Genomic DNA, 144,179 nt, shown 5'->3' on the forward strand with positions numbered 1-144,179 from the left:
ACTAATGCCTCTTTTTTTTTTTTTTTCCAATTGGTTTTTTCCCCCAGTCTATAATTTCTTTTAATTCTCTGACTAGGAAAATCTCACTTATCCTTTATGTACCAGTACAAATTCCAGTTTTTCTGGAAAGATGGTCTCAACCTCCCTCTAACCCTTATGAACAGAATTTGAATTGATTGAACCATTGTACTTTGTACATATTTATATTTTCATTCTAATTATTTTGTTCTACATTTGTTATTAGTTTTTCAGCTAGGCTGGGATCATTTTATGTTTTTAAAGTTAATTTTTTTAAGTTCATCTTGGTATCCAAAACATCCATTAGATATTTCTTATTTGTTCCTTGAATGAATAGATTGTCATCAGCTTCTCAGAGGAAATAGCATTTTAGGTAGATGTTGAGAATAAGTAACATTAGACACATACACATGCATGAGGGATGGCATATCATGCAAATGGAATAGGAGCAAAGATTTTTTTTCTTCTTAAAGATTTTATTTGAGAGAGAGAGAGAGAGAGCACAATTTGGAGGTAGAGGGAGAGGGACAAGCAGACTCTGAGCTGAATGGTGAGCCTGACCCAGGGCTTGATACCAAGACCCTGAGATCATGACCTGAGCTAAGTTGGATGCTCAACCAACTGAGCCACCCAGGTGCCCCAAGAGCAAAGATATTTCTTATTAAATCATTTTGGTTGAAATGACTGCCCAAGTGATTAGAAAGGATAAAGAAATTTTTTAAAAGTTTATTTATTTCAGAGAGAGAGAGAGTGAAAGAGAACATGAGAGGGGAGAAGGTCAGAGGAAGAAGCAGACTACCGACGGAGCTGGGAGCCCAATGCGGGACTCGATCCCAGAACTCAGAGATCATGACCTCAGCCGAAGACAATTGCTTAACTAACTGAGCCACCCAGGTGCCCCGAGGATAAAGAAATTTTGATGGCATTTGCTAAAAGGAAGGCTGTCATGAAATTCCATTTCACACTGAATTCTTCCACTGCTTTGACCTATGTTCAAATATTTCTGAAAAGGTGAAAGTATTTATTTATGCTAGTACAGTTGAACAGACAACTATGACAGGTCTTTCTTTCCTTATTGTGTGTATTTTAATACCCAGTTTATATTTTACTTTCTTTATGTAGTCTTTTCCAATTATTGAAATCCTAGGGGCTCCTTTCTTGTTTCCAAATCCCTCCGGACTTTCTGCTGGTACTTTTTCCAATAAAGATTATAACTCCTGAAGGCACACTTACTTCTTTAGTAATTGCATATTTTATCTTTGATTTATATCTATAAAATGACTTTTTTGGCATGTGGTTGGTATTGTAAGACATCATATTTACCACACATATGAATATAGAACAATATACATAGGTAGTTGACTCTTCGTTTTACCTTCTCACAAAATTATGAATATATGGAATCCTTACTAAGAAGGAAAAAAACTCTCAAACTCTTCAGAAAAATAATAAGGTTGGAGAAATGTTCACTCAAGAAATGTATTGTTTTAAATGTTTCCTTTTGTTTAAAATATATTTGAAGACAATGGGAGATTAAAAATTTTATTTGATATTACACATGAAGCTTCTTAGAGCTCGTTTTTTCTCGGCCTACTGATAAGGAACAGTCTGTGATAGCTTGCTTGCTTTGATCTTCCTACTATCTGTAGTTTGATTCTGCTCTCAGGGTTTACATTCTCCTCTTATTTTCTGAGGACACTAATAAAAATTTAGCTGATTGGAATGGCTCCTTTGAAATTAACTGGTACACTCCCTCTAGTCAATAGTACTCCAGTTTTCCTGATCTTGATTAAACGTTAATGAGAAACTTTTATAAAAGAGACCTTTCACCACCCTAGTATCTTGCAATAGAAAGGCGTGCCCAGGACTCCCCCTGGTGGTGATGGTCATGGGGGACATACATGGGAATGTTTAGAATTTTGCATTTCTCACTAGGCTTTCCTTCTATGGAGTGGTTACTAATAGATGAGGCCAAAGGAAGAAAGGGGAAGGATGACATTTAGGAATGTCATTTGGGTTACTTCTCTTAGTTTAAATTTCCAATCTCATCAACTTTGTGTGGTGTGTTTATTGTTTTTCTTCTTTTTTATTTACTTGTTCTTGGTCTTAGACTGTATCTATCAAAGGGTATATTAATCAAACCAACTTTGTACTCAAATTATAGTTTTTGATCAAGAAAAAGATTTCTTTGAACTAAAATGGTTATGGTAATGTAGTAGTAATGACTCATACAGCATTCTGATATGCTATTAGGTGAACAAGAATTGACAGTAGTAAACAATCGAGCATACTTTCCAGGTGTTGGGCACTACATAAAAGACTTCATATGCATTTTATATGCATTCATCTTCATGACAGTGCTATGAGATAGTCCTATTATCCCTGTTTTACAGGGGCTCAAATAGGTTAATTGGTCAACTAAGGTCACACAGTGGAAAAGGTGGAGTCTTTAGCTCGTGGCTTTGTTAGGAACCTTCCAGGGTACTCACTGATGGTTAATGAATACTAAGAATGGTTTTAGTATAAATATCCACTTAATTTTCCTCTTCAACATTACATTATGCTATAGCTTAATTTAAAACATCACTATTGTTTCTGAGATTATGAAACCTTCCATATTCAGATAAGGTATTTTTCATTATGCAATGAGAACATTATAGAACACCATTGATTTAACTTCTTGTCCTCTCTGGTGACATGATCAAGGTTGAATACATGACCTTTTAAGTTCTGGCTAAAGCAGTAAGGGCTAACCTTTTCTACCTGGGTTTAATGCTAACTTTGTCTGCTTTCATCTGGTTAGTCAGAGATGACAACTGGATTTTATCTTACACATTAAAAATTAGGAAAAAAAAATACTGAGAATACAATCATTCCACAAGAAGTTGCACGGCTGACATAACAAGTTTAGGTAGAACCAATTAGGGCCATGTTGGATGAGAGGGTAAGGTGGTCTCTGGTCTTCCAGACTCGAAACTTGCTTGCCTCTCTTCCCCTTCAAACACTTATTCATTCTGCCTTAACCTGGTTCTGGATTTTTGCCCCTTGTACTCTTACAGTGTTTGTACTTATCTCTGTAAGGGCCTATTCAGCCAAAGTGGCCCCACCCCAGTTGAACTGCCATTTTGTTGTTTATGCAGTAAAACTAAATTGACCCTGCCCCCCAGGGGAACTTACTTAAAAGCAAGTCTGGGAAACCAGTCCCAGGTAACAAAGCCCAAATACAAGGGTGGGTTAGGTCAGGTGGAGACATTCATTCAGTGGGGGCACATACTGTCTCCTAGTTATACCAAGGAGTATGGGCCCCTCCCTTGGGGTGCCTTTTGGGTGCCTATTCTGACTAAGGTGATAGGTTAATTCAAATAGCTACTATGGGGTGACTTGTAGTTCAATTGGCCACCCGTGTGTGACCTAGCATGACTGTGCAGCTTTCTCTGTGTATTGCAATCTCACTGGCCACCTGTGTGTGGCCAGGCTCAACCGCAAGGCCTTTGCTCTATAAAAGTTAGTCTGTGAGGCAGGGAGTGGTTGTGCTCTCTGTAAGAGGCATGGCCCTGGTGAGTTGGTTTGATTCTCAATGCTTGGCAAGAAATACAGCTATGCTTGACTTTTGCTTTGTATCAGTCTCGCTCCTTTAATCATGGACCCATTATTGGGGGACCTAACATTGGGGACCCAACAATCTCCTTCACCTCATCTCTCTAATCATATTAATAACGGCCTGTTGTAATACCACCCTTTACCCCTCCTAAGAGTTGGGAGCTGATAAACTCTGTAAGGGCAGGGATTGTTTGAGTCTTGTTACTTACAGCCTGGCAAACAGTAGGTGCTGAGTAATGTGTTGTAGAAATTACTATAGAAAGACCTTATAATTAACAACAAAAACTGCTTTTTCCCCCAGAAAAAACTGGGGACCATTTTAGAAAAATGTCCTGGGAATGTTAACAGAAGTATGCCAGTATTCAATCATTTCTCGGTATTATTTGTGTAGAAAACAGCTCTGAATCTTTTTGTACTACTTTTAGCAGGGGACATGATTTTACGGTAAGGAAGCCAAGACAGTTTGTATTATGTGATTAGAAGGAATTGGCTCATGAGATTGTGAAGGCTGCTGACAAGTCCCAAGATTTGCAGGGTGAGTCAGCAAGCTGGGGACCTCAAAGATCCAATGGTGTAGTTTCAGTCCAAAGACTGGCAGGCTTTCGAGACTTGGGAAGAGCAGATGTTTCAGTTCAAAGGCAGTCAGGCAGGAAGAATTCTTCCTCTGGGGAGGGTCAGCTTTTTTGTTCTATTCAAGCCTTCAGCTGGTTGGATGAGGCCCACTCAACATTAGGGAAAACAATCTGCTTTAGTCTATCAATTTAAATGTTAATCTCATCTAAAAACACCCTCATGGAAACAATTAGAATAACATTTGACCCAATATCTGGGCAGTCTGTGGTTTGGTCAAGTAGACATATATAACTAACCATCACAGAGGCCCACAGAAAATTATTTCTTCGAGTAGCAGAGCAGGGATTTTAATATGTGTGATTTAAAGGGCTATAATTGTTGTGTCAGGGCACACACTGCCTCCAAAGAGGTAATAAATGCAGCTAGAAAGCCTTCCAGGTTGACAAACTTAAAAACTTTTAGTCTTTTTCATAGCAGCTCTCCCAAAAAGAGCACATTCCTAAAGCAATGTCCACAGATTTTAAATATTCCAAGTAACATAATTTTCCCCCAATTATAATGCATCATGTGCATACTGTCCTGAAACAAGCTGATTTGGGTAGTAGGATTTGTTGGTTTTTATACTAGAAGTTTAGGCATGTAAGTATTGATTAGACTAAATTATATAGCTAATCTTGTCAGGGTAAGATAGCTACTTAGTAAATTTTCCTAATAAGCATGTCCAAAGGTATATATACTGGATGTAAAGGAGCAAATTTGAAAAAAAAGGAAAGATAAGCAGGACTTGGGGGTAGAGCAAGACAGAAATATTGACTTTTGGGGGATTACCATTGTATCCTTTTAAAATTACATTCAAATCTCTTACTAATTAGAACAAGTCTTTACTGAGAACCTGCTATGTGCTTATAATTGTTCTGGGTACTGGGTATATCGTAATGATAAAAATTTGAAAATTTTTCTTTCCCAGGGGTTCAAAAAAAAGTGAGTCATGTAGCATGACCAAGGACTTTGGCAAACAAGATGACAAAAGCATAAAGGAGTAACAAAGCCATGAACTGCAAACTGCTGTAAGTGACCGGCCTCTTGGGGGTACAAAGGTACTAGAGGAACAGGGACTTGAGTGCATATACTGGATGGCAATGTTTTGAGAAATGTAATTTATGGTTTAATAGTTTTATTATCAGAGAATCTACACTAGGTGGCATCCAAGGTCAGAATGGAAGTGGTAACCAGCAATGGAAAACCAATGTATTTTAGCTTCTGTGCTAGAAGCAACTTCCCAGTGGATCCTAGAAGAAATAGTATTAAAAAAGAACTGGTTGCTTAAGTGATGATCAAAATGTTCTCCATTTGAAGAGACATAGAGATGAAGAGATCAGGGAAAGGGTCATGTGATGACTACAGGGCAACTGCAAGTTGGGAAGATGAAGGCTGAGGGATTTTAAAAATAAAAGTATAAAATAATGGTATTAAAGTGAATACACAGCCTTCTTGTCTAGAATGAAGGAAGCCTGTATCAAGAAAGTTTCGGATAAAGAAAAAGGATTTCTATACAGGTGGAGTACATAAATGAAACTCTTTCATGTTTGGGAGATTTTGGAATATAAACAGATTTAGCTAAGTGTAATGGATGATAGGGCTGTTATGAGACATAATCTCTCTTGTCTATCTTGAATATGGAGTTAGATCAGCCACTCACTGCCTAACCCAATAATGAAAATGTTAGTAGACAGGATTACCAGCGGAAGAAATAATTTATCCCCTAGTAATGAGCGTTTAGGCAGGTGGGCAATATCCACAATTATTTTAAACATAAGGCTGGAAATCTATATGACTCTATACTTTACTAATGAAAACAACTTTTGAACTCAGGAAAACCAGGTCTTAACAGAAATTGACCTCTGCTTATCTGTAAGAGAAAGGCTGAAAGAACAAGAAATAGTCTATCCTCACAGGTAACAGGGGCAGCTGAAAAACATTTAGTTTACACAATGTCTGGCTGACATTCTGAGCTCGGCATTCTACTCTTCATGTTTGAGGTTGTGTTGGGTGCCCCCAAAATTGGGTACCCCAATAATGGGTCCGTGATTAAAGGAGCGAGACTGATACAAAGCGAAGGTCAAGCAAAGCTTTATTTCGTGCCAAGCATCAGGAATCAAACTGACCATCAAACAGACTGGTTGGGGCCACCCCTACAGAGAGGACGACCCCTCCCTGCTTTCCAGACTAACTTTTATAGAGCAAAGGCCATGTGGTTAGGCCTGGCCACACACAGGTGGCCAATGACATTGTAACACACACAGGAAACTCCACAGTGATGCCAGGTGACCAATTGAATTACAATTTACCCTAGTAGACATTTGAACCAGCCTATCACTTAGTTCAGAATTGGCGCCCAAAAGGCGGGGCCCATACTCCTCGGTAGCTAGGAGACAGTATGCGCCCCCACTGATTGAATACCTCCACCTGGCCTGATCCACCCTTGTATTTGGACTTGGGACTGGTTTCCCAGACTTGCTTTTAAATAAGTTTCCTTGGGGGGGTGGGCAAGGTCAATTTAAGTTTTACAATAAAATGGCAGTTCAACCGGGGTGGGGCCGCTCCGGCTGAATAGGCCCTTACATTTGTACTGCCTTTTTGTTATTCAGATTTTAGGGGTAATACCATATCAATACCCCTAATCTATAATCCTAACTATATTCACCAATTTATTGATTAAAATCTTATTCCCAATCTTTCCCCTTTGTCACAATTCCTGGCAACTTTAGTTAACTTATGCCATTCTTTTGTTTATGAAATACTTAAATAGATTTTTCTCAGGAAAGGCATATACCCAATTAACAATGATTCTAAATTTCTGTGTTGTATATTTTAATGCTTTAAATAAAGGATTAAGACGGATAGCCATTATTCTTAGTTTGGACCCATTCCATGATGGTACATCTGAATGGAAATAAAGATTTCTTGGGGTGCCTGGCTGGCTCAGTCGGTTGAGCATCTGCCTTGGGCTCAGGTCATGATCCCAGGGTTCTGGGATCCAGCCCCATATCAGACTCCCTGCTCAGCGAGGAGCCTGCTTCTGCCTGCCATTCTGCCTGCTTGTGCTCTCTACCTCTCTGTCAAATAAAATAAAATCTTAGGAAAAAATTCATTCTTTAAAAAAATGATTTCTTATACATTTACTTTGCATGAAACCTCAACACATTGTAATCATATGTGAAAATTTTCAAATAAAAACCATCAAAATGAGTAAAACTGTATTGTTTTAATACCCTAATAAAACAGTAAGTCCCAGAACTTTAGATAGGATCACGGGTTAGTGTTTCCCAGGCTTCTAGAGTTCTAGTTTAAAAAAAAAAAAAAAAAAAAAAAAGTGGGGACCAGTACAGAACTCTCAACTTTTTATTTTGCCAAGTAAGGATACTTTAAAGCAACTAATAATACTATCAGCATTTCATAAGAGGATATTTCAATACCACAAAAGTTGGAATGATCTTATAATAAGAATTAAATTCAAGCTGATTACCTATCAGCCTTTTTTTTCCCCTTCTGGATGCTAAAAATTTAGGGTTGTCCTAAAATTTGCAAATAAATCGCCTAAAATTCCATTTTCTCCAACCATTTTAAATAGAGGCTGAGAGAGGTGAGTGGCTTTGCCTGAAATCAGCTTGTGTTAAACTCAGAGAGGAAGCATAGCTTCTGACAACTAGATAATACACTCTCACAGAAACATAATCACTAAACATGTTGCTAATTAGGAAACAATCAATGTTTATCTTGAAACCAAACCAAACCCAAATCCTTCATAACTAATGAAAATTCAAATCCACTTACTTTCTGGTATGAAGACTTGTTATACGCAGCCATACGTATTATAATTTAAGGAAATCCCCAAATCATAAATTATAATTATGTAACCTACATCATAAATGATATAATCTTATCTGTAAGCTTTTAATTATCCAAAATGTTTCATTCTCAAGTACACGATCTATGGGAGATGCGTAATATCTGTTGTACCTAACAAGAGAAGTGTCACTTTCAATCACTGCAAAACAAGTTTTTTCCTAACATTAGAAACTCTCAACTTAGCATAGAATCCTATTTTGGAAATCACTGGAACATTAATGTATAGAGAAAAAAAGATAGTGGTGGTGTTGGGGAACCCCATTTGCCTATTTCTCAAATGAAAAAGCAATCAGATACTTCGTGGTGCTTAAATGAGACAGTATTTGCACACAATGATTTTTGTGTAAAAACATCACATTAATTTAACCATACCCACTTAACTTTTTTAGGTTAAGTAACAGGAAAGTTTTAATATTCTAAAGGAATTCTAGTTCAAGAGCATGAAACAAAATTTTAACATGACCTTGAGGATACATTTATCTAATTATTTTGGACTAATAAAATTCTACAGTAGATCTGCATTTCAATTAAGCGATCACCTCTAATTCCACCATAAACATACACATAATCTTATTCCTTTGAAAAATAGTTTTGAGAATTGGCACTAATTTCCTCCCCCCCCCACTAGCTATAAAAATGCATGACCAATAGTGTAATTTCAAATTTAAAATTAAAAATACAGTTTAGTTTGTTAAAGGGATGCCCCTTTATCAGAAACCGGGAGTTCATGGATTTATTTTTCCTTAAAACAATCAACCTTTAAAAGCATGATGCTTCTTTAAAGACCCACTCATACTTACTTAAAACAGGAAGCAGAGGTACGGAAAGAAATTCACCTTAAGAAACTGATAGGCAGAATCAGGGTTTGTAGTATTTTTGATTGTGTATTCAAGATGTGCCTTAAAGACACATCCGTATTAAGTCATATAGGCTGCTTAATATCAGTATACACAATTTTGGTAAAAACTTTACCTACTGTAATACACAAAACTGTACATTTAAAAAATATCACTGATTGTACATGAAATATAGGAATGCTGCTATTTGGTTTGATTCCTGTGACTTCCATGGTAATTCTGGATTTTAGCACATAGAAACTTGTTATTGACTACTACTGAGAATTCAAGTAGACTAAAAGAAATGATAAGAATATTTTTGTTACCTTTATCAAGTTGTTTGTATTACATATATATCCTGTCCTGGCTTTTCCTTCTAATCCGTAAAACCCAAAGAACTAATCTCTAAAAATTCACCCGTTAACTACTCCTGTCTTAATATTTTTATTGCTCCTAATTATTTTGTTTTCATTTTCTTTTTTTCTGAATCAGGAATGAATGCAATGTTTCTGAGTCTTTGAAAAATATATAAACAAAAACTTGTCTTCAAATTTTTGCTTTTAAGATCATGTAATTTAAGAGAATGTAGTTGTTTTTTCCCCCCAAGTTACTTTACTAGAAATATGTATGTGCCTGATTTTCAAGAGTGGGAAAAAATATCTACCTGTGCCTTTGATCTAGCTTTGTGACTACTATTTCTGTCATGGATGTGTGGCTTTCTGTTCAAGAGGCTTGACATCATGTGTTCCAAATCCTTCAATGTTCCTGCTTCAAGTGCCACTTCTTGGAATAGAATCCTGGAACATTAACATTTTAAGACGTTCTTCATGACTACTTTAAATCTAGTATCACTTTGATCTAAATTTCCAGTATTGGTTCCTTTAATGGGTCAATTAAATACTCATGAAAATGAATAAAGAAGCTATTGTGTCCTTTTATTTTAGGCCCCGCCCACTTATAATTAAGCAGAATAACATTCCCAGTTCATTTTGATTAAAAACTATGAAAATATAGAAGCTATATTTTCTCAGTGTCATCATCCCTGTCAAGAAGAGAATCATGGTCATAACAGGTTTTTCCTATATTAAGAGATTAATATACCTTAATCACATCCAATTTACTTTCTAGGTTAACTAAGTAATATTAAAAGGTGGTAATTTTCTTTGAAACTTTTAAGTACAACCTGCATATACAGGATTTTGACAATAATTTAATGGTAACTTTAATATAGAACTATATTCTAATATAATTACTTTAAACATAAAGAAACGGATCCTTACAAGACCAAAATAACCCACAAGCCATGAAGTTGGTTTTTACTTTTTCCTTTGTTTAAACAAATGTGCACCACAATGGTTCAACAAGTAAGGCAAATGCCATGAATATGAAAGCTGCAGTTTCCAACAGACCACATCTAGGACCCAGGGGAGATGAATTAGACAGAAGTCGTAGTCATTCTAATTAAACAATCAGAAAACATCATGACAAGTTTGTTTGCAGTGTCAAAACTGTCTATTTAAGTTTCCTTTCTCTTAATGATCAGAGGTCCCACGTTGTCTCCAGTCTCTTCGTTGTGTTTTGTGTGAGATCCATCGCAGAATGGGAACTAGAAAAAGAGAGAATGTCAATGTCTAATTGCAAAATCACTATTAGCTTAGCAGAGTGGGGGTGATGCTTATATATATAACACACGTCAACTCTCTTTTTAAAAAGATTTTCTTAGCCTACCTTATATACGTATTCTTAAAGAGCATATATTTGAAGTATAAACACCAAGTAGAAGGAAGAAATCAACTTGTGGATAATACAGATGATTAATTGCATTTCCATTTGTGATATTTGTTCATGGATGCGGAGTATCTTTTCCATGTTTATATGTTACAGTTACAATTCCCCATCTAGTGAACTATGTCCATTTAGAGCCTAAGTTCATTTGTTTAGAATCAATTTGTGTGTTATCCCTTTGTTGATCATCTTTGCAGCAATTTTCCCCAAACCTTTTTGCTAATTTTTTCATGTTAATTTCCTGTTAAGTTTCATACAAACATGCCAGTATTTCCCTTTTTAACATTCGAGACATCTTTCTCCTAGAGTAAATTTCTTTACATGATTTCACATTTTAAATATACCTGACATTTTGGGATTCAGTGGTAGAAAAGTGACATAAGTAAATTTCTTTTAATTATTTTGACAAAGATAGATAGCAAGAGCAGGAACTCAAGCAGGGGGAGTGGGAGAGGAAAAAGCAGACTCCCCACTGGGCAGGGAGCCCAATGTGGGGCTAGATCCCAGGACCCTGGGATCATTACCTGATCCGAAGGCAGACGCTTAGCCCACTTAGCCACCCAAGCACCCCAGAAGTAAATTTATTTTTTAAGATTTTTATTTATTTGACAGAGAAAGACACAGCAGGAAAGGAACAGAAGCATGGGGAGTGGGTAAGGTAGAAGCAGGCTTCCCTCTGAGAGGGAGCCAGATGCAGGGCTCAATCCCAGGACCCTGGGATCATGACCTGAACTGAAGGCAGACACTTCATGATTGAGTCACCCAGGCACCCTCAAAAGTAAATTTCTAACAGTGCCTGTCAGAGTGTGCTCCAAAGAAGTCCTAAAAGATGTTCTGATTTGGTTTCATTATGTTTTAAAAAACATATCATATCTCTTGATTTGTAGCATACATTATTATTTAAAAGTCCTGCTATTAAAAAATACTATTTTAGCTCAAAATTTCCTAGGCTGACTGAACCATGGACACTTTTTTTGTTGTTGTCGAAGATTTTATTTATTTATTTGACTGAGAGAGATATCACAAGTAGGCAGAGAGGCAGGCAGAGAGAGAGAGAGAGAGAGAGAGAGAGAGAAGCAGGTACCTGCTGAGCAGAGAGCCCAATGGCAGGGCTGGATCCCAGGACCCTGAGATCATGACCTGAGCTGAAGGTAGAGGCTTAACTCACTGAGCCACCCAGGTGCCCCTGCCATGGACACTTTTAACTCTGGTATCTATTATCATAGTGTTCTATAGAACATACTTTACAAAATGATGTTCTAAGACCCCGTTGCTTCAATATTATTAGAGTTTGTACAATTGTTATACCTTTATTCCTAATTTTACAAAGTAAGTTCTACCTGTAAAAATGCCTATTTATAGACTACATTATCATATTCATCAATCTACTCTGCTGGAATAATAACGATGTTTAAAATATGCTTAAATATTTGGTAGAGCTAGGTTTCCTTCAAATTATTCTTGTTAGACTTTTCCTGTTTATTCTCTACCTACCTTTATTAAACTTTACCAATTTTTCTTCCAGATAACCCTGAGAATTTTTTTTTTGCCAAGTACTATTTAATTTCTCTTGGAATCCTCATCTTCAGGTCTCATGCACACTCTGATAACATTATTTCTGTCTTGCATATTTTACAGTTATCACAATTAGGTATATTTTCATACCTAACTACTTATGCTATATATTATCAACAGTTTTTGCAGGTATAGCCTTCCTACTGTTAAATGACAAAAATAGGAATTCAACAACGTTTTACGTGTCTCCTAAGGATTTTACACTCCGAAGGTCCAATTACTAGTAAATTATTTTTTTCTTTCCTTCTATATTTATACCTTTTATTTCTATTTCACATTAAATAATGATAGCTAGCATCTTTGTTTTATTCTTGATGTAAAGTGTACCTAACATTATAGAATCTAGAGTCCCTGTTTGGTTTAAGGTACACTATTGCATTGAAGAGGCCAATTTAGAAGACTAAAGTAACAGGAATCTTAGCCTTAAGATTGTCTCATTACTCACAGTGGAGGCAGTATAATTTTAGATACCTGAAAACAGACAATAAAGGGTATATAATCTTCATCTTTGACATTAGAAGTGTCTATTCTAAGATTAAAATATTATGTTAAAGAAATTCAATTTTAATTTTACTATTTGTATATAATTCCAAGATACAGTAAATTAGTTAAAATTTACAGCAAAAGTCAAGGTACGAGCACATCTAATATTTCCAAGTCAAAATTCTATCTTGGGGTAGATGGCAACATCAATGCAATGTATGTAAAGCTTTCTTTTCCTCTTTCCTTTCTCCTTCCCTCCCCTCTTTTCCTCTTTCTTTCCTCAATAGGATACAGCACACAGTATATTCCTGATAAAAACAAGTCCTCACAACAAAAACAATCAATCTTAGCTCTCAGTTTTTTCTTGGCATGGATAAGAAAGAGGCCATAACAATCCACAAAAATCAAACTAAAATATACCCTATAGCAGAGATCAGCATTTCAAGGTGACATATGTTTAATAAACAAACACAGATGATTCTGCAGTGAGAATACAAATTTACATTGTAAAAGACTCCATTTTTTATAAACAGCACACACAAAACATGTTACTGAATAGTTTTATATATACAGATTATAAAATGTATTTCTAAAATATAAAGTATTTAAAATAGAAAAAGCCTTAAATAACTTACTGAAATAGCATGTTTATTTCTTTTTGAATCTCATTTTGAAAACACTAAAAAATTCTAGAAAAATAATACATGTTCAAAAATTATTTCCCTCTCTATATAGAATCAAGACCAGGAGAGAAATATACAAAGAACATCTTATAAAAGGTTAAGAAAGCCATATATCTAAGATGAGAATATACTTTTTACATGATAATCTAGGTATGCCTAAAAACAGAAATTTGTCTGTTTCCTGTTTTTAAAAAAATATATTTCTTTAAAAAGCAGCTAACAGGGGCACCCAGGTGGCTCAGTGGGTTAAAGCCTCTGCTTTCAGCTCAGGTCATGATCCCAGGGTCCTGGGATCGAATCCCACTTTGGGCTCTCTGCTCGGCAGGGAGCCTGCTTCCTCCTCTTTCTCTGCCTGCCTCTCTGCCTACTTGTGATCTCTGTCAAATAAATAAATATTAAAAAAAAAAAAAGCAGTGAACAGTAGATTCTGGCTATTTGTTCAAAAAACTTTCATGCTTTCATAATATATGAAGCTTTTGTGACTTTAAAATATAAACTAAGCATTAAAAATCATTTTGTTCAGAGACATAGATATCTTTTAATAGTACTTTATTAATCTCAGGAATTACTGACTTAGGACAGAATCTTCTCCCAAACTTCATGTGAAGATTAGGTATTTTCATATTTACTCATTAGAGTTTTCACTTTAAGTTAATGAAAAAAACTAAACTTTTTTTTTCTCCCAAGCAGGACAAAGATGAGTTAGACTGGATTAGCAATTTCTTAAGAATACACTATACATATAAATGGGATATATTTATTGAAATTAATTCATGATTCTCAATATGAATGTCAATTACTTGGCATTAAAATTCAAATGGTAAATTACATAACAATATTTATGTTTTTCAGAAGTGTCTCCTCCTATTTTTTAACTTTTCTATGTAAAAGAAAGAAAAAATGTGTATACTTTCAAATGTAATCTAGAAGTACAGTAGTTTTTGTATTAATGCAATTATATATCAAAACCAAAAAATACCTTTTCGTTGAAGATTTGAAATTTGTTAAACAGAAAGAGATGAAATAACAAAAAACCCACAAAGGGTATATTTAATTCACGTAGTCATCAATATTTAAAAGTAAAACCTAAATAACCGATGGAAAAAAGTTTAGCTCATGAGTGATTCTAAAATCTGTTCTAACATGCCAGTGTTTGTTATTAACAAATTCTGGAGAAAAGCTTGCAAACTGAATTGGCTGAACTTCCTGTATGTCCAGAAAATATCATGTATTTGTTAACCCAATTAGTAAACTACAAATCCCACATATTTTTAAAATTAGAGAAGAGAGGACTTAGAGAAGAGGCTTAAAAATGATTAGGATCAACAAAAAAAGACCTAGAGATTCTTGCTTTTCATTTGGAAAGTTAGCAACATCATCAGTCTTCATAAAATACACAAGATTTACTTCTTTTTAAAGGCTTTAATCTCAAGTTACAATGTTTCTGGTTTTTGGGTATTTCAAGATAAAAATAAATAAATGCTCCTCACCTTTTGTATCTGCAACAATTAAAAAAAATTATTTTCCTTCTCCAAACTTTGTATTTTTAATGAGTTTGAATTGTATTTCCCAAGGAAGTTGCCGGGGGCCATTTTGACTACCACAAACTCTGAGAAATAGTCTTGCTTTGGTTGAGAAAGAAAAGCAGTAAGATCTGACATTATCTGAGAGGATATGACATTTTATTCCAATCTTAGGGACTTACTTTAAGTAAAATGTAAGATACTAGTAAAATAATATTAAGAGAAATTAAGATTTGATAAGACTATCCTTATGTGGATTGGACAAGCTATGTAACCATCATTCAGAATTTTGTTTCAGACTCCATGCACTCTCTTCCAAACCATTAACAGGCTGGAGACTTCTGTAACACACAGACACACACACACACAGACACACACACAACCTAAAACAAAAACAAGCGCACCACTAACAAAAAACCTAATTAAAATCCTAAAGTTGTAAATGAAACAAAATGATTCTACATAGTATGTTCAGTTGCATTTCAACTTCATGTGAGTTCCTGACAGTAACTGGCATGTCTTTCCTCTATTCTTATTTCTTAGTGTGTGTGCATCCATCTACTGTCCTTGTTCAAACTCTCTCCTGCCTCCTAGATGGCCAAAATACAACTCAGGTGAGTGGGGGTAGGGTGGCAATCTAGCCAGACTATGTTGCATACTCTTCCTTCTAACATTAAAGTTCTCTCACTTTCTTATTTCTAAAATAAAGCTCTCTCTTCCTTCCTGAGTTTCACATTTGAGCTCCCACACTCATCTTCCACCTCTTTCAAGACAGCACTGTCTCAAATACTATCTTTCCCGCAGTCACTTCTCTATTGCCTCCTTTCTTTCTCCTGTCACATATGGATAGCCCTTTTGTGAAATACGATGAAATAACCATGTTTCTGAAAAAGCAGACGGCATACCAATCCTTGGAGGGAGGGGGGAGAGGACAAACAAGGCATATTTAAAAATGTAATTTCTGCACACTGCTAAGAGATGATTCATTAGGCCTGAGAAAACCACCAAAAATGTTAAAACCACACAATGGGCTACTAGTGATTGTAACTTAAGAATGAATTAGAACAGAATTAAAGATTCTATCATATATAACTTTTTTGAGATAAGTAGAAAGGTGTTCTCATTTTGTTGTACTATAAACACAACTGGTTTATATGAAGAAAAAAATTACTGATTATGAACTCAATACAGCCAAAGGTATTAATTAAAGTCTTTTGTACTCTGGTAGGTAAATGTGTGAGTTGGCACCTCTGTGATAACCTTACATACCTCCAGAATGGGGGAGTTTCCAAAGATATCAGAAGAATAAGAACATCCATTAACAAGAATAAAATTCAAAGTGAATTCTTAATTGATTCATGTGGGAATAAAAAGTTCCTAAAATTCAGTGAAAATTCAGAACTGACAAATACTAGATGCAAAGAGGATCACTAACAGCATAAAAAGTAAGTTTTAAAAAAAGAGAAAACAGGAAATAAAATGACTGGTCTGTCATTTCTTTCCTTGACATCTACTTATGGGAAATGACCATCTCTGGTTTAAGAATCTGGAGACTGTGTGATGAAAAAATAGTCCCAGAATGTTTTGTTGAATTATAAAGTCCAATAAACATTTAAACCAGTAGCTTGTGTCCATTTATGATTCTTCCTGATACACTTAAGATCTTAGTCCTCATACATTCCTATTTGCTTTATTGACCCTTTCTTTACCCTCTGGGAAAATCCAACCAAGGCAAACACCCCTTCCTTGACCCCAAATCTATGCTTTAGATTTCATTCAAGCAGTCATCTTTCTTTTCCTTTCTATTCACTATGATAGTTACTGAAATTTTAACATAGACTCCTAGTATTTCATTTTTAGTAATTCACATGTTAACCCACTTAGACACAGCTTCTATTCTAATTATTCTGTAGAAATGACACCAAAAGGTCAATTGCCTAATTGTTTAATTCAACTCATACTATAATATTGACTTAGTTGTCTTTACACAAGCCCATGTTCATAGCCAAGTCTTTAAGAATATCATGGCTTCATAATGGAAAGGAGGAAGTTCCAGTTTTCTTCTGACTCTGGCCCATTTCATCTCCTTTTTTGGCTCTTATTCCTCTTTCCAAAATGCAAAAAATTCCCTAAGATTTCATGCTTGATTTTTATCTGCATCACGGATCTTCTTAAGCATTCTTAATGCTTAAACATAAGCATTCTTATGTTTAACTCCTCAGTTTTGCTGATTTCTATCTCCAACCCTGATGTCTCAGCCTTAGACCCACATTTCAGATTATCTGAACATTTCCATTCAAATATCACCTCAAAATTCACTTTGGAATTGAATTCCTTGTCACCTTTCTAGAAAATCAGCTTTTCTTCTTGAAAGTCCTATTTCTGTTAGCAGCACCATCTCTTCTAATACTATAGGTTTAGATTCTCTAGTTAGTTTTAGTTTTTCTCCACCAATCTCCCTTATCAATCAGTCAGTGCATTTAGCTTATCCTTCCCTCAAAATGTTTCCTCTATCTGTTCATTTTTCTCCATTCCTAGAGCTATCACTCTCGCATAAGTATCATAACTTTGTCTGGAAACTCCTGACAAGAAGTTCCCCATGTCTGCAGGCACAAACTCCTCGCAAAGGTACTCAAGATTCTCCTCAATTTGGACTTATTCCTGGGGGGATGGAAGAGCAGTGACCAGACTAGATTCTTCACTGATCCCACCACCTTTGCTCACTTGAGTCCCTTCCTACAGATTTTAATAAAGACTCCCCCAAAATTGGTAGTTTATTCAAATACCAGCAGATTTTCCAAGGGCAATTTAACTCTCATGTGTATCACTATGCTATCCTAGAAAATTCCAGCCCACAGCATAAGCTTTCTTTTATTGAAAGAACTGAGTCTCCTGTACACATCTATGATACTTGCTATTTTACAATTTAACTTTTCTCATGTGTATATAGTAGACACTAAATGATCATTGACTAAAGAACTGCTAAACTGACTTAAAAATTCCTGGATTTCTAAAGGCATTGTTTTGTATATTTTGGTGATCAACAGGAGAATAAAACCTATAATGAGCATAATTTTTAAAATACAAACCAGGTCTGGTCTACAGAATATTACTGAGGATTATTTTCCAGAAACACCACTAGTACTTATAAATAATCCCACATACCAAATGAACATTGTTCTTTTTAAGGTACAACTTGTAATGGAACTATTAATTTTTCATAGTCCATATGTTCATCAAGCAGTTTCAAATACAATGACATTATCTAAGCAATGTATCACTGGATTATACATCATCATTTTATTGGGGAAGAGAGTTAGAATATACTTTCCAGTACCTAGTTTGTGATTCTTCCTTATTTGATATACGATGTGATAATGGTTTTCCACTGTGGGAAGAGATGGTCCCTGACATGTGCTTTCAGAAACAGATAAATCATTTTTATTGTCTATTTTCTTTTTTTTTTTTTTTAAGATTTTATTTATTTATTTGACAGAGAGAGAGAGAGAAAACACAAGCAGGGAGAGGAGTGGGAGAAGCAGGCTTCCTAAGGAGGGAGCCTGATGCTGGACTCAATCCCAGGACCCTGGGATCACGACCTGAGCTGAAGGCAGACGCTTAAGCCACCCAGGTGCCCTATTGTCTATTAAGTGTTATAGTATCATCTTTGGTGAAATCCATCTTATTTAAATGCTAATAGTGGCAGTACACTCACCATATTTCTTACAATACATCACATTCAATGTATGAAGCTTTTCAAGATGACCTTAGGAAAGGATTTACCATCTTTACATCACTACCTGTCATCACTGTCTAAAAGCTGCAGGTATCACAGATAAGAGTTCCAAATGGAACCTGATGAAATGTAATTATCACAAAAGAAGATTAAAAAAATCCTGTTATGTATTTAAATACAGGAGCTATAGCTTAGAGAAAGCTTAGATACAGTGTCAATATATTTACCAGATAAGAAATTTTCAAGCATAGTTTTCCAAGTTTCTCCTGAATTTTCTAAAACTTGTCCTAGAATCCAGGAACTTAAAAAGCTCAAGAAAGAATCTACCCTTCTGTTTTTCTTTGTGTTTTAGGCTGCATACTCTCTTTCCTGGGAGAGTGGAGGCAAAGATCCACTTGGGGAGGAAATCCTAAGAATAAATTAAGGGATTTTTTTTCTCTTCTTGGTAAAGAATACAGTTACATTCACCTGAACTCAGTAAGGGAATAATGCAATTTTACTACATAACAGTTATACATTTTAGGAAATATAATCAGGAAGAGAACATGGAAAACAGAGAACAGAATGCATTAAAAAAGAAAGAAAGAAAAGGGGAGCCTGGTTGGCTCAGTCAGTGGAGCAGGTGCCTCTTGATCTCAGGATTGTGAGTTCAAGCCCCACACTGGGCACAGAGATTACTTACAAATGAAAAAAAAAAAAAAAGATGAAGAGCTATCCTAATAATATCTAGTGATACATGTTTGACAGAATAGTTTAAAAAGAAATGTTACATTAAAGATGGCACTAACAGAGAAAGTCAAGTATCATATGGTTTCACTTATTGGTGGAGCATAACAAATAATATAGAGGACAAGGGTAGATGGAGAGGAGAAGGGAGTTGAGGGAAATTGGTAGGGGAGGTGAACCATGAGAGACTATGGACTCTGAAAAACAACCTGAGGGTTTTGAAGGGGCGGGGTGGGAGGGTGGGGGAACCAGGTGGTGGGTATTAGGGAGGGCACAGATTGCATGGAGCACTGGGTGTGGTGAAAAAACAATGAATACTGTTACGCTGAAAATAAATAAAAAATTAAAAAAAAAAAAAAAAAAGATGGCACTAACATAAAAGACTTGTTTTCCTCACCTTTTTGGACCTCCAACAACGGCAATACACAGCTTTATCTCCCAAATCCTCCATATCATAAGCATGTACTATCTTGGGGTTGTCTTTCTGGATGTGAAGGTTTACCATAGATTTGTTGCGATGATCTTTAACATAAAATCTTTTGTAAGCTAGATAACCAACTGCAGCTGTCCCAGCAGCAATAGTAACTGCTGCGATCCATTCAACTAGAGCGGGGAAGGAAAAAAGGAATAATCATCAAAACCAAAATATACACTAATAATGTGTTTTTTTACTAACATGATATGTTCAGTTTTTGAGTTAAGCATTCCGACAGTCAAAAATTTTTACTGTTAACAAAATAATCACAACACAATGGTGTAACAATTCTTAAGACTTTCCCCAGCCTTTACTGAGGCAACTGTGTATTTTCTATTGAAAGATGATATCTAAATTGAGATAGAGGAAAACTTAAAAAAAAAAAGATGTTTAATAATAATTTTTAAAGTGTTCACAGATTTAAAATAAAATGCAAAACTGAAGATACCTACTGCTTAAAAAAAACTGATAAATAAAAAAATTCAGATTATAAAGACTACCCCCACCCAAAAAATCAGGTGATTATGTTAACAAATTGACTCATCAGAGTTCATTTAAATAGTAGGTCCTTTAGTGATTTTAAAGTGCATAACCACAAACAGAATTGTTATCTGAAGAAAAAAAATAAAAGGACAAATAAAACAAAGTTGCCCTTAAACATTCAAAGAAATATATCCAGCAGGACTCTGGGCTTCAGTCATTCAAAGTTTTTGTTTTTGTTTTTTAAATTTCAAAGTGCTTTCTTATTAGAGTAAAAGTCAGAATGTATTAAATCCGAAGGTATTAACTTCTTATTTCAGAGAAAACATGAATATAATTACAGTTATATCCTCAATAAAGTCTAAATTTCCATTACCCACCAGTGGATGATGATTTGAATTCCCTACAAACGTCATTTTAAATTTAATGACATTTTTCTACTCGATTATTTGCTTGACTAACAGACCATCTATTTATTCTTTTCATGTAGCTTTTCAAGGAGCCCTTAGAAACCCAAGCACTTAACTACCCCAGTTCCACAGAATGTTGGAGAGTAGAAAGTTCTGCATAGTCTGGTTAGCCTCAGCCTCAGAGGAGAGTTGTCTATTCCCAGCATGGAGTGAACTGCAGGAAGAAGTTGAACAGGGGTCAGGATAAACACACTGGACTGCTTCCCAGCACTTCCTGAGTCAGATCTCTGTGTTTGTAATAAGTTCCCAGACTATCAAATAAAGCTCTAGAGAGATAAGTACAAAAACCACATTCCAAGAACAAATAAAAACATATTATGAATAATTAACTGTATGGCTTATTTGCACTATTGAATCAAATTTCTTATTGCACTAAGGTGATTAATCACCTTTCCCAACAGTGCCCTACATTAAATTGGAGCTCATTCTTACAAAACTATAATGGGAAGGAACAACCATTCTCACACTTAGTTCCTTTTATCTTGGGTCCTCTCTTTTAACTCATTCTTTGGATTCTACTTTCAACTACAATATTCTCTACAAAACAGTTTTCCTTCCCACAATATTTCTATTCCTCCTTGCTAAAATCCTTTTAAAATAAACATTAACATTATGTCCTTCCCAGGTGCTACATGACTAAGACAAGTTAATAAGTTATTTGATAGCTTCAAACTTTGGACTCACTAAAGAATGTTTTTAACTACACATTTTGTGTAGATTGGTCTTGAATTTTAGTGCAGCTTCATGATATTACCCTGTAGCAATTCCAAACAGGGCTGAAACTTCACTCTAATTTCTAGCTTGGTTCATGATAGTCCTTTTTGATGTATTATTTACCATGGAACTCCCTTGAGAAAGGACTCAGTGTCAGGAGCTGTAGCAATCTGCTTCTAAGTTAATGGAAAGCCACTCTGATTAGCTAATGTACGTATCACAAAATGGGCTAAAATAGTGCTATGCATAGTATATGTTCAATTACATTTGCTAAATATTATCTTTAGTAGTATAAACTTAAAAGGAGGAAATATCCCAAAAGAATAAATTAACACAATAAAAATTGTTAATCTTAGTTACACCCTACTTTTTAGGTGAATTATGAAGTAATCCCTAGCAGATTTGCTTTAATAGTGCCTACATATAACAAAAAGGTCTGAAACCCAAAGAACTAAAATTGGTTAAGATTAATTTGTCTCGCAACATAAGAAAGAAATCCTATAGGAATTTCTACCTGAAAATCATAATAGACCAAAAGAATCTTTCTTAACCATCAAAACAGTCTTCTATTCTCTTTTCTCATATTAGCCACTGAATCCATATGGTGACTTTTTTTTTTTTTAAACCTTTACCTCTCTGGAATTTTTGACAGTGGAATAAATGACAGAATAACTGACACACAAAAAAGGCAATAGCAAATGAAGAAATGGACACTGAGTCTAGATATTACTGAAAAGTAGCTGCCCCACAGGGAATCAAAACACGCAGTGTTACTCTACCCCCTAACAAAGGTGACTTATGACCCTATATAAATGTCATAGTACCATATGTAGGAAAATGGCTTTGCAATTTGCTCCAGTGGGCTTTTTTAGAATCAGGGCTAGATAAATTCTTATGAATTTCCACCCCCCCCCCCAAAACCTAATTCTCTAATCTCATAGAGACAAATGTAAAAGTTCCCAGAATAAGAAATACGTTACTGTTTTATCATTTCATGATAAATGAATCTTTTTTTTCTGGCAAAAAGCTGTGGATGCCACTGGCAACTCTAGGGAAAAGAAGGAAAAGGAAACTGTAGAGACAGGCAAGAATGATGATTGCCTGAAAAGTCAACAATTAGAACAGAGAAAACTGAAAACCCAATATAACAAACAAATAAAAACAACAAAACCTAAGTAACATTTAGTTTTTGATAGTGGGCATATTCTATTAAGAATAAACACAATCTCAAAGGCAAAATGAGACTTTACTAAAACCCAATTTTCAAAGACATTTCAGCTGGCACCTTTCAGACATTCTTTCCTAACCGGGGTCCAGAAAACTCCTGAGCACTACTTCTGCCTCTTCTGGTCTTACCCTCACTTCCCTTCTCTTATGAACATCTCTCAAAGTACAGTATTCCTACAGTTAGATCAAACCCCACCCTTCCCAATCTTGCTTAACCATGCTTTCCCCTCTCCACAAATACAATGAATAAGCCAATATAAAGAACAAAATACAGGAAATACATTTCTAAATAATCTTTTCCATTTCCTACTCTTCCCTTGGTCTACTATTGTATAATATTGATTTGTATAGCAGAATACTGGTTTTCTCTCAGGATAATTCAGATATTGAAAACAATCTCTTGTTTATAACCCATTCCCCAGCTTTTCTCTTCTACTGTGGAAATTATTTTAACTTAGAAATCTCACCCTGTTTCTGTTCCTTTAGTCCCTTATCTGTCCAAAACGGTCCTCTCCTCCCCAGTGTCAACTGCCACAGAATCAGAATGTCCTTTTCTTCTCAGGAGAGGGGGAGGGGAACTATGTTTAAATCTTTCCCTCCCTAAGGTCTCTCTCCCAGATAAGCAGGCTGAGCCTGGTAATGTTTTTTTCTAAAGGCCTGGCTTACAGGTGGTGTTCAATGTTAGCTGAATAAAAAGAAATAACAGATTATTAATTTGAATTTGCAACTCCATCTGTCTATCTTACCATCATATTGCTCTTACACCAACTGACTTATCTTTGGCCTCATCTTAACCTACTGTATAAGTGTGGGACTTAAACATTTCTTTATATTAAAAATAAAACTTTAGGAATGCCTGGGTCACTGAGTCAATTAAGTATCTGCCTTTGGCTCAGGTCATGATTCCAGGGTCCTGGAATGGAGCCCTGAATTGCATGGGGTTCCTTGGTCAGCAGGGAGCCTGCTTCTCTTTCTGCCTGCTGCACCTCCTGCTTGTACACTCACGTACGTGCTTGCTCTCTCATAAATAAAATCTTAAAAAAATAAAAATAAAACTTTATTATGGAACACTTCAGACATATGCAAGGATTACTATAATGAACTCCCATTTTCGCTCACTCAGCTCCAACAAGGATCAACTCACTGCCAATCCTGTTTCATCTATAGTCCCTAATGTCCCCCAATATTTATTTATTGTTTATAACCTAAAGGAGCAGATTCAATGACTTTTAGAGGTATCAAGGAGCAACACATATAGTAAACTTCCTAAAAGTCATATACTGGGTTGAGGAGGGGTCACTAAAGATGGGGGACTCCACTGTAGCTTAATGTTAGAAACTATAATCAACTAGTAGTATCTGGTATCACATAAAAAATAAGTTCAGCGTAAGTATGCTGATTATACCTCAATAAGGGAAAAACAAAGGTTGGTATCATCCACCCAAAGTATATCAAGAACCATCTCACTGAATGGGATCTCTGGATTTCAATTCCAATGACTTATCCTCATTGATTCGCCCAGATTTATGTCCTGGCCTGATCCCTATTAATTTTATTTATAGCCCACAACCCATTATTTTTCTTCTGAATACAAAGAAGAATTCTACATGCATAGGCAACACCCTTTTATTTTTTATTTAACATATACTTACAAAGTACATACTATTTTAAGCCCTTTATAATTATTAATCTATTTAGTTGAGAAGAGGCATCTTTTCAATTCATCTTCCCCAAATTAAAAAATCAAAATTTCAGATTTTTTAGTGTGGTTTAAAAATTGGGAACAATTTGAGGTCTAAATATTACAAGGTGGACTCCCAATACATTATCTGTCCCTTCCTTGCCAAACTGCTGTGTTTGGAGAAGAAGATAAGAAGGTGCTGGATGAAGAGATTTACAAAGGTTTTGGACCTTTGCCCACCGTCCTCCCAACAACCTTTACACTTTTAAGTGAAATAAGAAGTAGTTACTTCTCATACAAAGTTGAGTACTTCAAGTTTAAGCTGATAACCCTCTTCAACGAGCAATTTCCTATCCCTAGAAAACAGTAAGCCAATAGGAAAGTCACCTTTGGATTCCCTTATGGTTGGATTACACACACACACACACACACACAAAACAGCAAGCTAATGGGAAAGTCACCTTTGGATTCTCTTATGGTTGGATTAAACACACACACACACACACACACACAACTTGTCTCCATTGCAAGAAAGACTGGCCAGCAGGGAGTCTTAAGAAGTCCTAGGGTTCACTTCACGTTTCAATGGGCACTAAACCCTAGGTTTAAAATACACAAAATGACTCTACATTTTAAAAAAGTGTTGGAATCTTTCGGCCTATATCACAAAAGTGCAAACTGTCTTCCTATAAAATTACCAGTGGCTCAAGTCATATGATTATCTTATTTTCACAACAGTTTTATTCCTGAGAAAATACAGGTTTGGGTTTTAAAAAACAAAAACAAAAATCGCTATTTTAAGAGCACCAAAGTACCTCTATTTAAAGATGAGCATCCTTTGAAATAAGTTTTATACATAATCACCTCCTACATACTTCATTAGTAAGTTAAAAATGTCATGGGTTATCACCCTAACTCTGCCAGGTAACTTTTGGAAACAGACATGAAATTCTCCAATTTAAAGAACAGATTACAAAATTAGGTCTCAGGTTAACAGAAAGCCTTTACAGAACCCGGGCACTCTAGATGCTCAATATTTACTAAATGAATCAACAAGGCTCTTTTTAATTAGCTTCTGGACAATCTCTTTACTTTTACTTAACAACTGTTAAAGGTAACCAAACCATGAGGCGTGGCGTTTCATACCTGGGCAGAGTATTTTATTACTGGTGCACACTATTACATTAACAGTTCTACCACCACCAAGAATTGTTATAATGTGAATCTCTACATTAATAGCTTCCAGCAAAATCTCTTAATTTTAATTGGACCTGTTTCCAAACGCCAGACTGGAGCAAAGGAAGCAAGGCTGAGAAAGCCGAGAGTTCAAAGAGCTCCGTTTTCAATCCTCTCTCCTGGACTATTGCCACAGAGGGCAGATGCCAGAGGGATTAAAAAAGAAAAAAAAAAAAAAAACCACAATAACAACAACAAAAAACCTGGGAAAACTGAAGATCTTGGGTTGGGTTTCTTTCCTTTAAAAAAATGTGCAAAACTGAGATGTGATTAGTCACGCATTGCTTCAGGGTTGCAGAAAATTGATGGTCTGATTTAAACTTGAGAAGGGGGAGCAGTTCTTTTTTTTTTTTTTTTTTTAAACCTTTCCTCTTTTCCAAGCTCTGTGATTTAAGAAAACAGAGGTGTCTCAAGGGAGAACAAGGAAAAAAAAAAGCTAGCGGCGGAATCGTTAGGTTTTAGGACACGGCTAGTTAAGGAAAACGTGGTCCAGACTTGGGTAGATGCTTCCATGGCCCCCGTACCCCTTACACCTGGAGAGATCAATTCATACCGACATCGCCCCCTTTCCTGGTTTGGCCCAGGGAGTCCGCAGGCCCGCCCTACGCTTGCCCTTCTACATCTCAAGGTTACAGGGCTGGCGGGCTCGCAGGGCAGCGGTAACTAACAGCCCAGAGAGGAGCTGAGGAAGCTGCAACCGGTGCGCAGGCCTCCAGCCTCACCCGCTCCCAGGCCCCACTTCACCTCGTACGCTGGAAGTCAGACTCATGGCGCCGTCGCTTGCAAGGAGTGTGCACAGGACACTAAGCACAAAGAGGTTCTTGCGGAGGCCCGGAGTCAAGGTTCGAGAAACGTCCTACGCGTACCGACTCCAGGCCGCTACGGCGCAGGCGCCGCGGCTGGCCGTGAGCCCGTGTGTATTGCCACTCTAGTTGATGCTGAGCATGCGCGAAGCTGCGTCCCAGTCTAAAGTCTTGAGTCCGGATTTTGACAGCGGGAAAAGTAGGCAGGAGGAGACCTCGAGAGGTAGTAACTGAGTGTGCGCAATCGTATGGGGCGGAGTCCTGGAGCCTGGGGGAGGGCTTGGAGAATAGAGATTCTAGGCCAGGTTTAAGTCTTTTCCAGGTGTGCGGGTTTCTTACAGCAAAGGACAGGTGCTGGTAATACACTTGACATAATCAGGTATCTAAGATTTTATCTACAGTTTTCTTGCTCAGTTCGGCACCTGCAAGGCGACGACCAGTTTTCATTATAAAATGCCAGTGGTAGACAAGTCCTATTTCAGAACCTCACCTCGCTCTCGGTGTACGTCACTTTCTTCTGCTTTTGAGCCAGTTATCCATTGAGGACCCTGGAACCCGCGCTAAGGGCTGAACAGGAGAAACAAAGCTGCTTATTTCTTCAAAAAAATGTACTCAAAAAGATACTAAGATTATTCTCTATTTTCTGCAGTCTGCAATTAGTGTCAGTTACAAAATATTTTATAAAAGCGGTTTAGGGGCCCGAATTTGGGGAGGGGGGTTCGAATTAACTCAAAGGGTGTTTTGAAGGCGCATTTTCTAAGAAGCTGCTTGTTTTTACTCTTCTTGTTTCTATGCGGGATGGGAGCTGGATAGAGTTGATTGCAGGGTAGCCTCCCAATTCTCAACACGTGACCGATTGCTCCTCATACCTGGAAGCCCCTGGAGTCTTTGAGCCGGGCCCCAGGAAGCGTCGAAACGCCCACTGAATGAATGAAGCTACAACAGTCCGGCTGGAGTAAAGCCAGCTCAGCGGTGGGGGGTGAGAAAGACCGCGAGGGCCCTTGCCCCACCCGGTAGCCTTCGGTTCGCGCTGGCTGCGCCAGGTTCCCGCCCCGCTGCAGGGGGTCCCGTCGGGCAGCCTCTGGGCATGCTCAGTAGCAGCAGCGGCCGCGGGTCGCGCAGTCGGAAGCTCGCGGCTGCGGCGGCGGCGGTGCAGGCGGCGCTGACGCGCTCGGCAGCTGAGGGAACTGGAGGACGGCGGGAGGGGGCGGGGGCGCAGGAGGTGGGGCCGCCCTCGCCGTCAGGGCCCGAGGGAGAGCGGGGCGCCGCCGCGGCCGCCGCTCCTCGGCTCGGTTCCGTTTCCAGGGCTGCGCCGGCAACGGTAGCCGCAGCGGCAGAGCAGCAGGAGTCGGGAGCCGCGCTCCGCCGAGAGTTGGGCAGGGGAGCGCTCGCGCTTCCGCGGCGTCATGGGCCCCCTTCACGGGCCTCAACGGGCACCAGCCGCGGGAACCCCCGGGCCTCCTCGCGGCCAAGCCTAAGCGACCCTCGGGTTCTCCGGCTCCCCCTCCTTCCGCCTTATTTTTTTCCTGCTCTCTCTGCGGCTATACCTTCAGCTTCGGCTCTCCGTTATGGCAACGGAGCCGCCATCCCCCCTCCGACTTGAGGCGCCCGGCCCCCCAGAAATGCGGACCCCACCGGTGAGCGAAGCCCCCCCCGAGGGCACCCCGAAGCCGGCAGGCGGCAGGCTCTGCTTCCTCAACGGCTGCGTGCCCCTCTCGCATCAGGTGGCTGGGCACATGTACGGGAAAGACAAAGTGGGTAAGTGGGGGGTGGCGTGGGGCTCGCCGCTCCGCTTTCGCTTGTGTGAGCCCCCGGCCGGCCGAGGCAGCTTGGCGCTCACAGGCTGGGCTAGACTCCCCTCCGGTCTGCGCACAGCACCCCAGGCCTATTCCACTGTCCCCCGGAGCCTCGAGACCCATGCAGCAGAGGCTCGAAAGCGGGGGGGGGGGTGATTTCTAGGGTGGGGGGCATCGGGCCAGCAGCGGGAGGTGGGGGGGAGAGGAGTGCCTGGTCTTCCCAGGAGGGTGGTTGTTGATTGGAGACGGTGTTGTTAGTGGAAAATAGGAACTTACTGGACAGGGAAGTAAATTCTCCCCTGAGCACAAGGTCTGTTTATTATAGGCGGGGAGCAATTGCACAAGAAAAGGAATGAAATGCAGATGATGCTAATCTAGTGCTTCTCTTCTGTGTGCAGCTGCATAGCTGGAGGGAAAGAAAAAACACGGGGCTTATTTCACTTATTTATTTACTGGGAACGTTTTATTGGCTTATCCAGGATCTTTCTCCCCATTTGAGAGGTTTTTCTGGTGTCTCCTGGGTTTCTCAGGAGGCGTGGTTCCGGTAATGCAGAAACTCGAATTCGTGGTAGGAAATATACCCTGCTGTTACTAGAAAGGTACACAGTTAAGGCGTTCAGTTATTCTTGATTATCTGTTTAAGACTGTGTCATGGTCTGTGTAACACATTTTGTGAGCCCACCACGTTTAAAGCACAATGTAGGACCTATCGCAGTTGATTCTCTTGGTGATGTAAAAGTTGAGTTTAGGAACCGTAATTCACCTGGTTTACTCACACTGGTTCTCCTGGCCATGATTACTTGGGGAGTCTGATGTATGAGTATGTGAGTAATGCAGATCTTAGACTTGGAAGCCATTAGATACAGTTTGGTTTATGCTAGTAAAATGATTCGGGCTTAGGGTAGTAAGATAATGTTGACGTTTTTAGAAGAGTAACTGAGGCCAAGCCTGGTTAAGTGGCAAGCCTGAAGTCACACGTCACTGCGTGTTAGAATCGGGAAACCAAGGGTCCTGCCTCAGAACACTGTTTATCGTGTATTGTTCTTGCAGATAACTCATCCAACCAGGATTTTTGAAAGTGGATGAGTATTTGTTTGAATCTTTGTATGTATGTTATTTCTCAAAGCAATATTTCTTCCTGCTTTTATCTTTACCCACCTTTCTTTTCTCATGGTGAAAGTTAGGTGTTAATGATGATGTCATGTAGACTCTGCCTTTGTCCCCACTGAACTGTGAGTTCCTTTAAGTTAGGGACCAAATCTATTTATCCTCATAGGCTTGTCCAGGGATTGGGGCTTAGTTAAATTGGGAAATGTTGAAAGAGTGAAAAATGACAGTTCTTTTAGTACACAGAGGCAAGGAAACAGATATAGTTCTCAAGGTGCTTAGCCTAGATGTAAGGAAACAGCATTCTTAAGATGATTTGCACATTCTTGTGTGTGTCTCTTCTGGTATTGAAAGTTTGAGAGTAATTATGGAATTATTGTTAGTAAATTTATACTGCATACCTACTGATTTATTTTAATGAATTGTAATGATAATATTCCTAATAGTATTTTAGAAGCCTAAAAAAAAATAATTGTTTTCCTAAGGGTCCCTAGAGATCGACTCATGTACAAAGGAAAATAGATAAAATACCCCAGAATACACACAATTTCAATGGTGATTGTCATTTGAGAGTGTAACCACTGCTTATCAAAGTATGTAATAGTGAGCCTATTCAGCCTATTCACAAATGTACTCTAAATGTGACTTTATACCACATTGCAAACAGTGGCTGAAAGTTATTTTGGCACCCAAATTACCTAATTGAAGGAGTAGTTGAGATTCTGAAAGCCCTTAATTTTATTTATTATTGCATTCAGTTTAAAAAATTTTGTAAGATAACTCTTGACTAGGGATTGTCTGTATCACTAGTGCACAATGCCTCAAACATACTGTCTAGCAACCTAATAAATATTTTATTGAATTTAATTCATAGTTATTTACACAGCTTAGCATATATTATTTATGAAAGGACACCTGAATGATGATAATCTTATGTATTCATAAAATGGATAACAAGATGCTCAGTAATTCAAAGTTCAAGAATTTATTGTGTCTCTCTACTATCATAAATCACTTACAGTTGTAAAGTACTTTGTGTAGATTATGCTTTAGCTTGGCTGTCAACTGAAATTTTCAGAGTAAATTTTCTTAAAGACATTGTGTGGATATTTGTTTGGCCTTTTAAAATTTTTCTTACTACCATTAACTAAGGGTTTTTCCATTTTGGATTGATAATCTATCTTACCTATTTCCAAAAAGGAGTTGTTGGCTTTGTTAAAAATTAAAAACATGAAACTAATTGCACAAAAGTACTTGAATGTAAAAATAGATCTTGTTATAGTTGAGTAATAAGAATATGTTACAGTTCTGCTATCAGAGTAATATTTTGTGTTCTTCACTGAAGTATGATTTCAGTCATATCTAAGAATACAAAGTTTTTTTTTTTTATTGTTAAAGTAGTACATAATCTTTTAGGAAAAAAATTCAAATGGTATAATAGTACCCTTCCACCTACTCTCCCTCTCCTATAGCTAGTCACTGGTAACTATTCCTGGTGCAGCTTCTCAGGTTTTTGTTTCTGGGCACATGTAAATACACTAACAGAACTCTAATTTTTGTACAAATAGATATATCAGCAACTTTTTAAAAATTCTGTATTATGTAGTATATCCATATTTTTGTATTCATAATATACTTCATATTTAAAAAAAAATTGTTGTATTCCATAGTGTGAATCTATCACAATTTATTCCTCTAGGGATAGATTTTTATATTTTCACTATTTTTTTGCTATTTTAAGTAGTGTATTAAACATTTTTGTACAATATAGTATACTTAACACATTGTGCAACGTTTTCTATAGGGAGGTTTCCCATTCTTCATAGGGAGGAATTTGGTTTAAATTCCCAAAGCTCACCAAAGTTAGCATGAAATCCTTTTTCTGTTTTATTATTTAACATGTGCCATTAATTTCTTTCAAAATTCCTTAAAGTTTCAAACAAATATTGAAATCCTGTATTTGTTTCCTGATCTAAGGATATAGAAATGAGGTAGTTTGGGTGAAAGAAGAATAAACTGGAGTTAATCTATTTTGGCTTATGGTCCATTTTATTAGATATGTTCTGAAACTAATTGACTTAAAATAATTTCGGACTTACAGGAAAGTTGCAAAGACAGTATAGAGAACTTAACATTTTATGGAATTTCTTTCTCTTGCATATTTATTTGGGGGGAACTATTTGAGGATAGGTTGTATATATCTTGTTCCTTTATACAGTAATATGTCAGTGTTTATTTCTGTAACCATGGCACATTTATCAAATATATGAAATTTAACAGTGATACAGTGCTTTTATCCATAATCCATATTCTAATTTTGTCAGCTGTTCTGGTAATGTCTTTTATCATACTTGTTTTTCTTAGTCCAGGATTTAGTTAAGGATCATTTATTGCATTTAGTTGTCATGTCTCTCAGAATCCTTTAATTTGTAACAGCTCCTCAGCCTTTATCTCTTACGACATTGTCATTTTTTAAGAGTACCAGCTAGTTATTTTATGAAATGTTCTTTAATTTGGATTTCTGATGGGTTGTTATGGTAAGATTCAGGTGATGCGTTTCTGACTGGGTTATTATAGAAGTGTGTTCTCCTCAAGGGATCACATCTGGAGGCCAACAATGTCCATCTGCCCATTATTAGTGATATTTATTTTGATCATCTGGTCCAGTTGTGGTCTGGCTTCTCCAGCATGTAGTTAATATTTTTCACTTTGCAACTAATAAACTGTGGAGAGACGCTTCGAGATCATGGACATATCCAGATCCTCATTAGACTTCATCTCTAGATTTTGCATCTATTGGTGATTTTTGCCTGAAGCAGTCTTTACTCTGAAAGTTGAAAAATTGTGATTTTTCTCCCCAGTTCTATCACTACCTCTATTTATTTTCACAGTCAGCATTCTAAAAACTCACTTTACTCCTGTATATGCCCTTTATTAATAGTTTGGACCCATAGATTCTTATTTTATAGTGTCATGACCCATTATAGAACATATTTATTTTGGTGTTCAAATTGTCCCAGATTTGTTGAGTGGGAGTACTTCCTTCCTTTCTGTCACAAGTTATTTTAGACTTATACTTTCCCTTCCCAATTCTAGAACCAGCAGTTGCTCTCAGGAGTCCCGGTTCATTTTCAGTGGGAAATGGTATTTTGAAACCAAGATCTGGGTGCTAGATGTGCTCATTGCTATTGGAGTGTTACTGCTTCCTGGCCCTTCCAAAGAACATAACTGAGAAGAATGTATAAATATTTAGAAATCATAATTTATACTGATACTTCCAGTTTCTTTCCAGTACCACAGAGTTCTTTCCTTTCCTGATTCTAAATTTGTATTTTCTATCTACCTCAGTGAGAACCCTGGCTCACAACATTGTTAATGTTCTTTTGTTTGTGTGTATGTTTTGGTTTGTATGTTTTGCTTGTTCCTGTAATTTTCAGAATTTCTATACCCCCACTACTACAGAAAACAAACCTAGAATAAAGAATTCAAGATGAGATTCCCTTATACTAAGGGTATGTGGTTGGAAACACTTCAGAAGCTATTGGATTAGGGGTTTGCGGGGTGGGGGGGGTTGGTTATTTCCCCCCCCCCTTCTCTAAGGTAATATTATTTATTTGAAAAACAGTTGGATTCATTTGTGTTTAAATTCAGTTCCCTCCCTTCATTTTTATTTAATTATGTATTTTTGAATGTTTATAAAATTAACGTTCTTCCAAAAGTCACAACCTTACAGAGAGATCTATCAGAAGTGTCACTTCATTCTCTGTCACTCCACCCATTTCTCAACATCCTTTGTAGGTAACCAGTCTCGTTTTCTGATTTATCCTTGCTAAGTTACTTGTTGCAAGAACATGCAGATCTGTATAAATTTTCATATTTTTCTTTCTGGCACAAAAAATAGTACATTTTATATACTGTTTTGCACTTTAATTTTAAACTTAATATATCTTAGAAATCAGTAGTATCAATTCATAGAGTGCTTCCTCATCCTTTTTAACAGTCAGTTGTACTCCATTGTGCATATGTACACCAGTTTTTTCAGTCAGTATCCTGGATTTGCTTTTAGACTTGTATTTATTTTCATTGATTTGTTTATCATAGAAGTAATATCCCATTGTCTTAATTCAGTGAGGAATTGAGTAATAATGTATGGTGGAGTAAGCATCCTGTTTTCTTTTTTGAGATTGTCTTGATGATTTCTGATCCTTTGCATTTCCATATAGATTTTAAATCAACCTGTAATTTTTCCCAAGAAGAGGTAAGATTTTTGTGTTTGCTTTGAGTCTATAGGGTGCTTTGGTGAAAATTGATTTCTTTATAGTACTTGCATCTTCCAATACATGAACATAGCAGATTTCTCCATTTATTTAGGCCTTCTTAAATTTCTTTTAGTCAGAGTTTTCATTGTAGAGGTCTTACACAGCATTCGCTAGGTTTTTCCCTAAGTATTTGATGCTACTATAAATTGTACTGCCTTTTTTAAGGAATTTTTATTTTATTTTGGGAAAATTTCAAACTGAAAAGTTGCAAGAATAGTATAATCAATTAATGTATACCATTCATCTAGGTTTACCTGTTATTAATATTTTGCCACGTTTGCTTTATTACTTTCTACTTGTTAATGATTTAGCAGAACCATTTAAAATTAAATTGCATACATTATGACCCCTTTTCCTCTAAATAATTAACTCCTAAAAATGAGAACATTTTCTTACCTAACCATGGTACAGTGATCAAATTGAGAATATTTAACATTAGGCTTTTGTCATTTTTTTTCCCTGTGATATCCATTGTAGCAATTTCCCCCATCCAAGACTGCATATTGCGTTTAGTTGTTAGGACTCTTTAGTTACCTGTCATTTGAAGAGTTTTTCATTTTTTTTGTTTATTTCATAACTGTGAAATACTTGAAGAGTATAGGCTTTGGTCAGAACACTATTTGAGTTACATTGTATTCCTGAAGCATCATAAAGCACAGGATGTCAGTTGCATTGCTGGTGATGTGACTTTGACAACTTGGTTAGGTGATATCTGCCAAGTTTTCCACTATAAAGTTTTCATTTTTCCTATTGTAATTAAGTAATTTGAGAGGAATAAAAAAAGACTGTTGGAGACTGTTAAAATCCTGTTCCTCAGTTTTCACCCAGCATTATAAGCATACATTGACAGTATTTGACCAACTTACTACTGTGGTAGTTGCAAAATGGTAGTATCTGTCATTCCTGTTAAATTTGTTAGTTGGCATTCTGCTTTAGGGAATTGTAGGTTTCCCTTCTCTCTCTCTTGCTTTCTTTCATTATAAGGATTTTTGCAGACTTCAGGCGATGGGTCTTATCCATTATTGTTACTACTAACATTGATGCTCAGCTTGTCCCAAATTTGGGCAGTGAGAGCTTCTTCAGGTTGGCTACTTGGTCTTTTCAACATTTCCCATTTTTCTTTTGAAGCATTTTCTCACTTTCTAGCATAAAAAAGATGTTCTGTGTTTATCTTGCACTTTTTCTGTTCCAGCCCTGAAACAAGCTTATTTTTCTTTAAGAACCTGGCTCTTTTAGGGAAGAATGGTATTTAAAAACCAGAGTATGGGCACCAGGTATACTCATTGCTCCTTGGGTATGGTTGCTGGTTTTCCTTAAGCAGATTGGACTAAGAGATACATAATTTCATATTTTTAAAATTTGGGTTCATACCTAAATTTAAACCGAATACCACAGGGTTTTTCTTTACCTTCCCCTGTTCTGTATTTATATATCTCTTCTTTCTCTTTGAGAATTCTGTCTTATCCAAAATATCAACATATTTACTCATACTGAAATATTTCAACCAACTTTGCATTCCTGGAATAAGTCCTCTTGGTCGTGATAATATATTACTGGATTAAGTTTACTGATGTTTCATTAAATATTTTTATGACTGTGTTCATGAGGTCTGTAATATTCTTTTAAGTCTTCGTTGGGGTTTTTAAAAAGAATATGCTGGTTTCATAAAATTAGTGGGGAAATGTTCCCCACTAAAAAAATTTGGGAAGAGTGCTATTATCTTTTTCTGTAAATGTTTGATAGAATTTACTGTTGAAACCATTTTGGCCTACAGTTATCTATAAAGATATTTAAAATTATGAATTCAGTGTTCTTCATAGACCTAGGGCAACTCAGGTTTTCTACTTCTTGTGTTTTAATAATTTATGTGTAAAGGAATTTATTCATTTTATTTAAGTTGGATTTACTGGTATGAAGTTTGTAACTGTCTTATGACTTTAATGCTTATAGCATTTATAGTGATACCCCATCTTTCATTTATTCCTAATTATGGTAATTTATGTTTTTTTCTTGCTCCATCTAGCTAGAGTTTTATCAGTTTTATTGATCTCAGAGAATCTTTTTCATTGATTTTTTTTTCCCTGTTTATTCTTATTTCATTGTTTTTGTTTTTATTTGCTCCTGCCTTTCCACTTATTTTGGGTTAATATTTTACTTTTTTCTAGCATCTTAAGTTGGAACTCCCCCTTTCTCTTTCTTTTTTTCTAATAGAAGCATTTAAAACTACTCATTTTCCTCTGAGTACTAAGCAGTACTTCAGGTACATTTCACAAATTATCTTACGTTAGTTTTTATTATTATATAGTTAAAAATGTTTTTTAATTTCCTTTGTGTATTTTGATCCATGGATTAACTACAAGTGTGTTTACTTCTCATCTATTTGGTATTTTCCCAAATATCTTATTTCCATTATGGGCGGAGAATATTCAGTCCTTTCAAATTTAAAACTTTTTTTTTTTAATCATTCAGCACATAGTCAGTCTTGGTAAATGTTCCATTTGTACATGAAAAAATGTGTATTCTGTTGGATATAGTATCCTGTACCTGTCAGATTGTTTGATACTATTGTTTAGTTTTATGTGTCACTACTAATGTTTTATCAGTCTTTGAGAGAGTAATTGCAGGTTTGTCTCCTCAGTTCTGTCAGGTTTTTTTTTTTTTCATTTATTTTGAAGTTCTTATTAGGTACACACATTTAGGATGTTGTGTCTAAATGAAGTGACTTATGAAATGTCCCTTTTTACATACAGTAACATTCCTTTTTCTTGAGTTCTCTTATTAACATAGTCTGATATATGGTAATAATAATATGTTAACTTTCTTATGAATGGTAGTTGCTAGTATAGTCTTTTTTCCTATCCTTTCACTTTTAACTCATCTGTGTCTTTATATTTAAAATATCTAGGAGTTTGGGGGTGCCTGGGTGGCTCAGTGGATTAAGTGTCTGCCTTCACCTCAGGTCATGATCTCAGTGTCCTGGGATCGAGCCCCATATCAGGCTCTCTGCTCAGCACAGAGCCTGCTTCCCTCTCTCTCTCTGCCTGCCTCTCTGCCTACTTGTGATCTCTCTCTCTGTCAAATAAATAAATAAAGTCTTTAAAAAAAATGTCCAGGACTTTGTATTTTCTATCCTCTTTAGAATTCCCATCTCTGTGTTTTTAGGTTTTTCATTAGTTTTAGAACATTTTAGACATTGTCTTGTCAAGTATTTCCTCATACCCTTTCTGTCATTTAAAAACTTTTCCCTTCATCGTTTTCAATAACTTGTTTACATAATTGAGATTAAATAGAATGAATAATCATTTTAGCATATTTAAATTTTTCATGTCATATATTTTTTCTCATAATAAAAGCAGTGTGTTTATTATAGAAACTCCTGGAGAAAGTTACAAAAAAAGAAGTAAAAATTACCTAGAAAGTTCTTGCCACAGATAGAAATTTTAACATGCACTTATTTTACATAGTTGTAATCCCACTTCCTACATAATTTTTTCATTGTAGTAAAAACAAAACCCCCACAACATTAAATTTACCATATTAATCATTTTAAGCATACAGAACAGTAGTGTTAACTACACAAACATTTTTGTGCAACATATCTCTTAGAACTTTTTCATCTTGCAAAAGTGAAACTCTCTTCCTTGCGCAACAAATTCCCCTCTCCCTTCCTCCAGGACCTGGAAACCAGCATTGTAATTGCCGTTTCTAAGAGTTTGACTACTTTAAATACCTTATGTAAGTGGAATCATGCAGTATTTGTACTTCTGTGACTGTCTCATTTCACTTATGTTCACTTAACATCCATACTGTAGCATGGAATAAAGAATTTCCCTTTTTTAAGGCTGAAAAAATTCCTTTATATGTATATATCACATTTTTTTAATCTTTCATCTGTTGATAGACATTTAGGTTACTTCCACTTTTGGCTATTGTGAATAATGGCTTCAGTGAACATGAGTGTGCCTTTTATTTTTTCTAGGATTCTAATAATTATCTTAGACTGTTTGATATTATTCCACAGATTGTAGATGCTTTCTTCTAACTTTCTCCACTTTTTTTTTCCTGTTTGTGTTTCAGTTTGGGTAATTGCTGTTGACCTGTCATTAAACTCCCTGATTCCTTTCTCTTCTATATTTTGTCTGCTTATGAGCCCATAGAAAGCATGTTTTTGTCTCTTTACTCTTTTATCTTCTTTTTTTTAAATTTCTTTTTTTATTTGAGAGAGAGTGAGCAAGAGAGGAGAGAACACAAGCCAGGGGAGGGACAAAGGGAGAGAGGAGTAGACTCCCCACTTGAGCAGGGAACCTGTTGCGGGACTGGATCCCAGGACTCTGGGATCATGACCTGAGTTGAAGGCAGACACTTTCCTGACTAAGCCACCCAGGTTCCACTCCCTTTTTCACGTCTAACATTCCACTTGTCTCTTACTGTTTCTGTACTGAAATTCCCCATCTTTGCATGCATGTTATTTACCTCTTCTGTTATAACCTTTAACATGTTAATTGTGGTTATTTTAAGTTCCCTTGATAATTCTGACATTTGTATCATCTCTGAAACTCTTCTGTATGTTGCATCTTCTTTTGGTAGTGTTTTTTTCCCTTGCTTTTTGATATGTCTTGTAATTTTTTATTAAATTCTGGACATCACATGTGAGACTGAAGGCAAACAGTATTTATGACTGAAATGAATATACCTCTTCTGCTAGGCAGTTAGTGTTGGTGATTGAGCCAGTCTAGTCAGGAATAGAGCCAAGTTTGAATTTTGTTGTTATACTTACTTTGTTATGAACTGAATGTTGTGTTGCCCCAAATTCATACACTGAAGGAACAACCTTCAGTATGATTGTATTTGGAGATGGTCTTTATGGGGAAAATAAAGATTAATGAGGGCATAAGTGTGGGCCTGACCCAAAAGGATGAGTGTCCTTATAAAAAGAGACATGAGAGAGTATGTTTTTTCTCTCACTGTCTCCACCATGTGAGGACAAAATAAGAAGGCAGCTGTCTAGAGGCTAGGAAGAAAACTCTTACCAGGAGCTAAATAGGCTGTCATCCAGCCTCCAGAATGGTAAAAAAATAAATTTTTGTTGTTTAAGCCACTTAGTCTACAGTATTTTGTTATGGAAGCTAGAGCAGACTAATAACACCTTTAGTGCACCTCAGGCTTGAAATTTTTCTGTTGTAATCTTATGTTTAGAATGGGGTTGATTTGCCAGAGGAGTTTTCTCAACATTCCTGTTTAACCCTCTACTTTATGTCTTCCTTGTGCACTCATGCTTCAGAGATAGTTTCTCTCCATGTTCATGCTTTTTCTCCAAATGTAGGCTACTGTTGCTTATTACCTGGTAATTACCAGCCTGATGCAAGGCTGTAGGGGGTGTTTCTTGTTGTCTTGGTGCAGCTTCAATATTAGGTAGGCCCTCTGACCCTGAGTCTTGGGATGGGATTTTTAGATTTCTGTCTCTTAAGTGAAAGTAGAAGTCCAAGAGTTTTTTGGTGTTGTTGTTTTATTTTATTTTATTTTTTCAGTGAAGGAATTTTTTCTGACCTATTCTCTTTTTTTCCTTATGATATTTATTTGAGCCCTGTTGTGTTCCAACATATGATTTGGTTAAAATCTCAGTATTTGAAAATTTAAGGTTTTAGCATATAAATTTGGTAATGAGTCTTCATGGTATAGGGACAGGACCAGTGCTAGTACATATGTGATGGCTTTAGGAAAAGACTCCTCCTTTGAGTGGGCTGATTATGAGAAGTTGCCCCTTCCTGCTTCAGGCTTGGTATCTGATTTCAGTCCCAACTTTTCGCAGTGGTTATGTGCCCTCATACTATCTGTACGTAGTGCATCTGAATCAGTAAAAATTTTTGGTTGGTTTCTTATAATAAATGAGAAAAATTTATTAAAAAGTTACAAAATAGGAAGTTCATATAGTACCACCTTTAACATATTTGTTTTTTTCTGTATACAAGAGTGGAATCAGTTTACACTACTGCTTTTGATTTTTTGTTTAACTATAAATTACTTTCTCCCAGAAAGACTATTACTGAAGAATTTCTATAAAATTTAGAAATATATTCTAAATTTATTAGAAAGTCTGAGAGGGCTCTAAGGGGAATGGTAATTTGAGACAATAAAACCACACTTCACAATTTGTATTCTGGTGTTTTGCATATAATAAGCACTGAAATCTATTGGTTAAATGTTGAAATTTCGGAAATAAGGAAAACAGGCCCCTTAATTTTTATGAAAGTGATTTATCTGTAACTTTAAGAACTCATCTATCTTGTGATACAAGGTATACTATTATCAAAGCATTAAAAAATAGCTGATTTTTGTTCTGTAGGTATCCTGCAACATCCAGATGGCACGGTTTTGAAACAGTTACAGCCACCTCCAAGGGGTCCAAGAGAGCTGGAATTCTATAATATGGTAAGTGAGGTAAGGTTTGTTTCTTTGTATTCAAAGAGTTTTTCATAGTTTTCTGACGACTAGGTAAGAAATTCATTTGACAGCATGTCCTGGTATATTGTATATTTGACTAAAACAAAAGCTTTATGAGTACAGTGTGTATCTTTACAGTCTAGTATTTTCCACTGTACTTCATTTTTAAAATTTTATTTATTTATTTTAGAGCACACGCATGAGCAGGGGGGCAGGGGAAAGGCAGAGGGAGAGGAACTCTAATAGACTCCGTGCTGAGTGAGGAGCCCAATTCGGGACTTGATCTCACGACCCTGAGATCACAACCTGAGCTGAAACAAGGAGTCGGCTGCCCAACTGACTGAGCCAACCAGGTGCCCCTACTCTACTTCATTTCTTAAAGATCCTTATTTTGATCTGCTAAATTGATTTCAATTAATGGATTTAGACCTTCATTTTAAAAACCCCTTTATTGGGACACCTGGGTGGCTCAGTGGGTTAAGCTGCTGCCTTCAGCTCAGGTCATGATCTCAGGGTCCTTCTGGGATGGAGTCCCTACATCAGGCTTCTTGCTCAGCAGGGAACCTGTTTCTCTGCCTCTGCCTGCCACTCTGCCCGCTTGTTTACTCTCTCACTCTTCTCTCTCTCTGACAAATAAATAAATAAATACATACATATATACATACATACATACCCCTTAACTGAGAGCCCATTTCAGAAGTGCTGAATTTAAGTAAGTGTTTTTATTTTTACTACAGGATTTTTTTTAGAACCTTAAATGTGCTAATGCGTACTATGAGTCTTTAAATTTGGGGAAAGGGACACGGCATACTTAGCATCTAATTAACTCTATGACTAGGAATACTTTTTAGTACATTCACAGTGTTTTCAACTCTCAACTCTGTCTAGTTACAAAACATTTTCATCACACAAAAGAAAACCCTGTACCGTTAATCTGCTTTCTATGGATTATTCAGGATATTTCATATAAATGGAGTTATGTATAATATGGGCCTAGCTCATTTTTTCAGCATAGTGTTTTTTTCTTTTAAAGATTTATTTACTCATTTTAGAGAGAAAGAGAGCATGAGCAGGAGGGGATGAGGGTGAGGGAGCGAGAATCTCAAGCAGACTCTGTGTTGAGTGTGGAGCCCAACTTGTGGCTTTGTCTCATGACCTGAGCTGAAACCAAGAATTGATTGCTTAACCAATTGCATCACCCAGGTACCCCTAGCATAATGTTTTTAAAGTTCATCTACATTATAGTATGCATCAGTACTTTATTCCTTTTTATGGAAGAGTAACGTTCCATTTTACTTCCATACCCCATTTTGTTTATCTATTCACCCACTGATGGACATTTGGGTTGTTCTCATCTTTTGGCTTTTGTAAATAGTGTTGGCTATGTACATTCCTGCATTAGTGCTTGAATACCTGTTTCCAATTTTGGAATTGGTGGGTCATTTGAATATTCTACACGAACTGTCAGTGTGTCCCAGAGGGGCTTTACCATTTTTTTTATATTTTCACCAGCAATGTATGAAGTTTCCAGTTTCCCCTCATCCTCACCAATACTTGTTAGGGTTTTTGTTTGTTTGTTTTTAATGGCCATCCAAGTGAGTGTTGAAGTGGTTTTTATTTTTTGTGGTTTTTGTTGTTTTGTTTTGTGTTTGAGAGCGCAGTGCTAATTTCATTGCAGTTTGTTTGGTTTGCATTTCCCTAATGGCTAATGATGTTGAGTATCTTTTCATGTACTTACTATGTGTATTTATTCTCTGGACTAATGTCTATTCAAATCCTTTGCTTATTTTTTCATTGGGTGGTCTTTTAAATTTAGTTTTAGTTCTTTATGTATTTTAGATAAAAGTCCCTTATCAGGTAAATGATTTGCAAATATTTTCTTTTATTCTTTGGGTTGTCTTTTCACTTTCTTGGTAGTGCTTAGAAGCACAAATGTTTTAACATTTTGAAGTCCAATTTATCTGTTTTTTCTTTTGTTGCTTGTGCTTTTGGTGTCATATCTAAAGTCATGAAGATTTATGCTTATTTTCTTAGAATTTTGCAGTTTTAGCTCATTTAGATGATGTAGAAAAAAACAGTACAAGCCAAAACAAAAAACAAATACTAATATAAATGCTTTTCCAGTATTAACTTGTTTAATCCTCACAAAAACCTGTGAGTTAGGTTCTATATTATCCTCATTTTATGCCTGTACATATGAAGGCATCATTAGTTGAAATAATTTTACCAAGATCATTCAAATAGTTAATGATGGCCCCAGGATTTGAATGTACTCAGTCTAGCTCTTGAATATGTGCTTTTAACTGCTACACATGGCCCCTTTTTTGAAGAATGTATTTTATATTCCCTCTGTAAAAGTCTTTTACATAATTTGTTCAACTTATTCTTTGTACCTCATTTTTTGTTTCTGTCATAAATATTTTTTTGAATTAAGTTTCCCAATGATTGCTAATATACAGGAATGATATTTGTATTTCTTCTATCTAGTAATCTCATTGAACTATAACAATTCTAATTGTTTCCTATGTAGATAGTTAAAGCTATCGTGATTGGAAGGGTTTTTTTGTTGTTGTTGTTCTTTCTTTTTTTTTCTTAATATTTTATTTATTCATTTGACAGAGAGAGAGGAGGAAGCAGGTTCCCCCGCCCAGCAGAGAGCCTGATGCGGGGCTCGGTCCTGGGACCCTGAGATCATGACCTGAGCTGAAGGCAGAGGCTTAACCCACTGAGCCACCTGGGTGCCCCTGTTATTGTTCCTTTTGAATCCATATATTTCTTTTAAGTACTTCCAGTACAGTGGTGAATAGAAGTAGTGATGGGGGAGAGGAAGGGCATCTTCTTCTCATTTAAGAAAAGTACTTCTAATATTTCTCCTTTTAAGTATGGCTTTCTCTCTTAAGTTTCTGATACTTCTTCCCAGGTTAAGGAAATTGCCTTCTGTGGGCGTCAAGACTGTCAAAATATGAAGGTACACTCTGTCAGTTTAATAAAAGGACTGTTTACAAAGGTGTGGTCACAGTTCAAGGCCACCTACAAGAGATAATGCTATACCATCTCTGGGCCTAAAAGGGCAAAGAAAGGGAGTGGTTACTAGAACTGAGGGAAGGTAACTTTACTAGAAGGTATGAACTGAGAAGGAGGAAATTAGAGAAGTAAATAACCTGACCTCAACACTTTTCCTACCCTCCACTATCTTGTACTATTAAGAGACACAGGCAGGAGGACAAGGGATGCCCACTGATCTAGTTGATTGAAGTTAGTTTCTTGGGAAAAGGGGAAGTTACACAACATCCATTCTATTTTTATTTCAAGAAACTTTTAAAGACATGAATGGGTATTGAATATTTTTCAGCTACCTTCTCTGTATCTATTGAAATGATTTTATGAGTTTCCTCTTTTAATCTGTTAATGTAAATGTCATAATAGACTTCTAATCTATTATCATCTTTCATTTTTGGAGTAAAACTTACTTGTACATGTCCTTCCAATTTTTTTTAATAATATGCATTACTGGATTTTGTTTGCTAGTGTTCTATGTAATATTTTTTTCCACCTATTCCCAAAAATGAGATTAAATTATTATTTTATTCACATATTTTCCTTGTCTAACTTTGATATCAGATTTCTTATATCTTCATAAAAGGAGGGGCATTTCTTTTTCTATTTCATGGAAGAATTTCTATCAGATAAGGATTTTGTTCTTTAAGGGCTTTTTTAAAAAAAAGATTTTATTCATTTATTTATTCATTTTTATTTATTCATTCACTTATTAATTTTTAAGATTTATTTATTTATTTTTATTTTTAAAGATTTATTTATTCCTGCTGAGCAGGGAGCCTAGTGTGGGGCTCAGTCCCAGGACCCTGGGATGATGACTTGAGCCAAAGGCAGACACTTAACAACTAAGCCACCCAGGTGCCCCTCCTTAAGGACTCAATAGAATTTAACTGTAAATCATCAGTGTAGCCAGTTGTCGTTTTTCCTTTTTCTTTTTAATATCCTTTTTTTCATTTCATTCCTTCTTTCCTGGATTTTTTTTTTTAAAGATTTGTTTATTTGAAAGAGAGAGAAAGTGTGAGCATGAGAAGGGGCAGAGGGAGAGAATATCGAAGCAGACTCCTGCCGAGCATGGAGCTGGCTGGACACGGGACTTGATATCACGAGCCATGAGATCAGGACCTGAGCTGAATCTGAGTCGGATGCTTAACCTACTGAGCTACCCATGTGCCTCTGGGAAGGGATATATTTTTAACCACTGATTTAGTTTTTTAATATCTTGACTTTTCTGTCATTGTGATAGTAAAATATAGTTGGATTACATATGACTTCTTTTATATTCCTAATTTTATTTGCTGCTTCTTTTTGTTGATCAGTTTGGCCCCCAGCATTTTTTTCTTTTCTTTTCTTTTTTTTTTTTTTTTGATCCCTGGCATTTTTAGAGTGTAATGGTAGGGGGAAGGAGAGGATGACAGGGTTTTTACAATTCAGTAGTTAGATTTTCTTTTACTCTCCCTGTTTCAGTATAGTAACTCTGTCTTCATCTGTGAGAACCAAAGAGATCCTTTGGTTCACATCTTCAGAGTAGACCTTTATGAAGCCCAAACATTACTGCTCAGTTTAATGCTTTTCGTTCCCTCTTTATTTCAGACCCCTATGAGTTTCCTTTTCTCTTCCTTGGGAGCTCAGGTATACATTTAAGAAAATGTTTATTAAATTTTATCCTACATTTTTCCAGGTAGAAAGTTTTTTTTTTTTAATCATTCCCCCCCCATATTTAAAGTAAGAAGAGAAAGTTTACCTTTTATATATACTCTTCTAGTTCTTTTATCTTTTTTACTTAAAAATATACCATGGATTTCAAGTCCATATTAAGTCCATATCAACATAGATATATACTTGGTTCCTCCATCCTGTTGTTAATGTCTTCATGAACACTCTGCCCTCACTGATGTTATGCCAGGAAAAAAGGGTTGGTAAGGTATACCCTTCTCTTACTTACCTTGGCCTAGAGTTGACTAATATCACTTCTGCTTACATTTCAATAGGGAAAACTGGGTAATACAATCTATCACATGGATATTTAGTGAGTCTCTGTCACACTTGAGTTTATTTTGTAGAATTGTTTTATGTATAACTACTTCTTGACATGAATATGGCTTGACAAATAGAATTGTAATACTGAGATTTCACAAACATTTTACACCAGTGAACTTTAATGGTTTTGGATAATTGGGTAGACCATATTGTGAGAATTCATTGGATAATATGTTTTACAAGTTGTTTTTAAACCAAAAATATTTTCTTTCCCTACTGTTCTAGGGAAAAAACTAAGAATCTAGTTCCAGGATATGTGAACATTTCTAGTATTTTCTAGAATTATTACTGGTTATAAATCAAGGAATTAAATGACAAATAATTAGACTTACATTGAGTTAAAGGATAATTTTTTAAAGGTAAAATCATAACTCCCGAGTGCCTGTGTTAAGTCAGTTAAGTATCTGCCTTCAGCTCAGGTCATGATCTCAGGGTCCTGGGACTGGGCCCTGCACCCGGCTCCCTGCTGAGCAGGGAGCGTGCTTCTCCCTCTCCCTCTGGTGTTCCCCGTACTTGTGCTCTCTCTGTCAAATAAATAAATAAAATCTTCTAAAAAAACCATAATACCCTTACAGATATAAAATGAATATGTGTTAAAGATTTTGGTAAACTCATTATATAATGAGGGAACTAAGCAGATATTGAAACTGGTTCAAAAGAGAATCCAAAGAAGCACAAATTTATAAGAATTAAAGGGAAGTTGAAATAAGTATATATCTTCTGCCTTCCCATGAGGGGTGGTGGAGGGTGGAAGGAAGTGAGCTGAACTTCTTCCGGCCAGAATTTTTTTACATTTCCATGGACAAGAATTATTTTGCATTTGTTGAAGTTTTATCTACAACTTAGTTTTAAATAGTTCAAGGACAGTGAAAGGCTAGAATTAGATAACCAAGAAAAATGTGCTCTAAACAATCATACTTTTTTGTTTGAGACACAAAGTAATCTTTTTTTTTGCTTCCAAATGTATTTCCAATTGAAACTCAATATGAAATAGATTATGATTCACCAGTATCATTTTATTTGAGAAATGTGTAGGACATTTATAAAGTATTATAAGAAAGTGCCATGCAAATGTTATATTTCTCTCTGTTTCAGGTTTATGCTGCTGACTGTACTGATGGTATTCTTTTAGAGCTACGAAAATATTTGCCAAAATATTACGGCATCTGGTCGCCTCCAACTGCACCGAATGGTAATCTTTTCTTAAAAATCTGTTCTTTACTATTAATTCATGATAGTGACTTTTTATTTTGATTTTTTAAATTATTTTTAAAGATTTTATTTGTTTTTGAGAGAGAGAGAGTACATAAGCATGGGGAGCTGGGGGCACAGGGATAAGCAGACTCCCCACTGAGCAGGGGAGTCTGATGTGGGACTCGACCCTAGGACCCTGAGATCATGACCTGAGAGTGTCTTTTTAAACGCCTTTATATAAATTTAAGCCTAGTTTTGTACAGACAGAATATATGTGGTTTTCTTTCTAGTCTTGTCTTTACTTCATTAAGGGAATCGTACTCTTTTTTTTTTTTTTTTTTTTTTTTTAGGATTTTATTTATTTATTTGAAAGAGAAAGAAAGTGAGAGAGCAAGCGTGAGCAGTTGTGGGGTGGGCAGTGGGAGAGGAAGAAGCAGACTCTCTGTTGAGCAGGGAGCCCAATGTGGGGCTCCATCCCAGGATCTGGGATCATGAGCTGAGCTAAAGTCAGACACTTAATTAACTGACCTAGCCACCCACGTGCCCCTGCTCTTGTCTTTCATACCCAGTTTCTTAAATGGTGTATAGCGTTAATGACCAGTGGGAAACCTAGGTGGCTTAGTCGGTTGAGCGTCCAACTCTTGATGTAAGCTTAGGTCATGATCTGAGTCATGACATCTGGCCCCCTGTTGGCTCTGTGGTCAGCAGGGAATCTGTTTCTATCCCTCCCTCCCTTCCTCTCCCTCTGCCTCCTTCCCACCACTCTCCACTCACATGTGCACACTCTTTCTCTCTAAAATAAATGTCTTTAAAAAAAAATTAACGATCAATTTCTTATAATTGAATAAAAAAACTATGTACTTAATACTGTGTAAATTTATAAATGTTCTTTTTTCCTTACTTATTGGGCAATTTCTTTTTCTATTTTGAGTAGGAAAACCAAGAAAAATATTTTGTTTACGTAACTTCCTCTATCTCGTTCTAGGCCTTAAACTGCAATCTTCTAGGGGCGTCTGGGTGGCTCAGTCAATCTGACTCTTGATTTCGGGTCATGATCTCAGGGTTGTGAGATTGAGCTCCATGCTGGGTGTGGAACCTGCTTAAGATTCTCTTTCTCCCTCTCCCTCTCTTTAAAAAAATCACAGTCTTAAAAAAATACTGCTAAGTTTTGTGGTTAGAGGATAAAATGGTCTATGTAAGGGCACATCTCTTTCTTCAGGAATACTTGAAGGAGTATTTGCCTTTTCGAAGCCTTTGACAGAGCAGAATTAAACAAGTAGCATGACTGCTTAATGATTGAAGAATCATTCATGAATGGGTGAAGAGTTTCAAACTTGACTGAGTTTGAGAATAACCCAGAGGCTTGTTAAAATGCAAATTAATAGGCTCAACTCCCAGTGTTTTGATTATGCAGATTAATGTTAGAGTTTAGTGATATGCTTGTTAAAAAAAAAAGCTACACTTTTTTTTATGTAGCTAGTATTTGAACTGCATTTTGAGAAGAGGGAGAGAAGGAGCTCCAGCTTGGGCTTGTTCATCAGTTTTGTTTTTCTTCTACTTATTTATTAGGTAAGGAAGTGTCATTTATAGGGAACCATGGTATCTTCCTGGGTATCCTCAGTTAGGCAATAGTAAATCTATGATTCCCCGGGTATTTAAGATTCTTCTGTATTTCAGTAATATGAAAAAAAAAAAGTGAGTTTAGCTCTTGTCTTCCTCCCTCCTTCTTTCTTTTTTCCCTTTATTTCTTTCCTTTCTCTTTCCCTTCCTTCTTTCTTTGTTTTTCTGTCCCAAACATACAGTATATCCTGATTGAGATCACCATATTACTTATTTCACAAATCTTTATGATCACCTTACTTCATAGAGATTTCCATTGTAACGTAAGATACCTGGATTCCATTAAACTTTGCCACTGGTTGCTATTTAATTTTGAGCAAATCATTACTCGTCGTTAAAGTGACAGTGAAAGATTAACAGAGGTCACTGAGGATGGTACTTTACTCAACATCTAGATAAGTAAATATTCAGTTTAAAAACGTTGTTAGGAAGGGGTAGAATAACTGAGCAAACAGCATCATTGTGAAAAGTAGAATATATAGAAAGAATCTAGGTAAGAAGAAATATTTTAATTAAAAATAACATTTTATAGCTTGGAATTACTAGCATATGATTTAAAAATAAAGGACTTGCTAGCAATTAACAATCTTCTTGGTCTTCAGTACTAAATAGAGAGACATCTATACTAAAATAGAAAGAGTAGTTTGAAGTCAAAAGACTTGGTATTACCTCGATTTTTTCCAAATTTTGTGAAGTTGGTTAAATCATGAACCTTTTTTTTTTTTTTTTTTTTAAAGATTTTATTTATTTATTTGACAGAGACACAGCGAGAGAGGGAACACAAGGTAGGGGACTGGGAGAGTGAGAAGCAGACTCCCCGCTGAGCATGACTCCCGATGTAGGGCTCCATCCCAGGACCCTGAGATCATGACCTGAGCCAAAGGCAGACACTTAACGACTGAGCCACACAGGCACCCCAACTCATTAACCTTTTTGAGCTCTACTTTTTCTTTTATAAATTGAAAATAATACCACATAGATTTGAGAAGTTGCATGTTATGTAAGAATGCTTTGAAAACTCTAGTATTCTTATTTGAATTTCTCTTATGGAGAAATTGGTGCTACTGGGATAAGAAAATGAAGTGAGGAAAATGAGAAAAGAGAGGAGAAAATGTAAATAAAAGGGTGGAAAGGACAGGAATAAAAAAGTATCTGTATATAGAATGGTTTAGTAATTGAACAGTTGCCTTGGTGGATTTCCTATTGCTTTTCAGTTTTTTTGCTCTGGAGGAAGTTACACAAAAATTGTTGTACTATGCAGGTGGTTAGCTTTTTTTACAGAATCCATGGGATCATTTTTCTGTTATCCTTTTGATAATGAAACAAATATAAATATATCAAGAAACCAAATATTTTCTTAAATTTTAGAACACTGGTTTGCATTACTGTATTTTATGTAGGAATAACTGGCCTCCCCCACCCACCCACCAGGCAGTGCTCATGGTAGTTTTATAAATTATTTATTATTTTTTAGGTGTTCATGGTAGTTTTATAAACTTGATGTAGTTCTTACAGCTCAGAGTAGTAAAATGTAGAAAGTACTGCAAATTTGCTTAGCAAATTATTGTAACTTAAGTGAAGTGTAAGACCATGCTGACCAATAAGGTTTTTTCCTTTTGATTTTTTTATGATAGCTTTATTAAGATATAATATATGTATCATAAAACCCACTCACTTAAAGTATACAGTATAGTAGTTTTTAGTATATTCATAGAGCTATAAAATCATCACCATTAGCTAATTTTAGATCATGACCAATAGATTTTTTTAAAGTTAAAACATTTATAAATTATCTTTGAAGATGTTGAGTTAGTTACATACATTAAATCTCATCCTTATCTATATAAACATATGATGCCTAGGATCTATACCATCAAAAAGATTTTATTGATAGTTATCTAGGGAAATAGAAAAGTATATCTTCAAGTGGGTTTGAGCAAATCGAGAGTTTTTAAATCTACTTTCCAGCTTGATTAATTGTTAGGTTTCTGGATCTAGGTACTAGTCAAATTTTAGGAAGCATGCACTGAAATAAGCTCCTATACACTTAGGTCAAATTTGGAAGCTCAAGGTCTCTGCCTGTGATTCTTTCTACTTGCAGTTTATCTTGCCTTTAGAAATGAGCAACGATTGCAGTTGAAAGCAGAAGCAAAAGGCCTTCTCTGTTTTTCCATATGGCTTCCTAGTTGGGCGGGAGCTCCTCATCTGGCCTTCTCTCTTTTTTGAGAGGTTCAGAAATGAAGATAGTAATCAATACCTACTGGACTTTCTGGAGATGGTGGGGAAGAATTTGATGAAACTTGGAACCCATATTCTCATAACTTATATAATCAGTAATATTTAGTATAAGAGCATCTAAATAACTCTTCCTTCAACTCCCTGAATGCCCTCTCCCTTGTCCTTCCTTTAAAGAAACTAATTATCTTTACTGTTTAGTTATATGTAGGTCTTTTCGTTTTTCCACAGTATTTCAAATGTTTCTACTTTTTTCTCTTTGATCCTGGGAATTTTCTGCCCCTTTCTTAGAGTGTCAGGAATATATTCCAGCAGTAGAAAATTTGCTATAGGAATTTTTTATGCATAATGTATTACAAAGCAATGTATTATATTTAATTTATATTAAATGTAATTATATTTAATTATACATATTTAATTAGAAAATGTATTTAAAATAGGAAGCTTCCTTCAGCCATAGTAATCTTGGGTAATCTTATACTGTTGTCAACAGCATGAAGTATATAATATTTTGAGCATGCTAACCATGTCATTGGTAAAGCCACTGAGAAATTTTACTTAGTAATCTGCTTATAACAGCATGAAGTGGTATATTTCTGAATACCTGGTAGTTATTTTCATGATCTTTACCTCAAAAAATTAATGAATTATAGAAATTCTGTGTATACTTCCATGAATTAGTAGATAAATAATGGATTTATCTCTTATAGCCATAGCCTCTTAAACTTAACTGTATTTCTAGTCATTGTGACCTCTTATAATGAGCTCCATGTATTTCTGAAAAGTAGATGTCCTTTTATTTATTATACAATTATTATAGAATATCTCCTTAGATCTGAGTTTCATAAATGCCAGTCCTTTGACCTCTGGCGGACTGGTTTTATCAGGATCTGTTGTCTTAAATAGAGGTTTTCAGAATTTAAAAAAGTAAATCTAGTTATTATTCTATCAATCTTTATGATGTATACAACATACAGATATACACATGTATGTGTAAAAATCACCTCTCTTCATTCAAAATCCTATCTTGCAAGTTATATCATATTAAATAATCATATCATAATTATTTTCCAAACATCATATGAAAGTATTTTCATTTATTTCCTTGACCTTGGTCAGAATGAACTTAAAAATATTCCAGATAGAGCACTTATTCTTAGTCCATCCGATTTTTTGGATGAGTTTTATTTTATTTTTTCTTATGATTTTTTTTTTTTTATTTGACAGAGAGAGAGAGACAGCACAAGTAGGGGGAGCAGGAGAGGGAGAAGCAGGCTCCTCGCTGAGCAGGGAGCCCGATGTGGGGCTTAATTCCAGGACCCTGAGATCATGACCTGAGCCAAAGGCAGACGCTTAACCGACTGAGCCACCCAGGGTGGCTAAAACCCTGGATGAGTTTTAGAACATATTTTCTGTTTACCTGAAAATTAAAAAACACTACTCCATTCTATAACCAGAGGGACCTGGCTGAAAAAGCATCCTTTGTTATTCAGTCTGTACATTGCTTTACAAGTGAAACTCCCCTGTAGTAAAATGCCTTTGAGCATTTAAGTTACTGAATCTCAAGATTGACTTATTTTGAATTAAGCTATATGCTAGGGAAATAATTTGCTAATAGCATTTTGCAGAAAGAATTAGTATTCAGACTTAACTCTAGTGATAACAACCTATTACAAAAAAAATCTGTAAGGGTGTCATGCTCAGATCATGTTCCCTTTTCCTATTTATCTATTTCATTCAAAAGTACTTGTGGCGGGGGGGCGCCTGGGTGGCTCAGTGGGTTAAGCCGCTGCCTTCGGCTCAGGTCATGATCTCAGGTCCTGGGATCGAGCCCTGCATCGGGCTCTTTGCTCAGCAGGGAGTCTGCTTCTCCCTCTCTCTCTCTCTCTCTCTCTCTCTCTCTCTCTCTGCCTGCCTCTCTGCCTACTTGTGATCTTTCTCTGTCAAATAAATAAATAAAATCTTAAAAAAAAAATACTTGTGGCAAGCTGCTAGATATATGACATTATAGCCTTAAAAAGAAAAAAAACTGCATCTCTGAAGCAGGTTTTGATGTTTATTTTTACAACTAAGAGGGAAGGATAGAAATTACAGTCTCAAATTCTTAGTTTCACTTACCAAAAAAAAAAAAAAAAAAAAAGGCCAGGAAACTAAAAGAAAAACACTAAGCCAACTCAGCAGGTTTTAATTTAAGAGTTATTAACTTACCCTTGGGGCTAATAATACATTATATGTTTATAAAAAAATTAAAAAATTTTTAAAAAGTTATTAATTTAAGGTTAATAATATTCTAGCAGTTGTTTGGTAATTTGAGTCATATATCCCATATCAAGAACCTGAAAGTAAAGTAAAGAAAAACACATTTGGCTAGTTGAAATACATGTCAAATAAAACCCAAGATGCTCAGGCCTGTTTACTGAAGGAATGACTCAGTTATTACAGTGTTAGTAAGGCCAAATCCAAAGTCCCACTGGGCAGTAGGAATGAGAAAGGCAAACATTCATTCATTCAGCAAACATTTATTGTATTCCTACTATATATAGGATTTGCATTTGTATTTTCCTCCTTCCAAAGAGGGGAGGAGGAAATAGAGATTTTATATTATGGTTTGTAATCTACTCTTGCTTCTGTCATCTCTAATTATTATAAGAAACTGTTTATTGTTTGTTTTTAATCACTGCCAAATTGGCAAGTAGAAAATAATAATCCTACACTGAGATAAAGATGCTATGACAGTTAGCTAAGTTCACACACTATCTTTATACTCTCCTCAAGACTTTTGGGGTCTCTTTGAGTTACAGAAAGTATTGATACACTTGTGTGTGTCAGGGATTTACTGTATTAGGTTCTAATTAGTCTTTTCTGATATTTGAAATATAAACCTTGTTACTGAAATTTTTACATAGCTGTAGCAAAAGGATGGATATGTTTCCTTTACTTTCACTCAAGGTAGCTGGAGATGAGAGGAGAGAATACAAAGGGGACTGTTCTGTGCTGCTTTCTTCCCCCATCTTCTCATCCCATCCTGTGGTTATCTTTGAAAGCACAGAATCTTGGGTGGGTTCCAATTTCTTGATCAGGATATTCCCACAGTGCCCTTACTTTTCATTGTCAACAATCCAGTGTCTGTGTCCAGACCTTTTGTTTTCTCTTACTGAACATGTCTGTTTGTGAGAGTCCTTTTTTAAAATGTGTCCTACTTCTTCCTCTGTGCCAGTGCTGGTTTCTTAGGCTATAGTTTTTTGTCATATTTGGGCTTGACTTCACCTGGTTCTACAAAATCATGACCTTGCCCCCATCTTCCTTTTACTAGGGGATGAAACTTACCTCTTTATTTCTTATCCTTTCTTTTTTTTTTTTTAAGATTTTATTTTATTATTTATTTGACAGAGACCACAAGAAGGCAGAAAGGCAGGCAGAGAGAAGGGGGGAAGCAGGCTCCCTGCCAAGCAGAGAGCCCGATGCAGGGCCCAATCCCAGGACCCTGAGATCATGACCTGAGCCGAAGGCAGAGGCTTTAACCCAGTGAGCCACCCAGGCGCCCCTATTTCTTATCCTTTCAAGGAAAAGATTTATGCCCCTTGAATCTGAGGGGCTTAAAACTTTCACAAGCTCTACGAGGATTGTTCTCATTTTTAGTTCAACACAGCCTTCTTTGTTGTAATTTAATAACTATGCTTGGTGTGGGTCAAGGTAAAGGAAAATAGGGCAAGTCTTTTTTCTCTGGTAGCCTTTTATTCATAAAAAATACATATCTTCTCTAACTTTGCTACTTAGTAAAAAGCAGATAAAATCTTTTCTGTTTTTGAGAAAAAGTTTTTAGGAGAAATGCTTCACATATCCATAACTGAAAGTTAGGATCGCAGTCAGAACTTTGGAAAGATGCTTTCATCAAGTAAAGAATTTCTTTCCTATCTTCCCTCTGTACCTAGACTTTACTTTCAAGCTAAGCTGTAATTAGTTCAGTTACAGTATTTAGTAACTAGAACTTTTATAATTTTTTACTTGAATCTCCATTTATAGTAGTTTTCTGTGGGAAGATATATGCAGGATTCCAAAGTAGTTTACAGATGAACTTTTTGATGAATGCTTATATTCTAAAAAAACAAAATACTTTTTTCTTTTGAGACTAGTAAGAATAGAATGTATATTTGGCAGTGACCATAATGTAGATAGATTTACCTTCTTTTTAATGATTTTATTTATTTATTTGACAGAGACAGACACAGCAAGAGAGGGAACACAAGCACGGGGAGTGGGAGAGGGGAGAAGCAGGCTTCCTGCTGAGCTTGGAACCCTGTGCAGGGCTCCATCCCAAGACCCTGAGATCATGACCTGAGTGAAAGGCAGACACTTAACGACTGAGCCAACTAGGCACCCCAGATAGATTTACTTTCTTTTTTTTTTTTTTTTAAGATTTTATTTATTTATTAGTCAGAGAGAGAGCGAGCACAGGCAGACAGAGTGGCAGGCAGAGGCAGAGGGTGAAGCAGGCTCCCTGCCAAGCACGGAGCCCAATGTGGGACTCGATCCCAGGTCGCTGGGGTCATGACCCGAGCCGAAGACAGCCGCTTAACCAACTGAGCCACCCAGGCGTCCCTAGGTTTACTTTCTTAAACTATGCTTCTGTTGTGTACTCTGTGGGAAGGATTTATTCCTACTATTAATTTTAAATGAAGATTTTTAAGAATTATTAAAATACTAAGAGATCTGCTGAAGCACAGATGACATAAAATGTATTAAAAAGGGGAATGCAGGGATGCCTGGGTGGCTCAGTTGGTTAAGCCGCTGCCTTCGGCTCAGGTCATGATCCCAGGGTCCTGGGATCGAGTCCCGCATCGGGCTCCTTGCTCAGCAGGGAGCCTGCTTCTCTCGCTGCCTCTGCCTGCCTCTCTGCCTGCTTGTGTGTACTCTCTCTCTCTCTCTGGCAAATAAATCCTAAAAAAAAAAAAAGGGAATGCATTCTGAAAAAGCTTTTGAAATAATCTCATTTTAATGTCCTTAGAAACCTTATATCTATTTCATCGTTTTGCTTATGATTGAATATTAATTTGATCACTTCCTGCAAGAGTTTCTCTGTGATTTTTATATCGCAGAGATATATTATAGATTTGTTATAGATTTGTTGGTCAATTTTTTCTTCTTCTTTCAGTTGGAGTAATAATAATTATTGACTCTGGTTTTATTTTAACTTTTTTCTCAGTTTTAAGATTTTCTCATTTTGTTTTCCTGTGGAAGTTATTTGGGTAGTAATATGTTTTCCTATTACTAATTAAGGTTTTTCTTTAATAACAGATTTATACTTAAAACTGGAAGATGTGACCCATAAATTTAATAAGCCCTGTATAATGGATGTAAAGATAGGGCGAAAGAGTTATGATCCTTTTGCCTCATCTGAGAAGATTAAGCAACAGGTCAGCAAGTACCCGTTAATGGAAGAGATTGGGTTCTTGGTGCTTGGCATGAGGGTAAGAGTGATTATTAGTAACATTTCTCTTTACATGTTCTTCCCTTGGAAAATATAGATGTTATTATAATACTTATATATTAGAAGATAATATATTTTGGATTTGGGTTATCCATATCTCCCCAGTGCGGGTGGAGATTTTAATCTCCTTTGTTCACTAATAGATGGTCAGTGTCTGGAGTTATTCTGACACATAGTAGGTAATTAATGAATGAATGGCTGAACCATAAGACTCTGACTCTGATAATTTTGTTTTAAAGAAGCTTAAGTTTAGGTGCAAAATAATGTGATAAGTAAAAGTGAAAATTACTCATGATTTTTCTGTGAGAAAAGTGGTAAGTTTATATATTCATTTTTTTCTGTGTTTTTAAAATAGAAAAAGAAAATTAAAAATTACGTTATTTCTTCAGGCTGTATTTTAAAACAGTTGTTTTATTTGCTCATGATTCTGTAGGTTGAAAGTTTGAGTTGGACTCAAGTAGACAATTTGCTGATCTCAGTTAGGTCCCTCATATGCCTATGTTCATTTGATGACTCAGCTAGGGGTAGATGGTCTAAAATGACCTCGCTGTCATGTCTGGGAGATCATACTGTTGGCTGGGCCTTTCTCTCTGTGATCTCTCATGTTCCAGAAAGCTCGCTGGAGCTTCTTCATATTCCAAGAAGGCAAGAGTGAGAGCTATAAGGTCTCTTGAAATTTACATTAGGAAGTCATTTGATGTGATATCTGTAGGACAGAGGATATCACAGGGCCAGCCTGGCAAATAAAGGGCCAGCCCATATTGATAAGGAAAAGAAATAGACTTCAATTCTGATAGTGGGAATGGAGAAGTCACAATATAAATGGTAGTGCACACAAGGATGGAAGGATTGTTGAAGCCATCTTTGCAAACAGTATGCCACAGTTCAGAAGTAATGTGGAATAAAATTCTCTAAATAAACAGTATGCCTTCTAGATGTGTGGAGGCAAAATTTGGATATATGATAAATGATTGTTTACCTATATAAGTATAGTGGGTAGTTTTGAAACTCATCATGTAAGATGATATATGTATAGGTGTTCCTTCTGACTTTTAAACTGTAATACAGAAGTATTATAGATGAATTGTTAATGTGATGGTAATAATAGCACAGTTGAATTTGGTATTCTGGTTATAAATAAAACCAAAAAATGTGCAGTTATTTCATTTTAGAATACTATAATTAAATATGGTTATATGGTAAAGAAAAAAAAGGTAATGGAATAATGTTAAAACAAACAAGAAATAAGCATGGAGCCTGACGCAGGGCTCGATCTCATGACCCTGAGATCATGACCTGAGCCAAAATCAAGAGTCAGACACTTACAGGACTGAGCCACCCAGGCGCCCCTCCACTCAATATTAAACCTACTCCAGTCTGGCTTCTGTTTGATCATCCCTCCAGTTTGCTCCTCTCTAAGGCCCCTAAAGACCTTAACGATCTTCATTGTTACTAGGTCCAAATGACATTTTTTCATTATTCACTTTACTTTACTTTGAAAAGCAACTTTCAGTGCTATCTAAGTCATGCTTGAAACTTTTCCTCTTAGTGTTCATGACACCCTCTCTTGGCTGTTTCCTAAGACCACTTTGTTGTCTTATTTACCAGCTCATTTTTTTCTGTTTACTCTTTAAATGTTGAGGTATTCTGCTCAGTTCCATTTTACTCCCTCGTTTTTCTTTGTTTCTTCCTGAGCAGTGTCTTTTGTTCTTAAATGGTTCATTTTCACTTACACTGGTTAAACCCAATGTGTATCTTCTACCTCTGGTTTATCTTTGCCCTCCTAATCTGACCTTTACTTGGATAATGTAAAGACGTCTACAATGACTACATTAAAAACTGACACACATCCTTCTTGCAAACTAACAACCACAACAATAGTAACATCTCTATTATTCCCTATCCCAGTAAATGGCATCACCATACATACAGTTTTACAAAGCAAAAAACTTGTAGTACTATCACATCTCAGAACCATTCATCAGTTCTATTGATCTTAATTCCCAAATGTCTCTTGAGTCCCATTATCCCTTTCCAGACTCTAGTCTTAACTGATCTCTCAAGTTCGGTTTTGCTCTCTTCCAGTGTCTTCATCAAACATTGCAAAAGACAGATCTAATTAGGACATTACCCTATTTAAAAATTCTTCAGTGGGTTTCCATTACCCTTGGGGTACATATACAGGATAAATAAGACATTGTGTGATTTAGCATTCTTGGGATATGTGGTTTCCCCAGACAAGTAGTTCTTGTTTGTATTTTTTTAATAACTTTTTGAGATACAATTTACATATCCTTCAATTCACTTATTTAAATATATGATATGATTCATTGGTTTTAGTATTTTTTTTTAAAGATTTTATTTATTTATTTGTAAGAGAGAGAGCGAGAGCGAGCACAGGCAGACAGAGTTGCAGGCAGAGACAGAGAGAGAAGCAGGCTCCCTGCCAAGCAAGGAGCCTGATGTGGGACTCGATCCCAGGACGCTGGGATCATGACCTGAGCCAAAGGCAGCTGCTTAATCAACTGAGCCACCCAGGCGTCCTGGTTTTAGTATATTTATGGAGTTGGGCAACCATCAACACATTCAACTTGAGAATATTTTCTTCACCCTCAAAAGAAATATCATACCGACTAGCAGTCGCCCCTCTTTTTCTTCCAGTCTTTCAACTCCCCCTAGCCTTAGGCAACTGTGATCTACTTTCTATCCCTATAGATTTGCTTCTTCTGGACATTTCATATGAATGGAATTGTACAATATAATAGGTGGTCTTTTGTGACTGGATTCTTTCACTTAATGTTTTTAAAAGTTCATCCATGTTGTGGCATAGATCAGTATTATATTCCTTTTTATTGCTAAATATTTCAGTGTCCATATATGCCACATTTTCTTTATCCATTCATTCAGTTTTTTAAAAGATATTATTCATTTATTTGTCAGAGAGAGAGCACACAAGCAGGGGGAGCAGCAGGCAGAGGGAGAAATGCTCCCTGCTGAGCAAGGAACCCGATGCTGGACTCGATTCCAGGACCCTCGGGATCATAATGAAGGCAATGCTTACCTGACTGAGCAACCCAGGCGTCCCATATCCACTCATTTATTGATAGACATTGGGTTATTTCCATTTTATGGCTATTATTAATGCTATTATGAACATCAGTGTACAAGTTTTTTACACATGCATGTTTTTATTTCTTTCGGATAGATTTCTGAGTTTGAAATTGGTAGGTCCTGTGGTTAAATTTAACTTGTTAAGAAACTGCCAAAGTGTTTTTCCAAAGTTCCTGCACCATTTTACATATCTACAAATGATGTTGTGAAGGTTCCAATTTCTTCACATCCTTGCCCAACACTCATTACTGTCTTCTTTTTTTTTAACCATCGTCATCCTAATTAAACAATATGTTTGCTACTGTATAAAGGAAGTTATGAGAACAAAAATAACAGGAACACAAATTGATCCAGTATGATCCTCACCAAAATCCAAACTGGCATTTTTTTTTTTCAGCAACTGACAATTACAACTTTATTCTAAAATTCAAGTGTAAATTTAAGGAGGACCCAGAATTAGTCAAAACAGTCTTGAAAAAAGGAAGAATAACATTAGAGCTGTCACAATTTCTGACTTCAAAGCTTACTCCAAGGCTACCTTAATAGACAGTGTGGTTCCAAAAAAAATATTTGCAAATCATATATATTTGATATGGGGTTAGTATCTAAAATATATAAAGTACTCATACAATTTAATACAATCGCCATCCTAATGGGTGTGAAGTGGTATCTCAATATGGTTTTGATTTACATTTCCCTAGTGGAAATGTTAAGCATCTTTTCATGTGTTTATTGACCATTTATTTGTGTATCTTCTTTGGAGAAATGTCTTTTCGGATCCTTTGGCCGTTTTTAAATTGGGATAGTTGTCTTTTTATTAATGAGTTTTATACAAATACCTGATGAGATATGATTTGCAAATATTTTCTCACCTTCACTTTCTTGACAGTTCCTTTGAAGCACAATTTAATAGATAAAAAAAATCTAATTAAAAAAATGGGCAGAGGAACTACGTAGAGATTTTTCCAAGGAAAACATCCAAATAGCCAACAGGAACATCAAAAGGTTCTCAGCATCACTAATCTCAGGGAAACACAAATCAAGACCACAATGACAATTACTTCACACCTGTTAGAATGGCTAATATCAGAAAGACAAGAGATAACAAGAATTGCCCAGAATATGGAAAAAAGGGAATTAACACTCTTCTGGGAATTATACTCAGCATCTCAGCATCAAGCCACTAGAACTTTGAATAGTTCGAATGTGTGGAATGTAAATTGGGTATAGCTACTATGGAAAACAGTATGGAGGTTCCTCAAAAAATTAAAAAATATAACCAGCACATGATCCAGCAGTTCTACTTCTGGGCATATATTCAAGGAAATGAAAACAGAATTATCATAGAGATATGTGCAATTAATACTCTAATGTTTAAAAATTTCCCTCCAGGAAAGTCATGCCTCTAAACAGACAAACAGAAAAAATCCCTTCTTATCACTGACTAGACTTGAAATTTACCAAATATCAAATATTCAAAAATATATTTAAATATTTTTCTGCTCTGTTCAGCCAGTAGTAGAAGAGGTTTTGCGGGCAGAATAACTTGCCAGTTTTCAATGCTGATTTAGGATCTTTCTTTTTTTATATTTATTTGTTTAAATTTTATTTATTTATTTATTTAAGAGAGGGGGAGGAGCAGGGGGGAGAGAGAGAATCTTTTTTTTTTTAATTAATATATAATGTATTATTAGTCCCAGGGGTACAGGTCTGTGAATCACCAGGTTTACACACTTCACAGCACTCACCATAGCACATACCCTACCCAATGTCCATAGCCCCACCACACTCTCCCTGCCCCCCACCCCCCGGCCACCCTCAGTTTGTTTTGTGACATTAAGAGTCTCTTATGGTTTGTCTCCCTCCCGATCCCATCTTGTTTCATTTATTCTTTTCCTACCCCCCCAAGTCCCCTACATTGCATCTCCACTTCCTCATATCAGGGAGATCATATGATAGTTGTCTTTCTCTGATTGACTTATTTCGCTCAGCATAATACCCTCTAGTTCCATCCACGTTGTCACAAATGGCAAGATTTCATTTCTTTCGATGGCTGCATAGTATTACATTGTATATATATACCACACCTTCTTTATCCATTCATCTGTTGATGGACATCGAGGTTCTTTCCATAGTTTGGCTATTGTGGACATTGCTGTTATAAACATTCAAGTGCACGTGCCCCTTCGGATCACTACATTTGTATCTTTAGGGTAAATATCCAATAGTACAATTGCTGGGTCGTAGGGTAGCTCTATTTTCAACTTTTTGAGGAACCTCCATGCTGTTTTCCAGAGTGATTGCACCAGCTTGCATTCCCACCAGCAGTGTAGAAGGGTTCCCCTTTCAGAGAGAGAGAATCTTAAGCAGGCTCCACTCCAGCACAAAGTCTGACACAGGGCTCAGTCTCACGACCCTGAGGTCATGACCTGAACCAAAAGCAAGAGTTGGACACTTAACCGACTGAGCCACACAGGTGCCCCTAGGAATTCTTTACTTTTAATGACTTTTAGTAATTATACTATATTTCATCGATCCCAAGATGATGTGGATGATAAGACTGAAGAAAAATGAAATCTTGCCATTTGCAATGACATGGATGTAGCTAAGATGTAGTATGCTAAGTGAAGTAAGTCAGAGAAAGACAAATACCATATGATCTCATTCATGTGAAATTTAAGAAAGAAGACAGATGAACATATGTGAAGGGGGAAACAATGAAGGAGAGAAGGAAACAAACCATAAGAGACTCTAAATGGTAGAGAATAAACAGGGTTGATGGAGGGAGGTAGGTGGGGGGTGGGCTAGATGGGTGATGGGTATTAAAGAGGGCACTTGATGTGATAAGCAGTGGGCATTGTATATAAGTGATAAATAACTGAATTCTACTACAGAAACCAATATTGCATTCTATGTTAACTAACTAAAATTTAATTTAAAAAAGAAAAAAAGGTTTAAAAAATTAATTTTCAGGTGCTTGACTGGCTCGGTGGTATACACAACTCTTGTTTCAGGATTGTGAGTTCGAGCCCCATGTTGGTGTAGAGATAACTTAAAAAATGAAAAAAAAAAACTTGAAAAGACTCATTGATTTAATAACAAGATTTATTGAGATATGTGTTACAAAATAGGTAGAAACAGAGTAGAGCCTATAAGAGCAATAAGAGCAAGGGAGTCAAGAAAGGAGCGATATAGCGTGACTTTAGAAAAGATGGTACAATTTTTCCATGCTCTCTGAAAGTAGAGTGCTCCTGTGAAACTTTTTGTGATCTAACACGGCCTCAAGTGAAAACTCAGTTACCATTAATTTATATGGAAAAGTTTTGAGTTTTCCCACACCCAAGAAATAACCCCTCAGGCTCTTCTGATACCATAGACTCCATCTTGCTAATGGATGCACAAAATTCATCATGTAAAGCACAGATACTCACAGTTCAAAGGTATGGCATCCTGATGCTGGAATGCTGACTGCAGTTCGCTGTGAAGGAGTTTGGTGGTGCTGCTCTTGCTGCTGGGATTCATGTTGCCTCTATAACAGTTACCTCCAAACAAAGGCTGAACACTATTTTCACTTTTTGCCTTTCTTTATAGAAATGAAAATCCTCTTTGGACCTCTTTTGGTTAGGAAAAACAGATACTAATGTAGTTCTTTTGTGAAAGTGAAGTGGTGTTACACAAACTTTTGAAAAGCAAGAGATATCTATCTTTTGAACTGGCAACAAGGGAAAGTAAAAAAATTAAGAAGTAGTGTGTATTGTCAGACAGGAGTTTAAGGTGATTGGAACATACTATATATAGATAGGTGGGGTGTATATTATCTTAAAGTGTTAGATTTAAGAGAAGTAACCTCCTTTAGGACATACTGGTGTTTTTAAATAGTGTCCTTATGGATTGACTATTATATACATTCTTGTTTAATTTTCCAGTTTTGTATTGATTCTGAAACCAAGATGTAATTACAGGGATTTATTATATTTATTAGCCAAAAGTAATTAAAATACAGTGTCTAGAAATTTACCTGAAATTTCTTTAAATCATAGAATTCAAGATTTTAAATGATTTAATTTTCAGATGTTCCAGTGTATTTTTGGCAACAACTTAAAGTTTTGACAAAGAAATACTTTTGAAGGGAAGTATCTTTTCTTAATCACTGATTCCTAGTTAATTGGGGAAATGATTCTTCTCTTTTGGTACTTATTGATCACATTATCTAAAGATCAGACTCTATCTTTTTTTCTTTATAATATGATGATAGTAACCTTTTACATCTTGAATTGACTTAATAGGAAAGGTGTTTTGCTAAAGATATTTTATTTGTTTGCTCCACATTTAAGTTCACATAAAATGAGCAACTCATATGGTGAAATATGATCCAGGAAGGGCTAGAACTTGCTTTTGCTTGTTTTTTTGTTTTTGTTTTTAAGTGGGCTCCACGCCCAACATAGAGCTTAAACTCACAACTGTGAGATTAAGGGTCAGTCACATGCTCCACTGACGGAGCCAGCCAGACTCCCCAGCTTTTGCCTGTTTGCTTGTTATTCTGCCCTGCTCATGTCTCCCAGCTTTCCTTTCCATTAAACTTTTTTCTTTTCTACATGTTTAGATGTTCTCAAGATTGGTGTGTAACTTTTGATTTACAAGTATCTTTGCTGCTGACCAAGACTGGGCAGTCAGTAGAGACAGAGAGTAGAGATGGAGAAATTCTCTTTCCATTCCAGTGTTAACTGTAAAATAGAAATAGAGGAAAAGAGAAGATCAGTAAAGGAGTTCCACTGAAACTATTTAACTTTAGTCTGTGTGTGAAATGTAGATTCTTATATGTGAAATACAATTTAGCTCAGATAATATACCCTTGAATAAGTAGAATAGTTTTTATTTTGAAAATCATGGGTTTTTTGTACATTTTCTAGTTTATGGTTCACATAACTATGTACTTGAAAATTTGAAAATTCTCATTTTTTGCATTGATCTATTCAGATTATTAATTTTCTCAATTTCATCCTTTTTTATTGCAATATAATTGACATATAACATTGCGTAATTTTAAGGTATAAACATGTTGATTTGATACATTTATATATTGCAATATGATTACCACCTTAGCATTAGATTAGCTAACACCTCTATCATGTTGGAAATTCTTTTTTATTTAATTAATTAATTTATTATTTTTTTTCAAGAATCCTCTTTTAAACCTGTTTATGTGTATAGAGAACATGAGTGGTTATTTTAAAACACATTTTGGATATACTTAACTGTTCTTATAAAAATAATATTTCCTATAGCCAAATGTAATTTTTGATGTTTATAAAGTGCCTTCTTCCATTCATAGTAACACTTTGCTCAAGATAAATTATATATATATATATATATATATTTTTTTTAAGGATTTTATTTATTTACTTGGCAGAGAGAGCAAGAGAGCATAAGCAGTCAGAGCAGCAGAGGGAGAGGGAGAAGCAGGCTTCCCACTGAGCAGGGAACCTGATGCAGGGCTCGATCCCAGGACCCTGGGATCATGACCTGAGCCAAAGGCAGTCACTTAACTAGCTGAGCCACCCAGGCACCCCAAATTATATTACTTTAGTAGGCAGTATGTGTATGTGTTTAAAAACATGATTGTAATTGAACTTTTTTCAGTTAAGTACAGCATTTGAAATAGATGGTAATTAGCTATAACAGACTAAAAGGTTTGAAATATCAATTCCCAAATCAATATGTTCTTTTTTTTTTTAAGATTTTATTTATTTATTTGACAGACAGAGATCACAGACAGAGTAGGCAGAGAGGCAGGCAGAGAGAGAGGAAGGGAAGCAGGCTCCCCACTGAGCAGAGAGCCTGATGCGGGGCTCGATCCCAGACCCTGGGATCATGACCTGAGCCGAAGGCAGAGGCTTTAACCCACTGAGCCAACCAGGTGCCCCCAAATCAATATATTCTTAATACTTCTTAAAAATATTTAAGGAGTGCCTGGATAGCTCAGCTGGTTTAACATGTGACTCTTGGTTTCAGCTCAGGTGGGACTCTGCACTCAGCGGGGAGTCTGGTTGAGATTTTCTCCCTCTGCCCCTCCGCCCACTTGTGCATGCTCTGTCTCTCTCTCAAAAATAAATAAATCTTTAAAATGTATATATTTATTTAAAATTTGAGTAGGTACATTATTGTATGCTTCAAACTCCAAAAATTGTAGAAACATACAGTGAGAAGTCACCTTCCACATAGGATGTTATTATTTTCTCTCCAGTGTATCCTTCCAGAGATATTTTTAACATATACAAATACTGCATATATGTGTTCTTTTATCAAAAAACCTACTTTGAACACGGTTTTGTATATTACTTTTTTTTTTTCCATTTAACATATCATAAAGATCTCTCCACAGTGGTACAGTGTTATTACACCATGATTTAACCAGCTCCCTTTGTTTCCAGTCTTTTGCTATTACAAATAATGTTACAAATGAATAAATAGAGGCCTACCTCATTTCACCAGTATGCAAGCATATTTATGGGACAAGTTCCTAGAGGAGAATTGCTAGGCTTATATGCATTTGTAATTTTGGTAGATATTGGCAGTCTTCCTGATAGGGAGCAGTAGTTTTGAACCAGGGGCAGTTTTGCTCCAGGGAGACATTTGGCAAAGTTCAGGACACTTGATTTTTCACGATTTGGGGGAGGGCTCTGCTCCCCTTGTGTTTGAGAGCTGATTTATGTGAACTATTCAGATCCTTTTTTCATTTTTTCCCCTAAGAGTAATCATGCCCTTTGTTCATTATATAAATTTTAAATACTTTTTCTCTGTGTCTATTTGTCTTTTGATTTCTGCTTGGCAAAAACACTATGAACATTTTTTAAAACATACTGTGTATGAAGGAAATTTCTGAGTTCTGTTTAGACATGCCTTCCCTAGTATCAGTTATTCTTCCATCTTTGTGGGGATACTTTTATCATTTCATTTTGTGCATTTTGATATTTGATATATTTGGACTTTATCCTTGTATAAGGTGTAAATACAACTTATTTTTTTCCAGATCACTACCTGAAGACACTATCATTACTTAATAAGTTATCCATCTTTTTCTACTGATTCAAAATACTGTTCTCACAAACTTCTCATGTATTTGATTCCGAAGATATGTTTTAATGAAATCAGTGTCTTAGAGATATCTGAACTCCCATGTTTATTGCAGCATTATTAGCGATGGCTAAGATATGGAAACAGTACACATACAGATGAATGGGTAAAGAAGATGTAGTTTGTATATATACACACACAATAGAATATTATTCAACCACAAGAAAGAAGGTAGTCCTACTGTGCAACAGTATGGATGAACCTGAAGGGCATTTCGCTGAGTGAAATAAACCAGACAAAGAAAGACAAATGATGTGTGGTACCACTTACACGTGAACCAAAAAAAAAAAAAAAAGAGAAAGAAACCAGTTTCATGGAAACAGATTAGAATGGTGGCTCCTAGAGGTTTGAGGGGCAGTGCAGAAATGAGGAGATGTATGTCAAAGGGTACAGACTTCCAGTTACAGGATAAGTTCTGAGGACCTGAGGTATAGCCTGGTAACTCTAGTTAATAATACAGTACTGTGTACTTGAAATTGACTGAGAGTAGCTCTTAAGCCTTCTCACCACACATGCACAAAAAATGAGTTAACCCTGAGGTGACGCACATGTTAATTATCTTGATCTTAGTAATCATTATACAGTGTGTATGTGTAGCAAATAATCACGTACACTATGTATAATTATATTTCGCATACGTTCCTCGATAAAGCTGGAAAATATAAACATATTTTAATATCTAGTAGGATGGCAAGGCTAGTCCCTCGTTATTCTTATTTGGATTTTTACTGCCTATTCTTGTTTTTTTTAATATGAATTTCAGAATTAGTTTATATGGTTAAAAAAAAGTTGTTTTATTATAATCTCACATTAGTTGATTTAAGTAGTAGTAAGTTGATTTAGTTGTTGATTTAAGTAAATTAAATTGTTAATTTAAGTTTAAGTTAAATTAATACCTTTATGATGCTGAGTTTCCATTCTGAGAACAATGGGGGTGCATTTGTATGTCTTAAGAGTGTTTTAAAGATATCTTTATATAGACTTACACTTATTTAGTTTATTTCTTTGTTGTTGCATTGGTAAATAGGGTCTTCCATTATATTTTCTAACTGGTTATTTGTAAATATGAAAGCTTATTTCTGGGTACCAATTTGTACTCAGTAACCATTTCAAGTTCTTATTGTTTGTATTAGCTTTTCAGTTGATTTTCCAATACACAATTATTATCTATGAAGAGTAATATTTTTATCTCCTTCTTTCCAAATTATTATACCCTTTCTCTTGTCTATATTTGCTAGAAATTCCAGAACGATATTAGATAGATGATTAAAAAAAATTATGGTAGAATACTTTTTCTAAAAGCTTCTTGTATTTTAGGACAGATGTTCCCTTATTTCCTTTTTTTTTTTAAATTTTTTTATTTTAATAAACATATAATGTATTTTTATCCCCAGGGGTACAGGTCTGTGAATCGCCAGGTTTACACATTTCACAGCACTCATCATAGCACATACCCTCCCCAATGTCCATTTCCCCACCACCCTCTCCCATCCCCCCTCCCCCCAGCAACCCTCAGTCTGTTTTTTGAGATTGAGTCTTTTATGGTTTGTCTCCCTCCCAATCCCATCTTTTCATTTTTTCTTTTCCTACCCCCCCCAAACCCCCCCCCGCCTTGCATCTCCACTTCCTCATATCAAAGAGATCATATGATAGTTGTCTTTCTCCGATTGACTTATTTCACTAAGCATAATACCCTCTAATTCCATCCACGTCGTCACAAATGGCAAGATTTCATGTCTTTTGATGGCTTCATAGTATTCCATTGTGTATATATACCACATCTTCTTTATCCATTCATCTGTTGATGGACATCTAGGCTCTTTCCACAGTTTGGCTATTGTGGACATTGCTGCTATAAACATTCGGGTGCACGTGCCCCTTCGGAGCACCACGTTTGTATCTTTAGGATATATACCCAGTAGTGCAATTGCTGGGTCATAGGGTAGCTCTATTTTCAGTTTTTTGAGGAACCTCCACACTGTTTTCCAGAGTGGTTGCACCAGCTTGCATTCCCACCAGCAGTGTAGGAGGGTTCCCTTATTTCCTTTTTAAACTCAAGGCTAACTTTTGGTGGATTGATGTTGATAATTCTTTCATATTGGAAATATTTATCAGTCCTTTTAAAGAGTTTTCATCAATAGAGGATATAAATTTTTTAGATGGCTTTTCAGCATCCATTGATACGATAGAATTTTTTTCTTCTTGAGTCTATTAGAATGAAATATGAGTAGATCTTCCCATCCTTAACTATCATTGCATTGTTAGGTAAACCCCACATGGTCAAGGACGATTAGTTTTTAATATTCAGTGCTTTTTCTCACAGGTTTACCATGTTCATTCTGACAGCTATGAGACACAAAATCAGCACTATGGAAGAAGCTTAACAAAAGAAACTCTAAAAGATGGTATGGATTGAAAAACTTATTTCAATACTTCTATTACTGCACAGTTATCAAAATAATTCTAAAATAATTTCGGTCTCAGTTCTTTGGTATAATGATGGTATAATGATTCGATCCATAATAAATAAATGTAAACCCTTAAATTTACACAGTTGGATTATTCATAATCCCTAGTTTGTAATACACCAAAACTATGAATCCATGAGTGCCTTCTTTTATTTTAGTTCATTTCTTATTATACATTAAAAAATAATGAACATCTGTGAACCAGCCATATAGTTCAAGTCCTGAAACTAGAGGTTGTCTTTCAAATCCTAGTGTGTAAATCATAGTGTATTAAAACTGCTTTTTACATAAGAGACTTTAAGATGTATATTGCTGTATGTAATGTATTTTTATCAAAATCTCCCATGTCTAATTTAGCTGTATATTATAAGCTTCTAGAACCACATAGTAAAAATAAATGGCATTAGAAGTAGTTTAAAGCCTGTTAACATACATGCCTCTAAAATAGTTATAGCCGAGCTATTACAAAAGCAACGATACCCTAATAGATTTCTGGAAATAATATTCTATTAAAAACTTTATTCTTAGCTTTGCCTAAGATGGGAAAGAGCTTATGTGTAGTGTAGTTTGAAAAAAAATTTTAATTTTATATGTAGAAGACAAACATACACAGTGTGATCTTAACAGTATTTGCCTTGGTTTTACTTAACCAATAGCAGGATAATACTCAGATTGGCTCTTTGTTAAAATATTTTGCAGGCTAATGTGAGTATACGTTTTTAGCAATTTCTATCCATAGTGGGGGAACAAACTATTTAAAAGCAGAAATCAAGTTATATATACCCATAAATTCTCAAATATGATAAAATAGGCATAAACAACGTGAAAAGAGGCTTAATAATCTGATAGTTTACAACACGTAAAAGTCTCAATTTTGAATAACATATTCAACGTGGAGGAGCTTTGATCCCCAAAGTGAGCTTAACTTTTGTGAAGACTGATTTAATCAATATTATTAAGAACAGAAAGAATTTATTATAGTTATGATTTGGTATTTTGGTAATGGGCCGTTGTTGCCATTACAAGTAGTTGTGATTTGACCCTAGGTTTTAGATTAGCTCTTGAATGTGATTCTAACAAACAAGTAATCATATTAAAAATAAATCCCTCAAACTGGCAAATGAAGCAAATCTTGGAATCACATTCCTTAAGACAATATATATATAGAGAGAACTAAACTACCAGTCTTTGTGTAATAATTTTTTTAATCTAAATAGTATGTTTCACTTTACATAAGTGTCATTTTCTAATAAGAGAATCTTCACTAAAAATTATGTTGAGGTTCAGGTTTCTATGTCTGACTAGAATTTTACCTGTTCAGCTAATTGCAAGGGGTGATAGGAAGAAATTGAAGAATTGTATTTAAGATGAGTTTATTTCCCATGTGATAGCTAGTTCATAATTTCATTTTCCTAATATTTTCCTGTTTATAGGAGTCTCCAGGTTTTTTCATAATGGATTCTGCTTAAGAAAAGATGCTGTTGCTGCCAGTATTCAGAAGATTGAGAATATTCTGCAGTGGTTTGAAAATCAGAAGCAGCTTAATTTTTATGCAAGTTCATTACTGTTTGTTTATGAAGGTTCATCTCGGCCAATTAGTACAAAATCGAATGACAGAACTTTGGTAGAAAAACTTTTGTCCAAAGGGCAACTGTCAGACACAGATGTTCTAGAGTACAATAATAACTTTCATGTGTTAAATTCCACAGAGAATGGAAAAATAGATGCTTCAGTAGGCAAAAGCCTGTCCAAGATGTATGCTCGTCACAGAAAAATGTGTTCAAAAAGGCATCACAGTCAGACTTCATTGAAAGTTGAAAATATAGAGCAAGACAATGGGTGGAAAAGCATGTCACAGGAACATTTAAATGGAAATGTACTTTCCCAACTGGAAAAAGTTTTCTATCATCTTCCCACTGGTTGCCAAGAGATTTCAGAAGCAGAAGTGCGCATGATAGATTTTGCTCATGTGTTCCCTAGCAACTCAATAGATGAGGGATATGTTTATGGGCTGAAGCATTTAATTACTGTACTGCAAAGTATTTTAGACAATTGAATCCTTTGCTGCGGTCTTTGTAAGGGATGGGGCAATCATAAGAGCAGCAGTCAATATCTCTGTACTTGTAAAGCTATGTAAAAAATTTATATTGTGAGTCTACATTTTGTCTTTATACTTTTGGTAGGAGGGTTATCTTTTTTATAATCTTACTCAGGAAAACTAATTATTTGCTCATTAGAAAACTATGAAGAATAAAGAAACTTAGGAATCTTAAGCAGGGAATGTGGTGGTACATGGCTTAAACATCTGGCTGAACCAAGATGCAAACCATTATTCAGTCATTAAGAGTTTATTTAGCTTTCTGTAGCCAATTTGTCATGAAATCTCTGTCCACTGAACCTTGACAATGAGCCATATCTAAACTCATTAAATTAATGGAACACTTTTAAAAATCTAGAAAGCACAGGTTGATGTCCTTGGTATTACTATGTATGAAGTCATTAAAACTGGAGAAAATTCTACTTCAGAACAATTAAGTACTGTTTAGGTTTTATGTTAAAAGTTCAGACCAGCATATCAAAAGGTGCTTCTTAGTAAAGCGATTTAGAATTATTGCATTCCAAAAGCAGATTTTCTCTTTAGTTTCCATTAAAATGCATATTTCAATATATTATACTTCATGAGAAAGATAATTCAACAGCAAGAACAACAAAAATCTTGAAATTAAGGTCACTAATTCTCTTCAGGGTTAGGAGAAGAAATAAGTTATTTGCAAGGAACAAAATGGTTTTCTTTTAAAATCTTTCATTGATGTGAAAATTGGAATATATATTTACTACATTTGAAAAGTGCTATAAACCATATAATACCTTTTGCTCTAAATGCAGCTTCAAAAGGTAGATGATTGGAGCTTTGTCTTATTTCTCCTTTAAATAGCTTGAGAATTTTCTCATTTAAAATTCATGTATTTATATGTCCCCATTTAGTTCAACAGTAGTATAAATATATGTTGCCAAAAAAGTGCTTCTCAGAATTTTAGTAAGCAGTGAAGGATACCATCAAGTATTGTATTATCAAAAGTACTATGTAAATTAGTGCATCTCTATGAGTTTGGTGCATATCTAAATCCATGCTTCTGTGTCACTCTTACTCAAACAGTTTTATACCCTATTCCAGAGAGAAATTATGATTTAATTTTGTGATAGGTGGGGAGAATGCTATTTTTCCTGGAAAAATGAGATTTTTAAGTATTAGCTGCATTTCACATTTACCACCTTTTAAAAAAACAGTTATTGAAAAAGGATTTACAAATATGTTAGCTGTTTATGAAAGCATTAATTGTACTTTGACTTACTAATAACACATCTAAGTAGTTAACAGTTTTGCCATATTCCTGAAAAATGTTTTAGATTTGTGGGCTGTTGGACTTTTCCCTCTTTTTCCCCCTAGAATTACAAATTAAAGTTTTAAATCTAAGCAGCTTTTTTTGGTGTGGAGGAAAGTATCACAATTTTATCTTTATCTCTAAGCATACTTTGCAAATATCTGAGCACAGACAGAAGTACCAAATGCTCTATGATTCAATATTTGGTAAATCTATTAAACCTGAAATACTTTAAAATTCATATACATTTTGTTAGAGCAAAAAAATTTTTTTTTTAGACTCAGTATAAGTATTTTTCGTAGAGACTTCATATTTTTCTTACTGCCTAAATGGGTATTGGCTATAGCTTTTTGGGGGGAGATAAATTTCAAATACTCATAAATAGTCAAAAAATTTTTAATTTTACCTTTTTTCTCCTACAGTATAGACTTCTGTTGTTGTTGTTCTTATTTGGACAGTAGTTCAGTAAGTCTTAATAAGCTCAGATAATTAATAATTTGAGTCTTTTAACAAGAGTTTTTTTGTAAGGGATGGTATCGGTCTATGTACAGTAAATTTAATAAATCTAAGTATTATCAGACTTTTGCACATTTTAGCTCAATAAAGTGTGAATCAGCTTTCTAGATTTTCTTTATCCATATTTGGAAATACAGTTTTGGAAAAATCAGTGTCTTACCTTTTTGATAGAGTAGATAATCTTGGTTTTGTTTTAATAAAACAAAAAGCGCTTTTATCGTTTGTTTTTCAGGGAAGGGATTAACATTTAATTGTTTGTTTACATTTTTATCACTATTATCCAATGCCCATTTTATGTTACTTTATAAGTAAGCTTACATATCACAGAGGAAGTATCTGTTTATGTAATCGACATGTGAATATTCTACTGTTTAGCCCAGTTTAACATTATGTCTAGCCATTTAACATTATGCTGAAATTTACCACTGCGGGGAAGAATGATCACTATTCACCAACCATATTTAAACATGTACATGTTTAAGAAATAAGCATAATAAGGATATAGTTTGGGTTAATAGGATTATCATAGGGTTTTTTTCCCCCTAGGAAACATAAATAATGATTTTAGTGTATTTCTTATGGAATGCACTCATGAAAAGGACTTTAAGAGATTGTGGATAGTATAATAATACATTTCTCTAATAAAAATTTAAATTGTATAATAGTTTTATAATAAAGTATTTACACTAATATTTTAATATGGATAGAAGTTGCGTAGATTCAAATAAATTAAAAATTGATAAATGCTAAATATTTTATCTAAATAGTTTTTCAAGAAACAGTTGTGAAAATGTGTATATTAAGTGGCTCTAACATGGAGCTTTGTGGTATTTTCAACTCAGTATTCATTATTCTTTGTTTTATATGTCTAGAAAGATCATACTTAGTATTCCTCTTTACACTACAATTTGCTATTATGGGGCTTTAGATTGTGTTAAACTGAATAAGAACTTTTTTTCTGATTTTCAGTATAATTTACTATTTTATGATTTCTAAGGCAGTGTTCTTCATATTATCTCTATAATATCTATACATTGATAATATAACTTAAGAAAAAGGGATTAATTTTCAGAGATATTTCAGTTGTAATTTTCATATTTCATGCAACTGAAAACTTTTGTTTCTAGGATTTGGAATATTGTAGAAAAAATGAAAGAAAATGGTATGAAACAATTTTATTTGTGAAATTAGAGAAATTACTGTTTTTAAAACACTGTCATCATTTTAGTACTCTCTTAGCAGTTAGACATTTGATACTTTAAAACTTGATTTGCTCTTAAAATTGTTTACAATGCTTTGTAATAATCTTTCTTATTCAGTGCCTTTAACCTTGATTTGATATGATTGTAGCCTCAGTTATCATTCCACTACATCCTGCAATATTTTTATAGCCTAGACAGCAATTTGTTTTAAAAAAAAAAATGTCAATTTGATCATGTAAAGAGGTAGCAATTGTCTGTCAATGCTTTGGGAAGACAAGTAGAGTTGCCTATAGGTCAGGCTTCTTAATTCATTCAAAAATATTTATCAGATGTCTACCATGTGCCCAGCATTTTTGGCCCTGAATATGCAGTTCAGACAAAGCCCTAACCATTGTCTGCATTCTGTCTGGATGGGGTGGGTCTGGGGACTTAATTAAAAGAGAGATACAGAAAAATATGCATTATCAATAGTGAAGCTAACTAGCATTTGAGTTTGTGGAAAGATAAGGTAATGATTATTGAGCTGAGATGAAGCAACTGACAATATGTTGGGTGAAAAATAATACTTGCAGCATTATAACCTCTCTTTGACTCTTGAGTTCAGGTAGTAATTATAGATAGGATAAAAAGGCCTTAATTTTTCACTTTTTTTGCTGGTAAAGGTACGTTTATTTTTAGGCTGTCCATTTAGAGTAGTGTTTTAACAGAACATTACTGTGAAAAGCATTCCATTACATATTCACAAGCAAATTACTGCACATTTTTAAAATTGTATTTTACAATTTCATACAAGTACTTTAGACCTCAGTCTCATCTTCAAACCACTGGTATTTTAAATTTGGCAATGAATATGAAATTTTTGACTTACAGAGTGATTGTATTGTTACTTAAAATGCTTGTTAATATTTTAGGAAGGTTGGAGTCTCTGTTTTTTGATGTTTAAATTGTTACTTATGTTGATAGTGTCTAATAAGAGGAAATAGCATTTGTGTGATTAAATTAGAATATACTTTTAAAAGTTTTAATTGTTAAACTTTGTCATCATGGGGTTATATTTTGGCCTGGTGTTCACTTACAATCTGTTAGTAAGTTTAATTATGAAGTGAAATAGTTTCAAATAGTAATGCACCTGCGTATAAATGAAATTGGTGTGCACAAAGACACTTTACTATAGGGAGTTGTACTGGAAGATTTATGAAAGCATGTGAAATTGCACCTAAAATTGTATTAGTGACTATGCTAAATTTATTTTACTTGATGAATGAATGTATTTAGTGTAGTCAAAGTTACTTTGGTTTAAATGTCTACACAATGTCTTTTTTTTAATGTGTTTGTAATTTGTAGTATTGATGGGGGGTATTTGGACTTGGACTGCAGGGGTTATTGTCAATGTGTGATTTGTGTTTTTATTTTATAGAATCATCTAATGTGATATACCGATTTTTATAAGTGATATTTAGATAATTCTAATAACTGTATATTTGACAACCTATTAAAATGTTTTGCAATTGGAGCTTTCTTCATTAATTGTATTATGCTAACAAACTCATGGTAATTTAAAAATAACATACCCATTCAACAAATATTTGAGTGCATGTTATGTACCAGAAACTACAGGAATCATGAAGGATTCAAGGATGATTAAGACAAACTAGTAACATAAAAAAAAAATGCATTGCAAACGAAAAAAATGTAAACTTTTTTGCCTGAATATTTTTCTATGAGATGTACTAAAATCTTTGGAATCAACCTTGTAGGAGAAGTGGAAAACAGGAGAACAAACTGACTTGGCTGTGAAAATATATATATTGCAATTGTAAAACCTCAGAAGTGGGTAAGATAGTTTTGCCTGTATTTGAAGTTTTGTGAATCAGCTACTTAATCAGTGACCTAATTATTTTCATTGATTAATTAAAAAGAGAGGGTATATCAAATGCCTGTCCTATATTAGGCACCATATTTGGCTTTGGAGATTTTGAAAAGCTGCATAAGAGATTCAGTACATGTTCTCAAGATATGTACTATCTGGTAGAAAGGAAAAACAATATAAATATGGAGTAAAATATTATTGGGGTATGACTGATACTTAACCAATATCCAGCAGGGCTGTGAAAGAGAGGAGTCAGTTCTGATAAAATGCAAGAGGAAGAAGGGATTCATAGCCTCATTGCAATTGTGAGTCAAGGCTCCTGAAAGCTAGAGGGCATTCCTCTTTTATGCCTGCTACTGTGAACCATGGGAAGGAGCAATACTGTGTGAAGTAGTTTCTAAGACTGGCTGCCTAACTGCTGAGAATAACAGAATCCCATTGCTGTAGTCCCCTAGTTACAGCTAACTGTAAGAACTAAGTAAAAGCTGAAATAAAGTAAGTGAAAATAATCACCTGAGGATTTCATTGAAAATGCAGATTCTGATTCAGCAGGCCTAGATGGGGTCTGTGATGCTCCTGGCCCATGGGCCGACCACTCCTTAGTAGCAAGATTTTCAAAAAGTTCTTTCGGTGTAGAATGTGCCGTAGAACTTGGATCACTTTTATCCAAGCAACCAGAGCAATTTGAAAGCCAGGGAGAGTGCTGAGAAAGAATGAGAGAAAATAACAGCCAGTAATGGCTCAAGTTAATACTGTCCATTCTTGAATAGAAGAAAAGTTCATCTGCTATGTCAGGCCATTAAACTTTCCTCCTCCAGGTCTTAGGGCTCCTGTAATAATAGACTAATCTTTTTTTTTTTTTTTTTTCTATTTGCAGCTGTTAGCTTTTCACATGTGTGAACGATACCTACTTTGCCAACTGAAGAAAACAGTCTGCATATGCTTGTTAATTACATTGTACTTGCTTTAGGGAGAAATGATGTGGTACAATTGGTTTGGATACTCTGAGATGTTTTTTGAGTCTATATGTTTCTAAAAGAAGTTAGGAAGGTCTTTTTTTTTTTTTTAAGGGTTTTGGTTTTTTTTTTTTTTTGGCTGATCACAAGTGCCCTTTTTTTTTTTTTCAATTTCTTTTCAGTGTTTATGCACCACACCCTATTTTTAAAGAGTGTGGCATGCAGGCAGAGAATTTTAGACTGTGAAGCCCAATGTGGGGTCCATCTCACAATCCTAAGGTCATGACCTGAGCCCATATCTAGAGTTGGATGCTCAACCGACTGCGCCACCTGGGCATAAAGGAAGGTCTTTTAAAATTGTTATTTATTAAACTAATATAATTTGACAAAGTGCTTTGGGATGGGCACAAAAAAGATGGTGAATGTGGAAGCATCATGTGGACACTTGTTATCTATGGAAGAATGAACAGTATCACCTCAAACATTTTTAAGATTGTAAGTTTAAGGTAAATAGGCTGATTTTATAGTTTATAGGGCTTTGATCCAGTTCAAAGAGTATCTTTATTTTTGTGAGTTTGTAAAGAAACCGTAACTTTTAGTTCTCATCAGTCTTAACTTCCATTTTCTACTCGCTATTACGGTCAACTCTAACCCATCCAGGTCATGCCAGAGGCAGAGAGACCAATCTCAGTAATGGGCTAGCCTGACCACTCTGTCAGCATGATTGCTGCATAGCACCCTAAAATGTAGGTGGCTTAACAATTGTCCTTTATTATTTGTATGGATTTGCAAGTCAGTTGGGTGATTCTGCTGATCTTGGCTAGATTTACTCATGTTTCTACAGTCAGCTGTCAGGTCAGCTGAGTTGGGGGCTGGGAGTGGGGTGGGTTGTGAGCTAGTCTAGGATGGCTGGGATGACATGTCTTAACCTTCTTTCATCAGGCTAGCCCCAGCATTTTCTTTTGGTAGTTGTGGGAGTCCAAGAGAAGATGCTGAAACATGCAAACAGGTTTCAAGCTTGTTTGTGTCAAGTTTGCTATTACTGCCAAATCCAGTTAGTGTGGGCAGCTACGGAAGGGCATGATGCAATCAACCACATGCTCCAAACTCAGACCAAATCATATAGGACACCAAAATAATGTCTTGGCTTATCATGGTCTATGTTTTCATCAGGCAGCAATGTCAGATCAAGTGGACAATGTGGGCATTCCGTAAGAATGATCCGTTGATCAGAACAGAGGCAGCAGGATAAACAGTGTGTGCAAATTTTAAAATCTCGTTTGTTTTCCCTTTTTTAAAGATTTCATCCAGGTTCCCACACTTTACCTCCCCTAGGTAGAACCTTCTAGGTAGTCTCACAATGTTGCCATCCTCAGTTTGTAATAATATGTTATTTGGGGAATGGTTTGATACTTTAAGCGATCTTTTTTTTTCCCCCCGAAGTTTTTACTTAAACTCAAGTTAATTAACATACAGTGTAATACTAGTTTCGAGTGGAGAATTTAGTGATTCATCACTTACATACAACACCAGGTGCTCATTGCAAGAGCTCTCCTTAATCCCCATCACCTGTTTAACACATCCTCCCATCAGTCTCACCTCCAGTAACTATTGATTTGTTCTCTATAGTTAGGAGAGTGTTTTTTGGTTTGCCTCCCCGCCCCCCCACCCCCCGCCATGTTCATTGTTTCTTAAATTCTACATATAGAGGTGCCTGGGTGGTTCAGTCAGTTAAGTGGCTGCCTTTGGCTCAGGTCATGACCCTGGATTCCAGAGATGTAGCCCCGCATCGGGCTCCCTGCTCAGCAGGGCGTCTGCTTCTCCCATTCCCTCTACCCCTCCCTCCACTCATGATCTCTCTTTCTGCTCTCAAATAAATAAAATCTTTAAAAAGTTCCGCTTATGAGTGAAATATGCTATTTGTCTTTCTCTGACTTACTTCACTTAGCATAATACTATTTAGCTTGGTCCATGTCCTTGCAGATGGCAAGATTTCATTCTTTTTGATGGCTGAGTAATACCACATGGTATCCTAAGCAATCTTAATGCAGTACCTTGGTGATGACTTGAATGTCAACTTTCTTTCAAGTGTACATAAACTTACGTTTCTATGACAAAAATTATGCGAAAGACATGTTACTTTCTATTACATATTGTAGATACTGTTATCCAGTTGGGAAACTTTTTTTTTTTTTTAAAGATTTTATTTATTTAATTGACAGAGATTACAAGTAGGCAGAGAGGCAGGCAGAGAGAGAAGAGGAGGAAGCAGGCTCCCCGCTGAGCAGAGAGCCCGATGCGATGCGGGGCTTGATCCCAGGACCCTGGGATCATGACCTGAGCCAGAGGCTTTAATCCACTGAGCCACCCAGGCGCCCCGAAACTATTTTTTTTTTTAAATTGAACAAGTACTTTTGGTTCAGTTTTTAGGTGCAAAGCCTACTTTAAAATATTATTTGAACTTGAATGTACTGTTTTATTGTTAGTTTAGCTAGATTTTAGTTTTCATTTTCTCCCTACTATTTTTTTCTATTATTAGTATATAATATACCACTGAGGGTGAAATTTTTTTTTTAAGATTTTATATATTTATTTGACAGAGAGCTCACAAGAGGCAGAGAGGCAGGCAGAGAGAGAGGGGAAAGCAGGCTTCCTGCTGAGCAGAGAGCATGATGTGGGGCTTAATCCCAGTACTCTGGGATCATGACCTGAACCAAAGGCAAAGGCTTAACCCACTGAGCCACCCAGGTGCCCCTGAGGGTGAAAATTATTAGGAAGAATGTTTATTTCATAATTTCTCTTTTCTATGAATTTCTCATTTTTCCAGGAGGAGATACTATTATGGTTTTTACCCTTTTAGTATGTTCTGAATATATTTCTTGGGGAAAATAAAATTAACAAGTCTTCTTTTAAGAATAACAACATCTCTCTACTTATCCAAAGCAGTCAGGGATTTTATCCTTAATTTCCAGTTTCTAGGTTTTTAGTAATTCTGTATAACATCAAATAGGGTGTAGTTACTGAGCAAAATCAGACATTTTGCTCAGTAACTACACAAATACATGCTATGTAGCTTTTCCTGGCTGTTTGATCTTTATTTTTCTTTTATAGCTTTTGTAGAGACCTTGCTTTTACAAAAGGGCTCAAGTATTTGAGTCTTAGAAATATGATATTCAGGGGCACCTGGCTGGCTCAGTCTGTTAAGCACCTGCCTTCAGCTCAGGTCATGATCCTGGAGTCCTGGGATCCAGCCCTGCTTCGGGCTCCCTACTCAGTGGGGAGTCTGCTTCTCCCTCTGGCCCTCACCAAGCTTTTCCTCTCTCTCTTCCTCTCAAATAAATAAATTAGATCTTTAAAAATATATATATATATAATATATACTTTTGAGGTAAGCCATAAATAGCAAATAATATATTAGAAGCTTCACATAACAAAGCTACAAGTAACCTCGGGTGTCACAATGTTCTTAAACTCTTTATAGCAATCCATCCAAAAAGCATTGCACAATTTCTTATATTTTCAGAAGAAGACATTAAAGGTAAGTGGTGACTGTTTTTTCCTCTACCTAAACAACTTTAGGCCAGGAGGTGATAGTGGTTGTGTAGCCACTTCCAGAATCATTGTTATTCCTGCTTCCTTTCTTAAACATAACAAAGCAAAAGCAAACTCCTGTGAAGTACCCCTCTCTCTCCTTACTGTGCCTTCTACTCACAGCCCTCCAGTGATGTCGAATACATCACTGTGACCTGGTTTACAGTCATAGTCTCTCCGTTTTTTAAAGGCAATATCCGTGTATATGCACTCAAACTGGTGACTGAAGTCTGAAATAAGAACGGTCTTACTGGAAACTGTCCTTTAACCTGTGGAGTGTGATGCTAAACTCTGAGCGGTTAGCATCAGGATTATATTGCAGTATTTTAATGTGTGTTTCTGTTTAAAGCACCTTAGTATGTGTACATATATGTATGTACATATATATACACACAAATTTATATAATTGATTCATTAACATCAAAATCATGGCCAACAGCACTATAACTCATCCCTGAACAAAGCTTATCTAATATATGTTATTTCTTTGCCAGACACATCACAGCCTTCTCTCAGATACACTAGGTAGAAGTTCAGCCCTGCTCAAGGGCCATTTAAACAATGATATCACCCAAAAAAGGCACAAAAATACAAAAACATAGCACAAAATACAAAAAAGAGATAATATGAGAAGTGAAATGAAGGTAGAGCACTGCCTTGTTCAACTTCAGCTGGGCAACTCAAATTTTTTGCTACTCTGTGCATGTCCACAAATTATTGTAAAAATTACACGAATATTGATTTGAAGCTATAATAAATTTTACTGAGTAGGTGAATTTTCAAATATGGAATCCATGAATAGTTAGGCTCAACTGTAATATAGAGTGAGAATGTTTATATCAGCCACTGCATTATTTACATATTATAACCATTTATAACTCAATTCTTTTAGTTTGGGGTCTAGGCATGATTGGTTTGAACCACCTATCCCACATCCTGTAAGAAGTTCAATATACTTCTCCAGGGCTTGTTTTCAATAGGAACTAGCCCCAGGTGTATATTTCTCCAAGCATTTCATCCTGTTTATCTCTACAACTGTACTTTCTGCTCCATACAAAGCCAAGAGTGGGACTCAGCTCTTTTTTCTTGATTTACTCTCAAACTGCTTGCACAAGGCATTTGTATAGCAGGCTAGGGAGGGCTGGGATATACCATGTATGGAAAATTTTCTTTTATACTTTTACATTTTATTGAGGTATATTTCAAGACCTGCTAGCAAATTTGAGATTTAAATTACAATCGATTTTAGAATTTTCCATTACCCCCAAACTGTTCCTCAGCTGATTTGCACTTTTTTCACCGTTTTTAACAAGCCTGCGGTAGAAACACACACACACACACACACACACTTTACTACTTGAATTAAAAAGGAAAATCGCCTAGTACCACCTAGTGGTGTTTATGTAGATAGCAAGTTGATACTGGAGTTCTCAAAATCCTCGATTTGAGAATCCTTCAATGGGATCACTGCATAAGCTACAAATATTTATGGTTTATAATTGAAAATCAACTCAAAAATATCCATAATCTTATCGGAAATCCTTACTAGATAAATTTTTTGAAGTTTAATTTAAAAAACTAACGATATCTTTTCTTTGAATGAGAGTTTAGTTGGGACGCCAGTATGTTCAGGTTGATAAATGCTTAACAGCTTTATTTGAGGCAAGGATAAATCATTTGAAGCCAGGATCTTAACCAACTTGCTTCCTGACTTGATAAAAGTAACTTTATAAAGAAAAGGCTGCAGAGAAATATACAAAAATAGAAAGAGTGGTTATACTTAGGCATTTGAAAATGAGTTAATTTTTCCTTTTGATTTTATTTTTCTCGACTATATATTTATAGTCGAAAAAAATCAATAAACTCTATTTTCAAAAGTGATCATCAAATTTCACCATATCACAAAAATGCCTAATAAAGTCCCTGAAAGGCAGTAATTTTTCATGACTATTCCCTTTCTTGGTTCCTCCCTGTTGGTAGCAGTAACTGCCTCACTCACAGGTTAAGATTGAAGGCGGTGGTTAACTAGGGGACACCTGCCTCAGGTTCTCAGTATGACTCCTTGCTGGGGACTCCACCTGTTACCTGGTTTCATGGGAGCTCAGTGTTCCAAGGTTAATTAAATATGATCAACAGTGTTATTATAGTGAAATTACATATTTCTGATAGTATTACTAGAAAACAGTGCTTTATTATTAAAAATTATTCAGGGTGAAAATAGTTTTGGCAAAGAGTTATGCAATTAGGGATGTCAAATTGAATAATAATGAATACCTAATTTAGATTCCAGGTCTGGCTCTGATTTATACTATCCATGTGACTGTGGTAAAGCCACCTGACATCTTTATCCTGAGTTTCTCAACTGTAAACTGGAGATAATAAAAATACCTTGTAAGGTTGTTACAGGAATTAAATTAAACAATACATGTATACCATATATTAAGCTCTAACTGTAAGGTATTATTACTATAATTGTACTGGCAGTATTATTTTCTTAGAGTGGTGTAGCTTAATATGTGACTGGGGAATTCTGATCACACCATTCCTACAAGTGTAAATAGAAAATAAAATACAGTATAGGAGAGGTAGGTGCCGGTGCTGTCCTTGGTTCTGAAACCACCATCATTCATCAGGTTAAGACTGTTTGGAAACCTCAAGACACTGGTGATTCTTTTATTTACTTACTTTTATTTTTAAAAATTCTTTATTTAAATTCAATTTAGTTAATGCATACTGTATTATTAATTTCCAAGGTAGAATTTAGTGAATCATCCGTTGAATTTAACACCCAGTGCTCATTACATCAAGTGCCCTCCTTAATGCCCCTCACCCAATTACCCCACCCTCACTCACCTCCAGCAACTTTCAGTTTGTTTCCTAAAATTCAGTGTTTCATACTGTTTGCCACCATCTCTCTTTTCGTCTTATTTTTCCTTCCCTTCCTCTGTGTTCATCTGCTTTGTTTCTTAAATTTCACATGAGTGAATTCATATGGTATTTGTCTTTCTCTGATTGACTTATTTTGCTTAGCATAACAGCCTCTAGTTCCATCCATGTCATTGCAAATGGCAAGATGTCACTCTTTATGATGGCTGAGTAATACTGAAAAAAAAATATATATATATATCTCACTTTTTCCTTATCCATGCATCTGTCAATGGACATCTGGGCTCTTTCCATATTTTGACTATTGTGGACATTGTTGCTATGAACATTGGGGTTCATGTGCCCCTAAAAATTAATGATTTAGAAAACAACAGACACTGGTGAGGATGCAGAGAAAGGGTAACACTTTTGCACTGTTGGAGGGAATGCAAACTGATCCAGCCACTCCAGAAAACAGTAAGGAGTTTCCTTAACAATTGAGCTACCTTATGACCCAGCAATTGCACTACTAGGCATTTCTCTAAAGGAAATGTATTTTAAGGTGAGAAAGGTCTTTCAAACTAACTAAAGAAGAAACACTGAAGAGAAATTGTTGAGGACCTGCAATGTTCAAATCACCACTACAGTGTTCTGAGTTCTCTGGAAAGAACTACCTTGTATTAAACATCTTGATAGCAAGGTCCTCCCCCCCATCTTTAAAAAAATTTCTTTTCAGTGTTCCAGAATTCATTGTTTATGCACCACACCCAGTGCTCCATGCAATACATGCCTTCCATAATACCCCCTACCAGGCTCACCCAACTCCCCACCCCTCTCCCCTCCAAAACCCTCAGTTTGTTTCTCAGAGTCCACAGTCCCTCATGGCTTTTCTCCCCCTCCAATTTTCCCCAACTCCCTTCTCCTCTCCATCTCCCATGTCCTCCATGTTATTCCTTATGCTCCACAAGTAAGCAAAACCATATGATAATCGACTCTGCTTGACTTATTTCACTTAGCATAATCTCTCCCAGTCCCATCCATGTTGATACAAAAGTTGGGTATTCATCCTTTCTGATGGAGGCATAATACTCCATAGTATATATGGACCATATCTTCTTTATCCATTCATCCTTTATCCATTCATCCGCATCTTTGTTCTTTCCACAGTTTGGTGACTGTGGCCATTGCTATGAACACTGGGGAAGAGACGGCCCACCTTTTCACTGCATCTGTATCTTTCGGGTAAATACCTTATAGTGCGATTGCAGGGTCATTGGGTAGCTCTATTTTTAATTTCTTAAGGAATCTCCACACTGTTTTCCAAAATGGCTGCACCAACTCGCATTCCCACCAACAGTGTAAGAGGGTTCCCCTTTCTCCACATTCTCTCCAACACATGTTGTTTACTGTCTTGTTAATTTTACCCTTTCTAACTGGTGTGAGGTGGTATCTCAATGTGGTTTTGATTTGAATCTCCCTGATGGCTAGTGATGATGAACATTTTTTCATGTGTCTGGTAGCCATTTGTATGTCTTCATTGGAGAAGTGTCTGTTGATGTCGTCTGCCCATTTTTTGATGTGATTACCTGTTTTGTGTGTGTTGAGTTTGAGGAGTTCTTTATAGATCTTGGATATCAGCTCTTTGTAGTGTCATTTGTGAATATCTTCTCCCATTCTGTGGGTTGCCTCTTTGTTTTGTTGACTGTTTCCTTTGCTGTGCAGAAGCTCTTGATCTTGTTAAAGTCCCAAAAGTTCATGTTCACATTTGTTTCCTTTGCCTTTGGAGACATATCTTGTAAGAAGTTGCTGTGGCCAATGTTGAAAAGTTTACTGCCTGTGTTCTCCTCTAGGATTCTGATGGATTCCTGTTTCATGTTGAGGTCTTTTATCCATTTCCAGTTTATATTTGTGTATGGTGTAAGAGAATGGTCATGTTTCATTCTTCTATATGTAGCTGTCCATTTTCCCCAGCACCATTTGTTGAAGAGACTTTTTTCCACTGTATATTTTCCCCTGCTTTGTTGAAGATCATTTGACCATATAGTTGAGGGTCCACATCTGGGCTCTCTACTCTGTTCCACTGGTCTATGTGTCTGTTTTTGTGCCAGTACCATGCTGTCTTGGTGATCACAGCTTGGTAGTAAAGCTTGAAATCAGACAGTGTGATGCCCCCAATTTTGTTTTTCTTTTTTAACATTTCCTTAGCAATTTGGGGTCTCTTCTGGTTCCATACAAATTTTGGGATTGTTTGCTCCAGCTCTTTGAGAAATGCTGGTGGGATTTTGACTGGAATGGCATTGAAAGTAGAGATTGCTCTAGGCAGTATAGATATTTTAGCAATGTTAATTCTTCTGATCCATGAGCAGGGAATAGTCTTCCATCTTTTTGTGTATTCTTCAGTTTCTTTTATGAGTGTTGTGTAGTTCCTCGAGTACAGATCCTTCACCTCTTTGGTTAGGCTTATTCCTAACCAAAGAAACATAAGATGTGTATACTGTATTATTAATTTCAAATATCTTATGATTTTTGGTGCTATAGTAAATGGAATTGATTCTCTAATTTCCCTTTCTATGTTTTCATTGTTAGTGTATAAGAAAGCAACTGATTTCTGTATATTGATTTTGTATCCTGCCACATTATTGAATTGCTGTATGAATTCTAGTAGTTTGGGGGTGGAGTCTTTTGGGTTTTCCATTTAAAGTATCATGTCATCTGCGAAGAGAGAGAGTTTGACTTCTTTATTGCCAATTTGAATACCTTTTATTTATTTTTGTTGCCTAATTGCTGTTGCTAGGACTTCTAGTACTATGTTGAACAAGAGTGGTGAGAGTGGGCATCCTTGTCGTGTTCCTGATCTCAAAGGGAAGACTGCAAGCTTTTTCCCATTGAGGATGATATTTGCTGTGGCTTTTTCATAGATAGATTTTATGAAGTTGAGGAATGTTCCCTCTATCTCTATACTTTGAAGCATTTTAATCAGGAACAGATGCTGTATCTTGTCAAATGCTTTTTCTGCATCAATTGAGAGGACCATGTGGTTCTTCTCTCTTCTCTTATTGATTGGTTCTATCACATTGATTGATTTGCGAATGTTGAACCGTCCTTGTAACCGAGGGATGAATCCCACTTGGTCATGGTGGATAATCTTTTTCATGTACTGTTGGATCCTGTTAGCTAGGATCTTGTTGAGAATCTCAGCATTCATATTCATCAGGGATATTGGGCCAAAATTCTTTTTAGTGGGGTCTTTGCCTGGTTTGGGGATCAGGTAATGTTGGCTTCATAAAAAGAGTTTGGGAGTTTTCCTTCTGCTTCAATTTTTTGAAACAGCTTCAGGAGAATAGTTATTATTTCTTCTTTGAAACTTTGGTAAAATTCCCCAGGGAATCCATCAGCTCCTGGGCTCTTGTTTTTTGGGAGGTTTTTGCTCACTGCTTCAATCTTGTTACTAGATATTGGTCTATTCAGGATGTCAATTTCTTCTGATTCAGTTTTGGAAGTTTATAGGTTTCCAGAAATGCATCCATTTCATCTAGGTTGCTTAACTTATTGGCATATAACTGTTGATAATAATTCCTGATGATTGTTTCTATTTCCTTGGTGTTAGTCATGATCTCTCCCTTTTCATTCATAATTTTATTAATTTGAGTCTTCTCTCTTTTCTTTTGGATTAGTTTGGCCAGTGGTTTATTGATCTTATTCTTTCAAAAAACCAGCTCCTAGTTTCATTGATGTGTTCTACTGCATCTCTAGTTTCTATCTCATTGATCTCTGCTCTAATCTTGATTATTTCCCTTCCTGTGCATGGGGTTGGCTTAATTTGTTGTTGATTCTCCAGTTCTTTAAGGTGTAAAGAGACTTTATGTATTCTGGATTTTTCAATTTTTTTGAGGGAGGCTTGGATGGCTATGTATTTCCCCCTTAGGACCACCTTTGTTGTATCCCATAGGTTTTGGACCAAAGTGTCTTCATTCTCATTGGTTTCCATGAATTAAGTTCTTCTTTGATTTCCTTCATGATCCAAATCTTCTTAAGCAAGTCAGTCTTCACTTCCAGGTGTTTGAATTCCTTCCAAAATTTTTCTTGTGATTGAGTTCCAGTTTCAAAGCATTGTGGTCTGAGAATATGCAGGGAATAATCTCAGTCTTTTGGTATCAGTTGAGTCCTGATTTGTAACCCAGTATGTGATCTATTCTGGAGAAATTTCCATGTGCACTTGAGGAGAAGGAGTATTCTGTTGTTTTAGGGGGGAGGCTTCTGTAGATATCTATGAGGTCTATCTGGTCCAATGTGTCATTTAAGGCTCTTGTTCTTTATTGATTTTCTGCTTGGATGATCTATTACTGAGAGTGGCATGCTAAGATCCCCTACTATTAAGGTATTCATATCAATATGACTCTTTATTTTGATTGACAGTTATCTTATGTAGTTTGCTGCTCCCATATTGGAGGCATAAATATTTACAATTGTTAGATCTTCTTGGTTGACAGACCCTTTAAGAATGATGTAGTGTCCTTCTTTATCTTTGACTACAGCCTTTAGTTTAAAATCTAATTTATCTAATATGAGAATCGTTACCCCAGCCTTCTTTTGAGGCCTATTGGCATGAAAGATGCTTCTCCATCCCTTCACTTTCAGTCTGGATGTATTTTTAGGTTCCAAATGTGTCTCTTGTAGACAACATATGGATGGGTCCTGTCGTTTTATCCAATCTGCAACCCTGTGCCATTTTATGGGAGCATTTAGGCCATTCACTTTGAGAGCGATTATTGGAAGATATGTTTTTATTGACATTATGTTGCCTGTGAAGTCCTTGTTTCTATAGATTGTCTCCATAAATTTCTGTTCTATGACACTCTTGGGTTCTTTCTTCTTTTATAGAACCCCCCTTAATAAATCTTGTAGTGCCAGCTTGGTGGTCACATACTCTTTTAAACCTTGCCAGTCTTGGAAGCTCTTTATCTCTCCATCCATTTTGAATGTCAGCCTTGCTGGATAAAGTATTCTTGGCTGCATGTTCTTCTCATTTAGTGCCCTGAATACATTTTGTCAGCCCTTTCTGGCTTGCCAGATTTCTGTGGACAGATCTGATGTTATTCTGATGGGCCTTCCTCTCTATGTAAGGAATCTCTTCCCCATAGCTGCTCTCAAGAGCTCCTGTCTAAAATTATGATTCATCAGTTTCACAACCACATGTCTCGAGGTCTTTCTAGATTCTGTGATCTTGGGGGGAGACCCTTCTGCCTCTAGGACACGAATGCTAGTTCCATTCACCAGATTGGGAAAATTTTCATGGAGAATTTGTTCAACTATATCCTCTAGTCTTCTTTCTTTCTCCTCCCCCTCAAGGATTCCAATAATTCTGACATTAGAACGTTTCATGGCGTCATTTATTTCCCTAATTCTGTTTTCATGGCTTCTACACTGTTTGTTCCAGGCCTCCTCCTATTCCTTTTTCGCTATCAGTTTGTCCTCTAGATTCTATCTTCTATCACTAATTCTATCTTCTGCCTCAGTTACCCTAGCTGCTAGAGAATTTAGATTAGATTGGAATCATTGATAGCATATTTAACTTCTTCCCTGATGGCTTCCACTTCTGCCCTAATCAATTCCATGTTGTCATTAATGGTTTCCTCCAACCTAGCCATTGCCTGGATAATTGTTAGCCTGAATTCCCTTTGTGACATACTGTTTATGTCCATATCCAATAGCTCTGATGGAGAGGGCCCAGTCTCTGAATTTTTCCTCTGTTGGGCATTCCTCCTCCTAGTCATTTTAGTGAGAGATGGCTGAGGGCATGTGTAGCTGAATGTATCAACTGTGATCCAGGCAAGATGCACCCTGGAATGCTTCTGAGCAATTGGGAGTCCCCACCAAAAGGAAAGAAAGAAAAAAAGAGAAACAGAGAGACAGGAAAAAAAAAAAAAAAAAAGGAAGACCCAGCCCGTATAAGCCCCAAAGGTAAGATTCATAAAGCATACAAACAAAAAGACCAACAAAAGTAAATGACAAGGAAAAAAGAGAACCCAGCCAAAATGAACCCCAAGTATAAGATTTATATACTAGCAGAACAAAAACAAATACACAGAAACACTGACAGAAGAAAAAGATGGGCAAGTGGTTATAAATTCTCAGTGTGGGTGAGGAAGGTTATTTTGATTCTTCCTGGGTATATCTTGATATCTTTTTTAAAGGACTCAACTTTCCAGAGATGAAGGGGGATTAAAACTGGTTTATATATTGGGGTAGTATTGATTGGGGAAAGAGGATTACCTTGAAGTTTATCTCTATATTAATATTAAATAAAATAGAAAAGCAAAAAACCCACAGGTATATGTACCAAAAAAGTCCAAGTTAAGGGGCGCCTGGGTGACTCAGTGGGTTAAGCCTCTGCCTTCGGGTCAGGTCATGATCTCAAGGTCCTGGGATCAGGCCCCACATCAGGCTTTCTGCTCAGCAGGGAGTCTGCTTCCCTCCCCCTGCCTCCCCCCCGCCCTCTGCTTGCCTCTTTGCCTACTTGTGATCACTGTCAAATGAATAAATTTTTTAAAATCTTTAAAAAAAAAGTTAAAGTTAAAAGGTTATTATGGAATTTGTTGTACTGAACCTCTCATTGTGACAGTAAATAGGTTAAAAAATTATAAAAAAATAAAAAGAATGAGAATAGTGGGAACGAATTAAAAATAAAAGTTGTATCTATGAAGTACACAGGTTTTAGGGCAATACCGGTAGCTTAATATCTTCTTTTCCCCTGATATTGGGGTTTTACAGTTTTATGGGGACCCTGTGGTGGTTGTCCTCTTGCTTTTTTTTTGGGCAGGCTTTCTGAGGGAGTGGGAGGGTTCTGCCGTGTGTTTTTTCAGGCATTCTTGCTAGAGTTGAGTCCTCCTGCCTCCTGGGCTCTGAGGAAACCAGTTTTTCAGGCTCTTATTCTCTGGAGGTGTTTGTTTGGTTTTTTCCCTTGGTGGCTTTGGCAGTTCTTTGGAGGTTAAGAGGAAAGCAAACTGCACCCAGACCTTCATCTCAGAGAGAAGTCTCAGTTTGTTCCCCTCTGGGTGGTCCAGAGCACATAGACTCCCCCTCTGCCACCTTCCACTGGCAGAGCACATCCCCAGCCACAGTCTCAGGGGTCACAGGAGCTCCCGCTTATCTCTGCACCCTGGTACTACTAAAACTATGAGCAATATTAGTCCAGAGAGCCCGCTTCCAGTGGCTAATTAGGCACATTTCTTGAGAATTCTACCCAAGTCTCGTGAGATCTCAGCCAAGTCACATGAGAACTCATTCCAAATATCATGAGATCTCAGTCATAACCTCATGAAATGCAGGCATATTTCACGTGACTTCTACCCAAATGTCATGAGATCTAGTCCAAATCTTGTGAGATCTAAGTTCAAATCTTGAGAGATCTCAGCTCAAATCTCTTGATCTCAAGCACAATTCATGAGATTTCCTTCCAAATTTCATGAGATCTCCATCCAAGTTTCATGAGATCTCAGTTACATTTCATGAGATTACTATCCAAATCTTGTGACAATTCTGTCTGAATCCCATGAGAACGCATGCACATTGCATGAGAATTCTACCCAAATCTCATGAGTTCATAGTTGAAATTCTGTGAGATCTCAATACAAATCTCATGAGAACTCATTCCAAATACTGTGAGATCTCACTCTAAATCTTGTGAGATCTCTGTCAAAATCCTGTGAGATCTTGTCCAAATCTCATGAGCTCTCACTGCAAAGCCAGAAACGAGTTCCTAATCTGAATTAACATGAGCCTTAGCATTTGAGCCCATGTAGGGCAAAAGCCACGCCAAGCATTAGGGTAAGAATCTAGAAGATGGTAGGCACTTACATGATGCCAAGATTGAGACCTGTTCTATAGACTGGGCTGAGGGTTAGCTTTAGGATGGGCCTCGGGCTTCTAAGATGTGGGTCAGTGGGGTGTGCATACTTTAGCTGAGGCGTCATTATTAAGTCAGAATCCTGGTGTCTAACAGCAAATGGGGTCACAAATGGTATGTTTTCCCTCTGCTCCTTTCTGAGGAGTCTTGCAACGGATAGGTCTGTCAAATCCACTGTGCACTCTAAACAGATGTGGAGTGATGATCACAGCCACTGCCAGGATTAGGTTTAGGTTTAGGGTCTGGGGGAATGTCCGGGCAAACATGATATCAATGCAGTATCCTGCCATATGGCTGAATTGAAGGTGAGTTTTAGGGTGACCCTCAGGAATAGGGTTTGGTTTCGGGGTCTAGGAACTTAGTGGTGCTAAGTCTCTAGAAACCTCCTGTCCAATACAACCCTGGTGGTTGCACATTGCACATACTTGTTGGCTCTTCTTGGCTGATTGTCCTGACCAGACTTGAGTTCCCAGTAGGGTTTTTTCATGAGACTTAGCATGAGAGCCCAGATAAAACAAGAGCCATACCTAGGAATAAATTATGGTAAGAACACTGAAAATTATAGGCATTTCTCTGATGTCATAGTAGATACCAGCTCTCAAGGCTCCCTAAGGGATCATGATAGGATGAATCTTGGGCTTCCTGGGTGGGGTATGTGTGGCACTCATAGCATTGCTAATGTTTGTGTTTCACTAAAATCCTGGTGTTCAAAAGTAAGAGAGCATAACAAACAACACGCTTTCACTCTGTGTTCCTTCCTGAGGAGTCTGAGTTTGGACCATTCTCTGAAATCTTTTGTGCATGGATGAAAGTTTGTGCCTCATCAGGGCTGCATCCATGCTAGGATTCTGGTTTCATCATGGGTGGGTTTAGGGGTCAATTTGATGGTAGGACAGAGACAATCTTGAGGCCTGAGCTGAGGGCTCAGTGCATGAGGGTATGGCTCCAGCTTGTGGCATGACTTCAGTGGGATGCTTGTAGGGTTGATGAGCTTTTGTGGTTTTGCTAGAATCATGCTCTCCAACAAAACTCAGTGGTGATCAATGACATGGTTTCCTTCTATGTTGCTGCCTGAATAGTCTGGCAATGGCTAGGTCTTCCACATCTCTTCTGCATGCAGAATGGACATTGGCCATACTTGGGACCACAACCAGGGCTCAGGATTGGGTTAGGTTCCATCAAACTATCTGGGCCAATTTAATGGCTATGGGGCATGCTGTCCTGCAGGCTTGTTTGTGGATGAGGTTTAGGGTGAAGTTCACAGCTAGGGATTGGTTTCAGGTTCTGGGTGCATCGCGGAGTTCAGGTTATCTCTAGAATCATCCTCTCAAGCACCACCCTGGTGGTTGCATGGGGGCACATTTTTGTTAACTATGCTAGGCTATATTGTCCTGCACCAGATTTGAGTATCAAATCTGCTTTCTTGTGTGACTTTGCATTCAAGCCTTGGTAGGGCCCAGAGCCATGTCTAGGATTAGTTAGGGTGAGAAATAGAAGACAGGAGGCACCTATATGATGTCATGGTATAGACCTGATCTAGAGGCTTAACTGAGCACAAGAAATATGTTGAGTCTCTGACCTGTGGGTTGGGAACTGTGGGGTGTTCATAGTACTGCCAGGGAATCAGTTTTTTTGCTAGAATCCTGGTGTCCAGCAGCAACTGGGATTTACAGAATGGCATGTTTTTCCTCTGTGTCCCCTCCCAATGCATCTTGCATTGGCCAGGTCTCCAAAATCATTTGTGCCTTCAGAAGTAGAGTTCGGGCATCCTTAGGGTCCCATTCATTCTAGGTCAGGGAGCTGGTAGGGGTCAATTTGGTGGTAGGGCAGAGACCTGCTCTGAAGCCTGAGCTGAGGGCTAGCATAAGGGTAAGGCTTGAGCTTCCAGCATGGCTTCAGCAGGAGGGTCCTTGTGTTGGGGGTGGGAGGAGACTTTTCATAGAATCTAGCTCTCCAGGGAAACTTGGGGGTTGTATTTGGCATGGTCTCTTTCTGTGTTCCTGCCTGAATAGTCTGATGATGGCTCTGACTCCCAAATCCATTGCGCACTCAGGATGGATATTGGTCATAGGAAGGGCTGCCACCAGGGCTTGGGTTAGAGTTAGGTTCTGTCAAACTTTCTGGACCAGTTTGATGGCACTGTGCCATCCTGCCCAGCTGGCTGGTTTGTGGATGGGCATTAGGTTTAAGTTCAGGGATATGGTTTGGTTTCAGGCTTTAGGAACAATGAGGGCCTGTAGTAAACTGATCTCTAGAAACATCCTCTCACACATGCCCCTAGAGTTTGCATGTGACACATTGTGTTTGGTACTCTTGCCTGATTTCATCCTGCACTAGACTTGAGTGTAAAATCCACTTTCTGATGTGACTTTGCATTCAAGCCTGGGGTAGGGCCAGAGCTATGTTAAGGTGCCTAGGGTTAGGGTGAGAATCCAGAAGATGACAGACATCTATCCAATATCATGGTGGGGACCTGTTCTAGAAGCTGAGCTGAGGGTTATTTCTTAGTATGGGTATCTGACTTCCGGGATGGGGGTCTGTGGAGTGTTCACAGTATTGCTGAGGATTCAGGGTTTTGCTAGACTCCTAGAGTCCAGCAGCAACTGGAGTCACTAATGGCACGTTTTCACTTGGTGTTCCTTCCTGATGCATTTAACAATGGCCTGGTCTCCCAAATACATGCTGTACTCTGAACAGATGCTGGGCAATTGTCACGGACAGTACCCGGACTATGGTTAGGGCTACGTTTCACAGAAAGGTCTGGGCAAATGTGATACTAGCACAGTGTCCTGCCCAGGGGCTGAGTTGAAGTGTTAAGCTAGTGAAATTTATCATTTTTTTTTTTTCTGATGGAAGAATATAAGACAATTTTGTCTTTCTTTTTATTTTTCATTGTTATGTTAGTCGCCATACAGTACATCAAGTTTTTGATGTAGTGTTCCAAGAATTATTGTTTACATATAACACCCAGTGCTCCATGCAATATGTGCCCTTCTCAATACCGAGCACTGGGCCAACCCAACTCCCACCCTCCTCCCATCGAATACCTTCAGTTTGTTTGTTCGAGTACATAGTCTCTCATGGTTGGAAGAAATTCAAACACCTGGAAGCTAAAGACTATACTGCTTAAGAATGTTTGGGTCAACCAGGAAATCAGAGAAGAACTTCAACAATTCATGGAAACCAATGAGAATGAAGACACATCGGTCCAAAACCTATGGGATATGGCAAAGGCAGTTCTAAGGGGGAAATATGTAGCCATCCAAGCCTCATTCAAAAGAATAGAAAAAATCCCAAATACACAAACTCTCTCTACACCTTCAAGAACAGGAGAATCCAGAATCTTGTGCCTACCCCATGCACAAGAAGGGAAATAATTAAGATTAGAGCAGATATCAATGAATTAGAAACCAGAGATACAGTATTAAAACTCTTCAGTGTATAGGGATAGAAGGAGCATTCCTCAGCTTTATAAACATCTATCAAAAACCCATAGTGAATATCATTCTCAGTAGGGAAAAGCTGACAGCCTTCCCTTTCAGATCAGAAACATGACAAGGATCACTTCTCTCACCAGTATTATTCAACATAGTACTAGAAGTCCTAGAAACAGCAATCAGACAACAACAACAACAACAACAACAAAAAGGTATTCAAATTGGCAAAGAAGAAGTCAAACTCTCTCTCTTCAAAGATGACATGATACTTTATGTGGGAAACCCAAAAGACTCCACCCCCAAACTACTAGAACTCATACAGCAATTCAGTAATGTAGCAGGATACAAAAATCAATGCATAGAAATCAGTTGCTTTCTTATACGCTAACAATGAAACTGTATAAAGGGCAATTAGAGATTTTATTCCATTTACAATGGCACCTAAAACCATAAGATACCTTGAAATAAACTTAACCAAAGAGGTAAAGGATCTATATTCTAGAAGCTACAGAACTGGTATAAGGTGGTATCTGAATGTAGTCTTTTTTTTTTTTTTAAGATTTATTTATTTACTTATTTATTTGACAGAGAGAGATATCACAAGTAGGCAGAGAGGCAGGCAGAGAGAGAGGGGGAAGCAGGTTCCCTGCTGAGCAGAGAGCCTGATGTGGGCTCGATCCCAGGACCCTGAGATCATGACCTGAGCTGAAGGCAGAGGCTTAACCCACTGAGCCACCCAGGCCCCCTCAATGTAGTTTTTTTTTATTTTTATTTTTATTTATTTTTTAAATTTCTTTTCAGTGTTCTAGAATTCATTGTTTATGCACCACACCCAGTGCTCCATGCAATATGTGCCCTCGATAATACCCATCACCAGGCTCACCCAAATTCCCACCACCCCTTCCAAAACCCTCAGTTAGCTCCTCAGAGTCCACAGTCTCTCATGGTTTGTCTCCCCCCTCCAACTCCCCATGTCCTCCATGTTATTCCTTATGCTCCACAAATAAGTGAAACCATATGATAATTGACCCGCTCTGCTTGACTTATTTCACTCAGCATAATCTCTTCTAGTTCCATCCATGTTGATACAAGGGTTGGGTATTCATCCTTTCTGATGGAGGCATAATACTCCATAGCATGTATGGACCACATCTTCTTTATCCATTCGTCCGTTGAAGGACATCTTGGTTCTTTCCACAGTTTGGCAACTGTGGCCATTGCTGCTATGAACATCAGGGTACAGATGGTCCTTCTTTTCACTACATCTGTATCTTTGGGGTAAATACCCAGTAGTGCAATTGCAGGGTCATAGGGTAGCTCTATTTTTAATTTCTTAAGGAATCTCCACAATGTTTTCCAAAGTGGTTGCACCAACTTGCATTCCCACCAGCAGTGTAAGAGGGTTCCCCTTTCTCCACATCCTCTCCAACACTTGTTGTTTACTGTCTTGTTAATTTTGGCCATTCTAACTGGTGTAAGGTCGTATCTCAATGTGGTTTTGATTTGAATCTCCCTGATGGCTAATGGTAATTAACATAGCAGTTTGCCTACATCTCTACACATTGACACCCTTCTGTTTAAATTGTATCAAATCCCTTGTGCCTTGAGTCCTAGTGTTCATGCCTTTTCTGCCCCCCAGACCTGTTTAAGGTTAGGATGATTGCCCCTGAGGTATTTATAGCCTATCTGATGGCAATGAGGAGATCTGCCATGAGGGCTGAGTTGAGGACTGGCATTAGGGTGAGTCTATAGCTTTCAGTGTGGCCTCAGGGGATGCTGAGGGCTATGGTGATGGTTTGATTTTCACTACAATCCCGATCTCCCACTCCATTCTGGGAATTGTCTATGGCATTGTCTTCCTACTTCTGTACTACTGCTTGAGTAGTCTGACATTTCGTAGGGGCCCCAAATCCATTGTGGCCTCAGACTGAGGGTTCAGGCCTCATCCTTGCCACAGCCAGGACTAGGGTTTCTGTTCCAGTCCAGGAAATGATAGGGACCAAGTAAATGGCAGTGAGGAGATCTGCTCAGGGATGGAGTTGAGGACAACCTTGAGAGTGAAGCTCCTGCTTCTCCTTTGTTCTCCCTGGGATGCTGCTAGTGATGATGAAGTTTAAGATTTTCACTAGAATCATGCTCTCCTGAGAGGAACCTGGGACTGCATACAGTAAGATTTGCTTCTGTGTTCTTTTCTGAGTGGTCTGACTTTGCCCAGGTGTTGTCAATCCATTGTAACCTCAGGGGTTAGGTTTTGTGAATGGGAGGTAGTTAAAGCCTATCTAATGGCAGTGCATGGGCCTGCCCTGAGGGCTGTGTTAGTGACAAAGCTCCAGCTTCTGGTTTGGATTCATGGCGCTACGGATGGTGTTGGTAAGGATTCAATTTTTGAAAGAATCCTGATCTCCTGTTCAAACGCAAGGTTGCAAGATGCATGGATTCCTTCAGTTCTCTGCCTCAGTGGTCTGCCATTTTCCAGAAGTCCCAAATCCATTGTGCTCTATGATTTTTCTTATATGGTCCCATCAGCGCCCCAGTCAGGGAAGACTTAGGGTCCTGGTCTGGGAGGTAGTAGGAGTCTATGTGATGGCAGTGTTGAGACCTGGCATGAGGCCTGAAGTGGGGGTGAGTGTTCAGGTGAAGCTCAGGCTGAGTTAGGGTTGGGTCTCAGAGTATAGGCCCATTGTGGGGTCAGGGGTCAGGTTTTGGCCAGAGTGCTGCTGTCTCAACAATGATGGTGGCCCTTGGTCGGGCTTGTTTCTGCATTCTTGGAGGAAGGGTCCTATGCCCGTCTTATGTCCCCAGTCCCGTTGTTTGTCAGACTTCATATTCAGGACCAGGGAGGGACAGAGCCATATCTAGGGTGAGGGTGAGAATCCGGGAGGTGCCCTGAACCTATCATATTAGGGTGAGGGGACATGCCCTGAGGAGTGAGTTGAGGGATAGTATTAGGGGGAGTATCTGGCTCCCATTTGGCCCCAGGAAGTTGCTTGTCTTCCTGAGATTTAGGGTCCTCAGTGGAAACATGGTCTGTGTCCAGCATAATCCCCTGGGATCACAAGTCACATGGTTTCTATCTTCTCGGTTATTGCCTGATTAGCCTAGCATTGCCCAGGTGTCCAAAATCAATTGAGGCCTCACAAGAAGGACTTCTGGTCAGGGCTAGAGTTAGGAATATAGACTCGTGAAGAGGTTAGGAGCCAATACCAGGGCACTGCAGAGTCCTATCCTACAGGCTGAGTAGAGGTCTGGCATTATGGTGAGGCTCAGGCTTCAGGGTTCACCTCAGGGGGATGCTCACGGTGGTGCTGAGTTTCAGGTGTGGGGCTGGAAACCTGTTGTCCAGCCAGCCCCGGGGGTTGTAAGTGGCACCATTTTCTTCTGTGTTCCTCACTGATTTGTCTGGCATCAGTGTTTGAGCCAAATCCACTGTGCCCCCAGAACTAGGGCTCGGGCACCGTTAGTTCCTCAGGCACAGCTAGGGTAGGGTCACGTATGTTCTGGGAGATGGCAGCAGTCTATCCAAAGGCAGTGTGGAGACCTGCCCTGAGGCCAGAGTTCAGGGAAGTTTGAGGGTTAAGCCAGGGTTAGGGCTTGATATTTGGGGTTGGCCCACTGTGGGGTCCACCCTTTTAATTGTCTGTGTGTACTTCTTTGGCCTTCTGGGATGTTATGGCCCACCTCATTCTTTTGTCCCACCTCCCTCCGTTCCTCAGTCCTTCCAGGGGAAGGCACCTTCTACAAAGACTCCTTTCTCAAACATGCATGTATGGCCATTTCCTCGTGCATTCACACACACTTTTAGAAAATTCTTCTATATCCCAGAGAGAAGGTACTGGTTGAAAGAGGGTTTTTCCACAGTGTTGTTTCTTAAGGCTTCAGTGGATGGTACCTAGGCTTCCACACACACACTGATACCATTTCTACCTTCATGAAACCAGATGTGAGTTGAAAGGTGCATTCTGAACAGACTTGCTACTCCCTCAGAGTTAAGTATATGATGTGTTCCTCATGCTTACACACACACACACACACACACACAAACACACACATGAAAATGCATTGTCTTCAAGAATGATGATGTTAGTTGAAACACAGTTTTGTCTACAGTGTTGTTTCTTAAAGTTCCATGGATGGCTTCCACACGTGCACTGGAAAAGGCATCTGTCCTCATGATACAAGATGTGGGTGGAATGTTCCAGCTACATGAACTTGTGTCACAGAGTCAAGGGGATGTCCCTTTTCCCTGTGCCTTGACACACAATTTTGAAAACACTGCTGTTTTCCTGAAAGAGGTTAGTGGAAGGATGCTTTCTCTATAGCCTTGCTTCTCATAGTTTTATCTATGGCACTTTCCTTAGGCTATCACACCCACACTTTTGCAATTGGTGTCCATATTCAGGAAAGAAGATGTCCATTGAAATAGTTTTTTTCTTACTGTGCTGTTTCTTAGAGTTCAGTCTGAGAACTTTGCTTGGGCTTCCTCCTGTACCTTTGAAATCGCTTCTTCATGAAACAAGTCTTCATGAAACAAATCTTCATGAAACAAAATGTGGTGGAAAGACACATTCTACACAGACTTGTTTCTTGAGGTAAGTGGATGGCCCCATCTTTCTACTTTCACACACACTTTTCAACATACTTCCACCTTCAGGAGAGAAGATGTCAGCTGAAATGTGGTTTCACTCCTGCCTTGTTGCTTCAAGTTTCATTTAGGGCACTTTCCTTATGCTTCCATACATACACTTGAAAATGCTTTTCTATCCTCGTGAAAGCAGATAGTAGTTCCAGTTTGCCTTCTATGCAGACTTGACCCTCTGAGTTTAGTCTACTTCACACTTCCTTACGGGTCAGACACACTTTTTTAAGCACTTCTATCTTCGGGAATGAACACGTTAGTGGAAGGACGGTTTCTCAACTGTGTTGTTTCTTAGAGTTAAGTCAATGGCCCTTTCCTTCAGCTTCAACACACACATCTGAAAACGCTTGTATCTTCACGAATCAAGATGTTAGTTCAAAGGTGCATTCTCTTTGCACAAAGGGCTTGCTTCTCAGAATGAAGTAAATGGCACTTTCCTGATGCATTCATGCACACTTTTGCAAATGTCTCCATCTTCATGACAGAGGATGGGAGTTGAAAGATGGTTTTTTGACGGTGTTCTTTCTTAGTGTTCAGTAGATGGCATTTTTCTTATGGATTCATTGGAAGATGCTCGAAAGAGTTTCTACACATGGTTCTTTGGTAAAGTAAGTATAGGGCACTTTCCTTATGCAACCACACATACATGGGGAATCGCTCTATCTTCGTGAAAGCATAGGGTACTTGAAGGAAGCTTTCTCCGCAGACTTCTTTTTCCAAGTTCAGCCTACGGCACTTGTCTTCCCCTTTTACACACACATGGGAAAACGCTTCTGTCCTCATGAAAAGTCATTTTGGTTGAAAGAGGGTTTTTGTATATGGTGTGCTCTCTGAGGGCAAATAGTATTGGCCATTTCCTTGTGCTTTACACACACACAGTTGAAAATGCTCCTATCTCTGTGAAACAGGTCAGTTACAAGACACCCTGTCTCTTGGGATCTTCTTAGAATTAAGTATATGCTACTTCCTGATGCTTCCGCATGTCCATTGCAAAAGACTTCGATTTCTGTGAGTGACAACGCAGGAGAATGGAGGTTTCTCTACGGTTTTCTTTCTTAGAGTTAGGGACAGGGCACTTTCCTTATGCTTTCACACATCCCTTTGTCAAGGCTTCTATCTCCATGAAAGAAGATACGCTTTCTTTCTGCCCCCGGAAAGCTCCCATGCGTGGGGGCTCTTGGGGGAGCCACATGGACCCGGACTGTGTTCCTGGATGGCCCTGACATGTACCGAGCGAGACAGCACTCTAGACCATGGGCGCCAGCACAGCCCAAATCGCCACCCAACGCCGGCCAATTCTCACAGGCTTTCTGCCCAAACCAATATTGACTTGGGCAGAAATCTCGTGAGAAGTGGCTGGAAAAACCCTGGAGAACTCACTTCCTGCAGTGCATGTCTGCAGGGCCTCTGCCTGGGCCTGGGCCTGACCAGGGTCCTGAGTGGTCATGGCTGGAACCCTGCAAGAAAGCCCTCTACGAGTCAGGTGCATGGGAGGCCAATGCCTCTTGCTACTCAGCCCCCTGGGGTGCCCGGTCTGGCACTGGCGGATCAGGCCTGCCATGCCCCTAGGCCCTGGCTCAAATGCTTGGTTGGGTTTTCAGGCTTCTGTCCCCAGGGGACTGTCCCTCAAATCTTCCAGACTGGGGACCCCTGAGCCACACCACATGACTCCACCTGCCACCCAGAAGGAAACTGTGCTGCTCGGGGCTTTGCAAAACCCTCAGAGAGGAATTTACCTGCATGCCCCGCTCTGAGGCCATCCCCCACCTTCGGCGTCCCACTGGGCCACAAACACGGAGGCTGACTCCCAGCCAGAACCTCTCTCTCAACCTTGCCCCTAGAAAGCTCCCATGAGGAGGGTCCCTCTCAGGAGCCACCTGGGCGCAGCCCATTTTCCCAGATGGCCACGATATGCACCTAGTGAGGAAGCGTTCTAGACCCCAGGTGTCAGCGTGGCCCAAATCGCCGCCCAATGCCGGCCAATTCTCATGAGCTTTCTGCCCAAATTGATATTGATTTGAGCAGAAATCTCGTGAGAATTGGCTGGAAAACCCCGGCGAACTCGCTTCTTGTGGTGTCATGTCTGCAGGGCTGCTGCTTGGGCCTGGCCCGGGGTCCTGAGTGGTCGAGGCCCAAACACAGCGAGAATGCCCCCTATGACCCAGGTGCATGGGAGGCCAATGCCTCCTGCTACTCAGCCCCCTGAGGCGCCCCCCCCCTCCTGGGCGCTGGCGGATCGGGCCTGCCATGACTCTAGGCCCATGCCCAAACCCTCAGTTGGGTTTTCAATCTTGCTTCCCCAGGGGCTGTCCCTCAAGCCCTCAAATTAGGGAACCCCGAAACACACCCCATGAGTCTGCCTGCCACCCAGGAGAAAACAGTGCCATTCAGAGCAGCAGAAAACTCTGAGAGCCGGAGAAACCTGCATGCCCCCCCTTAGGCCACCCCCCCACTGGGCGCCCCACTGGGCCACAAATATGGAGGCTGATGCCCAGCCGAAACCCCTCCCTCAACTCTGCCCCTAAAAAGCTTCCCTGCATGGGGGCCCTTGGGGAAGCCACGTGGGCCCTGTCCATGTTCCCAGATTGCTGCGACACGCACCTAGGGAGAAAGTGCTAAATATCGTGGGCACCAGTGTGGCCCGAATTGCCACCCCATGCCAGCCAATTCTCACGTGCTTCCTGCCCAAATGGATATTGATTTGGGCAGAAAACTCATGAGAACTGGCCAGAAAACCCCCGGCGAACTCGCTTCCTGTGACACATATCTGCAGGGCCGCAGCCTTTACCTAGACTAGGGTCCTGAGTGGTCACGGCCCCAACGCTGTGAGAAAGCCCTCTATGAGCCAGGTGCATGCGAGTCCAATGCCTCTCACTACTCAGCTTCCTGGAGTGACTGCCTCAGCGCCAGCAGATCTGGCCTGCCATGCCCCTTGGCCCTTAACCCTAGTTTGGGTTTTCAGGCTTCCATCCCAAGAGGCCTGGCCCCCATGTCCCCCAGATTAAGGACTACTGAGTGATACCACAGGACTCCACCTGCCATGTGGGAGGACTTGTAGTTTGGATCTGCGTGGAACCCTCAGACAGGGAGAAACCTGTAGGCCCCCCTCAAGCCACTCCCACCATGAGAGGCCCCCATGGCCATAAAACCGGATCCTGCTGCTGCCAGACACATGCCCTCAACTCAGCCCTGAGGGGAGCCCACATCAGCGCCGGCACACTGGGCCTGCCATGCCCTTAGGCCCTAACCCTAACCCTAGGTGGGGTGTACAGGCTTCCATGCCCAAAGGCCTGTCCTCCAAGCCCGCTGATGGGCATCTCTGAGACTCACGCTGGCATAGATTAAGGATGCCTCAGTGACACCCCAGGACTGCACCCGCCACACAGGAGGAAACCGTGCCCTTTGGAGCTCTGCAGAACCCTCAGAGGGGGACAATCCCTCTGCGACAACCCAGGAATTCGACTGCCGTGCTGGGGGAAACTGTGCCATTTGGAGCTCCACAATTCCCTCAGAGAGGGAGAAACCTGCATGCCCGTATGAGGACTCCCCCACGTTCTGCGGTCCCCCGGGTACAAACCCAGAGCCTGATGCACCGCCTGACCCCCATCCTCAACTCAGCTCCTTGGGGAACCCACCTCCAGACCAGAAGTTTGGGCCTGCCACACCCCTAGCTCAGCTCTCCTCAGGGACCCCTGTCAGCTCTAGGCAAACCTGGAACTCCCCTGCCTGCTGCAAAGCTCTGGGATCCCCCTCCTTCTTCTCAATTTACACTGTCCCAGGGCTTTCATAAGAAAGGGGAAAGGCTACCTCCTGAATTCTTGACACCTCCTTTCCTCTTCTGCCATGTTTTTCTCCACTTACCTTTGTGCCTGGGCAAACTGGAAGGAACATATCAATGGAACATGTACATGCTTCGAGATCTGAATCTTTCATTGCAGCTTTCTGAGGGTTCCTTATGCAATCAGAAACTAGTGTATCCTACCACAGTGTGTTTGAAATGATCATCTACAGAACAGAAGAGCAAAAACCACTCTGTTTTTACCTCACTCTTCCTGAAGTAGAACATAGTCTTCTTCTTTTCTTCATTGACTTCAATTCCAATTTGTTTCCATGCAGTGTTAATTCCTTTGCTTCAGGGGTAGGATCTCATGATTCCTCACCTGCATAGAACACCCAGAGCTCATCACAACAAGTACCCTCCCTAATAGACGTCACCCATTTAACCTTTCCCCCGACACCCCTGCCTCTAGCAACCCTCGGTTTGTGCTCTAAGGTTGAGTCTGTTTCCTCATTGACCTATCTTTCTCCCCTATGTTCATCTGTTTTCTTTCTGAAATTCCATAGGAGTCGAGTCATAAGCTATTGGTCTTTTCTTACTGATTTTACTTAGCTAAATCCACTCTAGATCGATCCACATCCTTGCAGATGGTAAGATTTCATTCTTTTTGAACCTGGCTGCTATCCATTAAGAAGATGTGGGATATATATATATATATATATATATATATATATATATATAATCACTCATCGGTGAATGGACATTGGGATTCCCTCCATCATTTTGCTATGGTTGATAATGCTGCTGTGAATATCACGGTGCTTGTACCCCACTGAATGTGCATTTTTGTGCCCTTTAGGGAAATACCTAGGAGGGCAATTGCTGGATCCTAGGGTTGTTCAGTTCTTAGCTTTTGAAGGAACCACCATACTCTTTTCCAGAGTGGCTGCAACAACCCACATGCCCATCGACAGTGCAGAAGGGTTCCACTTTAAGCAGAACATTCCCTGCCAGCAATTTCCTAAGGAGGAAATGGAAAACCTGCGGGATAACCTGACCCACCCAGTGTCAGGCAAGCAGCCGCAGAAATTCACCCCAGGGTTCCTGACGCCAAGCCCCGTGAAGCCATCAGAATGCCTCTATCCAGGGGAATTCCCAGAGACTCTCCTTCTGACTTCACTACCCATGAAACTGCAGAGAAAATGTGACATGTCCAAGTATCTAGATAGTCCATCGAGTGAAACTAGAAAGTCAAGCTTCCCTTTTCAATTGTCCAAGGCTCCTTGGATTCCTTTTGAATTTTCCCTCTGCCCTCATTGGAACTCTTTGGATAAAAAAGATGAAACCATTAGGATACATCACTTTTGACAAAAGAGAAGACATCATCCAAGTATCTATCTGACCACAAACAGCCGCCTCACTCTAGACGTTAGCCATTCCACCACAGCCTAGGACCCATGGAATAAACAGTTAGAAGAAGGAACACATCCTATGTTCAAAACACACACCAAGTCAGTCTCATCTTCCCTTTCGAATCCAAGGGATTGTCTAGGAAAGATATATTCCAAATACCTTTGTAAGCCAGAAATAAGCAGAGAAAACAAGATCCCCTGCCAGGTGCTCCCTGCAGGGAAACTCAGAAACTCTGGCTCCCACTTTACATTGCTGACAGCTGCTTTAGTGTGACTTTGTGGCTCCACTGGAGACAAGAGAAAACCCAGGAGGTTTGGGGTGAAAGAGAAGTTTTACCTCCCGTCCTGGCATGAATGTGACATTGTGCCCCATGGGCCTGCTGTTTTCTCTGAACGCTGACGTCCTGGGACAAGCTGCATGACTGAGTCAGATGCTGATTTCCAAACCTCAGGTCTCGTGGAGCCAGAGTGAAGAAGGGTTGTTAGGTAGGGATAAGCAGGCACCTCCCACCTAAAGCCTGCACACCTGCTCCGATTCCTGGGAGGAGAGACACAGGCTTCTTTCTTAAGTAGTCATTAACTTCCTTCTAAAGCCTACCAATGCCTTTGTCCTTTTTGAAGCAAATTTACTCTTCCAAACACTCAACTCCTCGGTTCCAAATGCACCACGAGTCAGGTTTGGTTTCCCCCCAGCTCCAGACCTGCACTGGGAGGACCCTCCTGAACAATCCTGATAGCACATTACTGGAAAACCTGGGGCAACAGGGCACAATGCTGAGTGGGGGCCCAGCTCCAGGGGTTATTACCACCACTCTTGAGCCTGGGGAAACAGAGAGTCTTCAGCTCACCACTCCCTCCTGTAAAAACAAGCTCTCTGGGTCTCTCACCCAGCACCTCACCACTGCCCTCAGAGCCCGCAGGCTGCACTGACTCTTCTCCTTTGTTTCCCACTGCAGCTCACCACTGCCTCCAGTGGTGGCAAGCAGTATTGCCATGCCTTCCGTGGTCTCTCACACCACAGCTCACCACTCCCTCCAGTGGCATGAATCGGCACTGCCGGGCCTTCCACAAACTCCTAATGCAGCTCACAACCCCTCCACAGGTCTAAAGCCACACTGGCACTGTCCCTCCAGATTGGGGACCTCTGGGCCACAACCCAGGAGTCCGCCTGCCACCCAGAAGGAAACTGTGCCATTTGAAGCTGTGCAGAACCCTAAGAATGGAACAAACCCTCATGCCTCCCTGAGGACACCACCAACCTCGATGCCCCCACCCCAGCCCTGGTCACAAACTCACAGTCTGATGTTCTTCCTGACCCCCCGTGCTCAACTCAGCCCCAAGGGTTCCTGCCTCAGTGCCCCCAGATCGGGCCTGGATAACCCTCAGCCCTAACCCAAACCCTAGGTTGTGTTTTCAGGCTTCCATGCCCAGAGACCTGGCCAACAAGCCCTCCAGATTGGAAACCCCTGAGCCCCACCCAAGGACTCCCCGCCAGCCATCCAGGAGGAAACTGTTCTGTTCAGAGCTGCCCAGAACCCTTGGACCTGGAGAAAACCGCATGCATTCCTGAGGCCACCCTCATGGTAGATGGCCCACACAACAACAAAACCTGGAGCCTGATGTGCTGCTTGAGCCCCCTTCATGACTCAGCCTCCCAGGGATCCTGCCTCAGCACCAGCAGCTTGGGTCTGCCATGCCCCTGGGCCCTAACCCTAACCCTACGTTGGCTTTTCAGGTTTCTGACCCCAGAGAACTGTCCGCCAAGCCCTCCACATTGGGGACACCTGAGCCACACCCCAGGACTCTGGCTGCCACCCAGGAGGAAACTGTGCCAATCGGAGCTCTGCAAAACCCTCAGAGCAGGAGAAACCTGCATGCCCCCCTAAAGCCAGCCCAACCATCAGCAGCCCCCAGCCATAAAGCCAGATTCTGCAGCGGTGCTGGACAAATGCTCTCAACTCAACCCTGAGAGAAGCCCACCTCAGCAACAGCAGATCGGGCCTGTAATGCCCCTAGGCCCTAACTCTAATTCTAGAATGGGTTTTCAGGCTTCCATTCTGAGGGGCCTGGCTCCCAAGCCCCCTGGATAAAGGACCCCCAAGTGACACCCCAGGAGTCTGCCAGCCACATGGTAGGAAACCGTGCCATTTGAGGCTGCGCCAAACCCTCAGTCAAGGAGAAAACTGCTGCACCAAAAAGCCACCCCAACTATCAGCGGCCCACCGACCATAAAGCCAGATTCTGCTGTGGTCCCAGACAAATGCCCTCAACTCAGACCTGAGGGGAGCCCGCCTCAGGGCCAGCAGATTGGGCCTGTAATGCCCCAGGCCCTAACCCTAACCCTAGTCTGTGTTTTAAGGCTTCCATTCCGAGAAGCCTGGCTCCCAAGCCCCCGGATAAAGGACCCCTGAGTGACACTCCAAGACTCCCCCAGCCACGCGGTAGGAAACTGTGCCATTTGAAGCTGCGCCAAACCCTCAGAGGGGGAGAAACCTGCATGCCCCCCCAAAGCCAACCCCATCATCAGCAGCCCCCCAGCTGTTGAGCCAGATTCCACCGTGCCGCCGGACACATGCCCTCATTTCAGCCCTGAGGGGAGCCCATCTCCACTCCAGCAGATCGGGCCTAGGCCCTAAACCTAACCCTAGTTTGGGTTTTCAGGCTTCCATTCCAAGGGCCCTGACTCCTAAGTGCCCACATAAAGGACCCCTGAGTGACACTCAAAGACTCTGCCAGCCACGCAGTAGGAAACCATTAAATTTGGAGCTGCCCAAACCCTCAGGGAGAGAAAACTGCATGCCCCCTAAAAGCCACACCAATCATCAGCGGCCCCCTGGCCATAAAGCCGGATTTGCTGTGGTGCTAAACAAATGCCTCAACTCAGCCCTGAGGGGAGCCCACCTCAGTGCCGGCAGATCAGGCCTGCCATGGCCCTAGGCCTTAACCCTAACCCTAGCTAGGGTGTACAGGCTTCTGTGTCCAGAGGCCTGGCTCCCAAGCCTGCCAGACTGGGGACGCCTGAGACTTGTGCCGGCACTCTTCCAGCCTCCTAGGGTGAAATGGTGCCATTTGGAGCTGCGCAGAAACCTCAGAGCAGGAGAGACCTGCATGCCCCCTGAGGCCACCCCCAGCATCTGTGTGCCGCCTGGACCCAAACCCAGACTCCGACCCTTCCACCTGACACCTGCCCTCAATTAGGGATTACTTAGGATTAATCCTAATCCTAATCCTAGTTTGGGTTTTCAGGCTTCCATGCCAAGAGGCCAATGTAAGGACCTATTTTATATTTTTATTTTAGCCGGAGGCTTCCATTGAAGTTAAACAATAACTTTGTTGTTTAACCCTTAAACTGTCCCTGCTCCCCTTCCCCCAGGGGACTTAAAAACAAGTCCTGGAAACCAGTTCCAGGTAACAAAGCCCAGGTACAAGGGTGGATCAGGCCAGGTGGAGACATCTGATCAGTGGGGGAGCATACTGTTTCCTAGCTACCAAGGTGATGGGCTAGTTTCCATGGCTACTGTGGGGTGAGTTGTAATTCAATTAGCCACCTGTGTGTGGCCAGGCCCAACCACATGGTCTTTGCTCTATAAAAGTTAGTCTGGAAAGCAGGGAGGGGTCGTCCTCTCTGTAGGGGCATCCCCGACCGGTCTGTTTGATGGTCGGTCTGATTCTTGATGCTTGGCGCGAAATAAAGCTTTGCTTGACCTTCGCTTTGTATTAGTCTCGCTCCTTTAATCACAGACCCATAAAATGGGCATAACAACCAACATGACAAAAAGCCCTCTACAAATCAGGGGCATGTGTGGCCAACGCCTCCAGCTACTCAGCCCCCTGGGGTGCCTGCACCGACACTGGCGGATGGAGCCTGCCATGCTCCTCGGTCCCGGCCCTAATTCTCAGTTGGGTTTCATGCTTCGATCCCCAGGGGCCTGTCCCTCAAGTCCTCCACAATGGGGACCACTGAGCCACACCGCATGACTCTGCCTGCCACCCAGGAGGAAACAGGGCCATGCAGAGCTGCAGAAAACCTTCAGAACGGGAGAAAGCTGCACGCCCACCCTGAGATCATCCCCCACATTCGGTGCCACGCAAACTTGGAAGCTGACGCCCAGCAAGAATCCCTCACTTAACTCTGCCCCCAGAAAGCTACCCTGGGCATGGGCCCTCGGTGGAATTGTGTGGGGCTGACCCATTTTTCCGGATGGCCATGACACACACCTAGCAAGAAAGCACTCTAGACTGTGGGCGCCAGTGCAGCCCGAATCACCACTCAATGCTGGCCAATTCTCACGAGCTTTCTGCCCAGATCAATGTCAGTTTGGGCAGAAAGTTCGTAAGAATTGGCCGGAAAGCTCTGGTGAACTCACTTCCTGTGGTGGGGACCTTCAGGGGATCTGCCTAGGCCCGGCCTGGGGTCCCACGTGGTGTTGACCGAAGCCTACTTGAAAGCGCTCTAAAGGGTTGGTGCACGCACAGCCTGGGTCGCCTCCAAATGCAGGCCAAACCCACCCTCTACTCAGCCCCACAGGGATCCCACCTCAGCACCGGCAGGTGGGTCCTGGTGTTACCTGAGACCCAAAACCTAACCCTGGGTTGGGCTCTCAGGCTTCTGTCCCCAGAGGCCTGGCCCTCAAGCCCTCCAGATTGGGGGACCCCTGAGCCATACCACAGGACTCCGCCTGCCACAAAGGAGGAAACCCTGCCGTTGGGAGCTGCAGGAAACACTCAGAGTGGGAGAAACCTGCATGCCCACCTCAGGCCACCCTCCCCTTCAGCGCCCCCTTCTGCCAAAAAAAGCTGGAGCCTCAGCCTCAGGCTTACACCCTAACTCAACTCTGCCCCTGTGGAGCTCGCCTGTGGGGGGGCCTCCAGGAGCCTCATGGTCTCACAGGGCCGTAACACACACCTAGAGAGAAAGTGCTTTCAGCATGGGGCCAGCGGGCGGGCTGAATCGCCGCCCAAAGGCAGACAATTCTCACGAGATTTCTACCCAAATCAATGTCTGTTTGGGCAGAATGCTCATGAAAATTGGCCAGAAAGCTCTGCTGAACTCATTTCCGGTGGCGGTGTCCTTCGGGGGAGCCACCTGGGCCAGCCCAGTGTCCCACATGCTTTCACTCAAAGGCTACGGGAAAGTGCTCCAAAGGGCAGGTGCATGCTAGGCTTTGCTTGCCTCCAAATGCTGGAAAAACGCACCCTCTACTCAGCCCCTCAGGGAGCCCGCCTCAGCACCGGCAGGCGGGCACTGCCATGCCCTAGGCCTTAACCCTAACCTTAACCCTAGCTTGGGTTTTCAGACTTCCATTCCCGGAGTCCTGGCCTACAAGCCCTCCAGACTGGGGACTCCAGAGCTACACCAAAGGACTCTGCCTGCCCTCCAGAAGGAAACCATGCCCTCTGGAGCTGAACAAAACCCCCAGATTAGGAGAAATCTGCACAGCTACCAAGGCCACCCCCATTTACGGAGGCCGTCCCTAGGCAGTGATACACATTCTGACACTCAGCTTGGAACCGACATCTAGTCAGCATTCCAGGTAGCTGGCCCCAGATCCAGCAGATCTGGCCTGCCATGCCCCTAGGCCCTAATCTGAACCGGACGTTGGGTTTTCCATCATCAATAGCCAGAGGCCTGGTCTCCAATCCCTCCATATGGGGGACCCCTGAGCCATAAAACAGGAGTCCTCCTGTGCCCCAGAATGAAACCTTGAGATTTACGCAAAACCCCCAGAGTGGAAGAAACATCCTGGCCCCATGAGGCCACCCCCACATTCAGCCGCCCTCATGGACATGAACTCCAGCCTGAGCGATCACCTGACACTGGCCCTAACTTCAAATCCCAGGGAGTTTGCCTCAGCATCTGCAGATCGGGCCAGCCATGCACTAGGCCCTAACTCTAACCCTAGCATGGGTTTTCAGACTTCTGTCCCCAGTGTCCTGGCCCACAAGCCCTCCAGACTGGGAACTCCAGAGCCACACCACAAGACTCTGCCTGCTCTCCAGAAGGAAACCATGTCCTATGGAGCTGCACAAAACCCCCAGATTAGGAGAAACCTGCATGGCCTCTGAGGTCGCCCCCAAGTTCAGAGGCTGCCCTGGACACAAACCTGTATTGTGACCCTCAGCCTGAGCCTGTTTTCAACTCAGTCCCTGGGTAGCTCACCGCAGAGCCAGCAGATCAGGCCTGCCATACCCCTAGGCCCTATTACTAACCCTAGGTTGGGCTTTCAGGCATCCATACCCATAGGCCTGGTCTTCAATCCTTCCATATGCGGAACCCCTGAGCCATAAACAGGACTCCTCCTGTCCCCCAGAAGGAAACCTTGCTATTTGCCCCTGTGCAAAACCCCCAGGGCAGGAGGAACATCCATGGTCCCACGAGGCCACCCCCACATTTGACTGCCCTCATGGATACAAACTCCAGCCAGATTGATCGCCTGACACATGCTCTAACTTCAGATCATAGGGAATTCACCACAGCATCTGCAGATCAAGCCTGCCATGCCCTAGGCCCTAACCCTAACCCTAGCTTTGGTTTTCTAACTTCCATCCCCAGAGTCCTGGCCCACAAGCCCTGCAGATTGGGGACTCTGGAGCCACACCACAGGATTCTTTCTGCCCTCCAGAGGAAACTGTGCCCTATGGAGTTGCACAAATCCACAGATCAGGAGAAAACTGCACGGCTTCCCAGGCCACCTCCACTTAAGGAAGCCAGCCCTGGACACTAATACTCATTCTGGCACACAGCCTGAGCCCCAACCAATAGTTATCCACCCAAGTAGCTGGCCCCACAGCTAGCAGATTGGAGCTGGCATGCCCCCTGGCCCTAATCCTAATCTTAGCTTGGGTTTTCAGGTATCTGTCCCCAGAGGTCTGGTATTGAATCCCTCCATGTGGAGGATCTCTGAGCCACAAAACAGAACTCATCCTGCCCCCCTCCCCCAGGAGGAAACCTTGCTATTTGGAGCTCTTTGGAGCCCCTGAGGCCACCCCCACTTTGGAGGCCGACCTGGACACAAACCTGCATTTTGACCCTCAGCCTGGGCCCTGTTTTCAATTCAGGCTCCTGGGGAGTTCATCCCAGAGCTAGCAGATTGGGTTTGCCATGCCCCTGGGCCCTAATGTTAACCCTAGGTTGGGTTTTCAGGTATCCATACCCAGAGGCCTGCTCTCGAATCCCTCCATATAGGGGACCGCTGAGCCATAAAATAGGAGTCCTTCTGACCCCCAGAATTAAACCTTGCTATTTCGAGCTGCACAAATACCCTAGAGAAGGAAGAAACTCTATGGCCCCATGAGGCTACCTCCACATTCAGTAGCCCTCATGGACATAAACTGCAGCCTGAGCGACTGACGGAAACTCCCCCTAACTTTAGATCCCGGGGAGCTTGCCTCAGTGTCTACAGATCAGGCTGGCCATGCCCTAGGCCCTAACCCTAGCTTGGGTTTTCAGACTTCCATCCCCAGAGTCTTGACCCACAAGCCCTCTAGATTGGGGACTCCACAGCTACACCACAGGACTCTGCCTGCCCTCCAGAAGGAACCATGCTTTATGGAGCTGCACAAAACCCCCAGATTAGGAGAAATGTGCATAGCCCCCGATGCCATGCCTCTTTCATAGGGCCCCCTGGACACTAATGTGCAGCGTGACACTCAGCTTGAGCCCACTTTCAACTCAGACCTCCAGGTAGCTCACCCCTCAGCCAGAAGATCTGGCCTGCCAAGCCATAAGGCGCTGATCTTAACCCTAGCTTGAGTTTTCAGGCATCTGTCCCCAGAGGCCTGGTCTCAAATCCCTCCATATGGGGGACCCCTGAGCCACAAAACAGAACTCTTCCTGCCCCAGAAGGAAACTTTTTTTTTCAAAGATTTTATTTATTTGACAGAGAGATCACAGTAGACAGAGAGGCAGGCAGAGAGAGAGAGAGAGGGAAGCAGGCTCCCCGCTGAGCAGAGAGCCCGATGCTGGACTCAATCCCAGGACCCCGAGATCAGGACCTGAGCCGAAGGCAGCAGCTTAACCCACTGAGCCACCCAGGCGCCCAGGAAACTTTCTATTTGTAGCTGTGTAGAACCCGCAGAGTAGGATAAACCGGCATGGCCCTTTAGGCCATTCCCACATTCAGAGACCACCCTGGACAAGAACCCGCGTTGTGACCCTCAGCCTGAGTCCCGCCTTCAACTCAGCCCACTGGGTAGCTTGTCCCAGAGCCAGCAGATGAGGCCTGCCATTCCCCTAGGTCCTAATCCAATCCCTAGCTTGGGTTTTTGGGAATCTGTCCCCAGAGGCCTGGTCTTGAATCCCTCCATATAGGGACCTCTGAGCCACACACACACACACACACACACACACACACACACAAAACTCCCTGTGCCCCTAGAAGGAAACCTTGCTATTTGGAGCCGCGTAAAATCCACAGAATAAGAGAAACCTGTATGGAACCTAAGACCACCCCCACATTCAGAGGCCACCCTAAACACAAACCTGCATTGTAACCCTCAGCCTGAGCCTTGTTTTCAACTCAACCCCCTGGGTAGATCACCTGAGAGCCAGCAGATTGGGCCTGTCATGCCCCTAGGCCCTGATCCTAGCCCCAGGTTGGGTTTTAAGGCATCCATACCCAGAGGCCTGGTCTTGAATCCCTCCATATGGAGGACCCCTGAGTCACAAACAGAACTACTCCTGTCCCCCAGAATGAAACCTTGCTATTTGGAGCTGCACAAAACCCTCAGAGTGGGAGAAAACTTCATAGCACCTGGAGGCCACCCCCACATTTGGCGGCCCCCATGGCCACAATCTCCAGCCGGAACCATAGCCTGACACCTGTCCTAAATTCAGATCCCTGGTATCTCACCTCAGTGTCTGCAAGTTGGGCCTGCCATGCCCTAGGCCCTAACCCTAACCCTAGCTTGGGTTTTCAGGCTTCCATTCCCAGAATCCTGGCCCACAAGCCCTCCAGAATGGGGACTCTGGAGCCACACCACAGGGCCCTGCCTGCCTTCCAGAAGGCAGTGCCATATGGAGCTGCACAAAATCCCCAGATTAGGAGAAATCTGCATGGCCCCCGAGGCCACCACTACTTCCAGAGGCCCGCCCTGGACACTAAAGAGCATTCTGACCCTCAGCATGAACCTTACCCTCAACTCAGCCTCCCAGGTAGCTCACCCCACAGCCAGCAGATCTGGCCTCCCATGCCTCTAGGCCCTAATTCTAACCCTAGTTTGGGTTCTCAGGCATTCATCCCAGAGGACTTGCCTCGAATCCCTCCATATGGGAACTCCTGAACTACAAAACAGGATTCTTCCTGTCCCCCAGAATGTAATCTTGCTATTTGGGTTTATGCAAAACCTCTAGGGAGAAACCTCCATGGCCCCCTGAGGCCACCCCACATTCAGTGCCCCTCATGGACACAATCTCCAGCCTGAACCACAGCCTGACACCTTCCCTAACTTCAGATCCTGGGAAGCTCATCTCAGCATCTGCAGATCGGTCCTACCATGCCCTAGTCCCTAGCCCTATCCCTAGCTTGAGTTCACACTTCCATCCCCAGACTCCTGATCCATAGCCCTCCCAATGGGGGACTCTGGAGCTATACCACAGGACTCTGCCTGCCCTCCAGAAGGAAAACATGTCCTATGGAGCTGCACAAAACCTCCAGATTAGGAGAAACTTGCAAGGCCCCCGAAGTCACCCCACTGTCTTAGGCTGCCCTGGACACTGATGCACAGTCTGACACTCATCCTGAGCCCTGCCCATCAAATCAACCCCCTGGATAGCTTGCCCCAGAGCCACAAGCTCAGGCCTGCCATGTCCCTAGGCTGTATTCCTATCTCTACCTTAGGTTTTCCAGCATCCTCCTCCCCACCCCCCAACAGAGGCCAGGTCTCGAATCCCTCCAAATGGGAACCACTGAGCCGTAAAATGGAAATCATTCTGATCCCCAGAAGGTCACCCTGCTATTTAGAGTTCTGTAAAACCCTCAGAGTAGGAGAAACATGCACCACCCCCAAGGTCACCCCCACTTTCGGAGGTCTGCCATGGATACAAACTCGAGCCTGAGCTACAGCCTGACCGCCGCCTTAAACTCAGACCCCAGGGAGCTTGAATCAACATCTGAAGATTGGACCTGCCATGCCAGAGGCCCCAACCACAGACCTCTGTTCCCAGAATTCTGGCCCCAAACTTCTCCAGACTGGGGACCCTGGGGCCACAGAGATTACACGGTAAACCACATTCTTCCAATACTCCATCCTCAGAAAAACCATAAACTGTACTTGTCAGTCCTGTGTGCAGGCTCTCAGTGAGTCCTGTGAAGGCCAGACACCTTCTTGAGAGCTCTCGGTCTCTCAATCCTCTCCTAGAAGAAGGAGGGTGCTGCTCTGACTTCTGTACCAACTAGAGAATACTTGGAACAAGTCTTGCCATACTCCATGCAAATGCATATTTTCTGTCTACAAAACGATGGAGGGTGAAACACCACAGATTCCCCACACCTTCTTGAACCTAGGTAAATTGGAGATACAGCTTGGCCAGAACTATTAACCCCAACCCCCTACACACACACACACACACACACACACACAACCTTCCCTTGTGCACTCCAGACCCGTTTCCATCCACTTCGCTGATTCTCAGCCATTGTCTCTGCAGAGAAGTACAGTAGCACCGAGATGCTGGGATTGACGTCCTAGGTGCTAAGTCAGCACCTTGGACTAGGTGCTAAGTCAGCACTTACTATCAGAAATTAATATTCATTTTATTAGCCGATGCATCCCAGAAGATCTTGCCACCACAGCCAACAGAAAAGTCATTACAACAGAGGTCTTAACAACGTGTGCCAATCTCCATGGCTCCACTCTCTGGTTCCGGGGATTGGCTCATCCATGGGCATGTGACCTGGTCCCAGCCAAAGAGGTGGGAGGAACCTTGTCTCAGCCTGCAGAGCCAAGCATGTGCTGGGCCACCCAGGCCAGGGACTTTTCCATTGCAACTGCAGAAGGGGCCTAGGCCAGGCCCGTGCCAGTGGCAGAGAGGGCCCAGGAATTCATGTGTTCCATAACATTGCTGAGGGCTGAATCAGACTCATCCTGAAGCCCACACATGCTATATCCTCTGCTAACTCAGGAGAACCCTAAATGTGCTTATGGTCTTGGCCTGAACAAGATGACCAACTGTGTGGTGTATAACTCGTAAGATATACCCACCCGGCAATGGAGACTTACTCAGCCAAAGAATACCTACATAGAATTCAACCACAGACAAATGTATTGTGGGAAGCTTGAGGCCTACAAAGAAATGGCTGGGGTTGGGGGGATTCCTGAGGCCTTAATTGTTGGCCAATCTCACTATCATCTTTTGTCCTTTCAAGTGGAGGGACCAGATTCAGGCAGGATAGATCCCAGTGTACTCCCACCCAGCCACTGGGAAAGTGTACTCCCACTCTGCCATTGGAAAAGAAGAGCCCTTTCCCCCATCAACCATCATGTTGCAAATCTGGGGTGTGGGAAACTACCACCCATGGGCCAAATGGAACCTCCCCCTGTATTCTGTCAATCAAGTGTGGCTGGAACATGAGTTATGGATGGTCTGTGGTTGCTTTCAAGCCACAATGCAAGAGTGGAGTCATTGTCAGAGAGACCATACGGCCTGCAAACCTAACAGAAAATCTTTATAAAAGACTTTCCAGAAAAGTCTGTGCCGATCCCTGGTTCAAAGATCCTAGGATCATGTCCCTTCTTTGAGTAGAATGTAGCACCTTCTGGGAAAAAATCCAACTTCTTCATCCTCAGAGGCAAGAACTTCCATCCTTTTAGGCAGAACTCCATCTCATGCCTCCTCTATATACACCTGGAATGGCACTTCTACAGGTCTGCAGCCCAGTGGGAATTCACTGTCTTTTACATGGCAGTGATGCTCAGAAAAGGAGGTGTAAGTGTGAACTTGTGAGTGTGAATGTGTGTTGCCTCTTTGTTAGCCACAGCGTGCAAGGAGGAGACAATAGAGTAGCATGCTTTCTGTCCCATAGGAATGGTCGGCCACACCATGTGGTTCCAGAATGATCTTGGAAGGAAGCCACCTTCGTAGAACAAACTTCCTCTGGGAGGACTCCCAAATCCCTTGTCCTGGACACAGTGTTCCACCGAGGCTGGGGGCACACAGAGAGACAGAGACTCCCCCTGCCTATCGGGGTTTTGAAGGATACCTGTTGTTCCAGGACAAAAGATCTCGAAACCATTCATCCACCCATCATCCAGCCAGGCATCTGTGAGAGACATCTACTCCAAGCAGAAAGGACAGACTGAGAGACAACAACTGACAGACTTGTGTGACATGTGCCATGACAGGGGACACTCAGGAGTACTGAGGGTGTGCAGGGTTCACCAGACCTGGGGGTAGGGAGACCAGAAATCCTCCAGGAGTGTGATCACAGCTGTTTCACTACAGGGGACACTCTGGAGGACTGGGTGTGTGCAGGGTTGGACAGACAGGGTGGCAGGGGGACCAGGAGTGCTCCAGGAAGATGTCAGAGCTGTGCCCTTGTGTGGCTACACGTGTCAGTGTGATGGGCATTGGCCAGACTGGAAATGACAGCGCGGGTGAGGGTCAGTGTCCCTATTTTGTCTTCTGCAAGGCAAAATTTCAGTAACGAGATTTCTTTCAGTATGATTTCATGTACATGCATCCTTGAGTCCCTAAAGCTAATTGTGTACAACATGAAGTATGTAGTTTGCCATTGCTTTCAAGCCTGAGGTGCTGGGGGCAGAGTGCACTGAATATTTCATACTCTGCTTTCAGAGTATGATGACTTTTCCCACCTTCCTCTCCCACCCAAGGACAGGGAACAAAAGCAACACAGACGTAGACTTCAAAATGTCAACAGAAATCTGAAAACCCAAGTTCTCCCAGGAGCTAAATGTTCAGGACCATGGTGACAGAAAGGGGAGACTGAGAGTAAGGAACCAAAAGAACACGTCATGTGCATGTGAACTGGCCCACTTCTCTACTTGTCAGAAGCAAGTCATGCCTGACCAGAGGGAGTCCCACTTGCACCCAGTCCATCTGTTTGCTGCCCTTAAGTAGGGCAGAGGATGTGCTGAGCTGGGAGTGGGTGTCGGGGGAGAGATGGCCAGCTGGCCACAGATGCTACCTGCCAAGTACCTATAGGACCAGCCCCTGGTCCCCAGCTTAGATGAAACAGTATTTATGTTTAGTGACCTATTTCCAGGGACAGGGAATGTGCTCAGTGCTTTGGTGACTATATCCTCTCCCACTATATTTTTAAAAAACCCTTTAGGCAGGTAAGATTGACATACAAAAAGCTGCCCATAGTTAATGTACATAACTTGACTGTGACCCTCACCTTAATCTCTAGTTAAGATATACCCAATTTAGAATATTGCTCATAAATTAGAGGATGGTTTTTAGGAGCTAAGGAATTAGCTCCTAATTAGCTCCTAAGAAGGGACCAACCTTCTTCTGTCTTCTCCCTGGAAGCTGGTAAATTGGAATATATTGGGCCACGTGCTATCTGGAGAGTGGCCACACGGGGGCAACAGTGAGTAAACAGTGCCCCAAATCCCACTGCAAAGCCGATTCTTCCTTTACCCTGCCAAACCTTGTTCATTCAATGTTTACAGATCATTGTAGAGATTATGAGAAGTGTGACTTTGCTGAATTTTTTAAAACCAAACTAATTCTTTCAACCTGTTCAGAATAGAAGATGTTTTCTAAAATCTCAGAGTTGGCAAGCAGGTGAAGGCCCAGGGACCTGGGAAAAGGCTGTTACTGTTGAATCTATTCAGGTCCTCTTAGGAAACAAGGATGACTTTTATTCCACTTCTTTGCAGGAAGAATCTGTGCCCACTCACAGTACTGAACCACACAAAATAGTACAGCTCGGAGGAAAACAAAGGAGAATCAACAGCCTCCAGAACCAGAGAAAGAGCCACACCCAGGAACCAAGAAGACAGACCATGGAGGCTCTGCTTAGGACAATTTGCATTTCTGTAGATCCTCTGGAGCTAGAAAGCTCCCAGTGCCCCTGGGGGTCTTGGGTCAGGGCCAGTGCACACCCTGATGCTGCACTGTTGAAACCCACGACAAGCCTCCTGGTCCCTTCCTCCACGAGACACCCCCTACTCTGATGACTCCAGCCTGCTTCTTGGAACTCCCATTCCCCTTTCAGACCAGATCGTTCACTTTTACCATCATGGCCAGTACATTTAACTACTTTCTATTCTGTCATTTAAATGGTTTTTGTCATCTTTGCTTTGAAACAATACCTTGCATTATCTACCCTGATGTAGAATCCCTTGTTGCATTCCATGACTTAACTGTGGACTCCGAGTGCCCTCAGAGTGTCATGGGTGCTAGTGTCCTGGGCAAGGTCCTCACTAAGCCAGCCCAGCAGTTGCAGTGAAATCCTGACCCTGGTACCACTATTTTTGTGCAAGGCAGCACAGCCAAAACCTTGGTTTGGGTACAGGATTGTTCATGGCCCTTTAGCCACATCAGATGTCATGGGGGCACACCCTGAAGACACTTGCTAGTCCAGTGTTTCCCTGGGGAATCTCCATGGAACAGCCACTGTGTCCAGTCGGGGAATTCATTAGGAGTGGGGAGGATGAGAGTCAGAACTCCTGAGATAGAATCCATCTTGGAGACTGCCCAGAACTTCCTAGGATTTCATTCCATAGTCTTGCATGAGTCAATTAATCTAAAAACACTTGCACATTTTAGAAAAGATGAGCCTGAAGCTCCGAGGAAGTGACTCTCCTAGGTCATATTGGAAATCAGCAAAAGAGCCAGACTGAGATGGGAGACGGCCTCCAGCAGGATCCCCCAGAGCAGCTTTAGTTAGAGCTGTGATCACCCATTTATCTTTCCTTGACTCCCCAACTGTCATGAAATTCTTCATGGGGCATATTCTGGGAACAAAGGTCATGTCAGTGCCACAGAAATCTCTGAAACTGGATATAATGAGACTCCAGAATGTCAATGGAGTCCCAAGCCATAGGCCATCTCAGAGTTTGTCTGCAAAGATAGGGTTGGTGGGAAACCCACATGCTGACAGAGGGTAGAAGAAGATGGGAGAAACTAGGGAGAGAGGGGTGTTCACATCACATCTGGCCCCAGATGACATGGTGGTGTCCAGCAGGACACAGCGCCCAAAAGCCCCCCAGTGGCTTCACAGAACTCACACCTAAGGTTTGAAGCTGAGCTTCATACATGGGTCATAAGTGTTCCAGCTAGCTCACAGAAGCATGACACAGGACATAATAAAGCCACAGCCTTGACAGAAGTATATTCATGGAGCAATAGCATTCTCTAAATATATTCTGATACGGTAAAAAATTCACTGATAAAACATGGATTTTTTTATTAAATAGAAAGCCATACTTGTTCAATCAATAAATATTTATGGAGTATATACTTCATGCAAATGCATGGCTCTAGTCCCACCTGGGGGCTTGCAAAGAGTGTGGGATATAATCAGTGGATCAATGATAGGAAGGAATGCAGGCTAAGAGATCCATTCTATTCAGAGAGGCCCATTAAAGAAGACCCTGAGAAGATGCTTTTAGCCAAGACCAGAAAGACATAGAGGGAGACAAACCACAAAAGACTCTTCATTACAGAAACAAACTGAGGGTTGCTGGAGGGGTGGGGGATGGGGTAACTGGGTGATGGGCATTAAGGAGGGCATGTGATGCAATGAGCACTGGGTGTTATGCACACCTGATCTATTATTGAACACTACATCTGAAACAAAAGATGTACTATAAACTGGCTCATTGAATTAAAGTTAAGCAAAAAGAACTCAAGCAAACACTCCTAAAAATTTGTACTTTTAGATACTGAACAGTCAACACAATGTTGAGAAGAAACACAAAGTTGGAGGAGTCACAATTCCAGATTTCAAGTTATGCTACAAAGCTGTGGTCATCCTTACAGGATGGTACTAGCACAAAAATACACAGAGTGACCTAGGGAACAGGACAGAAGCTCAGATATAAACCCACAATTGTGTGGCCTATTAGTGTTCCACAAAGCAGGCAATAATATCAAAAGGAAAAGGATAGTCTCTACAACAAACGGTATTGGGAAAACTGGACAGCTTCGCACAGAAGAATGCATTTTTTTTTGCTTCCTTATGCCATACAGACACATAAGCTCAAAGCAGTTTCAAGACCTCAGTGGAAGACCTGAAACCATAAAAATCCTACAAGAGGACACAGACAGTAACTTCTTGACATTTTTCTAAACTGTCTCCTGAGTCAAAGGAAATAAAAGCAAAAATAAGCAACTGAGAATGTATCACAATAAAAAGTTTCCACACAGCAGAAGAACTAGGAAGAAGTAGTAATAATAAGACAATCTACTGAAAGGGAGAAGATATTTGCAAATATCCTATGCAGTAAAGGGATAGTGTCTAAAATATGTGGAGTGGATACACCTTAACACCCCAAAAAACAAATAATCCACTTAAAAAAGTCCAAAGACATGAACGGACATTTCTCCAAAGAAGAAATACAGATGGCCAACGGTCCTATGAAAAGACGTACAGCATCACCCAAGCTCAGGAAAATGCAAATCAAAAGTATAATGAGATATTACCACATACTGTCAGAATGGCTCCCATCAATAGCAGAAGGAATGACAGGTGCTGGGAGGATGTGGGGAAAGGGCAATCCTGGTGAACTGTTGGTGGAAAAGCAACCTGCTACAGCCACTCTGGAAAAAAGTACGGAGGGTTCTGAAGGCGTTAAAAATAGAGCTACCCTAGGATCCAGCAACCACACTACTGGGTATTTACCCAAAGAATACGAAAACAATAATTCAAAAGGATACATGCACCCTCATGTTTCTTGTAACATTATTTACAAGGTCACAATATGGAAGCAACCCAAGTGTCTGTTGATAAACTGATAAACGAGATGACATGTGTATACTCACACACACACACACACACACACACACACACACACACACACACACAGTGGAATATTACTCAGTCATTAAAAGAATGAAATTTGGCCATTTGCAGCCACATGGATGGATCTAGAGAGGATTATCCTAAGTGAAATCAGTCAGAGAAAGACAATACCATAGGATGTCACTCCTGTGTAGAACTGAAGAAACAAACATACATTAAAAAAGGAGAAAAAAAGAGACAAACCAAAATACAGATTCTTAACAAAAGAGAACAAACCGATGGTTACCAACGGGGAGATGGCTGAAGGGATGAGTGAAACAGATGAAGGGGACTGAGAATACACTTTTCTTGATAAGGACTGAGTGATATAGAGAATTACTGACTCATAGCACGAGTCATATAGCACTGTAATTCATATAGCACTGTATGTCAACTTGACTGGAATTAAAATAAACAATAAAAAATATTTTTCTTTCAGTAACCTACTTGAAAAAGCTTTGGTACACAATGTTCACATGCTCTACTAGGGAGTATTTCCTTGTCAATATTCATTCACTCTATGCCTGGAATTCAAATTTCACTGAATTCTTCTATTTTACTTGTTAATCCTATCCCACAGGAGCCATGGTTCCTTTTCATCACCTATGCATTCAAGAGAGTGTAAGTAGAAATAGATGCTATGTCATAATCCAGAAAGCTATTATGGTTTCTGTTTCAGGATTAGATGGTCACAGAGTGTGGGACAGGTTTCATAGCAGGTTTGTTCTCTATCCTGGATCACTACTTCAGTGGTCATTCCCTGGATCCATTTGGCTAATAGGTTCCCTGTGGGTGAGCTTGCTTCCAAGCACATCCACGGAAGACACAAAGGTCAGTGGGCTCAGTGTGAGGTAGGAAGAGGATCAAGTACAGACAAGGATACAATCCCTCCCCTGATTCAGGAACTGCCATGGGTGCGGGTATGGGAGACAGAAGCAACAGGAAACCACCAAGCTCACCACCTGAATGCAGGAGGCACAGGTCAAGGGATCTGAAGATGTGGGGCATGGAGGCTGCTCTGAGCTTCCTCTGGGAGGGAGAGGGGGGAAGGTATGAGAAAGAGAAACTGCCTGCACCTGGCTCATGTCAGCTGGTCACCGCTCCCGGCACACATCAGTCTACACTGCTGACACAGCCCAGGCTCAGGATGAGCTGGGTTGGATCCCTCAACCCTCAGTGGGACAGCTGGCTCCAGGGCTCAGGGATATGCTGAGGGAGGTGCAGGGAAGGCTGCCCCTCCCAGGCCATCACCTCTTTGAGCAGACAGCCCTGTGGGACCGCTGAAAACCCACTGAGAGGTTTGAAAGACATGCCATGGATGAACTAAAGCATGGAGAAACAGAAAACAATATTGTTATTAAGGTCAGAGCTGTCAGCTCAGGACATGGGGACAGCTTCCCTGAGGAGGACTGAGGGGAGGGCAGGCCAGCCTAAAAAAGGAGATGTGGCTCTCCTGATTGGGGACCTACAACCCGCTTCCAGGGCAGAGCATTGTCCTCACCTCACAGGGGACCAATGGAAGTGTTCCATCAGGGGACTGACAAGCTGACTCTCAAGAAGGCTACCCTGGCATTGTGTTGCACAAGGCAGAGAATGAGGCCCTGATGGAGGCAGACAATACCCCGGGGGGCCATGGGTCAAGAGCAGAGGCTCATGGCCATGAAGATGATGAAAAGTTGGAGGTAGCCACATGGGAGCTGGTTGGCATCAAAGTGCCACAGGCACAGTGCCCACAGCTATAGTGACTGGGTGCCTTCTGTGCCAGGCACAGTTCACTTCAGTGGGCTCCAGATGAGTGCTGACCACAATCCTAGGAAGCATGCACCACCACCACCTTCCTCTCCCCATGCTGGTGCTGGGAATCACAGTCACCAGATTGCGATCAGTTTTCATGGAAACCAAGCACTGGCTCCCACCACACACTGCCCCTCTGGTGACAGTCTAGTGTGACCCTTGTGCCTGGCCAGAGACTGCTGTCTACCTGTTTCCACACAACTCAACAGACAGAAGGGTGTCCATGAATTCCACAGGTTCTGGGGACAGATCCACAGGCCCCATTACCCCATCCACCACCAACACACAGTGGGTCACTCATGACCTCAGATATTGTCATGAAACTCCCCATGCCCTGTTTCTGTCACTTGCTACAGAAAGCCAGGTTCTGATCCCCCAATTTACCATACATCCTGGTTGCTGATTTGGGGCCATGCCATGAACCCACAATGGCACCTTTCTGTTAGAGAAGGCCACCCTGCACCTCCTGGAAAATGTTTCTAAGGAAGTACAAGTCCATTAGGGTTAACGTGTGAACAGTGGTACACAGCCTGTATGGTAGTAATCAGTAATCTAACAAGGGTTGACCACCTCCCCCAGTCTCACAAACCCTTCCTCTGTCCCCATGGAAGTCATGGCCTGCCCTCAGAAAATACCCCAGGAAACTAACCTTTAAACTGAATGCTCCCTTCATGCTCTGGTTCAAATCTTGTCCAATCACAATAGTATGAAACTAGAAATCAGTCACAAGAAGAAAATGGGACAGTCACAAATATGTAGAAATTTAACAAGAGGCTAGTAAACAACCAATAGTCAAATAAGCAATCAAAAGAATATTTAAAAGTACCTTGAGACAAATGAAAAAGAGAACCTATGAAAACTTATGGGATGCAGCAAAAGTAGCTTTAAGATGGAAGTTCATAGAAATTCAGGTCCTCATCAATCCATCTGAAAGCTCTCCAATAACCAACGTAATACACATGGGAAAAGAAGTGGAAAAAAAAAAAAACACAAGGAAATCCCCAAATCAGTAGATAGAATGAAATAACAAAATGGAAAGTGGAAATAAATCTAATGGAGACTAAAAAAACAAAAGATCAAAGAAAATACAAGCTGCCTTTTTTGGAAAGATAAAAACAGACAAACTTTTAGCTAGTCTCACCAAGAAAGAGAGAGATCTCAAATACAATCAGGAAAAAAAGATAATTGATTCCTGTCTCACATCAAAATCCTAGAGGAGAACAAAGCCAACAACCTCTTCAACCTTGGGCACTGCAACTTCTTGCAAGACATGTCTCTAAAGGTCAGGGAAACAAAAGCAAAAATGAACTATTGGGACTTCATCAAGATAAAAAGCTTCTGCACAGTAAAGAAAACAATTAACAAAACTAAAAGGCAACCTACAGAATGGGAGAAGATATATGCAAATGGCATGCCAGATAAAGGTCTGGTATCCAAGATCTACAAAGAACTGCTCAAACTCAATACCAAGAAACAATGAAACCACTCAAGTGGGCAGAAGACAGGAAGAGACTTTTCTCCAAAGAAGAAACACAAATGGTCAACAGACCATGAAAAAAATGCTCCACATCACTTGTCATCTGGGAATTCAAAACCACAATGAGATACCACCCTCCAGTAGTTAAGATGGCTAAAATTAACAGGACAGGAAACAACAACTGTTGGCGAGGTAGTGGAGAAAGGGGAACCCTCTTACACTGCTGGTGGGAATGCAGGCTGGTGCAGTCACTCTGGAAAGCAGCATGGATGTTCCTCAAAAAGTTAAAAATAGAGCTGTCCTATGACCCAGCAATTGCACTCCTGGGTATTTACCCTAAAGATACAGATGCAGTGAAAAGAAGGGGCACATGCTCCCCAATGATGTTTATAGCAGCAATGTCCACAAGAGCCAAACTGTGGAAGGACCTGAGATGTCCTTCAACAGAGGAATGGATAAAGAAGATGTGATACATACATACCATAGGATAGTATTCAGCCATCGGAAGGGATGAATGCCTACCATTAGCATCAACATGGATGGAACTGGAGGAGGTTATGCTAAATGAAATCAGTCAAGCAGAGAACGACAATAATCATATGGTGTCACTCATATGTAGAACACAAGAAATAGTGTGGAGGACCACAGGGGGAGGGAGGGAAAACTGAATGAGAAGAAATTAGAGAGGGAGACAAGCCATAAGAGACTTTTAATCATAGGAAACAAACTGGAGGAGATGTATGTTGGGGGGGTGGGGTAATTGGGTGATGGGTATTAAGGAGGGGACATGTGGTGATGAGCTCTGGGTGTTAAATGCAACTAATGAATCATTGACCATTATATCAAAAACTATACCTTGGCTAACTGAATTTAAATTAAAAATGTGAAAAACTTAAAAAAAAAGAAAGAAACATGAGCTATTATAATGAATATCACAAAAATACAAAGGATCGTTAGAGAGTACTCTGAGTACGTAGAGGCCAACAACTTGGACAACTTAGAAGAAATGGATAAGTTCCTAACAACAACCTAGAATGAACAGTGAAGGAAAAAAAAATCTGAACAGACTGATCACTGGTAAAAAGATTGATTCGATAATCAAATCCTCACAAGAAACAAATGCCCAAGACCAGACAGTTTCACTGAGGAGTTCAACCAGATGGTAGAAGAAGAATTAATACCAATCCTTCCCAAACTGTGTTTAAAAAAGGAGAGAAGGGCATACGTTCAAGCTCATGTTATGAAGGCAGCATTACCCTGTTACCAAAACAAGACAAGGACACTACAAGAAGAGGAAAGACCAATATCCCTCATGAACAGAGATGCAAAATCCTCCACAAATTATTGGCAATATTAATTCAACAATCCATCAGGAGAATCACACAACATGATCCAGTGGGATTTATTCCAGGGACACAGGGATGACTCCACATCTGCACATCCACCAATAGCACGTACCACCTTAACAAAATAAAAGAAAAAAATCCTAGGAATGTTACAATAGGGCAGAAAGAACACTTGACACGATTCAATATGCATTTATGATAAAGACTCTAAACCATCTGGATACTGAGGGAACAAACCTCCACCAAACAAAGGCCTATATGAAAAGCCCAGAGCTGACATTATACTCAAGGATGAAATACTGAAAACTTTCCCACAACCAGCAAGAACAAGATAAAGATGCCCACTCTTACCACTTTGATTCATCATCATATTGAAAGCCCTAGCCAAACCATTTAGACAAAAAAAAAAAAAAAAAAAAAGAGAGAGAGAAAGAGAGAAAAGAAATCTAAATAGGAAAAGAAAATGGTCACTATTTGCAGATGACATGATATTATATGTAGAAATCCCTAAAGAGTCCACAAAAAATAATTTTTTATTAACAAATTTGAATAAATTAGAATAAACAAATTCAGTAAAACTGCAGGATACAAAGCCAATATACACAGACATGTTGCATTTCTTTTTTTTTTTTTAAAGGATGTATTTATTTGATGCAGGGAAAGAGCATAAGGAGGGGGAGCAGCAGAGAGTCAGGGAAAAGCAGACTCCCTGCTGAGCAGGAAGCTCAATGCTGGACTCATTCCCAGAACCCCAGGATCATGACCTGACCTGAAGGCAGACCCTTAACTGACTGAGCCACCCAAGTGCCCCAACTTGTATTTCTATATACTGATGCCCAACTTTCACAAAGAGAAAATTAAGAAAGCAATGCCATTGACAATTGTGTCAAGCAAAAAAAATCTAGGAAGAAAAGTAATCAAGAATGAGATAGACCTGGTATACTGAACACAAGGTGGAAAAGGAAGGAAAAATGTGTGCAGGTTGGTGGGTGAATGTATGGGCCAAAGATTTGGAAAAAGACACAAATAAACAGAAGCATATGCCATGCTCATTAACTGCAAGAGTTAATAATGTTAACATGTCCACTGTACCCAAAACAATCTACACTTGGGATGAAATCCCTATCTGAATTCCAATGGCATTATTCCAAGAAATTAAAAACAGTCCTAAAATTCATATGGAATCACAAAAGACCCCAAATACCCAAAGCAATTTGGAGAAAGAAGAGAGAGAGAGTCCAGAATGGCAAGGAGTAGGACACCTTCATTTCATCTGCCACAAGGAATTTATCTAGATAGCTATCAAACCATTCTGAACACCTGCAAATTCAAGCAGAGATCCAAGAAAAGAACAGCAGCAATTCTACAAACAGAAAAGCGACCACTTTCCATAAGGTAGGAGGTACAGAAAAGTGAGTCTAAGCTGATAGGTGGGAAGATAAGCCCTGGGGGGAGGGAGCCTCTGTCAGCCAGCTACTGCCAAGTGCTAGCAGCAGCAGAGCACAAAACCGGAACTTTTAGAAGACTGCTCTGGTGAGGGATGCCACTCTGGCGGCTGGGCAGTGTTGAAAGCTTCAATGGGACAGTGTGGTCTCAGGATCCTCGAGGTCCCAAGAAGACCAGGGTCGCTTGAGGGCAGCAGAGCTCCCAGGTATCAGAGCAGGGAAGCCAGCTGCAAAGAGTGAGCCCTGGGGTGGGCTCTAAGCTGGAGGTTGTCAAAAACTGTGATCCACAGCACAGTCTGGCCACTGCTCTTTGAGAAGGGGCCCAAGAGGTGGCACAACTGGGGAGAGTTCCCTTCCTCTCCCAGGAGGAGTGGTGCCTGAGCATGCTGCAGGAGTCTGATGGATTTGGAGACTACAAATGTGGTCGTGTACCAGAGACAGAAATGCTTGATCACAGGTCCGGTGACCATGGAGTGCAGGCAGAGACCAGGGAGACACAAAGGATTGAATGCTTTTCTGTGAGGGCACACTGAGGAGTGCGACCCAAGCTCTCAACTCTGGGGCTAGAGGTAGGGAGGCTGCCATGTTCACTCTCATCCCAAAAGATTAGGATCACTCCCTACATATTTTCAGACCACAGTGCTTTGAAAATGAATCTCAATCACAAGAGAAAATGTGGAAAGAACTCAAATACAGAGAAGATAGAGAGCACCCTATTAAAGAATGGGTCAGGGCACCTGGGTGGCTCAGTGGGTTAAAGACTGTGCCTTCAGCTCAGGTCATGATCCCAGGGTCCTGGGATCTAGACCCACATTAGGCTCTCTGCTTGGCAGGGAGCCTTCTCCCCCCACCTCTCCCTGCCTGCCTCTCTGCCTACTTGTGATCTCTGCCTGTTAAATAAACAAATAAAATCTTAAAAAAAAAAAATGAATGGGTCAACCAGTCAATACAAGATGAATTTTAAAAATTCATGAAAACACAGGATAATGAAAACACAACTGTTCAATATCTTTGGGATGCAGCAAAGGCAGTCCTAAGAGGGAAGTATAGAGCACTACAAGTCTTTCTCAAGAACCAAGAAAGATCTCAAATACACAACCAAGCCCTACACCTAAAGGAACTGGAGAAAGAGGAGCATAGAAAGCCTAAAAACAGAAGGAGAAGAGAGATAATAAAGATTAGAGCAGAAATCAATGAAGTAGAAAAACAAAAGAATAATAGAACAAATCAATGAGACTAGGAGCTGCTTCTTTGAAGGAATTAATAGATTGATACACCTCTGGCCAGACTTCTCCAAAATAATACAGAAAGGACCCAAATCAAATCATGAATCAAGAAGGAGAGATCACACCCAACACCAAAGAAATAAAAACAATTTTAGGAACAGAGGATGGTAACTCTGTGTCAAAAATCAGTCTTGAAGAAATGGATGCATTCCCAGAAACTCAGAAATGACCAAAACTGAACCAGGAAGAAAAGGAAACATGAAGAGACCCATAATCAGCAAGGAAATTGAAGCAGTCATCAAAAATCCCCCAGGAAACAGGAGCCTAGCTCCAGATAGTTTCCCAGGAGAATTCTACCAAACATTAAAAGAAGATTTAATACCTCTTTTTCTGAAACTTTTCCAAAAAATAGTACTGGAAGGAAAACTTTCAAACCCTTTTGATGAGGTCAGCATTACCTTGATCCCAAAACCAGACAAAAATCCCACCCAAAAGAATTGTGGATCACCATCCCTGATGAATATGGATGCAAAAATTCTCACCAACATACTAGCCAATAGGATCCAACAGCCCATTAAAAGGATGATTCACCATGACCAAATTGAATTTATGCCCAGACTGCAAGGGTGGTTGGACAACTGCAAATCAATCCATGGAATCCACTACCTTAAGAGAAGAAAGAACAAGAGCCATAGGAGCCTCTCAATAGATGCAGAAAAAGCATGTGACAAACTAATGTATCCCTTCTTGACCAAAACTCTTCACTGTGGAGGTATAGAGGGTACCTCCACATCATGAAGGCAAAACTGAGAGCTTTTCCCTTCAGGTCAAGAACAGGACAGGGATGCCCATTCTCATCATTATTGTTGAACATGGTACTAGAATTCCTAGACTCAACCACCAGACAACAAAAAGAAATAAAAGGTGTCCAAATTGGCAAAGAAGAATTCAAACTCTCATGCTTTTCAGACAATAGGATACTTTCTGTGGAAAACCCAAAAGCCTCCATCCCCCAATTGCAAGAACTCATTCAGGAATTCTGTAAAGTGGCAGGATATAAAATCAATGCACAGAAATCACTTGCATTTGTCTAGAGCAACAATGCAACAAAGAGAAATTAAGGAGTCCATCCCATGTATAATTTCACCCCAAAACACAAGATACTTAGGAATCCATCTAACCAAAGAGGCAAAGGATCTGTCCTCAGAAAATTATACCATAGTCATGAAAGAAATGGAGAAGACACAAAGAAATGGAAGAGCATTCCATTCTCATGGATTGGAAGAAAAAATACTGTGAAAATGTCTATGCTACCCAGAACAATCCACAGATTCAATGCAATCCCTATTAAAATACCATTCACGTTTTTCACAGAACTGGAATAAATAATCCCCCAATTTGTGTGGAAGCAGAAAAGACCCCAAATAGCCAAAGGGATGTTGAAAAAGAAAACCAAAGTTGATGGCAACCTAATTGCAGATTTCAAACTCTATTATAAAGCTGTAATACCAAGACAGTATGTATGGTCCTGGCACAAAAACACACAGATCAATGGAACAGAATAGAGAAACCAGAAATGGTTTCTTCATTTCACCTAATCTTCCTCAAAGCAGGAAAGAATATCATATCCAATGGGGGGGGGAGTGTCTTCAATAAATGGTGCTGGGAACATGGGACAGCCATATGCAGAATAAGGAAACTGGACCAATTTCTTATACCCTGCACAAGAAATAGACTTCAAATGGATGAAAGACCTCAATGTGAAGCAGGAATTCATCCAACTCCTTGAGGAAAACAGAGACAGCAACCTCTTTGACCTCAGCCAGAGCAACTTCTTGCTGGACACATCTCCAAAAATGAGGGAAATGAAAGCAAAAATGAACTGTTGGGACTTCATCAACATAGCAAGGTTTACAAAGCAAAGGAAACAGTCAACAAAACCAAAAGACAGCCAACAGATGAGAGAAGATATTTGCAAATGACATATCAGATAAAGGGCTCATATCCAAAATCTAGAAAGAACTTACCAAACTCAACACCCACAGAACAAATAATCCAATCAAGAAATAGCAAAGACGTGAACAGACATTTCTCCAAAGAAGACATTCAAATGGCCAATAGTCACATAAAAAACTGTCAACATCCCTCGACATTAGGAAAATACAAATCAAATCCATAATGAGATACCATCTCACACCAGTCAGAATGGCTAAAATGAACAAGTCAGGAAACGACAGGTGTTGGCGGGGATGTGGAGAAAGAGGAACCCTTTCATACTCTTGGTGGGAATGTAAGCTGGTGAAGCCACCCTGGAAAACAGTGTGGAGGTTCCTCAAGTTGAAAATAGAGCTACCCTACAACCCTGCAACTGCACTACTGGGTATTTACCCCAAAGATACAAATGGAGTGATCTGAAGGGGCACCTGCACCCCAGTGTCTATAGCAAGATTGCCCACAAGAGCCAAATTATGCAAAGAGACCAGATATCCATCAACGGATGAATGGATCTATATGGATATATATAGCATTGAATGTTATGCAGCCATCAAAAATGAAATCTTGTCATTTGCAATGACATGGATGGAACTAGAGGGTATTATGCAAAGCGAAATAAGTCAATCAGAGAAGGACAATTATCATATGATCTCACTGATAAGTGGAATTTAAGAAACAAGACAGAGGATCATAGGGGAAGAGAGGAAAAAAGGAAGCAAGATGAAACCAGAGAGGGAGTCAAAGTAAAAGAGACACTTAATCTCCAGAAACAAACTGAGGTTTCTGAAGGGGATGGGGGTGGGGGAACGGGGTGGCTGGTGATGGGCATGGGGAGGGTATGTGCTGTGGTGAGCACTGTGTGCTGTTTAAAACAGAAGATTCTCAAATCGGTACCCCTGAAACAAATAACACATTATATGATCATAATAAAAAAGTGAAAGAAAGACATTTAGAATACAAATGTGAACTAAAAATAAACAATCTTACTTATAGAAAGAAAACAAGCAAGCAACAAAGCAAGCAAGGAGGCAAGCAAGCAAACAAGCGACTAAGCAAGCTGGAGTCACCACATTCCAATTTCAAGCTAGATTACAAAGCCGTTGTCATCAAAACAGTATGGGACTGGCATAAAAGCAGACACACAGGTCAATGGAACATAACAGACAGCTCAGAAACTGATAATCATAGTACTTTTGGCAAAGTTTATTCATTCATATATTAAAGGGATGTTTCAACTTAGCTCTGATAGAATTAGTAACTCTGAATGGGAATTAATAATATTTATGTCCTATTCCAATGCTTGCTTCCAATAAATGCATTTTTAAACATGCTGTTTTAGATAAATATATATTATAAAAGAAGGGTTATTTAGAATCCACACTTTTAGAAAAAATTAAATTCACTTTAATAAACCTACCACGGAAAAGGAAACATAGATATCCATTATCACCACTGAGAACATCACAAAAGAAGACAATGAGACACAATCTGGTGTCTGACTGCAGAATAGAATATTACTTAAGTAGTTCTGCCCAAATGTTCAAACTGTTGAAAGCTACAGATCCAGCTACTCATTTACAAGAACACAGTTGTTAGAGAAAAGTCCTAACAAAGAGTATGAAGACATCACCAATGAAGTCCACACTGCATATATTCCAACAGGAAAAATATTTTCCCAATAAATAAACTGTCAAGAGCAGAAGGAAGGAAGGAAGGAAGGAGGGAAGGAAGGAAGAAAGGAAGGAGAGAAAGAAACAAGATGAAGAAAGAAAGAAAGAAAGAAAGAAAGAAAGAGAAAAGAGAAGAGAAGACGAAAGAGAAGAAAAGACAAGACAAGACTCCCTCCAAAAGAGAGACGCACTCCCATGTTCATGGCAGCATTATTCACAATAACCAGACATGGAAACATTGACCTTGGGAGCCTTATGCTAAGTAACTCAGACACAGAAAGACACACACCAGAGGCTCTCAGGGACATTCCACATGGAAAAAAATTCTGAATGCATAGGTAATGAGAACAGATGGGTGGGAGCCAGGTTCAGGGATGGTGTGGGGAAACGGGTGAATGTGGTCAAAGGTGCCATGTTTGAGTGATAAAATCTGCAAGTTATGGAATGTTCTGTGCAGCATGGAGACAAAATATAACCCTGCAGGATGGGGTACAGTCTCACCGGCTACTTGAAAGTACAGTGTTCCTAGGAAACCTTTCACAGCAGAAATGGTGTCAATGGAAAAAGGAATGACGATTCATTTTTATAGAAAAGTGAGTGAGCATGCTCAAACACCAAAAGTTCCTTCTCTTTGGCTCTTCTTAGGCCTCAGGACACAACATCTTACAGATGACCAAAAAAAATGAAGATAAAGCACAGCAGATGCTCACAGACAGAATTCAAAGTGCCAGTAGCTGGACGTGAAGAGCAGTACCCAGGAAGGAGCTGGTTAGGGTGCACGCCGCCTCTCCAGGGGTTCCCCACAAAACAGATGCTGAATGTAATGCCCACTTTTTGACTTTTTTCTTAAGGGGGAACCAGGTGGTGGGTATTAGGGAGGGCATGTATTGCATGGAGCACTGGGTGTGGTGCAAAAACAATGAATACTGTTACGCTGAAAATAAAAATAAAAATAAAAAAAAATTTTAAAAAGAAGGAAATCCTCTTCAGGTTACTTCCTGCTACTGAAGCAATAACATGCTTCAGTAACATGGATCTTTCCAAAAAGCCAAGTGTCTTATCATGAACTTTGAGAAAAGTGGGGAAGACTTGTTTTCAGAGTTCTCCCAGACACAAACATCAGCAGATCCACTGTGAAAGGCTCCTTCTTCAGCAGGTGGAACACAGACTACCTCCTTCCCCCAGAAACTTCCTCCTTCGCCTCACTCAGGACAACCCACAAGAGCTGGGAGTTACCTCAGTTCTTCCTTTCTCCCATTCCCAATATCGAACCCATAGGCAAACCATCTGAGCTCCATCTTCAGTAGGTACCTGGAATAGCATTAACCCCTCCTTGTAAGGCCACATGTCTGGTCCACACTGGAGCCCTTCTCTTGCCTGAGTTCCTGGAAAAGCTTCATCATTTACCTCCTTTGCCCATCCTCAACCTTGTGTCATCTGTTCTCAACACTGTAGCCAGGATGGCCCAATGAAACAGGATCCCATGGGGTCACAGCCCTTCAATGGCTTTCTGTCACCCTACTGTCACCTCCCTGAGGTCATGTCCTAAGCTGTCTCCTGTGGCCACAGGGTCTTGTTGCTGCTCTTGGACATACCTGCTATGCTCTTGGACATACCCAGGGCCTTTGTATATACTTTCCCTTCCATTTAGAAGGCTCTTGGTGTGTTATCACTCACTTTCTTTGGAACTTGACTCAAGTATCACCTTCCAGGTGAAGTCCTACCTGGCCCCTATGTGAATAGCACACCACTGCCAGCCCCCCTTCAGCACCCCAGCCCTATCTCCTGCTTTTTATTTCCAGAGCAGTTATCACAGTCACCAGGTCATCTCGGCAAGGGGGAAATGGAGGCCTACTCAGATGGTTTCACCATTGTCTCCCTCTGATTTCCTAGTCCAGACCCTGGGTGAAAAGATGACCAGAGCTCTTGCATAGCCAAAATGCCCAGGACAATGGGTCCCCTTACAGCACCCTGAAGACCATCATGAATATGAGCCATGAGAGGAATCCACTTGCACGTGAAACCTGAAACCAGACACCTTCCTTGATTCCAGGTGAGCACACACAGGTCCTCCCCTTGAATGATGTGCTCACCTGAGAAAGTTGAGCAGAGAGGCATCCCGGGGTCCAAATCCCCCTCTGGCCAAGGTCCTGGGAAACAGACCTCTCTCCTCCCTGCACCAGCCACCTGTGATTGATGTCCAGCATCCTCCTGTGCTGGGGCAGAATGGTGTACCTGTCCTCTTTCCTGGGACGTCATCACAAACCAGCTTTGTGGCCCAGTTTTCAGGAAGGAAGCTACAGCAGCAGCCACCCAGGTTCAGTCTCAGTCTCACACGTGAGACCCCATGTGGAACTAGACCTTCAAGGAGACTGGTGTGCTGTGTGGCCTCGGAACCTAATGACAGGAGCTAAGATTTCAGTTCCAAATGAAAACTGGCCTCTTCTGCACAGCACAGGAAAGTGGAGGATTTCTCAGGGGCGTGACTCTGGAACAAGAGCTTCTGCCGGCTGAATTCACAGACCCAGGCAGAGGACACCTGTGGTGCCTCATCCGAGGAAGCAAGGGGCACACTGGGCAAGAATCCAGAATGCCGCCTGTGGGCTGCTTCTCACCAAGCCCCCTCCTGAGACGAGGGCCTGAGAGCCCAATGGGAAGCAAGTTTCCTATCACATCTGCAGCAGGAGGGCTGGCTGGGGAGCAGAGCCCCGTCCCCGGAGCAAGCTGGCCTTGTGCATCAAGAGGGAAGGCCCACCGCTATGGATCACCATTGCCCGGCTATCTGATTTGACTACCCTGCCAGGTCCACACCTGCTGACACGGTGACTCCTAAGACCCAGAGACTGCTTTCCTCCCCAGCTCAATGCTACTCACAGAGAAGACTACTCCAGCCTTAGAAACATGTTCATCATTAGCTCTGGAATTCCCTGGGTTTGTCTACACTGGTCCATCCAGGTATCCCTTCCAGATCATTCCTCCAGTGCCCTAGGGTTTTGAGCCACCTTCAAGCTGTCCTTCAAAAGGCAAGAACTGGTCCAATGAGGCAAGCCAGCCAAGCGAGTGTGGGAAACTCAGACCACATCCTCCCTGAACACCAGCGCTTCCAAGTCCAAGCTTCAAACCCTCACTCATTGGGCACGGAGCACAACGTCAGCATGAACACTGCTCTTTCAAATCTCTTGTCTCCCATTCCTTAAAATCAGAAACCAAGCTCCAGTCACCACCCTATTTTCCCTTCAGAGAAGTTAGGAAAAGGAGAGAATAAAGCACTACGTGTGCACAGCACACTTCTATCCAAATGCAATTCCTTGTTCTTTCTCATATGGGCAGCCCTACACTGCCCATACTAATGAGAGGTGCCACAAGATCAGTCTATATATATATGGACTAAGCACAAGGTCATATACATATATGACCTTGTGTTTTTCCTTTTGATATGTGGATCTCGAAGTCAATGTCTATATTTCTTGCTTAAAATAACAAGAATAATAATGACGTGGTCACATGAAGGTCTGGGTCTCTATAACCAGACAACATGGCTCTGATTCTGATAAGGATGAAGACAGAACCTCTTCCCAGGAAGCAAAGCCCAGACCCTCAGGGATCCTGACATGCCTCACGGCGATGGGTTCCTTTGCTCCATGGAGATGTCCGAGTGCAAAGGATGCAGGTGCCCTCCAGGGTTCATTTTGTTTTCATCATAAATTCCCCAGGTCAAGTCACAAGGGACTCACTGGGTCAGGTTTCAGAGCCCAGGATGGGCCACCAGGTGAGCAGCTGCCCCCACTGAGGGAGGGTGGATTTTTGGGGGAGCACAATGAATCACTCCCCAAGCTACTCAACAACCTACACTCCATCTCCATTTGCCCTCCTCACAAAGGCCACTGTGCCCTGTTAGAGCTCCACGCCTGTGTTTTACTTAAAAAAATATTTTCTAATATTGGAATATGGTTCATGGAAGAGAAAAACATGAACACCCACAAAGAATTCTTTTACTATTTCAGAAGATTTGTTTCCCATTGTTTAATTAAAACAGGAAATAAAAATGCACAGATCGCCCCTTGCACTGGCATGTGTGATTCATGGCAGTGACTTAAAGGAGAGCAGGAGATACAAGAGGAACAGATGTTCTGATGACCTGTCATTTCATCATCAGGGTTTTGAAACTTCACGCACACTTACAGAAAGAAACCTAAACCAATGTGTCGGCCTGGCAACGTGGAGCAGTCTGAACTGCAGTGACAGGGACAGATGAAGAGATGTGTGTTGGCTGAGGTTGGTGGCACAGAAGAAGGTGCCCTGCCAGCTCTCCACCTGGGCCTCACCTGTCCTCAGCCAGAAACCTGCTCACAGCCCTGACCTGTCACAACTGTCACATGGGGGACACACGGCCACCCCTGGCTCCAGGGTCCTCCTGCAGAACACACTCTGCTCTCCTCCAGGACCCCTGGCAGCTCTACCCAGACCTGGAACTGCTCTGTCTGGTGCAAAGCTCCAGGATTCCCCCATCTTGTCAAAATTATGCTTGCCCAAGGCTTTCATAAATGTGTTGTATTTCTCTCCACTTACCTTCCTACCTGGGCAAACTGTCAGTCACGCATCAATGGAACCTGAACATGCTCTGAGGTCTGAGTCTTTCACTGCAGCCTTCTGAGGACTCCTTGTGCAACAAACACCATAGCCTAAGACAGGGGGTTATGAAGCTATTGTTTACAGAATAGTAAATTGTTAGTTGCTCTTCATTAGGCTGAAAGTTTCTGTGTAAAAACCTTTCCATAGATATTAACTTCCAGCAATTTCATGAGAAGAAACAAACTCTGTGGGATAAGCTGACTCACCCAGCATCAGGCAAGCAGTTCCAGAATTCATCCCAGGGCTCCTGGAATCTGCCAAGCCCCTTGACGCCACTAGCATGCTTCTATCCAGGAGATTTCCCAGACTCTCCTTCTGACTCCACCACCAAAGAAACTACAGAGAAAATACAGCAGGTCAGAATATCTAGATACATTGAATTAAACTAGAAAGTCAAGCTTTACTTTTAAACAGTAAAAGCCAACTTTAAATCATTTTGAATTTTCCCTCTACCTTAATGGGAACTCTTTTGATGAAAACACTAATCAGTACTGATTATGAAACATGATTATGTTTATGATTATGGTTATGAAACATCATCTTTGACAAATGACAAGACATCATCCATGTCTCTATCTGGCCACAAAAAGCCACCTAACTCTAGATGGTAGCCATTCAACCATCCCCTAGGCCCAAGGGGATAAACACTGTTAGATGAAGGATCCAATTTTTAGCATATGCTAAAAACACACTAAGAGTAAATCTCATCTTCCTTCTCTGATACAAGTGATTTCCTAGGAAACAGATGGCAGATTACATTTTGTAAGCAGTAAATGAACAGAGAAAATGGTATTCCCTGCAATGTTCTACCTGCAGGGAAACTAAGTAACTCTTGCACCAAATCCAGAATGCTGACAGCTACTTCAGTTTTACTTCGTGGCTCAACTAGAGAAAAGAGAAAAGCCCAGGAGGTTTTGGGTTAAAAAGAAGTTTTACCTCCAGTCCTGACATGTAAGTGACATTGTGCTCAATGTACCTGCTGCTCTCTCAGAATGCTGATGTCCTGTGACAAGCTGCCTGACTGACTCAGATGTTGGTTGTTCAAAACTTCAGGTCTTGTGGAGCCAGATCCAAGAAGTGATGTCAGGTGGGGATACGAAGGCACCTCTGACCTAAGGCCGGCACACCCGCTTCTGTTCCTGGGAAAAGGGAAAATACATACTTGTTTCTCTTCTTTTTTCTTTCTTTTCTTTTTCTTCCTTTTTTTGGAAACACATACTTGTTTCCTAAGTAGTAATTTTCAGCAATCTAAAACAGACAAATGACTTTGTCTTTTTTAGAAAAATGAAATTAAACTTCCAAATGAACACCTCAACTCACCTGTTCCTCATGCAACTTGAGTGGGGTCTCGTTTCCTCCAGCTTCCAGGCCCCTAACTGGGGGACGCTCCTGCAGGATCCTGACAACCCATTACCTCCATACCCGGGGAACACAGGGCACAATGCTGAAGCTGGGGGTGGGCTCTGGGGCTTTTTAGTGCCATACCTGTGCTGGGAGGGGGGCAGGAATCTGGAGGACCCTCATATACAACCCTGACAGCCCATTACCACCAACCCCGTGGACAGGGCACAAAATGCTGAAGCTGGGAACTGTTCTGGGGCTTGTAAGTGACATTGCGCCCAATGTACCTGCTGCTTTCTCGGAACGCTGACGTCCTGTGATGAGCTGCCTGACTGACTCAGATGCTGTTGTTCAAAACTTCGGGTCTCGTGGAGCCAGATCTGAGAAGTGTTGTCAGGTGGGGATAAGAAGGCACCTCTGACCTAAGGCCAGCACACCTGCTTCTGTTCCTGGGAGAAGGGAAAAAACACATACTTGTTTCTTTTCTTTTCTCTTCTTTTTGGAAACACATACTTGTTTCTTAAGTAGTAATTATCTACATTCTAAAGTAGACCAATGACTTTTTCTTTTTTGGAAAAGTGAAATTATCCTTCCAAATGAACACCTCAACTCACCTGTTCCTCATGCAACTTGAGTGGGGTCTCGTTTCCTCCAGCTTCCAGGCCCCCAACTGGAGGATGCTCCTGCAGGATCCTGACAACCCAATACCACCATCCCTGGGGAACAGGAGGACAATGCTGAAGCTGGGGGTTGGCTCTGGAGTTTGTTAGCACCACACCTGTGTGTGAGGGGGGAGGAACCTGAGGACCCTTGTGCACAACCCCGGCAGCCAATTACCACCACCCCACAGACATGGCACAAAATGCTGAAGCTGGAGAACTGTTCTGGGGCTGTCGGGGGTGGGGAACATGGGCCACCCTGCTGAACTCAGGTGCTGCTCAAGATCCATTACCTGCACTGTGCCAGGGGACAGGAAGCACCCCAGTGAAGTTGGGGACTGTGTACTGTCTTTATATGCACTTGTCCTGGGGAACATGGGAAACCCTGAAATGTCTGCAACCCATCCCACAAAAGCTTGGGTGAGCGGGTGCCCTGCAGTTCAGGGGTCTAGGGGATATGGCCAGTTGATGGACATCGGGCAGAAGAGACTTTCAAGGGAAAAGGAAAACCCATCTGAGTCCCCACGATGAACTTGCTTCACCTGCCCTTCGAGGACCCTACCCCCAGGACCCCTACCCCAGTACATAGCCCACACTTACGGAGCCAGGACCCCTGCCCAGGAACTCTACAAGTGCCTCTTTGCCTGCCACCCTTCTGCATCCTTAGGCAGCTCTGGGTCCACCCACAGATGACTTAGCTCCACCCCCACATGCTGATCAGTTGAGAAGGGTGGTGCCCTGAGACTACTGGACGCTGCGCCTGCCTGTACCAGGTGTCCTGACCTTATGCCCGCACCTCCCTGCTTTTGCACGTACTCCTGGAGGTGGCGACTCCTCAATGGAACACCTGCCTCTGCAGGGCAGGAATGGGTGGGTCATGGGCAGGGCCCCAGTACCCCGGACAACTGGCCCCTTCGGGACCCCCCTGGCTGCAGACCACCCTCAGACCCCTGTCCCTTCCCTTCCTGCAACCAGTACTGCCTGAGGAGATGTTCCTGCCTCCTGGCAAGGTCAGCTGCTCTCAGACCTTCCCAGGCTTGGACTTTAGGAAATGCAATGGTTGGGGCGCCTGGGTGGTTCAGTCCTTAAGTGGCTGCCTTCAGCTCAGGTCATGATCCCAGGGTACTTGGATCAAGCCCGGCATCTGGCTCCCTGCTCAGCAGAATGCCTGTTTCTCCCTCTCATACTACCCCTCCTTGTGTTCCTTCTCAAACTGTTTCTCTGTCACATAATAAATAAAAGGTTTGAAAAAAAAAAAAAAAAAAGGAAATGCATGGGGCTCCTGGGTGGCTCAGTGGGTTAAAGCCTCTGCCTTCAGCTCAGGTCATGATCCCAGGGTCATGGGATTGAGCCCTGCATCAGGCTCTCTGCTCAGTGGAGAGACTGCTTCTCCCTCTCTCTCTGCCTGTCTCTCTGCCTACTTGTGATCTCTGTCTGTCAAATAAAAAATAACATTAAAAAAAAAAGAGAGAGAAAGGAAATGCAATGGTTTCCCACATTTCCAAGGCAATTTTAAGACCCAATAAGTAATGCGCTAAGTGGGAGGAGCTTCACCTTCTGGTCTCACCTATGGAGTGGATGGTGCTTCTCAGACCTTCTGAGCATCCTTCTAGGATGAGTCCATTTGTGCTGGAAAATAGACACATGCTTGGTTCTTCAGGGAAGTTCCAGGATGGACAAGAACAGCTGCCCTTCTGTGCTGTTGGAGGTGTGAACCAGGAACTTCATTTTCACTTAAAAAGAAAACATACTGTTATTGTTGACACTAAAGGAACAAACTCTTTTAAACATTTTAGAGAGAAGGGAAGAGAGTTTTATTCAAACCTAGGTCAAGATAGCTGCATGGGAGACACAATCTTCACAAGGAAGGGAGTGCTCTGGGGGAGGAACATCTGGGGCAGGTTCCTATATTCATTCTGTATTGTTTTACATACAGAGTTACACATCATCATGAGGAAGAGCATTTCAGAAAGTTACAGACTTTTTCTTATGTTTTCAGTATGTGCAAGTCAGTCTGACTTTAATCTTATGGGAGCAGGAGAGATTCTTTTGTTTTTCTTATCTTTATGTTTGCAATGGCATTTTTTGGTAATCTTTTTCTTCTCCAAGCAGATGTATAACATGTGCTTTGGGCAGAAATAGGGCCCATGCTCTGAGGCTTTGCCCAGTCATTTTGAGCTTGGTAAAATGTTAAAGGATAGCTTCCCTGGAAGCCCAGGATCTGGGCCCATGGATGGTAAAAGACAAAAATTTCCATTATTGTTCTAATTACTACTAAAGAGAAGAACCTGAGACAAAAGCACCTTTGAGGCCTCTGCCTTCGGCTCGGGTCGTGATCCCAGGGTCCTGGGATCGAGCCCCGCGTCGGGCTCTCGGCTCAACGGGGAGCCTGCTTCCCTTTCTCTCTCTCTGCCTGCCTCTCTGCCTACTTGTGATCTCTCTCTGTGCAATACATAAATAAAATCTTAAAAAAAAAAAAAAACAATACTACCAAGAAATCAAAATGATGCCTACAGAAGGTTACCTGCTCCATGGTCAACACAGGTAACAGAGGTGTTCACAGAAGCTGGGCTCCTCCCTTTCTTCTGCCCAACTCTCTGAAGAACACAGATAATTTAAAGTCAGAATTTTAGAACCTCCTGGCACCTTGGAGACGTCTGGTACCATTCCCTTGGACTACAGAATAAAAAAGAGTAGCTCATTGTCACAACACTAATTTAAACATGAAGTCCCCCTAAAGCTTGGATACACTGTCTTAGTTCTTTCCCTGCAGATTTTGACTAATGTAAGTCATAGTCATACCAGATAAGCATTACAGTGGTTGCAAAGTAAGTCATTGTGGGTAAGGGAATAGTTTAGCACTGTTTACAAGCATTGTCTTACTTTGTAGAAGAGGCTGAGCTGAGTGTTTTTAAATACTATTTCAGACTTGTGTTACAGCACTCTCTGAACATACCAGAGCCTGAATCAATTTTAAGAAGATAGTTCTTTCAGTAACTTTAATATCAGAAAAATATTATAATGTCTGTATTCCTAGGGATCTTTGAGTATCTTTCTCAAAGTTCCTTCACTGTTAATGATCGTGGTGGGCAGAGGTAAAAAGGCCAGCTGAATTTATTCCAGTTAAACGCACAACAAGAAAATCCTGAGACTTGAGATGTTTCCAGGTTAAGACCAGCGATAAGAGGGAAATAGTAACATGTATGGAATAACAAGGGATTTGGAGTCAGTGTGGGGGTCTCACTTAGGTTTCTGAGACTAAAATCCTCTGTGACTCGAATCATCTCTGAGCCCCTGTCTAACCATCTAGAAAATGTGACTGATAACATCTATATCATAGTTTGGATGTTTGAGAGGGAGAATTCCACACAGAGCTTGTGTGCCAACTCTCAAGACAGGTGCTCAGGAAGCCATGATTAGTATTTGGGTCTATTTCTTTTCCAGAAGAAAGAATACATGTCAAATCTGTATTTCTAATAGATGAATCCCAAGATGATTTTCAACCCTTAAGGAAGGTTAAGAACCTGCTATCATGTCATCTCACTCAGAAAACATGCTGTTGGACTGGCGAGGACAATACAATAGCACCGTCATCACTAGGGCTGTGCAGCTTTCCATTTCCACACGGCCATGTTGTCCCTCTTAGCTCAGGGCCACCAAAAAGGGCAGCTGTGGGGGACCACAGGCCAAGGCTGCCAGGTGTGGCTGGGGCAGGCAGAACTCTGACTTAAAGCTCAACTAGCTAATTACACTGCTAATTATGCTGCTAATTACACTGCTCTTCATAGATAGAGTCCCATTGTCTGCGCGCTCTGATGTAGGAAAGGTTGAGGATTTCCCTTGTGATTCCCTCTCTGACCCCTAGGATATGTAGCAAAGTTACATTTAATTTTCAAACATTGAGGGACTTCCTGGTTTTCTTTTCATTATGACTATGGTTCAATTCCCCTGTGGTCTAAGAATATCATCTAGTTAATTTCAGGCTTTAAAATGTGTAGACTTGCTTCATGGCCCAACATTTCATCTACTTGGGTAAAGATCCTAGGACCCCTTGAAAACAATGCATTCTGTACTTAAAGGGTAATGTTCCATATATGTCAATTCGGTCACATTTGTGACCAATGTTTCATCTGCTTTTTCTATCAGATATTGAGAAAGGTATATTAAAATCTTCAAACAATGCTACTCTAGTCAACATTGCATTGGAGAATCTACCAAGTGTTAGAAGGTAAGAGAAATAAAAAGAATAAGAATTGAGGGGATAATTGTGACCATTCACAGATAATATGAGGGTGTACATAGAAAATACAAAATAGTCTATAAATACACTATTAGAATTCAAAATGGAAATCTTACAAATCTTAGAACCAAGAAAGCAATCCAGAAAGTAGCCAGGGGGAAGAGATTTCTTATGTATTGAGGGAGGAATGTCAGAATAATGTCAGACCTGTCCACAGAGACCTGGCAACCCAGAAAGGGCTGAAAGACATGTTCAGGATACTAAATGAGAAGAACATGCAGCCAAGGATACCATATCCAGCAAGGCTGTCATTCAAAGAAGAAATAATACCCATTCTTCTGAAGCTGTTAAAAAAAAAAAAAAGAAATAGAAGGAAAACTTCCAAACTCATTCTATGAGGCCAGCATTACCTTCATCCCCAAACCAGGCAAAGACCCCATCAGAAAGGAGAATTGCAGACCAATATCCCTGATGAACACGGATGCCAAAATACTTGACAAGATCCTAGCCAATAGGATCTAACAGTACATTAAAAGGATTTTCCATCATGACCAGTTGGAATTTATTCCTGGGATGCAAGTGTGTGGTTCCACATTCACAAATCATCAACATGATAGAGCACATTAATAAAAGAAAAGACAAGAGCCATAGGATCCTCTCAATTAATGCAGAAAAGGCATTTGACAAAATACAGCACCCTTTCCTGATGAAAACTTTTTGAAATGTAGGGACAGAGGGGACATTCCTCAGTTTCATAAAAACCATCTATGAACAGCCCACAGCGAATACCATTCTCAATGGGGAAAAGCTAAGGCTTTTTCCTTAAGATCAGGAACACAAAAGGGATGCCCACTCTCACCATTATTGTTCAACATAGGACTAGAAGTCCTGGCCTCAGCATTGAGACTACAAAAAGAAATAAAAGGCATTCAAATTGGCAAAGAAGTCAAACTCTCTCTTCATAGATGATACGATACTTTATGTGGAAAACCCAAAAGAATCCACTTCCAAATTACTAGAACTCATATAGCAATTCAGTCATGTGGCAAGATACAAAATCAATGCACAGAAATCAGTTGGTTTTCTATACACTAGCAAAGTAACTGTAGAAAGAGAAATTAGGGAGTCAATTCCATTTACAGTAGCACCAAAAATGGTAAGATACCTTGGAATAAACCTAACCAAAGAGATAAAGGATCTATACTCTAGAAACTACAGAAAACTTATGAAAGAAATGGAGGAAGACATAAAAAGATGGGAAACCATTCCATGCTCATGGATCGGAAGAA

At 40.2% G+C, this 144,179-nt stretch overlaps 2 protein-coding genes across 3 annotated transcripts; one reads left to right on the top strand and one right to left on the bottom strand.

Moving 5' to 3' along the window:
• Positions 1–6,305: 6,305 nt before the first annotated feature.
• On the bottom strand, positions 6,306–26,705 carry CISD1 (CDGSH iron sulfur domain 1). 2 transcript variants are annotated; one of them, XM_080822448.1, is made up of 4 exons: positions 26,475–26,704; positions 20,932–21,026; positions 19,845–20,050; positions 8,122–10,542 (listed from the first exon to the last, which is right to left on the bottom strand). In XM_080822448.1, exons 2-4 carry the CDS (start codon positions 20,969–20,971, stop codon positions 10,453–10,455), a joined length of 336 nt encoding a protein of 111 aa, XP_080678574.1. In that variant the 5' UTR covers positions 20,972–21,026; positions 26,475–26,704; the 3' UTR covers positions 8,122–10,452. The 2 variants fall into 2 exon arrangements, with proteins under 2 accessions (XP_080678575.1, XP_080678574.1); XM_080822449.1 differs by lacking the exon at positions 20,932–21,026 and having other exon boundaries at positions 6,306–10,542; positions 26,475–26,705.
• A 1,139-nt stretch (positions 26,706–27,844) lies between these two features.
• IPMK (inositol polyphosphate multikinase) lies at positions 27,845–71,234 on the top strand. Its single transcript, XM_080823474.1, has 6 exons — positions 27,845–28,291; positions 40,099–40,184; positions 46,386–46,482; positions 55,635–55,807; positions 68,396–68,477; positions 69,974–71,234. Exons 1-6 carry the CDS (start codon positions 28,102–28,104, stop codon positions 70,594–70,596), a joined length of 1,251 nt encoding a protein of 416 aa, XP_080679600.1. The 5' UTR covers positions 27,845–28,101; the 3' UTR covers positions 70,597–71,234.
• The last annotated feature ends 72,945 nt before the right edge of the window (positions 71,235–144,179 follow it).

The sequence above is a fragment of the Martes martes genome (assembly GCF_963455335.1).
Source record: "Martes martes genome assembly, chromosome: 14".
Classification (NCBI taxonomy): domain Eukaryota; kingdom Metazoa; phylum Chordata; class Mammalia; order Carnivora; family Mustelidae; genus Martes; species Martes martes.

Coding starts and splice junctions, on each gene's coding strand:
- CISD1 (XM_080822448.1), bottom strand. CDS start 20,971: ATGCAGAACTTTCTACTCTCCAACATTCTGTGGAACTGGG. Junction 20,051..20,931: donor CAACATTCTGTGGAACTGGG/GTAGTTAAGTGC, acceptor TCCCCGCTCTAG/TTGAATGGATCGCAGCAGTT. Junction 10,543..19,844: donor GTTGTTGGAGGTCCAAAAAG/GTGAGGAAAACA, acceptor CTCTTTTTCTAG/TTCCCATTCTGCGATGGATC.
- IPMK (XM_080823474.1), top strand. CDS start 28,102: ATGGCAACGGAGCCGCCATCCCCCCTCCGACTTGAGGCGCCCGGCCCC. Junction 46,483..55,634: donor GCCTCCAACTGCACCGAATG/GTAATCTTTTCT, acceptor CTTTAATAACAG/ATTTATACTTAAAACTGGAA. Junction 55,808..68,395: donor TCTTGGTGCTTGGCATGAGG/GTAAGAGTGATT, acceptor TTTTTCTCACAG/GTTTACCATGTTCATTCTGA.